The 104,947-nt window shown below is 41.2% G+C and overlaps 1 protein-coding gene, 1 long non-coding RNA gene and 1 pseudogene across 6 annotated transcripts; 1 reads left to right on the top strand and 2 right to left on the bottom strand.

Moving 5' to 3' along the window:
* The first annotated feature begins 6,749 nt into the window (after positions 1 to 6,749).
* On the top strand, positions 6,750 to 8,971 carry LOC104610851 (uncharacterized). Its single transcript, XR_737515.3, has 2 exons — positions 6,750 to 8,029; positions 8,138 to 8,971. It is a non-coding gene; the product is annotated as an uncharacterized LOC104610851 (long non-coding RNA).
* A 720-nt stretch (positions 8,972 to 9,691) lies between these two features.
* Positions 9,692 to 74,032, bottom strand: LOC104610850 (lysine-specific demethylase JMJ29-like). 5 transcript variants are annotated; one of them, XM_010277673.3, is made up of 14 exons: positions 72,419 to 74,032; positions 72,199 to 72,314; positions 66,881 to 66,980; positions 66,629 to 66,770; positions 66,273 to 66,336; positions 65,436 to 66,189; positions 54,053 to 54,382; positions 50,173 to 51,183; positions 49,577 to 49,649; positions 49,408 to 49,493; positions 45,171 to 45,290; positions 39,758 to 39,819; positions 13,899 to 14,010; positions 9,692 to 10,090 (listed from the first exon to the last, which is right to left on the bottom strand). In XM_010277673.3, exons 1-14 carry the CDS (start codon positions 73,232 to 73,234, stop codon positions 10,076 to 10,078), a joined length of 3,801 nt encoding a protein of 1,266 aa, XP_010275975.1. In that variant the 5' UTR covers positions 73,235 to 74,032; the 3' UTR covers positions 9,692 to 10,075. The 5 variants fall into 5 exon arrangements, with proteins under 5 accessions (XP_010275975.1, XP_088759704.1, XP_010275976.1 ...); XM_088903578.1 differs by having other exon boundaries at positions 13,899 to 14,001; XM_010277674.3 differs by lacking the exon at positions 13,899 to 14,010 and having other exon boundaries at positions 65,436 to 65,980; positions 66,077 to 66,189; positions 72,419 to 74,027.
* A 5,105-nt stretch (positions 74,033 to 79,137) lies between these two features.
* Positions 79,138 to 79,778, bottom strand: LOC148800881 (transcription factor MYB17-like; annotated as a pseudogene).
* Positions 79,779 to 104,947: the final 25,169 nt, after the last annotated feature.

The following is a 104,947-nucleotide window of genomic DNA, read 5'->3' as shown; positions in this document are numbered from 1 at the left end:
ATTGTACCTTGCAGCCGAGGGAGAGGTCCTCTCTTGTCGGGCTGTGTTTGATCATTATGGGCTGAGAGGTTAAGTGTAAGACCATTGAGGGTAATACCTGATGGGCTAATCTTGCATCTACCCACAGTCATTGGGTTTTTATAAGGTGGCTTGACCCAAGGACCATTTAGTGTAAATCTTGGGCCCATTAAGAGCCCATGGTGATGGACTCAGGGGTTCACCTTTTCTTATAGTGAATTCGGCCAGGCCTTGTAATAGAGGCTGGGCTGAACCCATGTGACTGATGTGTAGATCAATGTTTGAGTCCCACGCCATACAATGATAGCCAACTGGGTAGTAGTTAGGAGGTTAAGTGAGCACATAGACTTAATGGGCCTAAAGCCCAATTCGAAATGGCTTAGTAAGATTAATTAATTAGGGGCGATTCTGGGATTTAGATCAGCAGATAGGATAAGGGATTATCCATATCCACTCAGAGAGTCCAGATCCAAATAAAGATTTGGATAAGAAAATTCCTAATTTGATTAGGAGGGCTGATCTTTATCTGCAGATAAGATAAGGGATTATCCTTATTTCTTAAAAAGAGTCCAGATCCAAATACAAGATTTGGATTAGGAAACTCCTAATGGGATTAGGAGATGCTCTCTTTAAAAGCTATAAATAGAGGAGCAGGGAGAACCTTCAACACACAACATTCAGTTCGCAGATTACACAGAGAGAAGAATTTACAGTTTGACTGCTCATGTCTTATGCTCTTTCCTGCTCTTGCCGCCCATGTCAGTTCGATCTCCACCAGTGAATGGGCAAGAGGCCATGCTACCCGTTGAAATACAATTTAGCACAGAAGAGATGGACCAAGCCCTATAAGGCCGTTGGTCCTACACAACACAGAATCCTACAGGGGCCATGGAGATACCATAGAGGCGTATCTTTCCTCAAGCCCTATGCCACCAAAGGTCTCACACAATGTAGAATTCTATAAAGGCCTCAGAGACACTATAGAGGCAGCTCTTCTACTGAGCCCTATGCGATCGTTGGTCCTACACAAAATGGAATCCTCCAGGGGCCACATAAATATCATATAAACATATCTTTCCTCAAGCCCTATGTGGTCTAGGGTCTCACACAACATAGAACCCTATAGGGTCCACAAAGACACCATAGAGGCAAATCTTTCTTCTAAGCCTTATGTGGCCATTAGTCCCATACAACGCAAAATCCTACAGGGGCCTTAAAGACACCATTGAGGCAAATATTTCCTCGAGCCATATGTGGTTAGAGGTTTTACACAAAGCAGAATCCTGCAAAAGCAACCAAGAAACCATTTAGGCAAATCTTTCCTTGAGCCCTATGCTTACATAGCATATAATTTTGTAGAGACCTCGAAGACACCATTCAGGCAACTCTTCCTTAAGCCTTATGTAGCTAAAAGTCTCATACAATGCAAAATTCTATAGAGATCCTAGAGTTAATAACAAATACCCATATGAATTATGGACAGGAAGAAAGCCTAATTTAACATATCTAAAAGTGTGAGGGTGCTTAGCATATTATAGAGTTTCAGATCCTAAAAGAACCAAATTAGGACTCAGAGCTAAGAAAATTATGTTTGTTGGATATGCAGAACATAGCAAGGCCTATAGGCTTCTAGACTTAGAGTCCAACATAATAATTGAAACTAAAGATGTTGAATTTTTTGAAAATAAACTGTGTTCTGAACTTACAGAAAATGAATCCACAAAAAATGACAGAGAAACTCAGATCTCAATACTTGTTGATAATAATGAGACTGGAAGAACAAATGACACAACTGTAACACCTACAATAGGACTTAGAAGAAGTCGAAGTCAAAGACAAAGAACAGAGAAACACTTATGTTTAGATTTTATCTCTACTCAATCAATTGTATTTTTGGTTGAGACTGATAGAGAGAAGATTTTAAATAAAATACCCATTGTCCTAAACATTGAAAATGATCAAAAAACATATAATGAGGCCAGGACATCTACAGATGCTGCCTTTTGGAAGGAAACTATAAATGATGAAATGGATTCAATAATGCCAAATAACACATGGGTACTAGTAGATCTGCCTCTATGATCAAAACCAATAAAATGTAAATGGGTGTTTAGAAGAAAATACAACACTGATGGAACTGTGCAAACTTTTAAGGCTAGATTGGTAGCCAAAGGATTTAGTCAAATGGAAGGGATTGATTATTTTGACACCTATGCACCAGTGGTTAGAACAACTTCTATTAGAACACTCATAAGATTAGCATTCATTTATCACTTATTTGTTCACCAAATGGATGTTAAAACAACTTTCTTAAATGGTGATTTAAATGAAGAGGTTTACATGGAACAACCATAAGGATTTGTTCTTCTTGGAAATGAGAAGAAAGTCTGTAAACTAGTTAAATCACTATATGGATTAAAACAAACACCTAAACAGTGGCATGAGAAATTTGATTATTGCATTCTAGCTTTTGGTTTTAAAACATAATAGTGCTGATAGATGCATCTACTCAAAATTCACTGAAAATTATGGAGTAATTGTGTGTATCTTTATGTGGATGATATGCTTATTGTGGGTACAAATATGGTTGGCATAAATGAAACTAAAAACTACTTATCCTCTATTTTCAAGATGAAAGATTTAGGAGAAATAAATACCATCTAGGGAATAAAAGTTAAAAAGCATAGTAGGGGCTATGCATTAAGCCAATCACATTATATTGAGAAAGTACTTGAGAAATTTAAGCATTTAGGGTTTAAAGAATATAGCACACCATATGATTCTAGTATAAAGCTAGTAGAAAATACTGGTAGAGCAATTGCACAACTTGAGTATGCTAATGCAGTAGAAAGCTTGATGTATGCTATGCTATGTACCAGACCTGATGTTGCATTTGCAGTAAGTAAACTCAGTCGGTTTACAAGTTATCCCGGTGCAGAGCACTGAAAGGCAATTGGGAGAGTTCTTGGGTATATTAAGAGAACCTTGGAACTTGGCTTGTTTTACTGTGATTATCTAGTTGTGCTAGAAGGATACACTGATGCAAGTTGGATTACCGGTAATGGAGACAACAAGTCCACATCTGGATGGATTTTCGTCCATGGTGGGGGTGCAATTTCTTGGGCATCCAAGAAACAAACTTGTATATCTCACTCGACAATGGAATCCGAATTCATAGCCTTAACGACTGCTGGAAAAGAGGCTGAATGGATTAGGAATTTATTATTTGATATAAAACTTTGGCCTAGTCCTATGCCTCCAGTTTCCATTTACTGTGATAGTGAGGCAACTCTGTCAAAGGCCTACAATGGTACCTACAATGGTAAGTCCAGACATATAAGTCTAAGACATGAATTTGTTAGGCAACTGATTCAAGATGGAGTCATCACTATAACCTATGTGAGGTTAAGTAAAAACTTGGCTGATTGTCTTACCAAAGGCTTGGCCAGAGAATTGGTAAGAATGACAACCAAAGAGATGAGATTAAAACCCTTTATTTAGTCACTTGTAATGGTAACTCAACCTGAATTGAAAAACCATCAGTATTGGGTTTAATGGGTAACAACAAGTTACAACAATGTGACTGTTAGCACTGACATTGAGAATTTTCCCATCACAACATAAACAGTGTTGTCCGTTATGATAAGAGGTTGAGATAAACTCTTAATGAAGTTCTGAAATGTGTCAAATAACGGAGCACATAGTGGAACTTCACCTATGTGAACATAGAAGTGGTGCCGCTTCTCATGAGGGTTTGGGTTTGCTCTCAGGATTGTTCATGAAACTAGGAAAGAAGCACATGGCCATAACAGTACTGAGCAAAACTTGAAACTCTTACAGAGACTGGACATTTTTGTGTGTATAGGTGTCTCTGGTTTGTCTTGAGAGTAATTGGTTTAACGTCTTACCACCAATAACTTTGACAAGGCTCTGAGATAACTATACTAACAAGAGGTTTAGGTTGATAAACACCTTTTGTATGCATAATTGTGTCATAATAATTTTGGATTGTGAGATAACTATGTAATTGATCAATCAATGTGGAGGATTGTTGGATTTTAATCTCATAAGAGATTAAATCCAATGGGTTTGATTGGTCAATTACATGAGAAATTGCACCTACACATTTGATTTAAAAATCAGTTTTCTCTTACAAAAAACCCAGTTTTGAACTTGTCCCACATTGGAAAATTATAAGTTTTGTTTTCAGTATTTCTATAAGAGTTGATTTACACTCCTTAGAATTAGTAGATGAGAGTATGGGGATTCGATACCGCACAACGCGCGTGCACGCGTGTGTGCGGCGCAATGAGGCGCTTTAGAGGCGCACTTTACTCGCACCCGCATGGCTCGCGATGGGCGGCTTTGGTTTTGGTGCGTTGATCACCGTTGAAGAGATCAACGATCACGATTCGATCGGGTGTGATCAAGAGGCACAATTCAAAGTTAACAGTCACCAACTGTTAACCACTTTTTAAACAGTCACAATGTTTGAAATTGTGACTGTTCAAGGTGCCTTCTCTAAACCAGCACCTACCTTTTCTTCATACCTCTTCACAAATTATTTAAGGAGCATGAATCAGACTCTAAAACACACAATTTCAAAATTCACTCTCTCTCTCTCTCTGTTCAGTCTGCTACAGTCTCACAGAAGGTTTCTCGGGAGACTCTTCAACTTTGTTGGTTGCAGATTCTCACCCAAAGCTGTGTTGTATCCTGGGAACGAATTTGCCTGTAACCCAACAACAAACTCAGTAAAACTGAGTGGGGGCAAATAACGTTGTAAAGACAGTGTCTTCAGACACACCTCAGAGCTTCTCCTCCAAAGTTACAGTGACCCCATTCTTCCCCAACAAAAACTCCCAAACATTGCATGTTAACAAGTAACACATATTGCATGTCTTCATCTACCAACCACACTCAATCCCATTAAGCTCGTGTCATTGTGTTGAACATCTCTTGACGCACAAGGATTAGTGGCACTAGAGGAATTACTACCCATTGTTAGGTAGGAGATTACATATACTAATAAAATGATTTAGTTAATACAAACTATAAAATAAAGTATCGGTACTAATATAATTCAAGTCACACACTTACATTTACGTGCTGCAAAAAGGGCAATGCGTTATGCTCCATCTCCTATGTGCTAACACATGGAACTAAAACATAGTGGGGAGAAACCTACAACGATGAAGGACTCACTAGCACACAAAAAAAAAAAAGAAAAAAAAAGAAAAGAGGAAGCACAAACAAAAATGTTAAACAACATTACCTTAATCGAAGGGGATGATGTATCGACAATCCATACAGGAAACATCATAAATAATGCAAAAAAAAAAAACATATTGCTATATCTATACTATATATAAAAGTGTGAATGCTGAGTGAAAGTTTTTTTTTTTTTTTGTAATAAAACTACCCTCTATTTCTTTATATAAGAAATGGTATAATTGTCATTTTATTACAACTCTAATGGCTAATCGAATATCCATATTTGTATATTTAGTCCATCTCTAATTGTAAGGGTTAATAATGTATTTTCAATTATTACTTTCCATCTGATTTAATCCCCTCTCATTAAATCTTATCCTTAATGTATTAATTATCATTTTTTCTTATTAAATCCTATATTTAAAATATTTTTAACTAATAAATACTACTAATTAGATCTATGCCACTATTTTTAACAATATAAACCAATATATTTTAAAACTAACTTAAAACCAAAACCTTTCTTTACCCAAGTGGCGGCTAAGCAGTTCAACCATCCAAATCAAATTGATCAAACTATGAAGTCATAGTTAGGTAATAAAATTTTTAAAATAGAAATACATATAGAAATTAAAAAAAAAGTATAAAAAATTAGACTACACATTTATAGTATTTTTATTAATAAAATTAAAAAATAAGTTTAATAAACATGAATTATTTTTATTGACAATGAAAATGAAATACATAATTTAGAACCAACCAAAATTGAAATTATTTTACTATTTGGCGAAGATCAAAAGTCAACTTTTGGGTCAAATGTGCTAACTTTTAATGCCATAAATAAATAATACAAATTAATGAAATATAAAAATACATAAATTTTGCAAAAAAAAAGCATTTAGGAACATGTATAATATCTTATATTTACCATATTAAACAAAAAGTAAGTGTGGTATATCAGAATTTTTTTTTGCATAGAGAAATACAAAAAAATTCTAGAAAATTTGAATACATCTATAATTATATATTTAGACTACTATTAAAATATGAATAAACTTGTGGAACTTTATTTTTTCTAAAATACTCATTTTAGAATTTAGTCTCTATTTAATTGTTACGTTTAAATTGTAAATTGGACTACTACCTTTCACCTCATTCAATTCCCTTTATTTAAATCTTATATTTTTTTTATAAACGAACAAAAAAATATACACAATAAAGATAAAACATTACAATAAAAGAGTCTAGCCAAGTGGTAGGCCTGTTTATGATACTTGAGACCACACCTTGATCCGATTATCACATATTTGAAAGAGGTATTCATGTAATTGGATTTGGACTCTGCAATTTACATCCGACTAATAACAAAAACAAAAATAAAAAATGCATAAAGTTCATAAAAAAATTTAGAATACATAATTACTATCATTATCATCATCTGAATTTGGTTGCGTGGAGCACACACACAATTACTAGTATATACACAAAATGATCTATAACAAAACTTTGCTAAACGTAGTCACGGTACCATCTTCTTCACTCTGACCTTGAACAACAATATCGAGACATGCATCCACTAACTACTACACAGGTTTGTGAGCTATCAAGGGATTGACTTCAGCTTCAATATCTTCATTGCTCGAAGATAAGGTCACTATCTCTATACAATCTCTTGTGTTGGGCTAGCAAAATCACCTGCACATAAAGGTGCCAATGGACCGGTTTTGGATTGGGCCCTGTCCAGTCTAAAGTCAATTTGGACGGATTGAATGGACCAACAAGACATCTACATGTGGGCTGCATTTCCATGTTTCAAATTTGAGTTTTAAAGTTGCAAGGCTACAAGTATACAACTACACCGTGTTTCACCTCGTTTTCATTTCATTGTTTCTAACTTGTTCAATTATTTTTCTCTTCAAAGTCCATCTCTGTCAAGATTTTTATTAAACGATCATAAAATTTTATCTATTTATAAAGGGTAAATTACAAAGACTCCCTTATGCTAATGACCGTGAGACAAAAACCCCCCTTCCGTTAACTTTCTTTAAAATTTTCCGTTACAATATTTTTAAATCTCCGCGATAAGAAAAACACTGTTCATCTTCCGAACCTTAGGATACACGAACAGCAGCGGCGCTAAGGGGAGAGAAAAAGAGATCGGGGATTATCGCCGCTACTGTTCTCTACCTTTACAGTATTTTCCCCTCACTTTGTTCATCGCGTCTCTGTATTTTTCCTCAGCATCATATCCAGTTTTGTCCTTCACATGTTTACAGGAGTGAATCACTTCGTCCCGCGCGAAATTGTCGAGTCTCCGGCAAAACTTAACCTTTCCTGGATCCGGTCTGGGCTGCGTAGCACTCCAGCTAAATATCAGTGTCATGGAGATTGAGCGCCTAGGCGCGAACATGGCTTATTCTGATAGGTAGAAAACTTGTCGATCTCCCTTTTCTCTCCTCCCCTATAGCCACCGGAAGAGCAACCCCTCCTCCTCCACTTCCACCGCCGCCTCCGCTTTCAAACCCGTCACCGACTTCCACCGCTGCAACTGATTGCAGCGGAGGATTCGAACTCAGCGGCGAAGAATCCACCACCGGCCTCTCTCTCTCCCTCTCTCTCTCTCTCTCCATCTTTGTTTGGAATTTAATTTTGATTTCGTTCACTTGGGCGATAGACGCAACATCTGCAGCGGCAATAGCAGTAACATTCAAAATCGTCAGGGTCGTTGCTTCTTCTACCACCCGCAGAACAGCGAAGCCAACAACTTTGATTCCTCCAGGGGCCTCCACCAGGCCAGGTATGCTCGCTCTCTGTGCCTGCGGCATCACTAGTATTGTGTTCCTCTTATCGATCTCCTACTGTGTTCCTCTTATCGTCTGTAACAAAGGCTTGTACGTGTTGGCAGGGATCGAACCGTTTGTGAGCTATCATCACGACCTGCCACGAATACAATAAGCCCAGAACATTTGGTTTCTGCTATCTGAATCTCGTTTAGATTTTATGAATTATAAAACACAAATTTTTTGGGAAGTGTGTTTCTTTCTCACTGTCACAAATCTTGTGATGAGGAGATAGAGTTTGAATGGAAATAGAAAATGGGATTTTGATTTTATCGGTGTTTATTGTTGCAACTAAGATTGTGTATTTTGCGGAAATCTGTTTTAGGAGCTTAGGGGATTTGGTGAAGTTCTGGAGTAGCTTGAATGAGCCCAACACATATGCTCTTTATGCGTATCTCAGGGGACTGTATCCACCAGGCCATTGTTCAGAGATTGAAGTTGTAAAATCATCACGAAGGATCTCGATTCGCACAATAAGAAGCCTCTGGGGGAGGGATTTGAAGGAATAGCTGTTAAAATTTGGGGAAAAGGAGAGAACAAGACTCTGTAGAATTTGCTGCATTTGGGTTTTGGAGCATTCCCTATAGAGGAAGAAGAGAGATCGGGGGAGAGAGAGAAATGTGGATTACTGCCTCTATTGTTAGTGTACCTTGAATCGGAGAAGATGAACATTGTTTTTCTCTCAATTGTCTGCAAGGGTAGTATGGAGATTAAAAAATATTGTAATGGCAAATTTCAAGGAAAAGCTAACGAAGGGGATTTTTGTCTCAGAGTCATAGTACAGGGTGATCTTTGTCATAAAACAAAGTACAGGGGGGTCATTGTAATTTACCCTATTATAAATGTTAAGTAGTTGAACATAAATTATATTAATTTCTAAGCATTAATATATGTATGCATATTTTTAGTTCTTCCATCAACTCTCGACATTGCCCAAACATATTTTCATATGAACAATTAAAGATGTATAAATACTTATTTATAGTCATCCCAAATTCAATGTTAGTAACATACTTTTTAGATTTAATTGATTTTTTTCCTAGCACATCTAAGTATAGCTTATCTAAGTATCTTAATTTCCACCATAAACTGAAATGTTTCTTAAAATTGCTTTTAATGAACCTTGTCCGCAAGGTATCTATGCATTAGAAACAAGTCCCAATGGTGCATGAGACATTGTGATAACACACCCATTTCCTACCTTAAACAATACACCGGATACTAATATTTTGAACTTCGAATCAACTGACAATGCTGTAACTTAGTTTTGACAAAACACCTCTAACCGACCTGTTTTTGTTTTCTTACTGATGTGGTATTTTCCGAAAGCAATAAAAAAAAAAAAAAAAACAGAACAGCCCCATGCTGGACAATTACTCGAAGATGGTTAACACATACAGTGGAAGATAAGGCCGCACAGGTGGAATATAATGAAGAGGTGAACTGAATAGTAAAGACTAAAGAGGAACCGCCTATTTTCTTAAGAAAACCAAAAATACTGGTCATAGACCAATAGATCAACATCGGCATTGAAAGTTGGATGTACAAACAACATTTGCGCAGGCATGAAGAAAGGCTAATGAGATATATTCACTCAATGGTATGAATAGACGCACAGATAGATAATGGATATACACGACACTTTTATATATGCCATTTTGATAAAAACATTAAAATTAACACAACACCCTTTTGTTTGCAAGCGGCAAATAGATGTTGCAAAAAATCAGTCGCTGTCTTCAAAAAGGCGAAGGACGAACATCCAGAAGCAACAAAAAACTGCCTGTAATAATGCATGCAAATAACAGCTCCACAAAGGCCAAGTTTAGGACATCTAAAGATGATAATCTTCAATTACATTACAGGTTCAGTTTTGACAGCTTGGTTCATCAGCGCAATCAACTTGCTCCAAAGGGAGTGAAGCAGATGGAGCTGGGGATGGCAATGGTTGACGTGGGTCTGAGTTGAATAGCTCTTCAGTCTTCATAAGCTTCTGGTCTTCATTAGTTGACTTGGGCCTGAAGATTAACACAAACAGATGGGAATATAAATTATTCTTCACTCCATTACAATGGATAGTACTACGCATGATGAAAGGACAATCAAGATCTATCCCAAAAATTAATCGTGAAGGATGACAATTGCCAATAAAGCTTCTCAAGACGCATCTTTTCTAAACAAGAAAGGTGAGCAGTGGTAACCGAGAGGAGAAATACAAAAGAACAAACAACTTTTCATACACACTCACGCTTCCAACCAAGAGCCCCCCCCTGCAGAAATCAAAGACAGCAAAAAATCACCACTTCCAAGTCCAATTAAAACAACTACAATTTTCTGCCCGAATAAAAGATCAAATGCCCACCCAATTCCCCAACTTCAATGTCACACTAACACCGGCCATCACCTTAAATACCTTCAGATCGACTCTGTTTCCCACTTCCTGCAATCTTTTGAGCAGCCACCTCTTTATTTTTCTTAGGAGTTAATTTAGTTTTCTTCACCTTCCTAGGTCCCTTCCCAAATAAACCTCCTTTTAATCTTGCAAAAACTTTTGACACTGAATGACTGAAACAGCTCTGTTCTTCTAACTCTGCCACTTTATGTGGAGATAGATTCAACGTGTCCCAATATACAAGGTTACAGACTTTTAGTTGGGATGAGAAAGCAAGTCTGCTGTGGCTTTCTAACAAAATTTTTGTCTCAGCTGTTGCTGGTGAGCTGATCTATGGCTTAATTGGTCAAGCAGCTTGGTTTTATTTTACTTGGGAGGAGAAGAGGTCTTCAAGAGGTTATTGGATAGAACCTTGTTTTAAAAATGCTAATGTACAGATCTGTTGCTTTATGCGTCCTGGTGCACCATGGCAATTCTTTAAAAATGCTAGTGTACTTATGGGGCCAATAAACTGTGTATATTTTTTTTCTCCAACTATTTCTGTTACCCATAGAAAACATTCCACCCAAATCGAGCTGTTCAGAGATATTCCAAGCGTATGGGCAAAAGGGTAGTTTGGACATTTGCGTTCATCTAATAAGGACCCACAAGCCCTTAATTTTCATTAAACAGGAACATAATTTTAAATTACTTTAATTAGTGATATACACATGCTGATTTACTCTTTTCTCATGCTGTCTAGTGTCTTCCTCTTTCTCTATTTTCTGATTTATTACAAAGGAGACCAATCAGTTAAGGCATCAGAACATATCTGAAGCCTCAATTCATTGTCAATTATCTTCTATATATTAGCAATCAACAGTTGTAGATTTCAAGTTTATAGTTACGATTTTCATTCAAAAAACCGAGTCTCAATTCTTAGACATCGTATGCCCTCGACACCAATCAGAAATCAGGACGTTATTATTTGATGTGCGTTATGGTATGTCTTCTGTGAATAACCCCTTAAATTGGACATTTATAAGACTTGTGTTAGCTTAAACTGTTTTTGGCCATTTGATAAACATGGGGACTTATGTCTAACACTCTTGTACTACTGAAATGGTGGAGCAATCTGTCTCAACTGCTCGGATTGGACCTAAGTACAATGAATAGGTGTTCAATGAAACACTTGGGACCATTTATAGTTATACCCTAGACCTTTGAGATAGATAGGAAAAAATTGGAAAGTTGCACTAACTTGATAATGATACCACACCGAGTATTGAACTGAGTTGCATTTGATATGCGAACCATTGATATCTCAACAAGGTATATTGTAATAGTTTGGAATAGTAATTGAATGAGTGATCATAGTGACATGATCAACCAATTTGTTAGACAAAAAGAACATCTTGGATTACACTCCTTAATAGAAGACTAAACTTTTTAGTATTGGATTTCAACTTGTTTTGAAATCAATTTGCAAAATGAATTTATATTCATAAATAGTTCATTTAATAAAAAGGTGGTTTCAATCATGAGATCCAATCCGAGTAGAGGGTATGACACTACATCTTGCAATCAATGAAGAGGTCTTTCTATGTCGACAATGTTTTGATATTATTGGATGAGAGGAAGAGAGTAGGGGAATAAGCAAGCCAAGCCTACTTGAAAGCTACCCAGGCTCGACTAGCTAAATAGTCAAATTCGGCTCACAATAATTGAGTTCAAGTCGAGATCGACTCATTTTGAGTAGTTAGTCAAGCTGAGTTCGAGCTTCACAATACCCATCTCAATTGGCTCATGAACCTAATCAAACTCATAATAAAACACTATATTTTAATATAGTTGCATTTATAATATAAATAGGCATTAATTTTTTGACATTAACTTATTCATAATATAAATAAATATGTTTATAATTGAATTTCATAATATATTTTTATTTATTGTATTTATAATATTAATTATCTATAATTTTTAATATATTTTGCTTCTTAATATACTTAATATTAATTTATTTCTAATCGACCTTAGTCGAGCTGAGCTCAAGTAGTTTGCAAGTATTGAAGAGTTGAGTTTGAGCCAAATACATGAAGCTCGACTGAGCTCAAGTCTTATTTCGGAATCAACCTTGAGTTTAAGAAGTCTGGTACTCTGCTTGACTCAACCGAGTTACACCCCTAGTAGAGAGCAAGTGTCTATTTGCGTTGAAACCTAATGGCCATCATTTTGAGGTTAAACCAATGTTTTAAAAGCGCAAGGCGCAAAAATAGGCAAAGGTAAATTTGCGCCTGAGGCGCAAGGCGAGGCGCGCGCCTTTTAGAAGGAAGGTGCAAAAATAAAAAATGCTAAAAAATAAAAAAAATGTCAGAAAATTCAAAAAAAATACCAACAATTCAAAAAAATATTAAACATAATATTAATAAAAAAATACAAACTTAAATTTTAAAATAAATGTTTTAAAAAAAACCTATTATCTAAAATTAAAATACATAAACATAAGATGTAAAGCATATTCAAATGAGAACTTAAAAATAAAAACAAACATATAAAACATTTTCAAGCATGTAAAACCACTAATCTCTTTTTTCACCCAATTGCTTTACTTCAAGTAGCTAATGTAATGTAAAACATATTACATTCCTGATTCTACGAGTGGCCTTTGTGCCACGCCCCTCGAGGCAAGCCCAAACAAGTCCATGTTAGGTGTTAAATTCTTAGTTCTCACACAAAAATTAATGAATTTATAACTTTCATTGCCTTTTATGAAGATATTTTATTGCAATGAATGAATGAATATTAGCAAATAGGGGGTTCTCACACCAGGCGCACAAGGCGTGTGCCTTTTGAAAGGGTTGCGCCTAGGACCTAGGCGAGGCGCATACCCTAAAATGTGCCTCGCCTGTGCGCCTAGGCGCGCCTTTTAAATCACTGGGTTAAACCATTAGGTTTGGGTTCTTAGGATGGCTGAAACCCAAACCCCACTTATTAATTAAGTGTTGGGCGGAATTTAAGCCCAATTGGGTTGGGACAGTTCACTAAGAAACTCTTAGTGGATTCGGCTCATGTGCTTTTACATATGAGCCTAAACCATGAGGTGTAACTTGAGAGCTTAGTGGGTCCCATGCCATACAAGGACCAAGTCAAAGGACAAGTTGACACATGTGAGTTTGACTAGCCAGTTATCTAATTTGACTAGATAGTTAAGTTGTTGGATATTTTGGGTTTTCTCTCAAGTTCCTAATATGGTTAGGATTATTTCTTAATTACTAGCTTTCTAAATCAGTTACAAAACTAATTGGAAACTCCCAAGAGGACTCTAAGGCTCCAACTCTATAAAAATTATAATGTAGGAGATTTGAGAGAGAGATTATCATTAAGATTATTCTTTATTGAACCCTAGTTCGATCAACACACTATAGCACATCTACACCAAGTTCGATTCTCACATTTTGGCTAGTTCGATCTCCATATTGGGCTGCACCATCTTCAGTTTTGGAGATATTGGCTGATTCCTTGGGCATGTCACACCACCACTTTGGGGAGCTGCACCTATGGCATCTGTATCAGGCAACATTCTATCAAAATATATTGATTATTCTAGATGGATCTTTGGATAGAAATTTGTTCTCTTAGAAATTCGATTTCTACATGTATGGGCTGATTTAAAATTTTAAAATCCTATCTTTTCTAGGCATGTAAACGAAAAAAATATTCAAACTGAGTCATGTTATATTCGAATTCGAATTCGATTACAAAACTGATTAATCGAATTCAGTTCGATATTCGACGGATATTCAAAAGTAAAAACTGAATTTGAATTCGAATTCGAATTCGACTTAGATAATCGAATATTCGATAAATTCGAATTCGATGGATTAAACCTAATTCTTGAAACAAAACAATCGAGCACTCATTCCCTTTGAATGAACTACAGAGAAAGGAGAAAATATCTTGTTTCACTTTTAATGATCTATGGAAACAAACATGTTTCTATAAATGATGAAGACAAACGAAGAACAAGGGGAAAAATAAAAAGAAAACAAAAAACTAATAAAATCTAGAACAAATAACAAGTCTTCAGTAACATAGAGAAAGCAAGAGAGATGAGGAAGGGGAGAGAGAGAGAGAGAAGAAAAAGGAGAAAATACCTTGTTTCATTTTTAACGATCTATGGAGAAAAACCTGTTTCCATGAATGGTGAAGACAGACAAAGAACAAGGGGGAAAATAAAAAGAAAACAAAAAGCTAATAAAATCTAGAACAAATAACAAGTCTTCGGTAACATAGAGAAAGAAAGCAAGAGAGATGAGGGAGGAGAGAGAGAGAGAGAAGAGAGAGACTTTTACAATCTTTCCGTATGCCGAAAAATCAATGAATAATAGCTGCAACTGTGACTGTAACACTCTTTTGCTTCATCAATACATGACCTTATTTGCCTTTAATATATGCTACTCATATTTTTGAAGTCTCTTATGAAAAAACCAGTAAAACCAGACGCTAGGGGAAGAAGTTGATACAAGGTAATGAAAAATGGGAGATAGAAGGGAGAGGTAATTAATTGTCGTTTTTATATAATAATGTATCTAATATCATAAAGTTAAGACACTTTGGCCGAGTTTTTAAGATATGTATCTTTCTTTTATAAAAAGCCATGACACTTATAAATAATATATTATATTATATTATAATAATTGAATTCGAATAATTCTCGAATCGAATCAACGTGTATTTGATTTCGATTCAATTACTTTCGAATTCGAATTTTTGAATACTGTTGACACCCCTATACCTTTCCACCCAGCAAGGTTTGACCTTTTTGGGCCAAGATCAGTCCTTTCTACATCAAAGATTTTTTTTGAAGAATAAAATGAGAATTTTATTTAATAAAAAAAGAAAGATACCGTCCATCTGACACCTATCTTGCAAATCAAAACAGCTCACACCTAAACAACATATACTGATACAAAACTGAGAAATTTACAATGATTGAATTTCAGGTACATTCCAGAAATTCTCCCCCAAATCTAACCTACTAACTCGATCAAAGTCTGGAAGCACCCAAACCCAATCTGCTACTAGATTCCCCACCATAGCCACCAGAGTTTCAGAATTTTTTGATTTATCTTCAAAAATCCTTTTGTTTCTTTCAATACACAAAGTCCAGCATACAGTAAAGGGAATGCTGCTCCAAACTATCCTTGCTTCATGGGGAGTGGGGATCCCTGCAGGGATGGGGACGGGGACAGGGATGGGGAGTGGCTCCCCGTCTCTGCCCCGCCTCATTGCCATTCCCATCTCTTACAAAGGTCTTCTCCAGTTAGAGGCACAGCATGAGCTCCACAAAATAATGTTATTGAACCTGGTGCTGGAAAGAAGTTAGGGGGAGTTCATGGCAGAAGTGATCATGGAACAAGTGTCCCCAAGAAGTTTCCATAGCATTGATAGAAACAAGTATACTATTGGGCCAATTGACATACCATTGACTTTTTTATGATTCACAGAGCCCACCCACCACGTGGGCTCATCATGAAACAGTAGTTGTGAATTACCCAGTGTTCAGATTCCATCAATTGATCCTACTACTACCCCCCAAGTGGAGGCATAGGGAAGGAAATCATATCAATTACTCGTGAGGAATACTTTAGCACCTTCCCAGTCGAATCCTTCAATTTGGATTGATGGTTTTGGGGTATCAGAATACATGACTAGGCTTTCAGGTGGGTATTCTGCCATGTCTACCACTCCATCTTATTACTATTCTTGATGGTACCATTACTTATTTTTGGTGATGGTAAGGCTCCTTTAGGTTATAACCTTAACTAACATCTGTGCTTCATACGTTCCTAAATTTCCCCTTTGTTTATTATTTGTCAATAACCTAACTCATTCCACCCATACCATCTTGATGATAGTAATATGCACAGAGCTCTTCATTCATCACTCACACCTTACCAATGGCACTGCCAATTGGGTCATCCATCTTTTCCTCTTTAGCAATAGTTAATTCCTTTGTTAGGCCATGCATCTTAGAATTCGAGTCACATGCAGTTTCTTTTGTTCTCCGATACAATAATAAAGCTCTGGGTCCTTTTTTCTTTAGTTCATTCAGATATCATGGGCCCTAAATGTGCCACTTCTTATGATGGCTTCAAGTACTTTCTCATTTTCATGGATGATTTTTTTTTTTTTTATCAATAAAACTACATTTCATTAAGATCAGAAGGAAAATACAGACCCTTGGGGAGGCACAAGATGCTGCCTCTACAATACATGAAACCCAAATAACAGAAACATAAAAACTATAACAAGGAGTACAAGAGTGCTACTACAACATAACAGTTAAACCCAAAACAATGTTTCCCTATTTGTCCCTTGTTTTGCCAAAATATCAGTGAGAGCATTAGCAGATCTTTCCACCCACTGTACTGTAACAAACATATTTCTTGTCAGCCATTTATACTTCTTCAGCTCATTCTTGTAAATCCATGTAACCTCCTCTGAATTATTTAGCCACACCACTACTATCTTAGAGTCTCCTTCAATCAGCAACTGTTCCACACCCAATTCTTTTGCAAGAAGGACTCCTTGTATGGCACCTAACAATTCTGCTACAAAATTCCCAACTCCCAATGGGCCAGAGTAGAGAAGGATGACCTCTCCGGCCTCATTTCTCAAAACTACTCCCAATCCAGAGGGCCCTGGGTTACCCTAGCTGCTCCCAACATAATTCAGTTTGTATAAGTCCTGACATTTATGGATGAGAAGCTTGCTACTGCTGTCCAGTTCCTCCATAGATCATGTAGAGAAGATGGGCCGAATGGCCCATAGGCTGTTTATCCTTTTTTATTTTTATGTTCTTTGCTGTAATGGGCCTTAATCTGGGCTTTATTCTTTCTTGTGTATATTTTTTAATTTTCTGCCCAACTAGGGGCCTCTCTGTAAATTATTAAAGTTTAACTTAATGAAATAGAATTAGGGGTGTAAGAGAGAAGGTTATGTTCGAAAATCTCTCTACGAACCCTAGTTGTCGCCACCTTCTTCTTCTTCTTCTCTCTCCTTGAAACCTGATTTCTACTGCTGCCTTTTGATTTTCTGCAACTTTTTGAACAGTCCTTTCTTTTTAAAAGGCTGTTTTTCTTCTGATCATTAAAGGAGAAGGGATGAAACAGTGCCATAGACTTTCACCAGTGTATTGCCCTATTCATGATGCAATCCTTCAAGGCCTGGCTGCTCCCTTCCTTCTCTTGGAATAATCTAGCATTACTTTCTTCCCAAACTGTCAAGATCAAAGCTGCTCTTGCACACCTCCACATGCTTCTTCCTCTTTCATGGGACCAAGAGAAGGTAGATGAGTTGAACAACAAGCTTAATTCTGTTGGCATCTCCCACCTACACCCAAATAAGGAGAAAAGCCAAACCCAAAGCTCTGCAGTGACATCACAGGATAGAAATAAATGATAACAGTCCTCACCATGGCATCTACAAAGAGTACACCAATTAGGAGAGATACAAAGAAAGGGTCTTCTCTTTTGTAGGTTATCCATGGTTTTGACTTTCCCATGGCGCACTTCCAAACAAAAAGCCATTACCTTAGGGGAGACCGGCCTACACCAGACTTCTTTCGGAAGGGAAATCCTATTGAGAGGATGCAATGCAAAGTGATTTAAAAAAGGAACCAAAGGAAAATAACCCTTTAGGGTGAGGGGCCCAAATCCTCTTGTCAGGCAAAGAAGGATACTACCACACTTTTTCAAGGAGGCAAAGCAAATTAGACAAACAATCAATTTCCCCGTCCCTTAATCCTCGATGAAACCAAAATCCCTAGACAAAGGCAATAGATTTAAAGGAGAGGGAAGGAATTTTGAAATCACCTCATTTTTATACAAAGAAGTAGAAAACAAGGAAAAAGTTCTTTAAGAGGGAGATCCCCAGCCCAAGTGTCTTCCCAAAAACAAACAGAATTACCATAACAAGTATCATACATTCATACCTGACACAACTGAGAAACTATGGGAGAATTTTGTGGATTACCTTGCAAGGTGTTGCCATGTTAGCCCTTCTTGATCCACTAGGGTCACATCCATTTTCAAAGCAACCATGTATACTCTTCAACACTTCGTGCCAAAGTCTCCAAAGGTCATCTCCATAACTACTTCCCTAGCAGAGCCAAATTCTTTTTGATCAAATTTCCTAAACCTAATCCCCCTTACTCTTTGCTTCTACCCACAACTTCCCATCTGATCAAATGATAGCTTTTACCCTTCTCCCGGTAACCAAATTTCTTCGTTTCCCTAGGCGGTATCCTAAAGACAAACTAGTAATAAGTAGGTAGGTTTGTGAGGGTAGCTCTTATCAATGTGATCCTTCCACCAAACGAGATATAATTCTTCTTCCACACCACTAACCTCTTCTCAAACTTCTCTACGACTGGAGTCCGAAACCTACTCTCCCTAGGATTTGCCCCTAACGGAAGCCCTAAATAGGACATAGGCCGAGACAAACAAAATTGATCCCCGTTATGCAGCTCTTTTCTAAGTTGCTTTTCAAATTGGTGATTTCTTCAAAGGCCTTAATCAACTCCTTTAAGTCTCCCACCTTCTCACTAAAACTCCCATCACAACAAATCATTAAATCATCTGCAAACAAAAGATGGGTAATTGGAACTTGGATCCTGCCTATTCTCCAACCACTTATGACTTCTTCCCTATCAGCCCTAATGACAATTCGACTGAAATCATCAACTACCAAGGTAAAGAGAAAAGGTGAAAGGGGATTCCCTTGGGCTGGAAAGAAGTCCCTTACCACTCCGTTTACTAGGAGGGAATAATTACAGCTACTGACACAACCCATCATCCATCTGCAACGCCTTTCCCCAAACCCACATTTCCTCAACACCTCTAATAACAACTGCCAATCCACCAGATCATAGGAATTCCCTAGGTGCAACTTACAAACAACACTCATTTTCCTGGATCTCTTCATCTCCTCCACAAACTCACTTGCAATCAAGATTTGATCAATTATCTAATGTCCTCAAATGAAAGCCCCTTGGGCCTGACTAATGATGTAAGGGAGGGCTTCTTTAATCCTCAAAGAAAGAACCTTGGCCAATATCTTATACATACTTGCCACTAAACTAATTGGCCTAAAGTCCTTAGGAGGGAAAATCAGATTTCTTTGGGATTAGAGCCAAAAAAGTACCATTGATGCCTTGGCTAACTACATGCTTGTCTGCAAACTCCTAAAAGACATCACAAAGATCACCTTTTATCACCTTCCAACAGTCTTGGTAGATGCTATAGAAAAGCTATTCAGGCCTGGAGCTTTCAATCTATCCATCAAAAACACTGCCTTTTTAATCTCTTCTTCCACAAAATTCCTTTCCAACCACCTCATCCAATCTTGGCCAATCAACCCCTTCCATTTTAAGCCTCTCATTCAAGGATCATCTATAAATTGATTTAAAGTGATCCGCAAACATCCAGGCAATATCCTCCAGGTTAGAGAATACCTCCCCTCCTTATCTCTAGCTTCAACACAAAATTCTTCCTTCTCCCATTTGCCATATCGTAAAAGGACTAGGTATTTCCTTCACACTCCTTAATCCACCTATGGCTTGATTTTTGCCACCAACTTATTTCTTGCAGCACCTCTTCCAATTCTTTCTTCAATTGTCTCCTCAAATCTCTATCATTCTCATCTAGCCCCGTCTGGGAGTCTATCTCGTCCAACTCCACTATCCTAGAGGTTAAGGCTACTTTTCAATCCTCTATTCTCCCAAATCGATCCCTATTCCACTCTCTTATTTTGGACCTTAATTTCTGCAGTTTCTTGTGAAATCTTACCCCTTTCCACTTTACTCCCCCCAATTCCTCATTCCACCACGTTTTTACATTGTTCACAAAACCTGAGTGAGTAAGCCGCATATTCTCTAACCTAAACGGTCTGGGTCCATAGCTAAAATCCTCCATACCTAATCTTATAGGACAATGATCCAAGATTACCGGGGGAAAAGCTCTACACATTAGGTTGCCCCAATAATTCTCCCAGGCTAGGCTAAAGATGAATCTATCCAACTTTGACCACAAAGGAGATTTCCTGTAGGTTAGACCAAGTGAATCTGGCTTGTAAAAGTGGAATTTCCTCTAACTCGCAATGCACAATAAAGCTATTAAACTTCCTCATAGTAGTCATAATGGACTATTGGGGATTGCTAGTTTCCTTAGAAAACAACATAACATTAAAATCTCCTCCCAGACACCATGAGCCTTCCCACAAAACCTGAATTGTGTATAGCTCATCCCACATGTCATTCTTTTCCTTATAGGTATTGGGCCCATAGCTATTAGTTAACACCCACGTAGGTATTAGGCCCATAGATATCAACTCCTCCACTAGTTCTACTACATCCTCTTTCCATAGTGTAACAATCCCTCCTAAAGCTTCCCAAGAAGGGGATGAACTCCATCTAACTCCTCTTGATCTCCATACACTTCTCACCCACCATCCATCTAGTTCTGGCAATTTTGCTTCTTGTACAAGTACAATGTCAAGCTTTTCTCTCTTTAGCAGATCCATAATGACCCTCCTTTTCCTTGCACTCCCCAATTCTCACATTCCAACAAACCAATCACATCGACACAGATCATAAAAAAACCATCAACCAATAACCACTACTCCTTACTTCACGCCCTTCCTTCTATCTCCCCTACCACTAAACTCTAAATCCCCTTCGATATCACAGATTAATCCTTCCACCTCAGATATTTTTTTTTCTTTTCACCCTCTTGGTTTCTTCACCCTTTTCATTATTCATATTCACCTCTCCTATTCTGCTAGTCCTTACAAACGTCTGACCCCTCTCATCGGTGGGACCCTCATTCAAGGTCTGAAGCCTTCCTATATCAAAGTCAAACCCTCCCTTACCATCACCCCTCACAATCTCATTGTACCCTACCACATAACCTTCCTTTTGACTGAGTTCCTCAAACTCTGCACAAATCAGACACCAGATTTTATAACTCTCCCCCTTTCCCCTCATTGTAACCTTCCCAAACTCTTTCCTCTATTTTACCACTTAGATGGGATGTCGGTACACCGGTTTTAGGCATAACACACCAATTGGTAACCAAAAATAAATTGACAACAATACCTCAGTGAGGAAGGAGAGCACAAGGACCACTTGGGATAGATTATTGACCAACTACGACCAATTTTAGTGTCGGTCCCCTACTAGGCGACTCCTACGGTGTGGACATGGTAATGCAAACACCATCATCTTACCTACAATCTTGTAGACCCAAAATCTGTTTAACCCTTCCTGGAACACCCAAAATCTATTCATATGTCCCTAGAAAAACCAACAACACCATCTTCGTCTTCAAGGAACAAAGTCTCCGTACTCAAACTCCTTGTCCCTAACAAGTTTTCCTTCGCTTGCAAATCCATGCTGCCAAAACTCAAGGTTCCAAATGAGTCATCTGAGTCATATTCATCATTGTTATCTACTTATACCCAATCTGTGTTTTCCAACTTCTCCATGTCGCTACGCCTAATGCACCTTGGATTCCATCCCTCAAGGGTTAGGTGATTCACCATTTTTTGTTGGGATCCATTGAAAAGAACTGTTGGGCTTCACACTAATTTCAATAGTTCGTTGCTAAGAGTTGAGCTCGATGAAGAAGATGATAGATTGTTAGAGGCGTCAATCAAATTCTCCCCCTTGGACCACGTGTGGTTTTAAGTTAAAATGTGACTTTAAAAACTTAAGAGGCATGGTTGTGGGCTCGGTGTTTGGCCGATCCAACCCAATCTCCATACTAATCATCGGCTCAAGTTAAGAAGAAAGGCCCACTGGCTCGGTGCCTCTACATGTGCCATCTGATCACACATGACTCATTAATCCACCATCTCTGCTAACTCAAATTTCAGCGCCCATGTTTCATAGCTCAGGACGAGGAATAACAACTGCCTCTTGTTTACTTCCCTCACCAATATTAACTGCTATTGTGGCATTATTCCCAACCCCCACCTGTGCATTGTTTCTACTGCATGGCAGGAGGTTTCAGGTATTTCAAACCTTTCACCTTCCATCTTCCCCACATCTTTTTGGCTCCCTAGTAAATGCTGCCTATTTTGGTATAATTTCCGTTCGAATTTGAATCTTCCAATCCCCTTGTTCCACGTACAACTTCTTCAACCTTTTCCCCTCCCTCCATTCTAGCCTCTTTCCACAAGCTTGCTTCAATGGAGGAAGCCAACTAAACTGATACAAAGACATCTTCCACCCTTATTTGCACCTTCCTTCAAGCTTCACCCAGCTTAGAAGAATGGCTACAGAGTGGAGACCCCAATAATCACTATCTAGTCGCTGTCCACACATCAGTGCAATGGATTATGCTACTTCTTGCCTCTAAAGATGAGAAGGCAGCCCAATTATGCGCACCAGTACCTCGTCTTCAACAAAGTAATCCTTAGAGTTAGAGAGAGGATTCCACCTAAAGATTGTCAAAGCTCCTAACTCAGTCTAAAGATTAGCAACTGAGAGGCCTACTTTATTCTCTTAGTAGAAGTTCAAGACTGCTAAAAGTCTTGAACCCTAATAGATTTCAGGTTCGAAAAAAGGAGAAAAAAGTATAGAGGAGAGAGGAGAAAGAGTAGAGAGAGAGCAGTAGAACACAAGAATTGAAAGGAAGGACAAAATCTGAATATTCTGTCGCCGCCACTTCTATTTAGTATTTATAGGTTATGCTAGTTACATGAAAGGACAAATCTGCCCTTGGTATTTACATAACACATAAAACAATATAAAACTGAAATATAAATAACAACGGAATAACAGATTGACCATCAGCTAGCCCTAAGATGACTAGGGCACATTCTACCCTACGGACAGAGTGGGTCCACAGTTGTGGGGCCCACATCAGTGTTCTCTACACTCCCCCTCAAGTTGGGAATAAAAGTTTATCATTCCCAACTTGGATAGATCCGCCTCTAGCTTCTTTCTTGATACGACTTTAGTGAGGATACCTGCTAATTGCATACTGGATGTGATGTAAGGGAGGCATACTTCTTGAGATGAGACCCTCTCTCGTACAAAATGTCGGTCAACATCAATGTGTTTGGTTCTGTCATGCTGCACTGGATTATGTGCGATATTAATAGCTGCTTGATTATCACAATACAGCATCAGGGGCTTCTCATACTCGATACCCAACTCCTCAAGTAGAGATCTCGGCCATAGGATTTCGGCCACTCCGTTAGCCATTGATCTGTATTCTACTTCAGCACTAGATCGGGAGACAACACTTTGTTTCTTACTTCTCCAAGAGACAAGATTACCTCCCACAAGAGCACAAAATCCTAAGGTAGACCTTCTGTCATCAACACTCCCAGCCCAATCGGAATCCGTATAGACCTCCACCATCATGTAGTTATTGTTCTTGAACAGTATACCCCTACCTGGGCATCTCTTCAGGTATGCTAATATCCTTTCAACTGCAAGATGTGAAGTTCTAGGAGAATGCATGTACTGTCTGACAACACTAACAGCATAAGTAATATCTGGCCAAGTGAGGCAGAGATATAGGAGCTTTCCTACCAATCGCTAGAACATAACCTTGTCATCAAGAGGCTCCCCACTCTCTGCACTAATCCTGTGGTTCTGTTCAATGGGTGTATCCGCAGGCTTGACACCTAACTTCCTAGTTTTTGCCAGTAGATCTAGGACATATTTCCTCTGAGATATAAAGATCCCCTGTTTGGATCTAGCAACCTCAATACCCAAAAAATACCGAGGTACACCAAGGTCTTTCACCTCAAATTCTTGATTTAGGAGCTGTTTAAGGGACTCAACCTCATGACTATCATTCCCAATCACCACAATATCATCAACATATACTGCAAGTAGTGTCAAGGAGGACTCTACCCTCTTGATGAATAGAGTATGATCTGACTGGGCCTGTACATAACCGAACTTCACAAGGGCTACTCTGAATCTATCGAACCAAGCCCTAGGTGACTGCTTCAAACCATACAAAGCCTTGTTGAGCCGACAGACCTTCTTACCTGTTTCTGCATCATAGAATCCAGGAGGCAAACACATGTAAACCTCTTCCTATAGGTCTCCATTCAGAAAAGCATTTTTCACGTCCATTTGGTATAAAGGCCAAGTGTGACTTGATGCAAGGAATAATAGGACTCGAATGGTGGTCATCTTGGCTACCGGGGCAAAGGTCTCCAAGTAATCTATACCATAAGTCTGGGTGAACCCTTTTGCAACAAACCGAGCTTTATACCTCTCAATGGATCCATCTGCATTGTGCTTCATGGTAAATACCCATCTACAGCCAACTGGTTTCTTTCCTTTGGGCAGATCAACTAGCTCCCAGGTGTTATTTTTCAACAGGGCATCCATCTCAACTTGCATTGCATCTTTCCATTCCGGGACGGATAGGGCTTCTTGCACTGTTCTTGGAATAGGGACATTGGCAATAGAACTAAGGTAGGACCTGTAGATAGGAGATAGGCGATCATAGGATAAAAATTGGGAAATACAGTGGGTTGTAGATGTGGTACAATGTCGTTTCCCTTTACGGATGGCAATCAGACAGTCAAGATCACCTGCAGGAGGTGGAAGAGCAACAATAGAGGAAGTCTCTGTGGGGCCTGGGACTGTAATACCTGGACTTGGAGCTGCAGATGAGATTAGAACTAGCCTGGACTGGTGATGACCAGGATCAACCTGCCAGAATCGCCTGTGATAGACCCGCAACTCCTGATCCCTCTGACCACCCTCACAATTGCAGCTCTCATCGCCCAATGGAATAGGTAAAGGAACTGCCCCACTCTCACTGCTCTCCCCCTGAGGAAAAGGACTCAAACCCCCACTCTCACTGCTCTCCCCATGAGGAGAAACCCGAGGATAATAGGGTGTCTCCTCAAAGAAAGTGACATCCATGGAGACAAACTTCCTCCCTGAGACAGGATCATAGCAGCAATAACCCTTTTGAATTTGTGCATAACCAAGGAAAATGCATTTGGAGGCCTTGGGTTCGAACTTGGAGTGATGGGGTCCGAGAAGCTGAACAAAAAAGGTACAACCAAATGTTTTAAGGGGAATAAAAAACAACTCCTCACTTGAGTATACAAGGGAAAAAGGAGGTCTCATATCAAGGATACTGCCGTGAGGATAGCATCACCCTAAAAGCGAATAGGGACATTGGAGGTAAACATAAGACTTTTAGCCACCTCCAAGATGTGCCTATTCTTCCTTTCTGCAACTCCATTCTGCTGAGGTGTATGAGGGCAAGAGCTCTGGTGTATAACCCTATGATTAAGAAGGTAAGATGCCAATGGTTTAGCAAAGTATTCCTTTAAGTTATCGGATCTAAGAACTTTGATCTTGGCATCAAATTGGGTTATGATCATTTGGTGAAAGTTTTGGGTCAGGGCAGGAACCTCATCTCGTGAACGCATGAGATAAACCCAAGAAAAACGGGTATGGTCATCAACAAATAACAAGAAATATCTGTACCCACCCATGGAAGGGTTGTGATAGGGCCCCCAAACATCAGTATGCACAATATCAAAAGAATTATTACTCAATAAATAAGACTTTCTACAATGTTTAGCAAACTCACAACTTTCACACTGCAACTGAGACAACTCAATAGATTCAAATAAAGCAGGAAACAAACTCTTTAGAGACCGAAAGGACAAATGACCCAATCGGTTATGCCAAAGCATAACCGAACTCACACTCTGAGAAACAAAACACATCTTTTCTACTGACTCTTCCTGACGAGACCTCTCCCCGAGAAGATAGATCCCATTCGTCTCACGGCCAGTCCCAATCACCTTCTTCGTCTCCAAGTCCTGAAAAACACATCGGTCAGGGAAGAAGGTTACTGAGCAGTTCATATGCTTGGTAATACTACTGACTGAAAGAAGATTAGTATCAAGCTTAGGAACGTGCAAAACAGATGACAGGGAGATAGTATCTGATAACTTAATGTCACCCTTCCCAAAAAGAGGGACCAGGGAGCCATGAGCAATAGATACTTTATCCCTACCCGAAGACAAATGGTAAGTGGTAAACAGTGAAGGCAAGCTAGTCATGTGGTCGGATGCACCAGAATCTATTACCCAACAAGGTTCAATAGTACCTAGAGCAAAGGCATGGTAGGCTGAAGCTCGAGTACCTGAATGTGCGAAGGCAGATGTGGCAGGAGCTGATGGTGACTGCGGTGGCTGAGCTGAACTTCCAACTTCCTTTTCTAACTGTATTAGGGCAGCCCGAATTGCAGCTAAGGTCTCTAAAGGTGTTCCTCTTGTGCCAGATGAGGATGCTGAATCAGTGTTCACGACCACATGAGCATTGCCCTTCTTGCTTCTCAACTTTGCCGGAACCAAGTTAGGATGCAGTTTCCAACATGTTTCTTTTGTATGTTTGGGTTTCTTACAATGTTCACATACCACATCCTTTTTGTCTTCCTTCCTCCTGTTGTTCTCTGAATCACCCCTGATTTGGGCTTGACAGCGACAAAGGCTGGTGTGAGAGGCTGAGGTTGCATCATAACTTTCCTTATGGTCTCTTCACTATGTACTAAGGAGTATGCCTTAGAGAGAGTCACACTGTCTCTAGTCAAAATTTGTTGTCGCACAATATCATACTCTGAATTTAGGCCCACCAGAAACTCAAACACCCGGTTTGTCTCGACTTGCTTTCTATATATCTATGCATCTTTGAGACTCTCCCACTCAAGAGCCTCTAAGTGATCAATCTCATGCCACAGAGACTACAAGGTAGAGAAGTATACTGAAATCGGTTTCTCTCCTTGTTTAAGGTTTTTCACTTCACATTTCAATTCATATGCTCTAGCAACATTAAGGGGTTGGGAATAAATTTCTTTCATAACAGCCCATATCTCCTTAGCTGTCTTTGCCCACAAGTAATTTTGGCTAATATGAGGCTGCATAGAATTACACAACCATGTCATAACCAAGTAGTTTTCTTGGATCCACTTGGTATACGTAGGATCTCCCTTGGGGGGTTCTTTCACATCTCCCAAGAGGTACCCTAATTTATCTCTTCCCCCAATAGCCATCACAGCTGATTGGGCCCATTCCAAATAGTTTGATCCATCGAACTTGACAGTTGTAATCTGACCACCTGTCTCAAAAACACTACCATAACTGTTGTTCCCGAAACTGCCTTTTGCCTGATTTTTAAACTCCATCTCGGTTAAGTCTCAAAAACAACACTTGGACTACCAATCACAATCAAAACAGTGTAGGACCAATCTGTATTCACAGTGTATGTGCACAAAACAGGTAGAAATCTGATCTGAAACCAACTAGGAAACACAACAGCAGCAGTCTGTATAGTTCTCACCCCTTAAGAGAGTTCGAAAACCCCAAAAGGATCTAAAAAATCAACTTAGAAGCAGGTCTGATATGCTTGGCAGAATTAGAGTTTTAATCAGTCCTTAAAGAAAACATTTCAGTTGCACATTCCAATCAGTACTGTACAGATAGACTTGCAGTAGGGTTAATATGAAACCTTAAAAGCTGATCAATGCTAACAAAACTTGAGGACAACTCCAGGTAAATCGCAAGGTTCAGTCTAACATTAGGGCTTGCCGCAAGCTTATTAGGTTTGCCGCAAGATCACTTTCAAACCCCAGAGTAGGAGAAAAGAACCCCAAGGCAGTTCGGCCTAACAGTAGGGTTTGCTGTAAAACCCTAGAGAATAGAAGGGAGAAAACCCTAGAATAGTTCGGCCGCCCTTTCCAGATAAGTCCAACCTATCCTCTCCGATAGTACTTCTCTTAGAAAATAGATAACTTACAAGAAAAAACTGTTTGCTGCCTTCCAAGGTTACCCGAACCCTCTTCTCTGATTCTTCCTAATCACCAACACTCTGGAATCGTGACACGTCTTCAATAGCGGCTAAACCCTCTGGCGATCTCCAAGAATCAGTCCACAAACTCCACTTTCTCAGCTTCCAGCCCTAGGGGATTCTCATGTGGTCGGCTGGAATAGACTCACATGAGAAACCCTAGCCTTGCTCTGATACCAAGTAGAAGTTCAAGACTGCTATCAATCTTGAACCCTAATAGATTTCAGGTTCGAAAAAAGTATAGAGGAGAGAGGAGAAAGAGTAGAGAGAGAGCAGTAGAACACAAGAATTGAAAGGAATGACAGAATCTGAATATTCTGCTGCCGCCACTTCTATTTAGTATTTATAGGTTATGCTAGTTACATGAAAGGACAAATCTGCCCTTGGTATTTACATAACACATAAAACAATATAAAACTGAAATATAAATAACAATTGGAATAATAGATTGACCATCAACTAACCCAAGGATGACTAGGGCACATTCTACCCTACGGACAGAGTGAGACCACAGCTGTGGGGCCCACATCATTGTTCTCTACACTGTTGAATATCCATAGAGCTTTACATTTATCAAATCAAATGGGGTTATAATGCACTCATTTTTCAGTCTAAGATTCAAGAGTAATAAATGTGCAATTTTCCTCTAATCTATAACTTGTATCCCTGTTTGAATTATAAACTTACTTTCCCATTCTTCCTTCCTCAAGTTTTTTTTTTTTGATCAATAACACTTTCAATAATTCATCAGTAGAAAATTTTCAAGTGGAAGACAAGCACACTTATCTTCCAAGAGTCACAAAGAGCTTCAAGAAAGGAAAAAAGAAAAAGACACTAACATTACAGCTTAGCCCAAAACAATGAATCCCTTTCTGCCCCTTGTTTAGCTAAACCGTCAGCTAGAGAATTAGCCGATCTTTTAATCCAACATGTCTGAACTTCCATCTCCCGCACCAGCCACTTGAATTTCCTCCTCTCATTATTGTACTTCCATAAATCATTTTGATCTTTAGTCAGCCACCCTATCACCACCTCTGAATCCCCTTCAATTATGAGTTTCTTGATGTTCAATTCCTTAGCTTTCCGAACTCCTTCCATAACTGCAAAGATCTCAGCTCTAAGGAAGTCACCCACTCCAATTGGGCCTGAGAACATAGCAGAGATGACCCCATTTTCATCCCTATAAACACCCCCGATCCCCGATTGTCCCGGGTTTCCCCTACTACACCCATCAAGTTTAATTTCAAGAATCCACTAGGTGGGGGGGTCCACGCCACACTCATTACTGACTTGGTCTACGTGCAATTTGCAATTTCACCCCATTTCCTCAACATGTCATCCATAGTGTAATCCGTGAATAGTTCCAAAGATTTTGGCCACGGTACCACCCTAATATGTATGATAACCATCAGATCTGCTGCTCCTCTTTGAGTTTCTGAGAATATCCGAGAGTTTCTTTCTTCCCACAGTGTCCAACATACTGCAGCCCTTAGTCCTCTCAACATTGTCCTTCCCCTTTTTATCTGCCACCTGAAAAAGGAAGGGGAGAAAAGGCCTTGCAAGTCTGATGGGGGATTCCAGCTGCATCCGAATAAGGAGAAAGCCCAATCCTAAATTGACCTCGCGAAGTGGCAAGACACCAGTAGGTGAAAACCATTCTCCCCATTCGCTTTACACAGAACACACCACTGAGGTGACAAGCAAGTATTGGATCTCTTCTTTTGGAGTAGATCACTAGTCTTGGTTCTTTCCAGATAGGCTTCCCAACAAAAACTACCAACCCTAAGGGGTATAGCTCTGCATCAAACCTCACCAACAGGGAAAGGGGGAAGGGTAGGACTGGTGGACTGACTTAAGACTTTCAAGAAGTGCAATAAGGCTCGAAATACTGTCGAAGTTTGAGTCCCTCAAATCCCTTCTTACCCAATCCCAAAAGTGGAAGAGGACGGGGTAGTGAAAGAGATTGACTCATTTTTCAAATCAGAAAACAAACAAAGACGGAATTTGATCCTTTAGAGGGGCGCTCCCCACCCAAGTTTCTTCCCAAAACTTTATGGAGTTACCGGAATTCAAGTCATACCTGATATTAGGGAGGAAAACTGGTAGCAGGTCATGAATGGATTTCCAAGGAGAATTGCTTGTGGTCCAAGCTCTGATTCCAACGTCCCATCCATTGTGCTCCAGCCCATGTATACTTGCCACTATTCTAGCCCATAGCTTCTCCTTCTCCATAGGAAACCTCCACATCCACTTCCCCAACAGAGTCATATTCCTTCTCCTAATACCACCAGGAGAGAGCTAGTTCTTTTTCCAAGATACCAGTCTTTTTTCAAACCTTTCCATCACCGGGTTCCAAAAACTCTCTCTTGGGATTATCACCTAATGGCAACCCTAAGTAGTTCAAAGGCCACCCCGAAACTTCACACCCCATCACTTCCCCTGATCTCTCCCTCCTCCAAATTCACCCCCACTACACAGCTTTTCCCAAGGTTAACCTTCATATTGGACATTTGCTAAAATAGTTGTATCACCGACTTCAAGTTCTTGATAAACCTCACATTACCGCCTTCACAAAACAGAATCGTGTCATCAACAAACTGTGAGTGTGTGTGTGTGGGGGGGGGGGGGGGGGGGGGGGGGGGGTTTCCACCCACCCAACTCTCCAGCCTCTAATGAGCCCCCTAGAGTCTGCTCTGTGAACCAGTTTCCCCAAAACCTCCGCATATAGAATGAACAAGAAAGGAGAAAGGGGGTCTCCTTGTCTTATACCCCTATTGGCTGGAAAGAAATCTACTATTGTCCCATTCACTACCACTGAATAATGACAATTCCGGACACAGCCCATGATCCACTTACACCATCTAGCCCCAAACCCGAATTTAGTTAAAACTTTCCTCGAGAAATCACAGTCCACCAAATCATAAGCCTTTTCCAAGTCCAGCTTACAGACCACTCCCTTCATCTTATCCCTCTTAAAGTTCTCCACACTCTCATTAGCAATTAAAATCTAATCTATAATTTGTCTTCCACTCACAAAAGCTCCTTGATAGTGTGCAATGATATCTGGCAGTACCTTCTTCAGCCTCAAAGACAACACTTTTGCAATGATCTTATACAAGCTATTAACCAAACTTATTGGTCTAAAATCCTTCGGGTGGGATGCATCTTTCTTTTTTGGAATTAAGGCTATAAATGTAGAGTTCACACCCGGATTGACAATTCCTCTCCTGAAAAACTCCTCAAACATCCGCAAGAGATCATCTTTCAAGATATCCCAACAATCCTGATAAAAAGCCATTGTAAACCCATTCGGCCCTGGAGCTTTTGTTTTATCCATAGAAAACACAACCTCCTTGATCTCTTCTATATTAAATCTTCTTTCCATCCTTCTCCTGTTTTCCACCCCTACATCTGGCCAATCCAAACCTTCTACTCACAGGCCTTCTTAGAATAGATTTGAAGTGCTCCACACAGGCCCTGGCAATCTCCTCTTGTTGTACTAACTCAACTCCATCTACTACCAATTTGGATATAAAGTTCTTCCTTCTCCTGCCATCTGCTAGAGAGTGGAAATACCTACTGTTTCTGTCTCCCTCTTGCAACCATTTACACCGAGATTCTTGCCTCCAGCTAATTTCCTCCTTATGTAGGCAGTCCTCTAACTGTCTTCTCAAGTCTCTCCTGAGATCATTGTCTTCCTCTCCAAATTCTCCCCTTTCCTCTTTAGAGTAAAGGCTTACAATCTTATCCATCAGGTCTCCCTTTCTTTCTTCTATCCTCCCGAACTCCATCAAATTCCACTCCTTGATTCTCGCTTTCAAGAATTGTAGTTTCTTATGGAATCTCATCCCCTTCCATTCCACCAGCGGGTTACACTCATGCCACCACTCCCTCACTTTGTTAGGAAACCCTGGATGAAGTAACCACATATTTTCAAATCTAAAGGGGGTAGGACCTCCACACCTTCTTTCCTCCTTACATAACACTATGGGCCAGTGGTCCGAGGTCACCCTTGGGAGAGCTCTAGAAGCCAAGGTTCCCCAATGTTCTTCCCAATCCAAAGAGAACAGGAATCTATCCAGCTTAGAGCAAATGGGTCTAGATTGGAGACTTGACCATGTAAATGCCTTATGTGCTAGGGGAATCTCTTTAAGCTCAAAGGCATCCACAAAACTGTTAAACTTCCTCATGCTTTTTGCCACCCTCTGGTTAACCTTATTGGACTCCTCTGAGAATCTGATCACATTGAAATCCCCACCCATGCACCAAGGCCCATCCCACAACCCTCTAACATCAGCTAGTTCCTCCCACAACTCCTTTCTCTTTCTGTAGTCATTCGGTCCGTAAACATTTGTGAGCACCCACATATAATCATCCTCTTGCTGCTTAAACTTCATGGAAACTGAGTACTTTCCGATCAACTCCTCCAGACCTTCAACCACATCCCTCTTCCACATTGTTACAATCCCCCCAGAAGCACCCCACGATGGAGCCACCACCCAGCTAATCCCCTGGCTTTCCATACACTCCTTGCCCACTTGTCATTAAACTTCATCCTCTTAGACTCTTGCAACAGCACAATGTCTGGGTCATACCGTCTTATTACCTCTTTTATTGTTGCTCTCTTCTTTGCACTCCCAATTCCCCTCACATTCCAACTAAGAATCTTCATTCCACTTCTTTTTTAAAACCCCTTGCCACTGACCCACTACTTTCCCCCTTTCCTTCTATATCCTTTTACCCCGAGCTTCTTGTCTCCTTCTACATCTCTCTTCAATCTCTCTACTTCACTCAATCTCCTCTTCTTTGTTATGATTTGCTTCTTCCTCTTTTGTAAACTTTCTTTCAACTCATTCAAATCTTCCAGCCTACAACCCAACTTCCCTACAAATTCTGCTATCGTGTCTTCTCACCGAGTCCTCCACCCCTACCCTTCCTACAGGGTTCTCTCCATCTTTGTCCACCTGCCCTTCCTTCCTTTCTTCTGGTCCCACCTATGTTCTTTCCTCTCCATCCTTCCTCCCTTTCATTTTACCTCTCTCCTTCCCTGCTCTCTCCCCGTAATCCTCTCCATCTCTACCCTCATTCCTATCCCTCCTCTCCACTAACCCCTCCTCACTTCCTTCCTCCCCTTCCCTCCTCCAGATCAGCTTCCCTTCCACTTCCTTAAACACTCTTTCAATGATTTCCCACACTTTTCCACTCCTATACCTTTCTTCCCGCACCTTCCCACATTCCTTACTTCCCCTCTCCCCCTCCTCGAAGAGCCCGCCTGCTAGCTCAGCTGCATATTCATGGGCTACAGAACATGGAACAAAAATGGAATCTGGAACCAAAGACACAGGAGACACATTAGTAGCACAAACCGAAATCACATGGTTACCTGGGACTGATGGACAAGCTAGAAAAGGACTACTCGCAGCCTCCCTCTCTTGTTCCAAAGGTTGGTAAACATTTATCTCCCTGAGTTGGTTGGGAAGTTCTTCTGTCCTTTGGTCAACCTAGTGGTCTTTCCACTCTACCCCTGGTTCACCCCTAGATGGCATGTTTCTGCATTGCTTCCGATTCTCCCAGTTTGCCCCTTTTGATAATCCTTGCTCACTCTGTGGTCTTGGGAATGAGTTAAGCCGATTGCAATCTTCACCCTGAAATAAGCTTGCAATATTCCACCCATCCATGTCACCTCCAGCACAACTACCTTCGTCGTTTACACTTCCCACGCTAGTGCCATCAACAGAAAGGTCTTCCGGTTCATCATCGCCTTCACTGCACTGCACCCAACCATCAATCTTCTCTTCCTTCTCTTCAGTTCTTCCCCTAGCGAAACTTAGCTTCGACCTCTCTGAGGAACGTCGCAGGGGACTAAGCTCCTTCAGACTTTGTCAGGAAGCCCACTGTAAAGCCCGCTTCTTCTCTGGTTTCCGGCGTTGCGTGCATTCCCCCTGTCTCGCGACTGGGAACGATGATAGACCGTTAACGTTGTCTATCTTAGTCGAAACCCTAGTCACGTGATTCATTAAAGGCTCACGCGCCTTTTTAACATACTGGGTCGGGCCCGCTGACCTGTTTGGGCCTTTAATAACACCACTAACCGTCTGCAAGGGCTTTTGCTTTGGCCCATTCTTAAAACACCCGCGAGCTCACATGACTTTTAAGAAGGTCACGCACGTCCAACCCCGAACTCAGTTTGGTTTTATCAAGTCTAGGTTCGGTTCTTCCTTGGACCAACCCCTTTTCCTTATTCAAAAAAGTCAGATTGGCGCCGGTTACAACCTATGCAAAGGACCTGCCACCCTCCAGACTATTCACTGCTTCCACATGCAAAAAATCCCATCCCCTGAATGCTACCCTTTTGTTTCTCCAGCATTTGTTTTTCCATTTTAGTGAAAGTGCTTTTCATGTTTGAATCCTCCAACCCTTTCTTGCCACACAGTTCTTCTTCTTCAACCTTCTCATCTCCCTCCCTACGAGCCTCTTTCCAGAGCACCAATTCAATGGATGAAGCCAGCCACACTGAGTTGCATTGTCCTTCAACTAGCACCTCTATCTTCCGAGGAATCTCCTCAGGTTTTACTCCATTCAATAAAATGGAAGCTGAACAAAGGTCTCCCCAAAAAGTACCTCCTAGTGATCCTCCACACATCAAAGCAATGGCTTCAGCAGTTTCTTGCTTCCACAAGTGATAGGGAAGACCTAAGAGACGCACCAGCACTCCATCTTCAACAAAGAAACCTTTGGAGTTTGATCCCGGACACCATCTTGATACTGTGAAGTTTCCAAGTTTAGCTTGGATATTTAAAGCCTCAACTTCTACTCTATTCTCAAGCAGATCCAGCAAAGCCTTGTCCATCTCAAAAGGTGTTAAAATAAATGTGCTCATCAACTTTAAACTTGCTGTTAACAGATCTGCAACTTTCCTCCAGTCTAGAATGTGAGCTGAAGCTTTAACTATCAGTTTACTTTCCCAATCACCTCTCTGTATGTTTACTCCCACTCTGTATTTACCTGCCCCAGCTATCACTAAAAGAGTCTCTTGCTTATTATTGCTCACCATACTATTAGAACTGCTTATCTTCCTTTTTACTGTTACTTCTCTTTTAGCACCCAAGCATTGCAGCAGTTCACATCAGGCGCCATGAACTGCCTTCCAGCCCTGACTCTTCCTTCCTTCTGGGAAGCAGACCATCTGCTTTCTACCCTTGCCAAAAAATTCTATCAAAGAAATAAAATAACCTTTAAGGTTTGTCTTACACTCTACAACAAACCTAATTCCAGTTTCTGAGAGAATCTCTTTCCAACTATTTTGTTTTCCTTTGTTACTTGCACCTTCTACAAACTCCTTGAACCCTTCAATTACCCCCAAACCTTCTAACAACACCATCCCTCTCTTTGCTTCCCTGATTTCAAGCTCAGCTGACCATTTAATCTCAGTTCCTCAAATAGGAGCTCCTTAGATTCAATCTTCAAAGCTTTTTTCCAACGGCCTACCTCCACAAATTCTCCCATCTTCACAGACTTGCTACTGTTTTGCTTCTTCTTCCTCTTCTCTCTTCTTGAAACCTGATTTCTGCTACTCTCAATCGATTCTATGGAAGCATTCCTTCCTCAAGTAATCCAACAATCTACATTGTATGTTGGCTTCCACTATAACCATAGGCTCCACTCGACTCTCCTTTGTAGTTGTTCCCCCACGACATAACAACTCCTCAAGTAACATGCTAACATCCTTCCAGTCTTGACTCTGTCTTCTTCACGGGAAGCATAACATCTATTTCTTTCCTTTTCCAAAGAACTCAATCAAAGTTAGATAACATCCCTTAGTATTCTTCCTGCTTTTGACCATATAGGTCATACCTTCCTTTGTTTCAACCTCTTGTTTGTTGCTTTGCTTGCCTTTTAAACTTGCTTCTTCCACAAAACTCCTGAACCATTCCACTACTTCTACCCTAGTCACCAGAACCATTGCCCTCCGCCCTTCACTTGTCTTTAAGCTCATCTTACCTCGGACTCCAACTTCCTCGAACAAGAAATCCTTAGCTTCAACCTTCAAACTTCTTCTCCACCACCCTACCTCCATGAAACTACCCTCCATACCTTCAGTTCCTCAAACCATTCATGCAAAAATAAAGAATCAATTTGCTGTTTCTACTAAAATATTTCGCTCAAATAACGCTCAAGAATAATATGCAAGGTGCATTTCAATCATACTCAAGGTCCTCAACCAACATGACATTATTCACCATACCACTTCCTCTTATTCCCCACAATAAAATGGGGTAATTGAACAAAAAAATCATCACCTTTTGGAAGTTATAAAATCTCTTCTTTTTCAAATGTATATGTCCAAGTCAGACTGGAGTGATGATGTTCTTACCTCTTGTTTCCTAATAAAACAAATGCCTTATTCTATACTTCATGGTATCAACATTTTCTGTATTTTTCCCTTCCACTTCCCCACATCCTCTGTCCTTTATCTTTGGATGTGTTTGTTTTGTCCCTAAACAAGGACCTAGACTTGATAAACTCGATATTGGAGCTATTAAATGTATTTTCCTCGAAGATTGGAAGGCCCTAGAACTGGAAAAAGGGAAGGGGCAGACCCAATGAGAGGATGCCTGGAAAATTCCCTCGAATGCGAAAGTGTATTCAAGAATAGGAAAGGATGAAGAAAAAAATGAGAAAGAGTGAAGTGGAGAAATTGGTTATTTGGTTACTGAGAAGGTTTGGTTACTAAGTGGTCTAGGACAAGAGACCTTGCTAGGGCCAGATTTTAATTTCCAAGATGAAGATCATTAGTTAGAACCTGCAAGGTTTAGGGAGTGCAAAAAAGAGAAGGTTGGTTAAGAGTGTACTATGGAAATAGAAGCCAGACGTATTCTTGATTCAAGAGACTAAATTATAAGAGATAGAAGGTGGGTTACAAGTTGGCAATCTAGAGGTCTATGTCGGGCTTTTGCACAATCTTGGGATGCTTCAGGGGGATTAGGAATTATCTAGACAAATGAAGAAATGGAATGCCTAGAGGAACTCATCAAAAACTACTCAATCTCAATCAAAATCAAAAGAGTTAATGATGGGAGGGAGTGGGTCTTAAGACTCTTAACCAATATTTATGGTCCTAATTCTTATAGACATGGAGACCAACTTTGGGAAGAGTTGAGTGCACTTAGAGGTTTGTGGGAGGGGCCTTGGTGTTAGGGCCTTACCTTAAGCAAGAGAAATTTTAATAACGAAATTGAGTCCTTTAAGTGAAAGGAACCACCCTTTCTACAAGCTGATTTTACTTGGTCAAACTTTTAAGCCAACCCAATCTACTCAAAACTTGATAGGTTTCTCTTTTCGTTAGAATGGGAAGATTGTGACAAAACTTAACAGCAAGGGCCCTACCAAGGGTAACATTAGACCACTGCTTTATTTGTTTAACCCAAGAGATGTTGTGGTTCCTAACCTTTCTGATTCGAGAATATATGGCTTGAGGACACATCTTTCAAAGAAAGAATAAATTCCTAGTGGGGTGAGGAAAGATCAGGGACTAGATACGAGGATACTAGGTTTATAAGGAATCTAAAAGCTCTAAAACAAAAGATTAAAGCTTAGAATAATGACCATTTTCAAAGACTAGAACAAGCCCAAAAAAGATTTTCTCCTAAGATGGAAGAATTGGACAAAAAAGAAACCCTAAGAGATTAATGAGGAGGAAAGAAAAGAGCGTTGGAGATTGAAGATTCCCCCTCAAAAGGAGGTGGGATTCATTGATCCAAACTTCCTCAGACAACTAAAGAAAATAAGAAAGATAATAGGGATAACAGTAAGGGCAGCTTTGATTTGGACCATACAGGAAGTCATTGACACAATAAAAATAAAAGTTGCACACTAGGTGAAGACTTTCGGAGCCTTCAAGACTTTTCACTGAATGGCATTTCGAGAACTTGGAAGGAAGTGGCACTTTTGGATCTAGAAAAGGAAAGAACAATCATGGAACCTCCGGATACCAACTCTATAAAAGTTAACTTTGATGGATGTTTTATAAGCAATCATGGTTTGGTCGGGTTAGGAGGGGTCTTTCGTGATTCAGAGAGCAGGTGCAAGCTTTTTATAATCAGGAACTATTGAGCATGGTGATTCATTGACGACAGAACTGTAGACCTTACTCCATGGACTAAAGTTTGCAAAGAAATTTGGGATCCAATAACTCGAGGTGGAAGGGGATTCTCAAGTAGTCATATCCTAGACAATGCAATACACAAATCCCATGGATCTATAGACACAATTTTCGGAAAATTGAAAGCATAACTAGGGAGCCAACTGTTATGGGTAAGAAGAACAGCAAATAGGTAACTGGATACTCTAGCTAAACAATGGGCTTTCAGACAACAAATGTTTTGGGCAAAATTGTAAACTTTTTTTTGGTTGGGGTGGAGGATAATCCCACCTTGATCTAACCTTCTAGTTATTTTTAATAAATTTCTTCTTGTTGAACAAAAAAAGGCATTTTTCTTGAATACTCCCATACTCAAAAAATGATATAAGGTTAGAGTCACATGTTATGCAAACATTTTTTATCGTCTTCCTTCTTCGAGTTCACACACTTCCTTCCTAATATTGACACACCTCTGAGACTTCATTGTTGCCCTCCATTGCCAAATCCTACTCCCACTTAGATCCGTCTATTGCACTCCATAAAGATAAGAGCAACTATACCACTCATATCTGTTTTGTGATAAGCTGCAATGCATATTGCTTCCAATCTACTTTTCCATGAAGAACAAAGCATATTAAAGTGGACAGTCATTTTCTGAGGGAGAAGATAGTGGAGATATTACAACACCATATGCAAAATCACACAACCAGTTGCCTGATTTGTTAACCAAGAGTTTGAGTCAAGCTCAGATTATATTTGTAAGAAGCTGGAGTTGCATAATATATATGCTCTAGCTCGAGGGGCAGTATTGAGAGAAATTCTAAGCATTTTGGGTAATATTATAAGTGTTTGGGAAGAAGGGCAGTTTGGCCATTTCCCTTCTCCTTATAAGGACATTATTCCAGTCCAGGCAATTTTCATTAAACCGGGGCATGATTGTAAACCACTTTAATTAGTGAACGTATATATAGGCCAACTGCTAGGAGAGATTTTAATCTTTTGTTTCCCTCATAAGCAGATTATCCATTCTCTCTTCTCTTTTTCTCTCATTCTTTCTGTTTTATTAATAAACAAAGGAAGCAATCTAGACCTATGCTGAAAAAGGGTCATGCCATTGCGATCCATCGCAAGTAGCCACTTGGGTATGAACAATGGTAGCAACATAAATTACAACAAAACTACAGTGAGAGATCAGAGAACAATAAAGCAGGGCAATGCTTATTTAATGTTTTCATATATGCTTGACATTTGAAATTACTTACTTTGTAAGCTGCTCCAAATCTTCCACTGTTTTCCTTATTGCATGGAGAGTCATTCTCTTTACCTGTTCCACAGAACGCATATTCAGAAATGGGTTACCACAACATGAGGGCCAAAGCATCTATGTTACCCATCATGATTCTAGCTAGCACTGGCACAGTTTGCAACTGAATTTTCAAATTATTTTAACACAATACAAATTTTGTATACCACTAAACCAAGGAAGCTATACGAAAGAAGAAAGCAACCCAATCAGATGATCCTATTTGAAGAAATAAATGGCAAAGACTAGGCAACCTATCAATGCTCATTAGCACTGTTAAGTCATGTCCAATACACAACCATCAAGACATGGACCATCCAGAAGCCATAAAAGCACTAAATGAACCATGGGAACCTCATCATATAACCGTACTTGCCAAGGCAATGCCTAGGTGGGCACCTAGGCAATTCTGATAGTGATAGGTTCTTCCTATGAAAGGGTTCCTTCGAGAGGAACTGACCTCCAGAGAAGAGGAGAAAATGATGAATTGAAAAGGGTTTTTCTGATATCCCTTATTACATGGCCGGTAAGTGCTTATAGACTCTGCTCAAGTAGTTGCATGTTCTCTGCTTAGGATGTTACATAGGATTTTCTATCATATGCCTTAAATCATTCCTAGGAAGATGGCACATGTGCCCTGCGATAGTAGACCTGTTTAATGGTGGGCAAATTGCGCGTGATAGGTGAATGGCTTGTAGCTGTAGTTGTGGGCCTGCTATGGGTCCTAACAGCTCCCCCAATCTTCAGATGGATCTTGTCCTCAAGGTCTAAATGGGGAAACTCCTCTTGCAGCTTGAGATTAGGTGCTTCCAATTATTCCAAATCACTAGTGCTTCTAGATAGGGACCATGTCCGCAAGTGGCATCTTCTGCTGGTAGGGGCTTCCAAATCACTAGTGCTTCTGGGATGACATGTCCCCCTCTTCTAGTTCTAACACAACAAAAGTATAAAATGTGTAGTGGCTCGATCACTGAGGAGCCTTCATCAGTGAGGGGCAGGAGATAGCCCCCAGCTTCAGGCAACATTTCAAGAGAGAACCATGCAACACTAGATGTATTTTCGATGAGGGAGATCCAATCAATATGCAACCTGTCCAATACGCTCCAGTACTTTTAAGGGCCCAAATTATTTCAGAGACAGCTTGTTCCAAGCCCTTCTGGCTACAGTAACCTGATGATACAGATGAAGTTTGAGGAATACCGGATTCATGACCTGAAATTCAATAGGCTTGTGCTTAAAAGAATAAAATCTTTTCAATAATTGTTGGGATCTCAGTAAATTTGACTTCAGTTCTTGCAGAATAGCATCCTGTTGGAGCAAGTATTCTTTGGGCGTTGCTACCATCGTTGACCCCTTTTTGAATGGCAAGACAGGGGTATCTTGACCATATAGGGCCCTGAAGGGCGTCATCCCATCTGAGGACTGATAGGGCCCAGAAAGGTACCAATATCACTACCACTGATCCTTGATAGTGACATGATTCAAGGCCCAATAATCCACGTAGAACTGCCAAGTTCACTCTCTTTTTAACTAGTAGCACGGGAGAGGAGAAAGGGCTATAGCTGGGCTGTATCAACTTCTTGGCGAGTAATCCCTCAACCATTCTCCGAATTTCCTATTTATGGTCGTGGGGATAACATTACAACCGGACATTAGTGGGGGCAGTCATGGGCAAGAGGGGAATCCGGTGAGCATGTACTTGCCTAGGTGGAAAACCTGGTGGCTCCAGGAACACCACAACAAATTCAGTGAGCACTCCCCTCAATTGGGAAAAATATGGGTGGTCTTCCTTGGGCCAAAGGGGCTGTGACAATGTTGGGTTGATTGTTACAGTCACCAAATGCATGAAAATGGATTGTTCGGGTGATAGGAATCAATTAGCACCCTTGAAGACTTATTATAGAAAGAAGAAGGCCTCCTTATAACAGGTTCTTATATGGTACTTGGGATTTGGAGTAAATTAAACGCCAAGGGTATTTTTGCCATTTTATAATTTTTATGTAGGGTCCAATAACAGGGTTTGATTGTCTATTTATAGTTTGTATATGTTTAGAATTTCAAAGTCATTGCATAAGTAGGATTAGAGTTATTGAGTGGTCACGTTACATAGTCGGTATTAAGTTTGGATCACAATTGCATGTGTTACTTGGTCCAACCACTAGTTTAAGACTTGGTGCAAATTTAAACTATGTTGTCCTCTTGCTGCCTCTTTCAGTTGTCACGTCTAAGGTTCAAAGTATCGATACGATACAAGTTTCGGTCGTATCGTATTGGTAGTTAGAAACGGCCGAAACTCTTTTTTTTTAGTTTTTTTTTTCAAATTTTGGTTTTTTGGGAAGCTTTTAGCATGCTTTTTATTATTAAAAAAAATTGGGAGTCCGAAACACCTGGAAAAAGGCGTTTCAGACCGTATCTTTTTCAAAAGATATGATACGATACGCCCGATATGGGGCGTATCGTATCGATACTTTGAACCATGGTCACGTCAGCATAACTCTTCTTATTGACCACACATTCATTAACGGTCGATCGAGATTCTCAAACATCTTTAGTAATCTGGCTGACATCCTTCAAATAAGTTGACCATTCAGCTTCCCTTCCTTTGCAAGGGCAATCAAGCTTCTCCTTCACTCCATCCCCTTCTTTGACCCTTGCTACGTCATTGTATTCTACCTCCCGCAGGTTTCTCCATAGTCTCTCCACTGACGACAACAAACCAAATCGCGGTTTGTGTTTCGCCTATTTTAAGCGCCATTGTTCTTCCGCATTAATCCCTCTCAGACTCATCGAGGTCGCACTGAGGTTCGAAGTATACAGCTCTTCCAAAACTCCTCCGCACAGGACTGCGATTTGCTTGAAAATTTCAGGGGACCATAAATGGAAAGGTAGCCCTACAACTTTTAAGCGGAAAATTTCTATGCGATCTATGCGATTTATACTTGGACTCCACTGGCTAATCACCATTACTCCTTCAGATGTTTGAATGGGGAGTGAATGAATCTCTTCCATAAGCTTACCTACCTCTAACAAAGCGTTATCTTCTTGGAAAGGCCAAAGAATGAATGGATCTCAAATTTCAACTTTCGTTTTAGTTCCTTTGCTACATACCTCCACATGGATAATTTTTTGCTTGCATAATCCACAAATTTTTCACGCCATTCCTTAAAGCTTTGACAGCCACTTCCTTCTACTTCCTTTCCAACGTTTGTCTTCGATTGGCTTGCGAAATGATGGTTAGCATGGGATTCCGTTGTACGCTCTTCGTTTCCCCATAGGAACTCCCGCAACTCTTCCACAAACATGATCCAACCCATACTATGTTTCCCAATGGGAATACATATCATCTGTTTTCTGCCCAAACCAAACCATTCTGTGACTATGATGCCCTTTCCTATTGGAACGTAGTCCTGCTTCAAATACCTTACCATTCAACTTCAACACATTTTTCCGGTTCTAGGGCTTCCTCAAGACTAAGGCTACATCCAGAAAACCTTTCAGACAAGCTACTACATCCTTCCATAAGTACACAGAAGCTCTCTTCTCCTCTCTAATCTTCAGCAAGAACAGACTCCTTGTTTTCACTTCCTCAAACTTAAACAGCTTCAATTCAATGGAAACTTCCTTTCTCCTTCTCCCCACTGATTAGAAGCTGTCCTTGTTTTCACTTCCTTTCTCCATCTCCATCTCCATCTCCTTACAGAAACAGTACAACCAGAAGTTGTGACGGAAACAAAGAGGACACAGGTGTCCAAACCCCACAAAAAAGATCATTTACATCTTTTTCATAATATGCTTCTAAATTTAGATAAATAGATGAGTTAGTATCGTCATTTCTATAACTAATTTTTCATTTTCTCTCGTTATGGGTACAATCTTATTGGTTCATGGTTCATACATAAACTATCAAATATCAGCCAAGGCATGTGCTTGAACCATTAAGGCTATGTTTGGTTTGAAGGAAAAAGTAGGGAAAGGAAGGGAAATGTAAGGAAACCTATACAAGGTTTGTAAAGGTTTCCCTGCATTTCCCTTCCTTTCCCTACTTTTTCCTTCAAACCAAACACAGCCTAAAGGATTGAAATTGAATTCTCGTGAAAATTTTTATCCTCTGTAGCATAGTTTTCAAGGCACCATGGGAGGCTAGGCGACAAGAGGGCGCCTGGGCGACACCTAGGCGATGGATTTTTTTATGTAGAAAACATAGATCTTAGGATAGTTCCATAGGTACCATAACCATATTTCCTTAATAATTATTCATAATTTTCATCAGAAAAGTACAGAGTTCATGTTGAAGCATAGAAAAGCAACATATTCATGAGAAGAAAAAGAAGGAACAAATTAAAAATATAGGGGCTGAAGAAGAAGAAGAAGAAAATGTGTTGATTAGAAAAAAGTAGTAGTAGTACAGGAAGAAGAAGAAGAAGAAGAAAATGTGTTGATTAGACAAAATTCTAAGTTCTTCCTTACTTATCGGTTCAGGTTTTGAAGTCTTTGAGGGTTCAATACAGCATTAAGCAATGTTTGTATTGATTAAACCCTAACAAATAAGAAAAATAATAAAAAGAAATTAGTATAATAAACACACAAACTGAATATTTTAGTTTAGTAAAGTCTATTTTATTATTATAATGTCAAAAAATAAAGAATAAAAAACCATTTTATAATAAGTACAAAACTGCTTGGCAATTACGCGAGGCGAGCCTCAAAGGGTGCCTTGTCGCCTAGGCACCCACCTAGCCGTCGCCTTGACAACTATGCTTTGTAGTAGTGTTCCTTCCATTTTGTAAGGCCAAAGTTGAATTATTATTGATCTTTTAATATTTTCTTGTTAAAGGCAAAGTTATATGAAAATGATACTCAAGGTCAACACTCGACAACTATCCAAAAGGTATGAATTGATGAAATTAAATTATTAGTTTTTTAGCGTAGTTGCCATGATAGACTTGCTAGTTGGCCTTAGCTAGTATTAGTACCTAGTTGCTTAATTGCTTATTTCTTTTATTGAAATCTTAGTTTAAGCTTACACTTATTGAAAAGATTTTTTATGGTAATTAGTGCAATGAATTGCTGGTTAGCATACATAATTTATAAAAGAGGTTAGAAAATGTAAAAATCTATGAACTTTATATTTATAAATTCCATTGCCTAGGTGTCACCCAAGCGCCTAGGAGCCCTTAACCTTGCCTAGGCACCTTGAAAAGAAAAGCATATAACCATATTCTGCAATTTTCGATAATATCATGCCAATAAGTCACAACTTATAAAGTAATCATTTTAAAGAAATGCATTACACTGCATACATAAGAAGTTAAGAACAAAAACATTGAAGGACAAATTGTACATAGAATATTGGAAAACATAGGATGCATTACCTCAAGCTTGTCTTCTTTTGCCCTGTGATTCTGAGGAAGTGTACGGAACTCCTCCGTCAAACGGATGCATTCATGGACATTTTCAGGTGAAACAAAGTCCAGAGCAACCTTTATACATGACTAGAATGGCATAAAAAATTTAAAAAAAAAAAAGCTCATGATAAGAAGTTGAGATAAAAATAAAATAAAGACATTCAAGAACAATTTGCATACTGTACAGAATATATAGATTTCTTTTCACCGCATGATATGGAAGTGAGAGTTTGATACACATTTCTTGTTTGCACTCTGAATTTTCAACATTTTTCCTTTGAATAACTTATTTCAATATTTCATTATTATCCTCTAGTATTAGTACTTATGTGTATATTTTAATCTAAAATAATTTTTCACTAAAGACGAGCCAAACAAGAAACATATGGGCATTTAGCTAGAAGAGGAAAACAGATGGAAAAGAAGGAAAGCACAACAAAGGAATCACCTGTGCAAATCAACATTATAAGAAAGCCATTAAACAACAAAAAAGGAGCCCATCTCCCATGATAAAGCATAGCATATGGGGCCTAAAAAATAAAAGTAAAACCTCACAACAACCAAAAAATAAGACCAACTTTTTTGGGTAAAAAATAAAAGAATATATTAAAAACAAAAGATTCAAGAGAGAAGGAAGGTGACCAGCAGTCACCCAAAGGAAAAAAAGAAAAAGACAAAATTTCAGATTCAACAAACCTAACCCACACCAATAAAACAACGCTTAAGCATTCACAACAACCTATCAAGAAAAACCATCAAACTACAAAGACTCAAAATAAATAACATAAAATAAAGACACTTAAAAACATATACGAAAGACAAGCTTCTACAACTTCAAAACCAAGTTTCATGATTGCTCTTATTGGCTTTCTTAACTTTCTTCAGAAACTTGGACAAGGAAATGATTGTTCCTGTTTCTGAAATGTTTAACCACCTTTGAAAAATATTCTCCACATCCTTCTAAATGTTGTGATAATCATTGATTCCATCTAGGTCTAGTAAGCAACTTCAGCTCCTCCCTAAGACATTAACATTCCATTGTGGAATAATTGGGAACAAACCAATATTTTAAAAGTGCAAAGGGCAATTTGCATCTTAGGTGCAAGGCGCAAGGCAAGGTTTGCAGCTTTTCGAAGCAAGGCACAAAATGCATTTTTTTCAAAAAACTTAAACAAAATATTAATTACAAATTTAAATTTACATTTTAAAATAAATGATTTAAAAAAACTTATTATCTAAAACTCAAATACATAAACATAACATGTAAACCATATTCAAATGAAAATTTAAAGATAAAACCAAACATATAAAACATATTCAAGCATGCCAAAATTTCAATTTCTTTATTTCTTTCCCAATTGCATTATTTCAAATAACTAATATGATGTTAAACATCTTTCATTCCTGATTCTACTAGCCATCTTTGCCTTTTAAGAAGATATTTTATTAGGATGAATGAATGAACAGCATTACCAAATCGGGGGTTCTTAGAAGGCAATTACAATTATAAAATGTTTTTTCCTGTAGGGGTTAAGAATTTAAAACCCTATCATGAATTTGCTTGGGCTTGCCTAAAGGGGTTGGTCGAGGGGGAACCCCTGACCCAGCTGCTAGGTTGAAAAAAGAACAAAACGCACAAAAAATAAAAAAGATGCATGCATGGGCTGAAATGCAAGGCACACTAGGCACATTCCCTTTGAAAGTATTGTGTCCGGGGCCTAGGCAAGGCACATACCTTAAAATGCACCTCGCATGTGCGCCTAGGCATGCCTTTTAAATCACTAGAACAAACTACACTGAATACCATAAAGATTTGGAAAAGAGTTAACCAAATTAGTGTCTAGATCCACCTTCTCCCCATACTTCAAATGAAAATTTTCTTCTAGATTCTTGAAAGTTTCTTGCAAATTCCTCCCCACCATCAAAACACAATCCCAAGATTTTAATTACTTCCACTACAATAATCACCACCAATGTTTTAAAACGCGGAGGCGTAAGCCTCCTTAAGAGGAGGGGATTTAGGAGGAGGATGAAGAGTAAGAAGGGATCACATTTTTTCTTTATTTTTAATTAAAATCTTTTATACTAAGAAGAATAAAGATGCATAAAATTAGTTGAAAGGGGGGGTCTGGGTGGCGAAGCCCCCCAGCCGAAGGGGCAGGGGGCAAACCACTTTCTTTCCCCTTATCTTTACTTCCCTTCCCTTTCCTTTTCTTTTCTCTTTTTTTTCTTCTGTTTCTTTTTCTTTCCCTTCCCTTTCTTTTCCTTTCCTTTCATTTCCTCTTTTTTTCTTTTCTTTTTTTTGTCTTTTGATAAAGATGTGCATGAGGCGTACACCTCTAGCACAACCTTGTCCCACACCCATTCCAGCAACATCTTCTGCTACTCAAAAAATGTTAAACTCATGGTTGTAAAAGTATCAACTACATAAGACACCACAATATAAGTTAATATGGCACCAATCAAATACCAAGGCACCCACCTAGCTGCACAAGTGTGTCAAATCAAAAGGCAGGCTTCTTAGTCAGCTATGATCAATGTTTCTAATGGTTGATGCTACACCTTATCATGTTTCCAATCCATTGTCTCCTCGTCTTCCTAATCATAAGACGGATCACTTTGGCATTTCCAATTTCACAAGAATCACCAGGGCTTTCCTAGCCACCAACTTATGTTTAGTTATCTTTTTTTACAAGTAAATGTAATTTTATTAGAAAACCAATATATACAGCAATACAAGCAACCCAGGGAATGGTGTGAGAGACTCACCTCATCCAAAAACAGAAAAAGTATTTCACTTTGAATATGTTTTATATTGTTATTTTTTTTAGACTATAATTTTAAACTAATAAACTAATTTCTTTTTATTCTTCTTCTTTTCCTATAAGGGAAGAACTTAAAATCTTCTTTTCCTACAACAAAAATAAGGGGTTCAGCCTCTATATTTTTTTAGTTTTTTTATCAGTATCTTTTTTGAACTTTCTTTCCTTTCTTCTTTTTCTCCTCAGAAATATGTTGATTTTCTAGGCTTTTTTTTTTTGATAATTTTTTTCAAGTTGGGGTGCAACACAAGGACAAAACGTTATTTAGAGAGGAGAAGCCTTAATTTTTTCCTCGGCTTAAACATGAAGTTTATAATTTTCTTATGAAAAATATGGATAGTTATTAAAGAAAGATGGTTATGGAACCTAGGGAACTACCCCTAGGATATGTGATTTTTACTTAAAAAAATCCATCACCTAGGCAACGCCAAGGCGCTCCCCTGTCACCTAGTCTCACCTTGGCACCTTGAAAACTATGGTCAAACATTAATTTCTTTAATTCTTTCCCGGTTGCATTATTTCAAATAGTTAATGTCACCTTAAATATTCTTTCATTCCTAATTCTATGAGCCGCCTTTGTACCAAGACCCTTGAGGAAATCTCAGACAAGTTCGTGTTAGGGTCTTAAACTTTTAATCCCTACAAAGAATAATTTATAATTTTATTTATCTTCTAAAAATACCGTTTATTAAGATGAATGAATAAACAACATTAGCAAATAGAAGGCCAGAGGTCACTATGATGGAAATATTTCAAGATGGGAATTATGAGATTGATTGGAGTATTCCGAAGACAATGAGAGGCAGAGTTGAGAAGAAAGCAACCAGTGCATATGAAGGGATAGTCTAATCATCCAAGGTACCAAGAGGTTATGCACAAAGTGTTAAGAGGAAAAGGTAGGAGGTAAGGGTAAAAAGGACATCTAGTACAATTATTGGATTAGGCTTCATTCTTTCTATCTTGGCTGTTATGAGAGGAATTTATCCAATATTGGAATCCTGTCAAGAGTTGTGGATGAGGCTCTGGTTTGTAGAAGAAGTCTATAAAGCTAAAATATTGTTGAATCTCGTTTTGGGATTGTTCGAGTTGATAATATGGGGGTCTTTTGGGATTATAGATGGGGGTTAAGAGATTTTACCCCTCCCTGCCTGTTGTATTTTCTATCATCTTTTCTTCTTAATAAAAGTTTCTGTTATTAATAAAAAAAAAATTATAGATGGGTAGATGGGGGTCTTCTTTTTCTTTTGTATGCTTGAGTGATTTCTTGTCACTCAGCTTTCTACCTTACTTTTATTGTAATTTACTTGTTTTCTCTAATTACCAAAACAATGACCATATCCGCGGAAGGAAGAAAATAAATTTACACCAGGTAATTAGCATACCTTGAGATTCCTAACTTGATGAGGACATCCAGCTGGAATAAAAACTGCCTCTCCAAGTTTTTGCACAAATGTCCACGGTTCAATACCTATGAGAAACACCAACAATATAAATAATGAACAAGGAGAAGTTAATCAAAAGTATCTAAACAACCATCTAGTACAAACTTACCAAATTCCTCCTTGAGTTTCCTTTTATGTTCTGAAGTCAAGTAGAAACTCTGGTCATGAATGGGGTGAACAACCTACACCAAAGGGGAAAACAAGGTTGGGCTCAAATTAGCACAGATAAGTTGTAATAAAATGATAAATATGATGATGTCAACCATAAAGAAAGTAATTACATATGAAGAACCAGCAACGATCAAATGCATAGCCAGAGACAAGTTGCTGGACATGAAATTTACATAAGAAATTGAAGTGCCCAACAGGGAAACAAGACCCATTTTAAATTGTATCATTCTATGGGTAGCATATACACATGGCTATATACACAACCACTACTTTAGACATAATATCAAGCCATAGATCAGACAAGCATAGGAATCAATACATTATGAAGGTCTTCTATAAAAGCCAGAACTAGTGCACCAGATTGGCTTTAAGGACTTAACCGATGCAATTTTACCTTAACCTAGGACAACAAAAGAGAAATTTTTGAGAGACAGATATCACCATTTCTTATAGACTAAAGAATAAAAATGCATGAGGAGTTAACTATAATCTTGAATAACACATAAACACAACTTAAATCTCTAATTTTTTCACCTTCTCTACTTGATTACAATGTATGTGTCTGAATTCCCTGCAGTGCTTCTTAAGATATTTCTCCAGCTTAGGAACATCTTGTCTCCGGAAAATGTCCCAAAGAGCACCACCTTCGGCATATTTTAGCACCTCCAACTTGTTTGCAGAAAATGTGTCATGTCTTCCATCATCATCCTCCACAGTGAACCTTGGTGAGTTCTTTTCTCCTTCCAACTTATCAACTGGAAGTGTTTCATTAGCTAAAACTTCGGCATCAGATGAAACCATACTGCCCTCTAACTGTGTCCTGTCCTCATCTTGTCCTTGATTATCACCAGCATCCTCCCTACTTGACTGTTCTCTAGAACCAACCTCAATGCCCAAGTTTTTTGACTTGTTGCCAAAAAAACCTGAACGAAATTTCCTAGATTTCCTCTTTCTACCGCCAAAACATTTTCTTGTCTTCATATTTTTAGTATCTTCTGCTACATCATCATCTAGCCCATGCATATTATTTTCCTCCACAGCCATGCTGCTATCATAGGGCTTATCATCTTCTGGAAGAATATAGGAAATGGTAGCTTCCACCATGGAACCCTGAGAGAGTGTGAGATTCCTCGATTCCTGCTTTTTTCCCTCACAAAACTGCTTGTCACTTAACCTAGTACCCTCATTTTCTAAGTCATGCTGATCAGTTAAATCAGAATTTTCATCAATTATAGCACCAAAATTGGGGGATCTTGCACCCCTGACACCAAAATTTTCAGCCTTTTGATCTTCTTTTGGAACTTCATTCATGTTGACAATGTGTTTCATATCAACACCAATACAACTTCTTTGTTCATCAAGTGCATCACTGCACTGTTCAATGCCAGCTGTCTCAGAAGTAGATTTCTCTTTGTTTTCCTCAATCCTCACAACTTCAGCTAGTTCTTTCTGGTCCTGGGCCCTGTGCTTCTTTTTCAACATTTCTATTCTACCATGTTGCCGAGGGGTCAGAACCACTTCTGCAGTATGTGTCAAAACATTCACCTGTGCAATGAAGTAGCAGATTAAGAACAAAGAATTTTTCTTTCCCAGCTAGCAAATGAATGCCCATAACCTAAAAAACCAATATTTAATACATTCGCACAAATCTTTTATATACTATTTTTTCCTTGAGAAATTTAGAGGCTATTTATAAATTTAAGCTGAGAAAATATTAAAACAAGACAGTAGATGCCCATAACCACAACAATTTAAAACAAGACAGGACCATAAAGTTGAAATAAATTAGACACTCAACCTGTTGCAAAACGAATCAGATTCCAATTGTTTTGCATATGAATCAAGAAAAGAAACTAATATGTCAATAAAATAATAGTGCAGAAACTAGTAATAATAAATAAACAATACATTTTCACATCAATTTATCTAATGATAAAGTAGTTTCCTCCAATGAACTATAGCACATTTGAATTTGTCAAAGTGTTGCCTTGTTAAAACCATAGTCAAACAATGATTAGAATGATTATACCAATGTTTCAAAATGTGGAGGCATGATGCAAGGTGTTCCACTATCTAGAGGCATGAGGCATTGTAGCTCAGAACGAAAGAGGTGTAAGCCTCCATAAGAGGAGGGAGATGAGGGGAAAGGAGGAGGGGGAGGAAAAAGAAGAGGAAGGAGGATCTCTTTTTTCTTTACTTTAATAGAACTCTTTTATATTAAGAAGTGAATATGCATAGTACTAGCTGAAGGGGGCGGGGGGTCTTGTCGAAGCAAAGCCCCCCAGTCAAGGGGGAGCAGGGGTCCACCTCCGGCCCAAACTTTCTTCCCCTTCTTTTTCCTTCCCTTCCATTCCCTTTTCTTTTTTTTTCCTTCTCTTTGTTTTTCTTTCCCTTCCCTTTTTTTTCCTTTCCTTTCTTTTATTTTTTCTTTCTTTTTATCTTTCTCTCTTTTTTGTATGAGCTGTGCATGAGATGGCACACTTCATCATGAAAAACGTGCATGAGGCATATGTGGCATACGTGTCTAGCATACACCTCAGGGCATTTTGGGGGCGCCTTGCCTAGAGGCACGCCTCCAGTCATATACCTCCCACACCCTTTAAAACACTGGATTATACACCACCGCCCACCTGATTCCCTTAAAAGGTAATGTGCCTATGTCTGTTGCCCAGGTTAAAAGGGGAAAACCAACAAAGCTATAGGTGATCAAAAACACCACATCATATGACTTTTAAATTCTGCCTTTTGTTTTTCTTAGGCACTTATTACACATATAAGCTAAATATATGCTACTGCAACACCACCTAGCTGGTTCCCCTGGCAGGTAATGCACCCATGGCAGTTACCAAGGATGAATACATCATAAATGATAAAGCCACATGTGGTCAAAGAGGATCAAGGTTTCATAGGAAAAAGATAAAAAGGCAAAATGGAAAATGGAGCTAGGGTGAAAATAGCCACAAAGGTAGAACAACCAAACAAGTACTACATCTAAAGTGTGTTAGTCTGTGATTGGGTGTTTGTCTAAAAATAATGAAGTGCCATAGTGTATAATTCTTTTAAGTGTCTTAGTGTTGAATAAACACAGGCATGAGAATCAGAATCAGTGTGTGTCTGGGAAGCAGGCATGGTTCTACTTCTACCACAAAAAAAAAAGAAGCATGCATGGAAAAATAAAAGAAAATGGACCTGGGGATACATACAATTATAGTACTTGATACACTATGAATTATAGAAACCTATACAAATAGAAAAGGTCTAGTAGTTTAGGTTTGTTAATCACATTCTATAGGAACAATTGCAGCTATAATGTACCATAATTGTCCATTTAAGTCAAATAAGGGAATAAAAGAAAAATATTACATAAAAGTGCTCCTCAACAATTGCAGCTATGATTGGTTTGTTAGAAAATGAGAGAAACAGAAAAGCAAGGAAAAGCAATTCCTTGGCTGTGTATGGTAAGAGTACAAAAAGTGTATGCACTGATAGAAATGCACATTTGTTCGACTAGAAGGATGCAAACCCTGTTCAATTTTGAATTCATAAATTTACAATGTCTTGTTTGGTTGTGAGGGTTAAAACACAAATCCCAAGGCTGGAACCAACCTATTTCACATTGACCAACTTTGAGTTTTGAAAGCAAACTTTGCTTACATTTCAAATGCAAAAACAGTAAAATAGTTTTGTTTTCAATACAGAACATATTATTACCAAACACCAGCAAAGCTGAACCAGAGTGCTTCACTTCAGTTCTGCATTTGCACTCTTACCAAATACAGCCTTAATAACTTTCCCTCAACTTTATGTTTCTCTTATTTAATATCAAACCAAACACAGCCTTAAGAGAGTCCATGCAACACTAATGCTAGCCCTCAGTTGGGAAGTTGCATTGATTTACTGGAATTACATTTTTCTTATCATTGGCACCCCCTGGAAGTGAAAAACACCTAGGCATTACCTGCTCACCTGGACATGAATAATTAAATGATGACTATGTATTTTCATCCAGTAAATTTTTAACTAGGATACTGTAGTCATGCAAACCTGCACAACCTACCCACAAAGATGACATTGAAGAATCCACTTCATAAATAATGACCTGGCGAGATTCTCTTGACAGATTAATTGAATGGATCACTACAATAATACGCGTTGTATCTACATTTTTATACCTAGAATCAGAGCATAATAGATCAAATGATATCATTACATGCGGACCAATTTCTAGCACAAGAGTCCTTGGGTAAAGACACAATATAGTTAAACCACACTTCTGTGCATTCCATGGAAGTGGCACATAATCTAGATACTCCATGCCAATAACAAATTTCCAGAACTATGTACTGCCTGTCAGTGACTTCGTGAACATGCACAAGCAAGTAGGCTGACAAAATTTTTATCAAGTTAAACATACCGCATCAGACATGTCACAGTGAAGCTTGGTGACAGAGTCCCCACGGCCTAGTTCTTCAGCAATTCCATAAGCAATATATGTCTTTGGTCCCAGGTCCGGTTTCAGAACATCCTTTGGCAATTTTACGGCAAGATTAAGTATGCCGTGCTTTGGATGTGTATATTGCTGAAAAGGCAGAGCACTGACAAACTCAGCACCATGACGTGGTAAGCGTTCATCGAAGAAATTAGATGGAGGCCAGTCTTTCAGCTTGAGCATCTCAGGCCATAAATTATAATGGCTTCGCCCCTCTGAATACCCAGTGAAGAACTTATGAATATTAATCTCAACCTGCATATCATCACAAAGTTCAATACTGGTTTTTTATTCTTCAAGGCCAAAGTTCACTATCAATTCTAGGGATAATAAACCACTTGAAGAATTTTTTTCGTTTTGATAAACAACCGTACTGAAAGATTTGCAAACCATAAAACAAAAGACACCACATTTGCTAAACACCATTGCTGTACCGTCATGGCAGACAAACAGTAAAAATGTTTATGAAACCATTTTTACTCAATAATGTACACCATCTAAAAATATTGAAAAACTTGCAGGTGACTATTCATTTATGTCAACAAACAACACTATCTCTATGATAAGAGGTTATGGTCTACCACAACAAAGTCAGAGATATTTTTGCATTGCTGAGAGATAATATGGCAATGCTAGGGCTGTCTATATCATCCAGATAAAACAAGGACACAGCTAAAAACAGTATCAGATATGGAATTTAACCTAAAAAATTGATCCAAAACAATACAGCACCCATGTACAGGTATCTAGGTATCATAGAGGGCTGCCAACAGATTAAAACAAATTCAAATAGGGGTATATCCAAATCCAACCTGTTGAGAAGCAGTTTCCTATTAATTAAGCTGAATTATAATGAGGTTATGTTTTTTATTTTTTATATTGGCAGAAGGGGTAGAATGGTCAATGTACAGAAAAATTTGTTAATATAAATTAAATGGGTAGAAAATCTGCAACAAACTAATATTTCTCTCTTCTAGGGACAATCTGTGGTGGAAAGAGTGCAAAAATGGAAGATTCACTGTTAAATCTTTCTACATGGCACTGATAAGGGAACAGCTGGTTTCTGATCGAGTAGGAGTGTGAGGGAACCCTATCCCCCCCAGAGTGGAAGCTTTCGCCTGGTTAGTGTCCTTGGATAGCATTTTAACTTCAGACCACCTGAACAGTAGAGGTTTCTGCATGGCAAGCTTCTGTTACCTTTGTTGTTCGGATGAGGAAACAGTCTTCCACTTGTTCTACTCTTGCAGGATTGCCCATTTCATGTGGAGTTTTTTCTCTTTCTCTTTGGAATGAGCATGTTTCAGCCTTCGACTACAGCAGAGAAAAAAGAATGAAAGAGGTGGTAGTTGTTATTAGTTCAACAGTTATTGGCTGAGTGCTACTGCTTCCAGAGTTTCAAGGACTGCGGAAAAAACACTTTGGAGCTGAATTCTGGTCTACTCTGAATTCTTGATTGGTGTACTGAGATGTATTTTATTTCTGCAAGGGCTTTCTTTTTGTTTTGTGGTTTTCATTGATGTAATCTGGAGGGGCGACACACCCAGTTATGTTGTAATGTTTTTTTTCGCTTTAGCAATAAAATTTCTTTTTTGTTTATCTTCAAAAAAATGAAACAGATGCTTTATATTTTTTTTTCTTTGATGGGAAACAGTAACTTTCATGGAATTAGTAAAGGAGTACAATGCCAATCATCACAACAGTGTTTTAAATGCACAAGGCACAAGGCGAGGCACACACCTTTTTGAGGCAAGGCGCACAATTTAAAAAAAAAAAAAGCTAAAAATTCAAAAAAATCAAAAAATTATAAAACATAATATTAATAAAAATATAAACTTAAGTTTTAAAATAAATGTTTTAAAAAACCTATTATCTAAAATTAAAATACATAAATATAATATGTAAAGCACATTCAAATGAGAATTTAAAAATGAAATCAAACATATAAAACATTTTCAAGCATATAAAACCCACAATCTCTTTTTTTTCTCAATTGCATCAAGTAGCTAATGTGACATATTACATTCCTAATTCTACGAGCCGCCTTTGTGCCATGCCCCTCGAAGCAAGCCCAAACAAGTCCATGTTAGAGTCATAAATTCTTAGACTTCACACAAAAAAATAATAATTTTATAGTTTTAATTGCATTTAAGAAGATATTTTATTAAGATGAATGACTGGACAACATTACCAAATAGGTGATTCCTGAAGCTTCGGTGAGCGAACGAAGGCAGAGCCCTAGGCCCAGCGGCCAGACTCGAAAAAAAAGGAAAAAGCGGCAAGTTTTCAAAAGGCGCACGCCTAGGCTAAGGCGCACCAGGCGTGCGCCTAGGACCTGGGCAAGGCGCCTACCCTAAAATGCACCTCACCTGAGGCGTGCCTTTTAAATCACTACATCATAACATGAGTGTTGACCCCATATTTATCCTAAAATTTATAGTACAGTAGAAAAAAGATTTTCCCTTTGATTAGCTGCTTTTCCAAAGTATCAACCACACTATTTACTGACCTCCTTGTCCAAATAAAGATTAATCCAGCTTCCATGGCTAAACAATAAATCTCCCTCATTTGTTGTCTAAAAGTCCACACCCCCAAACTTTTTGTCTGTAGTAATCCTATTAACAGCTTAGAATCTCCCACCACTTCATAATTTTGGAAACCCCTATTGGACAGTTTTGTATGCCCTTAGCTTCAATCAGAATGATGTACATTATGAGTTTATTGTAAACGAATAAAAGTGCATATTTGATTCATGTTCCCTTGGTATGTTTCTGTGTAATACCCTTAAACTGGACACTTAATGAGACTCATGTTAGTTTAGAATGTTCACAGCCAGTGGGTCGGTCTGGGGAGACCTATCCTGATAAGGCTGACACTGTTGTGCCACCAAGTCGGTTGGGGTGGCCCGTCTCAGCTGCCAAGGTGAGACCCTAGGCACATACAGTGTAGGATTAATTGAATCTATGAACTGGACCAGATTTCCAGTATTGCCCTGGACCTTGGAGATTAATGGGAAAAACTGGAAAGTTACACCCGACCCCTAGACTCGATTATGATGCTGCACTAGGTGTCAGATTGGGCTCTCTTTGATGTACCAATCAATGAGATCCTTAGCGGGGGTCAAAACCTGGGTATGTTGGGACAGTCTGAGAATTCATCTGAGTGGGTGATCATAGTGACAGGATCAGCCCCTTTGTCGAACAAAGGTAATGATCAGGGATGCACTCTCATTGATGGAAACCAAGACTGGCGGCAGCCGATTTCAAACGTTGAGATTTGTTTTGCAAAATATAGTTTATATGAGATATGAAAGTATATATATTATAGTTTCTAAAATGTTTGCGAAAGGTTTTAATTCCCGGGATCCATATAAGTAGAGAGTGCAACACTGTTCCTTGCAGCCGAGGGAGAGGTCCTCTCTTGTCGGGCAGTGTTTGATCATTATGGGCTGAAAGGTTGAGTGTAAGACCATTGAGGGCAATACCTGATGGGCTAATCTTGCATCTGCCCACAGTCCCTGGGTGTTACAAGGTGGCTTGGCCCAGGGACCACTTAAGGTAAGTGTTGGGCCCATAGAGCCCATTTGATGGGTTTCAGGGGGTGCACTATCCATAGCAGTGTATTCAGCTAGGCCTTGTAACAAAGGATGGGCCGAACCCATGTGGTTGATGTGTAGATCAATGTTTGGGTCCCACGCCATACAAGGAAGCCCAACTGGGTAGCAGTTTGGAAGGCTAAGTGAGCACACAACCTTAATGGGCCTAAAGCCCATTTCGAACTGGGCTGATTTGATCAGTTTAAACGAGGGGCGGATCTGGGATTAAATCAGTTGATAAGATTGGGCCTTGACCCTATCCACTCAGAGAGTCCAAGATCTAAATCTAGGAGAGGGCTGATCTAATCTACAGATAAGATAAGGGTTCTTCCTTATCACTTAAAGGGACTTCTAATCCAAATATGATTTGAATCAGCAACTCCTAATGGGATTAGGATCTGATCCCTTTAAGCCTATAAAAGGAGGAGGGGGCGGCAGCCTTTAGACACAACAGACAACACAAAAGGTCTCTAGTCTTCAAAGTTGAAATCACAGAAGAAAGATTTCTGCAATCTCTGCAAAACTCTTTCTTGCCGCCTCCTCCCTACCGCCGCCAGACCTCCAGCTCGATCTCCAACTTTGTAGGAGATATCAAGATTCGATCTTGATATCAACCCTTTGTGAAAGGACTGATTGGAAGCAGTGCTCACGTGCCATCCAGCTATTCTTACGAAGGATCAGGTTCTTGGAGAACGCTACTGACAATTCCTTGGGCGTGAACACCTCCATTGAGAGATAATACTTCTCTGTATCAGGTATACCTCTCTCCTACTTCTTTTGGTTCAGATCTGGTTCAATTCATGGTTCAAGATTGGTCCTTGAAAATATGATTTTCTAAATAGGGAATGCAATTCCCAGTTGAAGAGAGAGAAACAATTTTGAAATTCGCCCCCTTCATTCTGCAAGATTTGGGCGTCCATACGATGGATCTCTCATCCCTTCAACCTCATTGCTTGGCCAGCCTCGGACCTTGGAGTAAGGCCATAATTCCAGCTCTTAATGAATTGTCAATACCTATTGGGCCAGAGTACAATGCTATTAGCTCCCCCCCCCCCCTCAGTCTCTAAATACTCCCCCAACACCCAAGGGTCCCAGATTGCCCAAAGAACTTCCATCAAAGTTCAACTTTACCCTTTGGTGTGCTGCTGGTAACCATTGGGGCTGAACTACATCCTTGGTAGTAGAAAGGTTTGCCACTATCAACCAGCCTCTAAAACTATCCTCCATTGAATAATCTTTGAATAATTCAGTTGATTTCAGCCAATGTATGACTGTACTCAGTATGTTATCAATGACTTGTTCCTTGGACCTTTCTTTCCCTTGGAAAATTATGTTATTTTTCTCCTCCCATAATGACCAAAGGATAGCAGCTCTCGTAGCTCTCCACATCACCCTAACTCTTTTCTTAGGTAGTCTAAAGAAGCTTGGTTCAAAGAGGCTTGCCACATCAGAAGGAATGGTCCACCTATAGCCAAACAAAGAGGAAAACCAATTCCAAACAAAAGAAGCAAAAGGACAAGACAATAAAAAATGTGTAATTGACTCACCGCAATCCAAACAAAGACAACAAACATGAGGGAAAAGGCAGTAATTTGGTCTTCTTTTTTGTAGTTTATCCAAAGTGTTAATTTTCTGGAACCTCCCAACAAAAAGCCCTAATCTTCGGGGGTACAGGGTTACACCAAACTTCCTTTATGGGAAAAGAACTTGCAACGTTAGAAGACTGAAGGAGGGCAATGAAGAAAGAAGCACATGTAAAGTAGCCAAAGGATGACACCGACCAAATTCTATTGTCTGAACAAGAATGATCCAAGAATACTATGCTGAGAAGGGAAATGAGTTCATCAACTAACCCCATTTCAGACTCCCTTAACCCTCTCTTTAGTCCCAAGTCCCAAGAATTTTTAGTACCAAAAACATTGGAAATTGTTGACTCTTTGTTTAGGGAAATGGAATAAATAGACGGAAATCCATCTTTAAGAGAGGACTCCCCAACCCAAACATCTTCCCAGAACCGCAATTTATTACGTGCACAAGCATCATACCTGACATACGAAAGGAAGGCAATAAACCATTGATCGCTTTCCAAGGAGAAGACCGAAATGCCCTAGAGTCAAACCAGCATCCCACCCATTATCTGCCATACCGTGAATACTCACAATCACCATTTGCCACAGATTGTCTTGTTCTAGGGGGAATCTCCACAACCATTTCCCCAACAAGGCAACAATCCTTAGTTTAATATTCCCTATCCCTAGGCCCCTGCTATCCCTACTCATGGACACTATCTCCCACTTCACTAGGTGATCTTTCTTTGTGTCCCCTAGCTCCAACAAGAAGTCCCTCATTAATTTCTCCAGTTGGTTGGCCACTTTGGAGGGGACCCTAAAGGTAGATAAATGGTAGACTGACATATTAGTCAAAGTTTACTTTATTAGTGCTATTCTTCCCCTAAAGAGATGTAACTTCTTTTCCACTCTGCCAGCCTTTTTGTGAATCTTTCCAGTTTCCATTACTGGATACCAAAACCTATTGGAAGTTGGGTTCCCCTCAAAAGGTAGTCCCCAGTACAGTATTGGTCAATCCCCTGCCTCACACCCCAATAACCTAGCAAGATTTTCTACTTCCTCTTTCTCTTTATATAATCCCACTACGTAGCTCTTGCCCCAATACGCCTTAACATTAGAAACCCTTTCAAAGTGAGTTACTAGCCTTTGTAGATGAGTCAGTTCTTCCCTTTCACCTTCACAAAATATAACAACATCACATGCAAATACAATAAAATACTTGGGCAACAATTACATTAAAATGCTTGACTAAAACTTCTCCCCCAATTACCCCCTTTCTTCATACATATACAATTTGAACATTCCAATGCTCTCCTTAAGCTAGTACCAGCTAGCTTGCCTACAAAAGAACATCATAACCTCAATAACACAACCTAATCTTATGGAGGCAATGCTTAAACCAGGCAACTTGAAGATTCCAGGCATTGAGACAACTAAACTTACACAGTTACACAACAACAAGGATCCATCAACTTAAAAAAGCTCTTGGCAGCACATGCATCTCTCATCCATGATAAGACAAGTCATCAACTAAGATGGTAATCATGGTGGCTCACACCACAACACAACCAACATGGTAATCAAGGCCGCCCATGGCTCTTCCACAAGACACAACCAACTATCAAGTTCAACTCGTGAAGCATCCCCAAGCAATAAGAAAATGCAACCAACATCACAGAGCTCAAACCCCAATAGGAAAAAGGTAGTACACAATCGCAAACTTAACATACCAAACTTGACACGGTGGCTCACAACTCCCATTGTTGTGTTGTCTTCTCCAACAAGAACTCTTTTATTTCAGCCCTAATGTTCTTCCATCATCTCCTTGCTGGTGAGAATGAACCGTCCATCTCCCCAAATAAATGCAATTCTCCAACTCTTCTGTAGCAATTGAAAAAAAATGTGAATTTCATGACAATTGTTACCATTGGTTTCCTCCAATACACTCTACAATTTAAGGAACTCGAACTCCAAGCAGCACTTACTAATTCCTCTTTGTCAGAAAGTTTTCCCCCATAGAGTATGAACGGACAAGGGCAACAAAGAAAGAAGCACAAAAAAAGGCCAAAGGGAGAGGGTGTCCAAATTCAATCATCATCAATCCTTCTGCAAACAAAATCATGTTCTATTAGCTATTTGATGTATAAATAAACCATGCAGACCTAGCAGAACACTAACATCTAGCAAGGCAAGTTTTATAATAAATCTAAGTTACCTCTAACATTCACACTTGTCCATACTTATGCCATTAGTAGAAATCTGCTGAAATAAAAACTGTAGAAGATAGAAAAAAAGAAGTTTTTTGTGAGAGAAGGGTAGAAGAGAAAGAGTGAAGAAAGGAAGAGAAGGCAATCTAATATGGCCGCCCTCTTCCATTAGTATTTATACATTAAATAAAAAATGTGTATAATGACTGATATGCCCTTAAAACGTGGTTGATGCAAAAAAATAAATAAATAAACTTAATAAAAACATAAAAACACTACTCCAAAAGCTTCCACATAGTATGTTGTCATCCCCACCTACTAACTAAACAAATAATAAACAAAAACAAGTAACAAAAGTTGTAAAATCTTAAACACTCCACCTCAAGTTTGGAGTAAATGTCACACATTCCCAACTTGCGTAGGTCATGTTCAAGCTTACTCCTTGCAACCCCTTTGGTAAAGACATCAGCCAACTATAATTCAAATGAGACATAAGGAAGACAAACAGCACAGGCTCCTCTACATCAATCCCAATCTCATTTGACAAGGGCCTAATCTAAAGTAATTCTGAGACACCATGGACCATAGATCTATACTGGGCTTCTACACTTGACCTTGCCACCATTGATTGTTTTTTACTTTTACATGAAACCATATTTCATCCCACAAAGGTACAGACTCCGAATGTAGATCTCTTGTCGTCAAGGCAACCTGCCCAATCCGCATTTGTATAGGCCTCCAGTTTCAAGTTCCCATGATCAGTGAATAAAATTTCACTGCCAAGATGCTTCTTCAAGTATGGAAAGTATCCTATCAATAGCCTCCCAATGTTGAACCCGAGGAGCATGCATATATTGGCTCACAACACTCGTAGCATAAGAAATGTCTAGACGTGTCATTCAAAAATATAAAACCCAAGGAACATGAATCCGCTCGCTTTGCTCGCTTACTGAAGATCCAAGAACCTCCTTATTTGTTAATGTTGTCCATTCATTCATCCTAGAAAAATATCTTCTTAAAAGACAACCAACATTACAAAGCCATTTATTTTCGTATAAAGTTTAAACACTCAAGACCCTAACATGGATTTGTTTGGGCTTGCCTCAACGGAGCTTAGTACAAAGGCAGCTTGTAGAATCAAGAATGCAAGATGTTTTTCATCACATCAGCTATTTGAATTAAACCAATTGAGGAAAAAAAAAGAGGTTGTGGGTTTAACATGCATGAGACCATTCTAAATAGTCTTGGCTAATTGCGCCAATAGTCATCTTGGCTAATTGCACCCATTCTAAATAGTTTGTACAATCCAATTTTATATTAAACCAATTGAGGAAAAAAAAAAAAAGCTTGTGGGTTTAACATGCATGAGACCATTCTAAATAGTCTTGGCTAATTGCGCCAATAGTCACCTTGGCTAATTGCACCCATTCTAAATAGTTTGTACAATCCAATTTTATTGTGGTAATAATCCCATATCTAAAAGGATCACTTGTACCTCCTACACCCAGACCCAGGTCGCCAGCTAACTTCGGCTCAATACTCCAACCCTCCATTTCAACTGAATCAACTTAAAAACAAAAAAGGGTCAAGTAGAAAACCCCAAGATCATAATTATCTCACAAGCAAGGGTGGAAAGCCCTTCCGAAGGAAGAAAACCTTACTAGAAAGAAATCTCCCTTCCCAAGAGCCATGGGAGAAGAGAGAACAAGGTATTGATCTCTCCACAAGGCTCAAAAAAGGCCAAAAACTGAACTGCCCCTATAAAAAACATTAAGATATTCATAAAAGTCTAAGCACCCAACACCAAGTCAAAATTGAAGAGTCCAACTTTGACTAGGACAATTCCCCACACTCCAGTTTTTCCTATTGATGCCAAAACACAAATCACCTTCTTGATAACTAAAAACCACCAAAAAATCCAAAAATAGGGAAATCTAAAGTAGATCAATCAATCCTGTATTCCCTCATGCAGTCGGCTGATCTAGGACTGCATGAATCAGCCTCGAGGAAGCCTAACTAGGCTTTGATACCAAGTAGAAATCTGCTAAAATAAGAAATTGTAGAAGAAAGAAGAGAAGTTTTTATGAGAGAACAAAAGAAGAAGAGAAAGAGTGAAGAAAGGAAGAGAAGGCAATCTAATCTGGCTGCCCTCTTCCATTAGTATTTATACTTTAACTAAAAAGCATGTACAATGACTGATATGCCCTTATAGGGCGGCAAAAATTAATAAAAACATAAAAAAAAACACTACTCTAAAAGCTTCTGAATAGCATGTTATGGTCCCCACCTACTAACTAAACAAATAACAAGCAAAAACAACCAACAAAAGCTGTAAAATCCTCGACACCATCTATAAATGCAAATGGGGAGTGAATTTGGCTAGTTTAATGGTACAATCTTGAGCTCTCGAGCTAACAATCATGAGAATGCAAATTTAGCCTAGGAGCAGCTACTCCATGCAAAACAATGCTAGAGGTTAGGTCTAAATCTAGTACACCCCTTCCAAGACCCTGAATTGTCCAGACAAATCTAGGTTAATGGCACTTATTTTTATTTTTTTATAGGTATACACAAATTTCATTAAATAAAATAGAAGGCAAATACAACTTGACAATACATAGAAGGGACCAGACAAACATTAGATCAATGTTTTAAAATGCGGAGGTGTGATGTGAGGTGTTCCACTACCTAGAGGCATGAAGCATAGTTCAGAACGTAAGAGGCGTAAGCCTCCCGAACACAAGGAGGTGTAAGCTTCCTTAAGAGAAGGGGGTCAGGAGGAAGGAGGAAGGAGAGGAGGAAGAAAAGGAAGGGGGGTCTCATTTTTTCTTTATTTTTAATAAAAATATTTTATATTAAGAAGAACAAAGGTTCATAGCACTAGTTGAAAGGGGGGGTCTTGTTGAAGAGGGGGTGAGTGAGTGAAGCGAGCTTGCTAGAGCACAAAAAAACAAATTGAGCTGCATTGGAAAGGGGGGTCTTTTCTTCCCTTTTCTTTTCTTTCCTTTTCTCTTTTTTTCTTCTCTTTCTTTCTTTTTCTTTCCCTTCCCTTTCTTTTCTTTTCCTTTCCTTTCCTTTTTTTCATTTTTTTCTGTCTTTTCATATGAGGTGTGCATGAGGTGCATGAGGCATACAAATATCTAGTTTTATATCATGCTTCATATCTAGTTTTCAAAGCTATGTCATTTCTTAGTACAAATATCTTGCCAAATTTAATTAATCATCAAATATATACAGGCTTTTTATTGTATAATTATTCAAAATATACCAAAATTACAAATTTTAAAATACTAATTATAAAATATACTCAAGAAGTCTATGTGGTATCTGGTGTCATATTGAGTACATATCATGTTGTACACACATAAAATAAGCATAAATGCATGTGTACTGTATAGGATCAAGTATCATAGGTTTAAGGTGTCTAAGTAATGCCTAGAGGTGTCTTGGCCTAGAAAGGTGAGTTGATGCATGAATGACATTAGCACATTGCCTAGGAAATAAAATAAATAAATGAATACATATTTTAGCACAAGTATTTATGTAATTAGATGTTCATTATAAAACATTAGACCACAAATGAATTTCTCCTAAGCAAAACGGCAAGCACATTACATGACTAGGCATCCTTATAGCCAGCTTCCTACAGACATTTTCTCCCTTGGAAAGTAATAATTTCTCTGCATGTTAAAATACTGGCAATCACCAGACAACTATTTTGTCGGATTCAAGTTGATGCAATTTAGTTGATCTCATGTTGTGGGTAGAACCCCTTCGTCGTTTACCATATATATCATAGGCTATTACAATGACCTTCTGTTCTTTACTCTTCATAAGAGGTATAGTAGAATAGATTTACCCCTTACAAAAACATTGGTAACAAAATAATGAGAAATATTTACAATAACCAGGCAGAAATTGGGTTAAGTGATACAACTAACCTCACACCAATCAAGGCAATCAATGGCTGTCACAGCCAAATGTGTGGAACGCTTGGTGTTCGTAATCTCACGAAATGCACGCCACATAACCATTGGCTCCCAACTCAAGCCAGATGTAAACTCAAGCGCATCACGAACAATTACTGGCTCACCCTTGATCCAATGACTCTGGAAGTGTTCCAGTTCCCCGTGTTGAATTTTTCTTGCTGATGGACAGTATAAGTAGTTGTCATCTGAATCCATTCGGGAAGCAGCCTTTAGTGAACTCTTGCTATCAAGACCAATCTTCCCAGCCACATTTAAACAAGTGCACCATTGTGTAGATGATCCACATGCATCAACACTTTTGTGCTTTCCAGCCATTTCTTCTGCTTTTTTTACTAATTCTGAAACAAAATTCTCTTCAAACAAACATCTGAGCTCCAGGTAGCCACAACCACAACCACCCATTGCGGTTGGAGGACAAGGGACGCTACCATTTTCCTCTGCCTTCCATACAGATTCTTGCCCAGCACTATCTTTTGAGCTTGTCTCAGCATGTAAACCTGAAAATTGTTTTACAGTTGACAACTTGAGAGAGGGGTCTCCACCGTGCACATAATCAATCCCTTTATCACAATATTGGATGACTACTTCCTCACCAGCTCCCTGCAGGCACTCCTCGCGAATCTCGCGACAACAAGTAAGGCAAAGGTCATACGAACATTTTGGACAGCTTCTGTGAAAGTCAAAAATAGAAGTTCTGCAGTTGTTGCTGCTCAAGACACGCTACAGCATCAGTTTTGTATAAAATTTTGTGGATCTAAGATATAGAATTACCTAGGGAATAGACTATACCAGTATGCTCGCTCATCGCTATAAAAAATTGCCTTTTGGATTTTCATCTCTGATGGAGCTAACCCTGCCCATTAGAAAACCATAAATAAAGACAAGTTGTTTGGTGTCACTTCTGCACACTGCATTTGGAGATTTAGACAATGGTCTCATTTATAAAGGACACTCAATTCAAAATGAAGTATCTAGTGTGACTTCGGGTCACCTTTTGCAACTCTAGCTCTTAAAAAACCTTAAGCATTTCATGGGGTAGTCTCTGCTAGTATGGATATCATGCACATCCTAATAAAACGGTATCCAGTAAGAAGTTATAAGCCCGGTAAACATGACAGACTATTTGAAGGATATGGATATCATACCTTGAATCCTAGCTTCAATCTCCCTTTCCATCATTTGCTCTTTATCGAACTGTTTCAGAAATGGAAGAAGTGCATCTAACAAATATCTCAAGTGTATACTTTGTTCATCTTCATTCACCATCACATCTGAGATCTCCAGCCCCTACAGATGTATCATGAAGAAGATAATGGAAGTAATTTTAAGTAAGGATACCAATTTACCATATAAAAGTATGAAAAGAAAAAGGAAAAGAAACCTATTCCAAAACCAACCTTACACATTTTATCTTTACGTAAGCATGCTTTACAGTTGCAATTTCCACGACAAAACGGGCAACATTTTTCAATTGCTTCCTCTGACAATTGAGGATACCTATATTTAATGACCAAAAGAAAACAATAATGAAACATAAATGAATTTGTCAATTTTAATAGCAAATGCCTACTCAAGTAAACACCAGATCACTACGTCTTGGAAATATTTTGGTATTACTTAGTTGAATAACCATGTGATTTAAAAGGAGGAAGAAAGAGGGAGATATGATAACTATGACAAGAAAAGGGGGCCGGGAGAGAGAGAAAAGAGAACGAGATATTGGGTGGAAACTACAAAGAAAAATGAAATATATTTCCATGCATTGATGCATGTGACCTGCAGGAGGTGCCCTGCAACATTTGTCAACACTAACCTAGGAATAAACTAGAAGTTTTCCTAGACTTATATTTTAGAAAAAAATCACAGATAAAATGATGTGGCCAGCTTTATCATTTGCTTCTAATGAAATCAATTGAATTTTATCTCAGAAAAAAAAAATGATGTGGCCAGCCATGGGCCAACCTCCAATCTGGAAAGACTCCAAAAAAAAGACACTAAATGAAGACATCATATATAAGAGCCCATCAGTTACTCCTCTTTCATCTCCTTCATATTCAATGTACACTAAGAATCACCTAGAAATTAAACTTAAGAAAACAGGAAGTCTACATTATTGTATTTCATAGTAAAACTAAGTAATTTTTTTATCAGTTGGTAAAACTAAGTAATTGGTTTCCAAAAGCATGCTCTGCATGTAAAGAATGTAACTTTTTACATCATGAATGATACAGGCATCGTGATGACCCTAAAAGCAATGTAGGAGTATTCTAGATTTTTTTTCTTTTAAATTTTTCCAATTCAATTATTTTCTCTTTTAGGATATTTCCCATAGATATGTCTTTCAAACCATGTTTTAGATAGAGAATGAATTGAATTTGAAAATGTTTTCTGTTTTTCTTTTTTTTTTGAGTAGTGTAATTCCTCCATCTTCTTTCTTCTCGAACTTGAAACTCCATTCTAGCATCTACATTCCCCCAAAATTCTCTTTTACAAGTTTAATCAAGATCTGTTGAACCACTATCTCATCCAACTTTCCTCAAGATCTTTTGGGATCTCAACCAACAATTAACAACTGATAAATAATAAAAATAAATAAACATTTGGGATCTCGCCTCTCTTACACACAACTAGCAAGTAGTTGGGTGTTCATGGGAATAAACAGTTAAATTTCTCCCCGATGCAGTGTTGAGCGCCTAAAAGCGTGGTTGATGGCCAAGGGTACATTCAAACTTATGGGGTGGACTACTTGCCAGTTACCAAAATCAATTCAATTCATTTGATCGTATCACTTGCAGCCACTTTTTCAATCTGACATAAGGAAGGCCTCCTCACAGATAAGTTGTGTAGGTTGCTTAATGCAATTTATGGCTTGCAACAGTCCCCCAAGGAGTAGTTCCGATGATTTACTGAAATTGTGGAGCAATTAGGGATGAAGCAATGTCAAGCCAATCACTATGTTTACTTGTAACACAAAAGTGGGGAACATCATACTAGTAGTGTGGTGTATGTTGATGACAATGTAATCACAAGTGGTAATGTTCAAGAACAGAGAAGTTAAAATAGTTGATGGTATTGTAATAACAATTGGCTTTAAACATAATGCCTTCTAAAAAAAATCAGACCTAGTAGTTAGTGGAGTTCCCTCATAGAATAGAACCCATTGGTTGTAATTGGGTGTACACAAATAAATTACAAAGAAGATGGTCTCATTGAACAAACACAGACATATGTTACTGACTACTTGGGACTCTTGTAGAGCTTCTCGTGTTGACAAGATGTATACCATTAAAATCTTAATATCCTTGGTTACAAATTTCTCATCACCATTATATCATATGGAACTCCCTCCCAAAATGTCTATCCCAAGAAGCCAAGGCAAATAACCTGGTTTGAATAACTTGCAGAGGCAAATTAGAAGGCAGAAGTTTCCCTATCATATACATGGTTTAAAATGTCCATAATTTTTTATCAGAAAAGATAATACTTTATTAATTATATCAAAGAAATAGTGCAAGTGATGGGAATTCCATCAGACCAAACAACACCAGATTACAATTTTGCCCAGAACAGAGTGTGTTTGTCCAACTCCCTGCTTTGATAATACATCTTCCATTCCATTTGTCATTCTCACCCATCTAATAGAAGAAATAAGCCTCCTTGCAAAAAAAGTCTATTTCCCTGAAAGCATGTTTGTAGAGCCAAGGTGCAGAATTGGCTTGCCTGGTTCATTAAATGATAATTGTGAATGTGAATCCCCCTCAACTTCCAAATCTCTGACAACCATCTGCTCCACCAATCTAAAGCCTTGTAGTAGGGCCCAAATCTCAGCCTTTACTAAGTTCCCCATGCCAATTGGACCTGAATACAAATCCACCACTACACCTTGGAAGTTTCTAAAGACTCCACCTCTTCCTGCCCTTCCCAGATTGCCCATTGAGCTACCATCAAAGTTAAGCTTTAGCTTATTTACAGCTAGAGGTTTCCAGTCTACTTTCAAGCTTTCCTTGAATCTATCCGTTTGTGCCAGTACAGCTCAGGCTCTTAAAATATCATTAGTTGAATAATATAGACTTACCACATCTTGTGGGGGGCCTATCTGCAACCAAAGAGAGAACAGACAAAGTCCCAAATACAAGTCACAAGGGAATGAGATTAATAAATGAGGGGTAAACAGGTCTTTTTGCCTATATTGCAAAGAGATAAATAATAGGAGGCTCATGTCTCATGCCTCCACTTTTTTCTCCCTCAACATGCATTCTCATCTTTCTTTTCTCTCTTCTATCGTAATTAATAATTTAACATACCTAGCATCAAATTCATAAGGAAGATGAACAAGTATACCAATTCACTTGAAAGATAATAAGATCAAACATATGTTATATAACCATCCAAGGCTCCATACCTTACTAACTAAGTAGATAAACAAAGTTTCTAATTACCACATGTTAGATTCTGCAATCCTTGCATACTTGTTAAGGTGTCACTTAGGCAACAAGGCACCCTTGGTAGGGTGCCTAGCCTGAATACAGAATACCTTGACTTATATCTGTTTGAGTTTTGGGCTGATATTACTTGTTTATTTACACAGCATGGTTAGGGAGTTATAGGGCCTTAGGCCCATTAGTTTATGTTTTAAGTTAAGAGTGCTTATTCAATTCTTACAAGTAGCCTACTTACTAAGGGCATACTTGTCTTTGTAATCTCTTCTATTTGTGAGTATATAATCTAATGAAAGGGGCGGCCAGACCTAATTTTTGGCTTCTCCCATTCTCTTCAATCTCTCTTTTCTTTCTTTCTCTGCAGAAACCTTTTCTTCTCATTCTTTTCTTCTTTCTTTTACAGTTTTTATATCAAAACAGGTCTTCCAAACTTTTCTACTATATCAATTCATCCTTCTAGGTGGGTCGGCACACCCTCAAATCAGCAAACACCCAACCATCTGGGTTCACCTACAAGAATCTCACTCCACCATTGCACTCTATTCAATGCCACTAGCAATTGCTTTTTTTTATCAACATATATCCATTGCTATATTATAGGCCCTCAAATCATTTTCCAATACTTTAATCAATATCCTTTTTGGCCTGCCCCTACCTATCATGGAACCTTGAACATGGAACAAGTCACTTCCATCATTGATCTTGTAGATGGTCTTTTATGAACATGAGCCAACCAAGTAATCTCCATTCCCTCTTTATCATCTATTGGGGCTACTCCTAGAGTCTGAGGTTCAGACAAATACACTCATTTTTAATCCTACTGCTTCTGATTTCCCCATCCATCCATCTCAGCATCCGTGTTTCTGCTAAATTCATTTCTTCAACATGATTGCTTTCTAACTAGCCAAAATTCAATTATACAATATTATGTTGGCCTAATAACTATGTTACAAAAATTTCTTTTTAGCCTAAGTGGTATTCTCCTATCACACATGAGATATGACTCCTGATGTAACCCTCCACTTTTCCCATCCCACTCCAATTCTATCAGTGGCATCATCTTCAGCCACTCCTAGATGACAAAAATCACGACCCAGGTATCTTGTCACGATTTAACTACTATGGTTGCATCTTATTAGCATATGTATTCGTGCAGCTTATAATTTTTATTCTATGTTGTGCATATTTCTTATTCTTTATTTTAGAGTTTTATTATTGAGCTATAAAAGATCCAAGGGCTTTGAGAAGAGAAAAATGAAAAGATGCTAGGGCAATAAAAGAGGTTTCTTCTTAACTACAACTATTTTATCCTTCTCTTTACCTTGTTATTTTTTCGCTTTTTATGACACTATAGCTTAAACTTTTGTTCATAAAAAATTATAATTTATAACCTTCTATAAGTGCTAATTTGGCATGAAATTTCTCTTTTAAATACTTATTATGTGATAATGGTATGCTTAAAATATTGAAATGAATAATTTAAAATTATATTGTCTTTTAGGTATGGCATTTTGCCATGTTTTGATAGGAAAATTAATGTTATTAGCAAGAATCAATGCTATTGTTTCAATTTATATGCATGTTAATTGATATATAAAACTAGAGGATTGATATAAAATTTAGTTTTTACTTCAAAAAAAAAATCTATTACCTAGGTGACTAGATAGTCTGCTACACACTCCACTGCCACCTAGAATTGCCTATAATGCCAATAACAACTATGTCTTTGTTCCAGAAACTAAGGCCTAGAAACCTATATTAGTAACTAACCATCATAGGCCAAAGAGATGAGTACTAAGCAAGATTTCAATTGCCAAATTATATATGGGCATTGATCATATTGATCATTGAACATGTAATTCAGCTCCTAAAGCTAAATCAAAATGAAAATACCTTCTTACATCAGCAGGATTTACCTATAATTATCTCCTAGTACATGCAAAAAAAGGACAAACAAAATACCAAATTCATTTGTATCTACCAAACACCAAACAACACCAATAGGATTTTTTTGGTAAAAAACACCAATAGGATTTATCAGGCATCATTTTAATTTCTAAATCTAACTGGGATTAAAGCTTTGATAAGCTGAGCTTATTAAATCTAGCTAGAGCACAACATAAAATAATTACAACAAGAGCAGTTACAAGGAAGAACTAATGGTTATTTCATATTTGTAATGGATAACAGATTCGGATGGAACCATATTATCAAAACAACATTGTACAATAAAATTTGGAAACTAAAACACTATCCATCAGAAAATAAAAGCTCACCATCTCTGTATGCAGGGAACACAATATCGCTTCCTGTTACAGCCCTTGCACCAAACAACCCTTTCTTTATCACTCCTCTGGCATTGATGGCACATAGAAGAGTCTGCATCAATGCCCTGTTTATCCAAAACAAAAGGAAAGAAAAGAATGAAAACAACTAACTTCCCTCAATTACAGAACAAAGAAATCAAAAACATCAAGACAAAAAATAAGGATTTACATATTGATTTCTCTTCTTTCCGCTCCCCAGCCCTACGTGTTTCATCATCTCCATATTCTCCACTGTCCTTTTCCGTAATCTCATTGTCGTCTCTGTCCCAAGACCACTTCCACCACTCAAAACCCTAGCCGAATTCGAACCCCCGAACTCCCTCTCCCCCTCATCCAAAACCTCTTGCTTCACCTTCGCCAGTGCCATTTTCCTCCCACTAAACTTATTATTTCTCCTCTCTGGCCCCATTTCCTCCTCCGAAACTTCACCTTTTAGGTTCGCAGTTGCAATTCTCTTCCCCCAACCCAAACCACGCCTCTTCAAACCGTTTGAAGCCCTAGCTGAAGAAGAATCCGTCCTTCTTGTATCCACAAAATCCCCATCCTCCTCCTGCTCCGAAACTTCACGCTTCACTACCCTCTTCCGTCTCACCATTTTCTTTTTCTTCGTAGAATCGATTTCCACCTTCAAGGTTCTTCCAATGTTAACCGACCTATCAGAAGCCTCACTCTTCTTCTTCTTCCGTCGTTTCTTTCCCTCCACCGCAAACTCCTCATTGCTTTCTTCTTCACTCTCAAAACCGTCTTTCCCTCGCCCCCTCTTCTTCGAAAAATTCCGGTTCCCCCGCTTATTCTTCGCTTTATGGGACTCCTTTTTCCTCTCAAGCGCACGCGTCTGCATCTTCAAGTAATGCTCTTGGCAGAGAGACTTTCCCTGAATTTTCCAGTTCTTGCATCGCCATATCTTCCCGTCGCTACGTTTGCAACGCAGTTCGTCAGGAGGAGTGTCTCGATCGCTATCCGTATCGTTTTTCGTCTCAGACATATCGAAAACCCGAGTTCCAAAGGTCGGAAAAACACTTTTTCCTGTTCTCAGCAATACTGGTTTTGAAAAATACCGCTTTGTCCCGCCAAAGAGAGAACGATTTCCTTCCCTCGAAAACGGAGAAGCCGAGAGACGGAGAGAAGAGTTCTATTGTATTTGTATAGAACAGAAAAAGGATAAAAAAAAAGAAAAGAAAAGAATAAAAACGAAGTTCTTTCTTCTAACCTGCGCACCAGAGCTCATAATAGCCAAAAACTCACGTGACAGGTAAGCTTGGCGCCAAGACGTCAACTCAAATCGTGTCAACTATTCGGCCACTGATTACATGCGGTCGACCACACTGTAACTAAACGCCACCTAACATACGACACCAAATTCATCACCGTTCAGTAATCATCAACCGATCGTTACAGTATACAATCGTTAATTGTCAAAAAAGTGCACCGTAAGGACAAGGGAGTTGGGACTTGGGAGCAATGAAGGAAACTACGGACGGAAGTACACTGTTTTACATGGCAGTTTCGGAAATTCTGCAATGAGCCGCATCTTGACGTGAATTCCCAAAGCGGTGTCGTAAATCGTAATCAGTAGGAGACCTCGCAAAAAGTTGTCACAACCCGCAAGCCCGATCCAACCCAAATTGAAAAAACATGGTTAGGATTTTGAGTCCGCGTAGCGGTGGGTGCACTGGACGAGTGCACCCTCCAATGAGATTCGACCACGTCAGTTGGGCGAAAAGAACCTAAAGTTAACGTTTCTCTTGGCCGTTAACTAAAGTGACCAGTTGAACCCGACACAAAATGAACTAAAAAAAATATCTCAGTTTTAACCCTCCCTCCCATTTTCTGTTTCCTCTCTATCGAACCCTACCTTATACACCAGCGAGCTCAATCCATACCCAAATTGAAAAAACATGGTTAGGATTTTGAGTCCGCGTTCTGTGGACCTGTGGGTGCATTGGACGAGTGCACCCTCCAATGAGATTCGACCACGTCAGTTGGGCGAAAAGAACCTAAAGTTAACGTTTCTCATGGCCGTTAACTAGAGTGACCAGTTGAACCGGACACAAAATGAACTAAAAAAATATTTCAGTTCTAACCCTCCCTCCCTCCCATTTTCTGTTTCCTCTCTATCGAACCCTACCCCACACACCAGCGAGCTCAATCCACACCAGCGTCCGTCCACTCGGAACCACCGGTGGCGAGAGTGTCCGAATCTTCGCTCAACTTCCAAGAAGTCGCCCAACGAAGAAGGTCGCTTCGAGTCGCTCAATTTGATATCTTACTCAAATTCAAAGCCACTCTTCATTTTTTTGATACACATGCTTTCCATTCCTAGACAGCGGAAAATGCACCCAGCAACTTCACCGGAGTTTTATGCGGTTCCGAAGGATCCGTGACAGGAATCAATTTGCCCAATCAGCGTTTGGTCGGAGTCCTTCCACTCGATTTCATCTGTCAGCTTTCATCCCTGCGGGCGCTCTACCTTGGAAGCAATTTCCTACACGGACTCATTACACAGGATTTGAACAATTGCACTAGACTGCAGCATTTGGATCTCGGTTTCAATCTTTTCTCCGGAAGGGTGCCCGATCTCTCTTCTCGGCAAATTAGAGCTCCTCTGTCTAAATGCCAGTGGACTTTCGAGTCATTTTCCATGGAAATCACTAGAAAACCTGACCAATCTCGCCCTCTTGAGTCTCGGAGACAATCAATTCGATGCGAGTCCTTTCCCATTGGAGGTTCTGAAGCTCCGGAAGCTGCACTGGCTCTATCTCTCGAATTGCAGTCTCCAAGGACAAATTCCAACAAGTATCGGGAATCTTGTACTGCTCACAAACTAGAACTCTCCAGCAATGATTTAATCAGTAATATTCCCGCCGATAATTGTGAATCTTAAAAATCTCACGCAGCTTAAGTTACATGCCAATGGATTGACCAGAAACATTCCACTCGGGTTAACGGGATGCATACCGCAATCTCTTGCGCTGGAAGGTTATAACGGCAGCTCCGCTGATAGCCCCTGACTCTGTGGTCCGAACAATGGCTAATTTGGTCCCTGTCCGTCAGATTCTGGCAGTTCAGTGGAATTCAGAAATCAGAATCCAAGGGCAGAAAAAGCCAAAGTAATAGAATGGAGATGCTGAAGAAGAAGAAATCAGGAAATCCGTCGGAATTCGACGCGGAGGTGACAGACGGTTTATCTCTCTGCATCTCTCTGCAATCGTGTCAAATAAGAGAACTCAATTGTATCCGGTTCAACCGGTCACTTCAGTTAACGGCCATGTGAAGCGTTAACGTTAGTTTCTTTTCGCCCAACTGACGTGGTCAACTCTCATTGGAGGGTGCATTCGTCCAGTGCACCCACTGGTCCACAGAACGCGCTCTCTAGAGTTTTATATTTAACAATTTGGGTCATGAGTCAATCCGTTGATTCGATTATCTGGTCTAATTATTATAATTTATATATATTATTAAAAGTTTTTACTTTTAATTTTTACTATTCGGTATTTACTCTTTATTATTTAAGTTTGAATTGTTAAATGTTTAACCTTTTTACTTTATGTTTGAAATTTTTAAGGTTAATTTTTTAATATTTTTATGTATTTTTTATTTATTTTTCAAATTTTCAATTATTTTTATGGACGACCTAAATTGACTCATGGGACACTAACCTGAACTTTTAGGGTTAAGGTTTAAAGATTATGACCCAACCCGAAGCATATTGACCCAACTCAAACCCGACCCATGGAACCCAATTACCAGGTCTATTCATAGGGGTGAGTCAGATGATCATTCTTGGCCCGGCTGACTCAACCCGCATAGTTTTTGGCTCGAGCCTGCATCAAACTTATAAATTCTATGTTGGGCTTGGGGCTCACACTTCAAACCCTACCGAGGCCTAGTCTAGCTCATAATATAAGAAGTATATTTTATATGGTTTATATACAAGTACATTTTATTTTAGAGCTAAATACTTAAAATACCCTTATGGTCTATCAAATTAACACAAACCTACCCTACTATTTAAGAAATTACTTAAAGGACTCCAAACATTTCTAACAATGGACAAATCTGATCCTTACCGTGAACTCCCTGTTAATATCCGCTAGAATGTGCTATCACGTGACGCTATTGATTCTTCGAAAATACAAAACTACCCCTTTTGTAGTCAAAAATACCCTTAGGCATTTGATTGCATATTCCATTCAAACTATTTGGGAAATAACATCCCTTACTCACCCACCCTTTTCCCCTCTTGTTATGTCTACAACCATGGCAAACAATGGAGATGTAGTGAGAAAGTTGGTGACCGACACCGCAAAGACAAAGCTCATAGAGTCATAGTGGGTTTAACTTGGATTAGTGACCATCCTAATGTGCAATGTAGGAATGCATTGTCTTGCATCTGTTCAACGAAAACGTTTGGTAGGATAGCCATGTGCATACCTAGTGCGTGCGGCACAAACCCCGTCCATCTAGCCCAAAATATGGTGAAGAATCAATTTTTGGTTAAGTATTGATTTGGCTAAGTACCTCGTTATTTGGTCTGCTTCCAAGTGGTCGATGACTTAGGACGAAGTGGAGAACTTTGGCTGCCGAGTTTAGTCAAGCTGGGCAGGCTAGATGGAGAGCTGACTATAGTGTTGAGCTGCCTATGAGGTGCCGAGCTTCCTGTGAGGTGCTGGGCTGACCAGGTGCCGAGCTGCCTGTGAGGTGCTGGGCTGACCAGGTGTCGAGCTGCCTGTGAGGTGCTGCCTGTGAGGTGTTGGCCTGACCAGGTGGCGAGCTACCTGTGAGGTGCTAGCCTAACCAGGTGTCGAGCTGCCTGTGAGGTGCTGGCCTGACCAAGTGGCGAGCTGAATTGATGAGCTTCGTTGCTCTTTAGAGACCTGCAAGGAACCAAATGTCAGAGGACCCGGGGGGGCTAACCCAGCGAGGGTCGCTCCGATGCTTAAGTTAGTACTCTCATAATAACCTGCGAGCTAAAAATCACAAAGTCTGAGAGCTACAACCTCCCCCTTACTTATGGGGTTGGTGCCTTTATATAGGCATTGTTTGGCGTGGGCTTCACGCACCATATCCGAGATTTCTATGAGGTCGTCTAAGTGGTTCGAGATTCCTAGAGATAACCGCCACGCACGTTGACCACCCCTAGTACGTGGGCCAACTTCCAAGGATCGTGGGAGTGTTAGGATGTGCATGTCGAATTTGTCGGTGAGCACGCCTCGTAGGTCGCCAGGTCGGCGCCTAGGCCAGGCTGCCAGGCCGCGCCTGTGTCGGGCCACGTTTGTGCCCTATGTCACAATATCATTGGAGGGCCAAATCTGCCCTCATCATTTGCCCCCCACTCCCGAGCCGAAAGTAACTCGGCGAAGATAGTAGATTTCTCCTTTTGGCCCATAATGAATAATTAGATGAGCTCATAAGCGTCGATTCAATTCCTTAGGTTATGGGAGCGACTTGCAATCTGCTCCTTGATTTTGCCCATGTCGAAGAGGCGACTGGGTCTTATGTGGTGAAAAGATCTTCGCTAGTTCGGTATTTTGGCCCTTAGGCTCTAGGAGCGACTCGTAGTCCACTCTCCTTGATCTTGCCCATGCCGAAGAGGCAACTGAGTCTTATATGGTGATGAGGTCTTCGCTAGTTCGGTATTTTGGCCCTTAGGCTCTGGGAGCGACTCGCAGTCCACTCTCTTTACCCTTGATTTTGTCCATGCCGAAAAGGTGACTGAGTCTTATGTGGTGTCGAGGTCTTTTATCAATTCGGCACTTTAGCCTTTAGGCTCTGGGAGCAACTCGCAGTCCACTCTCCTTACCCTTGGTTTTGCCCAAGCCGAAGAGGTGACTGGATCTTATGTGGTACTGAGGTCTTCGCCAGTTCAGTACTTTAGTGCTATGGTTGCACTGCATCAGCCTCGTGACGCCTGTCACCCACTCCTACAAGAAGCTACTAGGAGCTCGACCTACGGGGGCAGCACTACTGACTTTAGGTCGCCAGCTCACACGGGAGCCTTGGAAGGCTCGACCAGCAATGGCGTCCATGCAGTCTGTTGACTGCCAACTCCCGCGGAAGCCACTAATAGCTCATCTTTGTAGGGGGGACCTCGCGAAGAGGACTGATGAGGCTTTATCTGAGTTAAATAAAGTTGGTAGAGCTGCTTAGTCTGTTAGCTATCAACTTCCTGCATAGTCTTTGAGTTCATAAAAGATGGAAACTGTAAAGCGAGAGCTTTAATTTCTAAAATTTGAGGACTTAGCTTTCTGGAAAAAGATGACTTAGCCTTTTAGAGGATGAGAACTTAGCTTTTTGTAGCGTTTCCCACAGACGGTGCCAATTATAGAATGAATTTTTGGTTAAGTATTGATTTGGCTAAGTACCTCATCATTTGGTCTGCTTCCAAGTGGCCGATGACTCAGGCCGAAGTGAAGAGCTTTGGTTGTCGAGCTGAGTCAAACTAGGCAGGCTAGATGGCGAGCTGACTATAGTGCTAAGCTGCCTATGAGGTGGCGAGCTGACTAGGTGGCGAGCTGCCTGTGAGGTGCTAGGATGACCAGGTGCCGAGCTGCCTGTGAGGTGCTGGCCTGACCAGGTGGCGAGCTGAATTGATGAGCTTCGTTGCTCTTTAGAGACCTGCAAGGAACCAAATGTCAGAGGACCCGGGGTGGCTAACCCGGCGAGGTCGCTCTGATGCTTAAGTCAGTACTCTCATAATAGTCTACAAGCTAAAATCCGCTCTCATCATATGGTAATATTCTTGGCTTCTCTAATTTCCAAATAATGATTCAAATGGCACAATTCAATAAGCTTTCACTTAGCATGTTAGGCAATGAGAAACTTCCCATTTGCCCATGCAAGAACATCTGCAATGACACCTCTGATGACTAATCTAGCTCGATCAATCTAACCTAGTTGCAACCTCTTTCGCATCCAATCTGTTGTAAGTGCAACAACCATAGCTGCGGGCACCACCTCTATACTCATTCCTAGTTCCCATTCCGTTGATGGTGATGCCTATGACAAGGGGCTTTGACATGTCAATGGTTATGGTCTGCTTACCCTCCAAAACGATTCCCCAATTTTTCAAAATTCCAAATGCGGAGAAAGTAATTACTATTAGGATTCTAATAAGATGATGAATGGTTTGAGAGTAACGATTCCCTTGACAATCGAGCCTCCACTTCAATCCTAGTGCTTTTTCATTGTGCCATATGGTGCGTTGAAGGAGATGTCGGTGGAGTGACTATAAGTCTAAAGGAAAGGGCGAGAAGAGCGTGCATTCGAAACCCATGGAAAGAGGGTGCTCCTTCAAGTGGGTGTTTCTTGAAATTATTGATCTCGTTACTCATTATTCCTGGAAACCAGGATGCTATGGCAGCCCACTTGTTTCCAGGAAGGCCATGCAACTTGACCTTGCTAGGATTTGCAACGGTTCCCTTTCTCTTGTGTCCTTTACTTTTCAGCGGTGAAAAGTAATAACAACCAGGGTGAAATGTACTTGCATCTTTTAAGAGCAGCAAAAGACAGAACTTCCTCGATCGCATGTCACTCCACCTCTTGGACCGTTCAATCCACACTTATTTTTTCCCTACTATTGCCACAAAAGAGCTAGAGTTAGACATGCACACAAAAGCATAAGTCCCCTGACCATTTCATTTAAGGCTACCATCACATAAAAAAGAGAAAATTGCTATTTAGGAAAGCAGTCTCCAAGAGGCTTGCTGAGGAATTTGGTCAAAAACCCCTTCCAGGTCTTTATCCAAGTGTAGGGAGAATTTAAAAACTTCCCTCACTACTTTTTGAATTTGGAATAGAGCTTTCTCACAATTCAAGGATTTGCTCTTAAAAGTTTGCAGAGTTCTAAACCACCATATATAATAAGCAATTATAGAGAGCCAAATTAAGAAATCTAGTTTGTTTTTCTTATTTTCAAGGGAGTTTAGGGCATAGAGAATAGTATATGAGATATAATTTGCTACCATGTTAATCACTGAACCCATAGGATAGACAGACCAAATTGCTTTTACAAAAAGGATAAAGGAAGAAAAGATGGAATGCAACTCAATTTTCAGATTTGCAAAAGCAACAAAGAGAAGAACAGGCAACCCCTTTTAGTTTTAGTATCTCAGTAGTGACCACAAAACCTTGAATGATCCTCCAAAGGAACATTCTATACATGGGGAGAACAGGGAGGGCCTATACTTTCATAATTAGGTAGAGAATATCAGGGTTCCTTTTAGGGATACGTCCCTTCACCAAATAATGGATAACAAACCCTAAAGAGAATGTTCATTTATTTCCTAAAGTCCAAGTTCTTAATAGGACTCCTAAAGATATGGGTCATGAGTGATCCAATGGGTCTTGTCCTGATTAAAATGTTGGGTTGATATTGTTAAATCCCAAGATCATTCATATATAACACCTTTGCAAGAGTGAGGCGGGATTGTTCCCTCATAAGGGGTCCCATAGGATTTGTAAAGCCAATAGAGTTGATGAAGGAAGATTTGGCCCGACCTCGCAAATCGCGGCACGTGGCAAAAAAGGCAAGCAGCTCGAAACTCAAGACCATACCGAGGGTACAAACGCCAAAGGGAAGGGACCAGCAGGCCCGAGCTCCCTACTTAGAGCTCGAACTCCCTAGCAAGAGGCCCGAGCTCCTTATGTAGTGCCCGAGCTCCCTACTTAGAGCTCGGACTCCCTAGCAAGAGGCCCGAGCTCCCTACTTAGTACTCGGACTCCCTAGCAAGAGGCCCGAGCTCCCTACTTAGTGCCCGAGCTCCTTAGCAAGAGGCCCGAACTCCCTACTTAGTGATCGGACTCCCTGCGAGGAGCCCGAACTCTCCCTTTTGACCCCGTCACACAAAGCAGAGACCCGAGCGGGCCCGTCTTATGACAATTCGGGGCCTTCCCTTCTCCAAACTTGAGACTGCCTTACGCATCACTCCAGGCACGTCGCTTCCGGAGCATTGAACTAGACGAACCACGCCGTACCTGACACCGAGGGAGTCCGTATCCAGGGGCGGCGCACTGACTGACTTGGGATCTGACGCTTGACGGCCGCATTTCCAACGACCACCTGCTACCGTCACCTACCACCACTGCCTCCAAAGTACAGAGACGACTCCGACAAAAGGAGCAGCGACGGTTATGCCACAGCAGAGGCGATGGCGCCCGGACTGGCAGAAGCACGAAAATACTCATTCCCGACCTGACAGGAGTCTAGGAGTGAGTGCGCGAGGTGGTTATAAAAGGCGCTCCACTCCCAAAGAGGAGGTATGCAAAACCTTGCGCTATCTGGTTTATCTTGCCTTTGAAAGATCCTAACTTAAGCTTCGGAGCCTTTACACCGGGTTCTCCCCGGAGCTTCTTCGTCTCCTACGTTTCAGGTCCCCGCTATTCGATTCAGAGGCAAGGTCATTGACAGCTAAGACCGGCCGGATTGTGCATCATCAAGAGTTGTTTATCCATGGGTTACCACACAACCAAACTTCCCCATTGGGATTCACCTTATACTCCAAGAGAGGAAAGATTTCCATTAAGGCTTTTACTAAGCTTTTGCAAAAGAAAGAGGAATTATTTTTTAATTATGTAGGGGAAGAGCTTCTTATTCTTTAAGTACCGGTCTTTGAGAAGTTTGACCCACAAAGACTCCTTTATGTTCAACAAAGCAGAAGCCGCCTTGCACTGGAAGACTTTATTACTATCTTTAACTTTCCTTAAGCCCAAGCCACCCAAAGCTTTCGAGGAAAAGATAACCTCCCAATTTAGCATTGTGATGAGGTTTAGAATCCTTCTTATGGTTCCACTAGAAATCCCTTTGGATTCTATCAATTTTGCCATTTATAGAATCAGGGAGTAAAATTTGACAATGTATGATTTGGGACAACTTGCAAAATTGATTTAACCTAAACCAATTTTTCAGCCTGGAATAGGGCAGCCGCTTTCCAATTATTTAGCTTAGAGGCAAGTTGGTTCAGGATGAAGTCTATTGAGTTTGCTTTGTTCCTTTTCAGATTAAGGGGATTCTTAAGTATCTAGATTGACACTCTAGGCCCCCCATTTTTAACTTTTTTTAAGCAACTCTGCTCCTTTATGGCTCACGCTTTTACTAACCACAGTTCCTTACTTGGCCAGACATTCTCTGGAATTTATTTAGGATATCCAAAAGGTTAACAGCTATGTCCCTTTGAGTTCTAACAAACAATAACACCTCATATGCAAAAGAATAAAATGAGATATAAAAGGAGCTTCTCTATGGATTTTTATGCCCTTTATTGCACTATGACCCATTTTATTTAGTTAGGATCCTTCCATATCGAGGATAAATAGGTAGAGTGAGAGAGGGGTCCCCTTGCCTAAGGCCTCTAAAGGGAGTAATGCACCCTTCTACCACCCCATTGACTAAAACAAAAAAAGATACCATGGACCTACAGTAGTAAACGATTTTGCACTAGGCCTCATAAAAATGTAGAACCCTTATGACCTCTATGATGTAGTCCCACTTGGTCCTATCATAAGTTTTTAGCATATCAACCTTAATGGCCATAGTCACCAACCCTTTCCTATTATGCTTCATGTAATGGAAAATTTCATGAGTGATGACCACATTATTTAGGATTTGCCTACCTTGGACAAAAGCATTTTGAAGGGGGAAACACATTTATCAAGTAGGGGTGGAAGCCTATTGGCCAAAAGTTTTGAAATTATTTTATATGCCGCATTATAAAGTCTAATGGTCAATAATCTTTGACCTGGTTGCATCTGGGTCGTTTAGGAATCAAGGTGATAAAGGTATTGTTTAAAGATTTAGAAAAGTACCCATTCTTAAAGAATTCATGAACCAATAGGACAATGTCTTCTTTGAAGAGATCCCAAAAAGTTTTAAAGAAGCCCATCAGGTACCCATTGGGGTCGGGGGCCTTAAGACTTCCTATGCTAAACATGGCCTTCTCTATATCCTCCTTTAGCCAGATAATCAACAAGTCTCCATTCTCCTGGTCTATTATAACAAGGGTGAATAGATCTTGAAAGGTCTTCTAGATCTTGATAGCCTTAAGAGGCATACAAGTCTTCAAAGTAATCCGCATTTATTCTATAGATCTTCTAATGACTAGCCACTGTCCCTTGCTGTCTTTAATCTAAGAGATTTTATTCCTCCTTTGATGCATGGTAGCCATTCTAAGAAAATAAGTTGTGTTTTCCTATTGCCCTGTTGTAACGAAAGTTGAAAATTTGTTTCCAATACAACTCTTAGCACCGAAGAAGGACATCCCTCTCTATCTCTAACTGTTTCATATCATCATCGGTTCCCATTTTTAGTTTTCTAATTGAATGGCTTCTAAAGGGTTGTCAATATATTGAAGTTTTTCATTAATATTTCCGTAAACATTTTTATTCTGCACTCTTAACTTATTAGTGAGCCTCATCAGGTTCTTCTGAATTCCTATTGCAGCATAGCCCTCCTGATTAGGATTCCAACTTTGTTTGATTAAATTTTGGTAGTCCTCCCTAAGAAGCCACATTTGGTAGAACTATATGGGTTTTGGTTTTCTAACTTCTTGAATGATTAGATCAAGAAAGAGAGCATGGTGATGGGTCCTAGGGTTAATGAAGCAAAACGAAAAAGAAGGTGCCAATCCATAGAAACCATAACTTTATCTAGAGTCTTATGTCAAGTAGCCTTACCCTTGATAAACCGCGACTAGGTAATTCTTCTTCCGGTAGCTTGGATTTGCTGAAGGTCCAAGTAGGGCTGTTTATATAATTTTATGAACCAATCAAACCGAACCAACTTGACCCAAAAATAGTTGGTTTTTGAAAAAGAGTCAACCAGTTTTAGTTTGATAAATACTAAAAACCAATGAACTGGGTCAGTTGTGTATATATATCTATGTAAACCGATAACCAGTCGATATATTTCATAAGAGGAACATGGGATGCCGAATATGGGATTTGTGGTGCATATCCCAAAAAAAAAATTCCCGTGATTAGTATTATCTTATTTATTTCTCACATCTAATACCTCTTCCCATTCCCACTTTTTGACACCTCAATTGCCACATCTTACATCTCCCATTAGGTAAAAAGTAAAAACCAAAATCAAAATTAAAAAGTGGTCAATTGATGCTATTTAACTCTCAAGTCTCAATTAAATAAATTACTTATTTTAAAAATTGAAAAACGATTACAAACTTTTGGTAAATAGCTTTTTAATTGAAAGTAGGACCCATAGTATTGTACCATCATCATTCCAAATAGTCTAAACAATTTCTTGAAGAAACACACCTCCATCTCCTATTTGGTTAACCGATTAAACCGACCGATGTGTAAAACAAAACTTCAATTGCTTTTATCTCTTTTTCAGTCAATTTCGGTCAGTTCAATGGTCAAACTGGTAATAGTGGTTCAATTGGCATAAAAAAATGAAACCTAACTGAACCGAACCATGTACAACCCTAGGGTTTCTAATAAACTTGATGAAGTGTGGGATAACTTTAATTTTGCTAGAGGTTAGGCCTTGAACCGAAGAAACTTACCCATCCTTATCCAGTTAGTTCGCTTCATTAAGGTTTCTTGTGATTAGGATCGGGAGGTTCAGCCGAGAGATATAATTATAGATACCCTCCCAAAAGGAACGTCGGAGCTTTCTATCAGGCTCCCCATACATACAAACCAGAAGCCACTGAGGGGAATTAGGGCTTAAAACCATTTTCAAAAAGGTAAGGATTTGTGCACAGAGATATTGAAACTGACTTTCCAACAAACAAAAATCCCCCAAATAAGCCAAATGGAATGAACAAATGAGTAATTTGGGAAACAGAGAAGAGACTAAATTTAAAGTTTGAGACGAAGAACATTGGTTTTAGTAAGAAAAGTCAAGTTAGGGCTCCAACTGGAAACTAAGTCTTAAAGTCCTCCTCCCTTGGCAGTTCCATCCCTGCCACCACTTCCCATTTTATTGCAGTAAGAAAACAACGTATATGATAAAGAAAAGCTTATGATCCCTCTTTTGTTCTCACCCCCCATAAAAAAAAGATCTTCCAAAGATTTTGCAAAGACGATAGATACATAGTTATGAAGATAGTATCTTTACACAACACCAGCCTAAAAGAAAAAGTTAAAGCTAAAATCGGTCCCCCATAATCTAGACCCATCTCCTTTTGAAAAAACTTACCTACTCCCTGACTTTGAACTGGATCCACCTCTTGGATCCTAATCCTCACTTCCATCTTTTGCCTTTTACCTGTGCCACCACCTTTTAAACCCTCTCATATCACTTCAAATTTGTTGACCATCTTACTAGCATAGTGGCGTATGTGGGGAAGCGCCAGTCCAAGGACTGAGACTCCTCCTTTAGCTGTTGCACTTCCTTCTCTAAGTTTCTAACCGCCGTATTTTTAGATTCATCAATACTCTTACCAACTAGATCCTCAATAATAGCCTTACTCAAGACCTCTACATCTGCCACCCTTTCCCATCCATCACCTCCCCAACCCTCAACTTGCCCCTCCTGCCTCTCTTGCCTGTCTGGTTGCCGACCACCTTGAATCGAGCTCTCCTTCCCTTTCGTTCCATCCTTCCTCTCTTTCCTGGTAAAGAAGTCTTAGAGCAAAAGTCCTAAAAGTTGGCCATCTCCACTCCTCTCTCATGGCTTGTTCTGCCTTCAGCCAAAGCCTCGGATGTTCCATTGTGCGAGAATTGAAATAAGCATCAAGGTCTTCAATTGCTGGAAGGGGTTCAACATTACAATTCGTTAAATGGCGGCCCATTTTCCCATAGTGGTAGCAAACATATGGGAGTTTATCGTAACTAAAAATTGCCTAGATAGTAGGGGAAAGAAAAATACCACACTTTAAAGGAAGATTTATAGATATATGCACTTTCATTATGATATAATTGTCCTCCTGAGACCTACAAACCTCGCATATTTTTTCACCAATGCATTTCCAATACCCATTTCCATATAGTTGTATGAAAGATCATGTATTTAACCCCACGCCTCCGCTTCATGCAAAGAGATGGATGAAGGAACTTGGCCTACATGTCATTCCTTTAGGAGAACCCATTACTCAAGGACAAACCAAGTTAAAATCACTCAGTTGAAAATTACACATACAATAATTCAGATAATGCAAGAAAAAATAAGAGGAAAAGAGAAAAAAGAATGACACTAGATTGCCTTTTCTCTTATCAAAGAGGGTATGATCTGATTGAGTGTGAGTGTAGCTGAACTAAACAAGAGCAGCCCTAAACCTGTCAAACCAAGCGCGTGGAGATTGTTTAAAGTCATAAAGTGATTTCTTCTATCTACACATCTTACCTTGCATTTCCTTGCCATATATACTAGTCGGAAGGGATAAAAGGACTCTTTACAGAGGCCAATCATAGCTCATGGCTAAGGATAAAAGGACTCTAGTGTGGCTAAGGCTTATGAAAATGACTTTGGGATGGATTGAGAAAAAATGGAGGATAGAAAGGCATAATAGGATGGGGACAATAAGTTGTAGGAAAGGTGTTTGGAAATACAATGAGTGTACATTTTCTCAAAGCAATGGGTAGGCCAAGGTCTAGAAACAAGGGTGCTAGTGGAAGAGGTGATGGATATGTCCTCTATTTAGTAATTGGGACCGCCTGAATCTCAATTGGAGGTGTGGGATTAACTTGTTTTTGCCTTAGCCTTTGCCGTTGGTCCCACCTTTGGAGAATATGATTAGTAGAAACAACTAGAAGACTAGCAGAAGGAGGGGGGGAGGAGTGGAAGACTTCAATGGAGAAGATCCCTCCATGGGATGGTTGTAACTGTGGAGAGCTCAACAGAAGACTCATCTAGAGTTGGCAAAGGAAGGGATGAAGAAAACAACTCAAGAGATCTCTTCCCCTCAAAAGGATGGTTATAAAAAGGAACTGACTTTGCAAATGTGACATCCATGGAAGCAAACCGGGTGCCACTAATGGGATCAAAACAACATTACTCTTTTTGTGTGGAGGCATAACCAAGGAATATATATTTCTGAGCATTGGAGTTAAACTTGTGTCTTTTGGAACTGGGAATGTGGACATAACAAGTGCAACCAAAGAACCTCAAAGGAATAGAATAGAGAAATATCAACATCAAGAAAGAGGACTCCAAAGGGAGATTTTAACCCCAAGACTTGAGAAGGCATATGGTTAATAAGGTATATAGCTGTTAAAACTGCATCACCTCAAAACTTCACAAGAACACGGATAGCAAAAGGAATGCTGCTTGCAATTTCCACAATGTATATGTTTTTTCTCTCTGCTACTCCATTTTGTTGTGGATTATGGGTACAAGAACTCTGATGAATAACCCAAAACTTCTAAAGATATGAGGTAAAGTCCTTCTCAAAATCTTCCTTAGCATTGTCTGACTGGAATATTTTGATGCGGGTATTAAACTGAGCGAGTATGTGTTCATGGAACAGTTGCAAAAGTTTAGGCACTTTAGCCGGAGAGCACATAAGCTAAATCAAAGTATAATGTGAAAAATCACCAATAAACAGTATGAATATTTATACCCACCCACACATGGTAAATGATAAGGCCCCCACACATTAAAAGGAATAGTTGATCTTTTATTACTTTAAGGATAAGTGCTCTTACAATGCTTTGAGAACTCATAAGACTCATAATGAAGACTCAATATACTAATTCCCTTAAATAACTTTGGAAACAACTGAATCAATGAAGAAAAGGACAAATGATCCAAACGACTATGACATAACATAATGAGACAAGTGGACTTTGAAACAATTGCAGTTCTCTTATGTTGTACTTGCCTCTGTTCAGGCATGACTAACAGATATATCCCATTCACCTCATGGCCACTCCCAAAGTCCCAATCACCTTCTGAGATTTTATGTCATGAAAAACACAATAGGAAAGAAAAAAGGTCACACTACAATTCAAGGATTTAGTCAAAATACAAACTAAAAGAAAATTAGTATTAAATTTAGATACATGAAGAACATATGGTAAGGTCAAGACATTAGAGATCTTAATGTCTCACTTCTCTACACCCTGTCTTTGTCCACCTTGTGAAGAGGTGGCTACATTTTCATTTCCACCTTTTCCTGTTTCAACCCCTTTCCCACCATTTCGTTCTTAAATCTGGTAGTAACAAGCTGTACATGTAGCTTCCAACACGTGTCTTTAGCGTGTTTAGGTTTATTGCAGTATTCACAAATAACATCTTTCTTCCCAGTGCTCACCTTTGGCTTCACCCTCGCATTAGCATAGTGATTAACTTGCGACTCAACAGACTGTACATGTCTTTTTCTCTCCTCACTGCTCACCATGGCATATGCCTGAGACAAAGTCACCTCATACTTTGCTAAAATATTATGCCTCACAATATGATACTCTGAGTTGAGTCCGACAATGAACTCAAGGACCTGATTTCTCTCCACCAATCTCCTATATATTTCTGCATCCTTTATGCAACCCCAAACAACAGTCTCTATCATATAAATCTCTTGCCAAAGAGATTTCAGCATAGAGAAGTAGACTGCATAGGGCTACTCCCCCTGTCTAAGATTATTCATATTGATGGAGGGTGATTTGACTCGACCTCATCATAAGAGGACACATGGATGTGACTCGGCATAAGCGACAACTCAGCACGACCGGTTTGCCAAGATCTAGCGTGGCAGCTCGCTACGAGATGACACTCCGATTACTCCGAGCTAAGGTTCTTCCAAGTCGGGAATATCCCAAGCTGAAGGCACTTTGGGTTGAGCTCAGGAGCCTCCTAAGTTAGAATATATTTACTCCTGCCCAAACCTAATTAGTCCACCTCGGGTAGAAGCACCTCGATACGGCGCCTGCAGCTCGACACAGGGTAGCTCGGTACAAGGCAGCTCGCGAAAGAGCAACTCAACGTATCACAGGAAGATCTCCTGTCTGACAACCGTACCTGCCAAACCTGAAGACCTGCACCCACGTCTCTCTCGCCAGGCGGCGTCCTGCCAGCCCTGAGAGGTGTCCCTTGTCTGGCAGGGCCGTACTCTGCAACGGTTACCTACGCCCACCAGCTCAGCCCTGGCAAGTAACGACTGCAGCAGAGAACCAGAGGCGGTTATGCCTGATTTGACAGGACACCATTATATAAGAGCTCTGACTCCCAAAGAGAAGGGGTATTGCAACTTGCGTGATCTGCACCCTAGCCCTTTTTTATTTTCTCTGCAACTCTCTCTTTCAGCTCTCAGCTTTCTCTCCCACTCACTAACTTAAGCATCGGAGTGTTCCCGACGGGTGAGCTCCCCGGGATCCCTTCGTCTTCTTCTTCATAGGTGCTTCGTTCGCCGCCAGCTAGGAGCGCAACCACTTCCAGCTAGGAGTGATCGGCTTCATCAATTGGCGTAGTCTATGGGAAACGATTCAAAAAGCCTTCTTCCACTGAACATACAGACTTCGGTTTCCATGGCTTCCTCCAACAATGCCAGACGCAGCGCAGAAATGAACACCGCTAGAGAGAAACTCTAGGTCCCAGCGGTGTGCATTGGACAGTTCACCGTCCCCCTCTCTGCAGATAGAGTTACTACTATGAATGTGCCTCAGATAATGGCACTTGTGAATGCTCCACTCCCTTCCACGGTCGGAGCAACTTTCGTCGAACCCTCCATTGTTCCTTCGGTGACCGGCCAAAACCAGCTTGAAGACCTGGTGCACTGCATGCGAGCTATGCAGGTTCAAATGCAACAGTTTCAACATTTTCAGCTATACCAGGAGCAAGTGTTGCACCAAGTCTATCAGTATCAACAACAGTTTCCACCACTGCCCCAGAACCAGCAACAAGTTCCTCCTCGACACCCCACTGTGCAGCAGGCCAAGCCCCACCGTCTCAGCGGGCAACCCCCCCGCCGGAGAGACCCCCCAAACTCAGAACCCTCTTGGGAGTCAAGTCTCATCCCGTGGGAGGGAAAGACAAGTCACTCCCCCCACCTCCCAGCATGTGAACAGGTCGGGAGACCTTCAGCCGGCCAGACCCGCTTCACCTCGGCTCCCGGAGTTCGAAATCCCGCTTGTGGAAAATCGATTCGTGGTCCTGGCCGCAGACTCCAGGCAAGGTGCCTCCGTCCGTAGCCATCACCAGCAATCCGAGCCACTCTCTGCAAGAACGATGCCTTACAATAAAGAAGCCAGCAACACCAATGCAGAGCCGAAAAGAAACAATGAAGACGTCGCGGAGCTCGCTGAGCCACAACCCAGATCCTACCCGAACTAAAGGAAGAAGCGAGCTCGGGAGCAGCAAAAGTCACTTCACTCCTCTCTATACCATTTCCTCTAGCTCCCGAACTCCTCACCGCCCCAATGCCGAAAGATTTCAAGGTACCTCCCCTGGACAAATATGATGGATAATTCGACCCGAATGATCATGTAGGTGCTTTTCAATCACAAATGCACTTAGCCGGGGCAAGTGAGCCCTGCATGTGTGTAGCCTTCTCCACCACTTTCAAGGGAGTAGCTCACACGTGGTACAGGAACCTCGCGCCCAGGTCAATCAAAAGTTGGACGCAATTCGTTCAGGTTTTCACCTCCCACTTTGTCTCCAGCAAGAGATGCCCAAGGACCCAAGAAAGCCTCATCGGCATAGTCTAGAGGGAAGGAGAGCCCATCTGCAGCTACATCAAAAGATTCAACGATGCATGTCTGCAGATACCTGACTTGGACCCTGCGGTGAGGCTCACAGCAGCCAAGAGAGGCATAATGCACAAGGAGTTCAAGTGGCACGTGGTTGTCAATAGACCTAGGGATGTGACTGAAATCCTCAAGCTCATGGACCAGTTCATCGGAACAGAGGAGGAGATGAACCAGAAGGGCGAGAATCCTCCGAAGAAAAGGAAAAGAGAAGGTGAGTCCTCGACCCACGGGGACAACAAAAAGAAGAAAGAGCTAGCTCAGGGAGGAAGGCCAGACCATTCTTCTCGAGCTCCTCTGGCCAACAGGCCGAACTATACGCCATTGAACGCGAAGCAAGCTGAGATCCTCATGGCGATCAAGGACGCGCCATACGTGAAATGGCCACCTCGGCTGAGAGGAGATCCAAATGTTAGAAATGAGAACTTGTATTGTCACTTTCATAAAGATGACGGTCATAGTACTGAAAGTTTTAAAAACCTCTGCGATGAGTTAGAAGAACTCATCCATCGTGGATATTTAAGAAATTTTGTAGAAAATGATAATAAAACAGGTCGGTAGAGCGGGCAAGGCAGAGACGCCCTAGCCACAGGCAAGGTGACCAACTGCAGAGGTAGCCACCCGAAGAAAGGCCAATTCGGGGAACGATCCAGATGATCATCGGAGGATCAATTATCGTGGGCTGCACCTCAGCCGCGGCAGGGACCTCGGCTCGTGAGATCGAAAGAGAAGAGCGGAATCCCCCGAAGCGGCCCAAGACAGATGAACCAATCTTCTTCAGCGAGGATGATGCGCGCAGAGTCCAGTACCCCCACAATGACACACTCATCATAAAGATAAGAATCAATGATTTCGAGGTGAAGTGTGTCCTCGTTGACTCCGACAGTTCGGCAACACATACTCTTCAAGCCCGCTTTCGACAAGCTCCAGCTTCAGGAGAGCGATCTCAATCCCACGAACACTCCCTTGTTGGGCTTTAGTAGGGAGGAAGTCAGGCCCCTAGGGAGAGTCCTCGTATCAGTGGAGGTCGGCACCTGGCCTAGCATAGTGTGGCTTGAGCACGACTTTTTGGTGGTCTCATCTCCCTCTTCGTACAACGCCATAATAGGTCGGCCCATCACCCATGCTCTACGAGCGGTGGTCTCCACCTATTATTTGGCCATGAAGTTCCCCACGGACTTCGGAGTTGGGGTAGCGCGAGGCAATCATCTCGAGTCTTGCAAGTGCTATGTTGCCACCCTCAAAGGAAAAGCAATGGTGGTAGACGACATCGAGCTTGAGCGACCTGCAGAGCACTATGAAGAGCAAGCTTCACCAACATAAGAGACGGTTTCCGTGCCTGCTTCAACAAAGGACCCGACTCGGACCCTCCAGATAGGCGCTTCAATTGAGGAGCCTCTACGATCTCAATTGGTAAGCTTTTTACTTCAAAATTTAGATGTTTTTGCATGGTCCACGACCGAGATGCCCAGAATAGACCCCAAAATCATCATTCACAAATCGAACTTTGATCCTATAGTTAGGCCCATTAGACAGAAGAAACGCAACCTAGCCCCAGAGTGTTGGAGAGCAGTTAATGAGGAGGTTGGGAAGCTCATCGCAGCCAATTTTATCAGAGAAGTCCATTATCCGAGTTGGGTAGCCAACCCCGTTATGGTAAAGAAGGATAACGGTAAATAGCGCATGTGCGTCGATTATACCGACCTGGACCGAGCTTGCCCGAAGGACTGCTTTGCACTCCCCAAGATTGACCGTTTGGTGGACGTGACCTCAGGGCATGAGTTGTTGAGCTTCTTGGACACCTATTCGGGCTACAACCAGATCAGAATGGACCCTGTTGACGAAGAGAAAATGGCCTTCATAGCCGAGCTCGGCCTGTACTTCTACAAGGTCATGCCCTTTGGACTGAAAAATGCCAGGGCAACATTTCAGAGACTTGTAAACCGACGGTTTGTGTCGTTGATCGGCAAACAAGTATAGTGTTATGTAGATGACATGGTCGTCAAAACCCAATTTTCATGCGAATTAATAAAATATTTGTGCTCTGTTTTTGAAATTATTCGCAGGTTTAATATGAAGTTAAACCCGAACAAGTGTGTTTTTGGTGTCACATCGGGTAAATTTTTAGGTTACATCGTTAGCCGACGTGGTATTGAGGTCAACCCTGATAAAATTAAGGCAATCCTAGATATGAGACCACCCCGGACATTGAAGGAGGTTCAGAGGTTGAATAGCCGAATAGCCGCTTCATGTCTAAATCGGCAGATCGCTGCTTGCCTTTATTTAAGGCAATTAAGAGAAGCAAAGACTTCGAATGGACCGAAGAGTGCCAGCTCACTTTTGATGAGCTCAAAAGGTACCTCGCTAGTATCCCGATGTTAACCCAACCCGAGGAGGGAGACATTTTGGAGCTGTACCTCTCCGCGAGTGACGAGGTAATCAGCTCGGTACTGACAAAAGTAGTAGATCGGGTCCAACGACCCATCTACTATGTTAGAAAAAGTGTTACAGGAAGGAGAGACGATGTATCCTGAGATCGAAAAGTTGGTGTATGCGCTAGTTGTTGCAGCTCGGAAACTGCGACCATACTTCCAAGCTCATACAATTGTCGTCCTCACCAATAAGCCTATGAGGTAAGTCTTGGTCAAGCCCGAGGTCTCTGGTAGGTTGACGAAGTGGGCAATCGAACTCAGTGAGTACGACATCCAATATAAGCTGTGAACTGCTATCAAGGCCCCAGCCTTAGCTGACTTCATCGCAGAATGCACTTTTAGCACCGAGGTCCCTGAGTTTGCCGAGCCCGAGCACAGCGAGGGAACTCCAACTAGCACGGCCTCTCTCGTGGTTAAACAGAACCTAACCTGGGAGGAGGAGCCTTGGATCCTCCATGTTGATGGCTCGTCAAATCAGCAGGGTAGCAGAGTTGGAATAGTTCTGTATGGACCAAGCGGCGTGAAATTGGAGTACGTGTTACGCTTCGAGTTCGCTGCGTCCAACAATGAATCGGAGTACGAGGCATTGATTTCCGGGCTGGCCTTAGCAAATGAAGTAAAAGCCAAACACGTCGTTATCTGTAGTGACTCCCAACTCGTGGTTAACCAGGTTACCGACGAGTACGAAGCTCGCGAGCCAACCATGGTCACCTACTTAGCCAAAGTTAGAGAGGCTCTGCTCAACTTGCAGTCATACTTCATCAAATAGATCTCGAGATCCGAGAACGTTGAGGCCGACGCTCTATCCCGATTAGCTAGCACAAGCGATAACACCATGAGGATCGTGTACATAGAGAACCTGCCTCGACCTAGCATTCTCAGGGGGGCAGAGGAGGTCGCTCTTGTTGTACAAGTAGAGCCGAGCTGGATTGATCCACTTGCGAGCTACCTGCTACACGGGACCCTCCCTGTAGATCATAATCTTGCCAGAAGGGTAGAGCGTCAGGCATCCAAATACGTCATAATGGACGGATGGCTGTATTGAAGGTCCTACACGCTTCCTAATCTACGCTGCTTGTGACCTTCCGAAGCTGAGCTTGTACTCCGTGACACTCATGAGGGCTTGTGCGATGGACACTTGGGGGGCAGGGCCCTCGCCCATAAAGCACTACGACAGGGGTATTATTGGTCAACATTGAAGGTTTATGCGGTTGAGTTCATCAGAAGGTGTGATAAATGTCAGAAGCACGCCAATATCCACCACCACCCCTTTGTCGACCTAAAGTACCTCACCAACCCATGGCCCTTCGCACAATGGGGGATCGATATACTCGGACCGTTTCCACCAGCGACAAGACAGAGGAGGTTCTTAGTTGTAGCAATTGATTATTTCACCAAGTGGGTGGAGGTCGAACCTCTCGCAACGATCATAGCGCGAAATGTGCAGAACTTCTTCTGGAAGAATATAGTGTGTCGTTTCGGACCACCCCGACTACTCATCTCTGACAACAACAAGCAGTTCGAGGACATTAAATTTCAGAACTGGTGCAAAAATTTGGGAATACAACAAATTTTTACCTTGGTGGCGCACCCTCAAGAGAATGGCCAAGTAGAGGTCATAAACAGAGCCATCCTCCGTTGACTGAAGGCACGCCTAGACCGAGCTAAGGGATGGGTAGACGAGCTACCCAGCGTACTATGGGCTTACCGAACCACAGTGAAGACCGCAACAGGCGAGACCCCCTTCAACCTCACTTACGGCACCGAGGCAGTCATCCCTGCTGATATCGAGGTTCCCACGCTACGTCTGGAAGTGTACGATGACGAAGCAAATGGGGACGAGCTACGCACCAACCTCGACCTACTTGATGAGGTACGGGATGTCGCTTACATTAGGACCGCTGCCTACCAGCAGAGAGTAGCTCGGTACTATATCGCCAGGGTCAAGAAGCGGAACCTCCGCATCGGAGACCTGGTTCTTCATAAAGTCATGGTACCTGAGCCCGGTGTTGGTAAGCTCAGGCCAAATTGGGAAGGACCCTATCGAGTAAAGCGGGTGCTCGGGGAAGGAACGTATGAGCTCGAAGCCCTAGAAGGGAAGTAGATACCTCGGGCATGGAATATTGTCAACCTAAGGCAATATTACCTATAATTACCGAACTCCAAAGGAGTGGACCATAAGTCGCTCCTCCAGCCTAAGGGCCAAAACGCCGAGCTAAGGACCTCGGCGCCTAGTCGCCTCTTCGGCATGGGCGAACTCCAGAAGAGTGGACTGTAAGTCACTCCCCCAGCGTAGGGATAAAACGCCGAGCTAAGACCTCGGCACCACGAAAGACCTAGTCACCTTTGCTATGGGCAAGGTATTCTGAAGTGCTTAAGGTATAGGCAGCTCGGGTATAAGCACCTATATTAGTTCGGGCATATCAGGAAGTTCGACATAGGCGAAGTAACCAATGCGCAGACAGGTCAGGCATGCACCCTACAATGTCAATCTTTTCGGTGTATACCCCATGAAATTGCCCCTAAGTGACAGTTCGGGGTAACCGCTAAAGAAAACCCCACTCCGAACATCTAAGCTCGATGGATTAACATTTCGGGGAAAATTACATCCTTAATTTGTGAACAAAAATGAAAACTGCACGACACTTGGCAAAAAAAAGGACTATTTTCATTAAACTCAAAGAGTTCATAACAAAAAGGTGAGAGAAGAAAAAGAAGCTGAGCTCGCAGGTTTGGAGTACAAAGACTATTCGGTGCACTCATCACCCTTGTTCGAAGCCTCAACGGAGGAGCCGGCCTTGTCGTCGGCACCAGCTTTGTTGTCGACACCGACCTCTTCGTTATCGAGTAACTCATCATCGCTCTCCACTTCAGAGTCCGGGTCTCTGGCGGCTTCAAGGGCCATCTCTTTGGTGATCTGCGAGGTAGTGATGGCACTCATATCGAGTTGTGGGAACTTGCGCTTGGCTAGCCACCTACTAAGCTTGAAGCCTTTACGGTAGCCCTTCGATCCGGCCTCGATTAACTCCCCCTTGAACTCCTCCGAGCTCTTATAATCCGCGACGACCTTAACCTTAGCTTCCTCCATGGCCTTGAGAAGAATTTCAGTTCTCTCCTTGACATCGGCCTCGAGGTTCTCCACCTGACGCATTAGACCTGCCTTCTCTGACGTCAGCGACGCTATCAGTTCTTCCCGAGTTCACGCATGGTCCTATAGTTGACTAATATTGTCGCGAGCTAAATCTAGCTCAGCATGAGCCTCGCGAGATGAATTCTCAGCAGGTAGAGCCCGCTTTAGGTGCTGCTTAGACTGATAAGTCAGGGCGTGCACGACAGAGTTCACCTGCCAAGAGCATAAATTAGCCCTGGCAAAAATCACAAAATACAGAAATCAAAGCAGAATAAGACTTACCACAATGTAGTGGGTGGCTACCCGAGCTCCGAGTTGAGCAGGCGTCAATTCAGCCTAGCTCACGACTTCCTCGGAGTACACAACCCCTTTGCCCTTTTGGAGGCTGCATTGCAGATACAAGATACTCCAAAATGTCTCTCCGTTCCCCGAAGAAGTAACAGTTGCCGAAGGGGCTGGCCCCGAAGATGTCTTAGGTACACAAGGTGGGACCTTCTCAGTCTCCAAATCGATCACCGAAGGCGCACTGGAAGGCTGCTCGGGCTCAGGGATGACGGGCTCTGGAGACTCAGTACGAGCTCTTTTAGTAGCTCGCTTCTTCTTCTTTCCCTTCATCCGCCGTAGAAGCTTGTCCGCGCTGAGATGCATGGGAGCTACAACAGAACTTGGCATTAGCAACATCAACAAAATAATATACCAACTACCAGAATGACTCTAAGCCAGAGACGACCTACCGGGGCTCAAGCCGGCCTGCACAAGCTTATCTTCGGCAAGGTAGACCTTACAGTGGAAGCCGAGCTCCACCCATGAATGTAGTGTCTCCCTTGTCTTCAGGTCTTGGCTAACAATGGAGTCCTGAATGGAAGCCCTCCAATGGGTAGGAAAAGGCCACCCTGCAGGGTTACGAACTTCGAAATAACTCCGCTTCAAGTCCGGGATCTTATTGGGTAGCTCGTGTAAAAGCTTATAACACGGGCGAGGAGACAGGTAATAGGTTCGCCTATGCTCGGGAAGGACACAAGAAGAGTTCTTCTTGATGGACAAGATAGATGAGAAAATTTCGAAGTCGAGGGGCAGACAATACTCGTAAAAAGGGAGATCGTCCCTACCAGATTTCGAATGGAGTTCGGGTGTAATTGGTCTATAGTGATGTTGAAGAACTTCAGGACCTCTATAATCAAAGGGTGCAAAGGTAATCGAAGACCAACCACGAGCTGCTCTTTGAAGATTTCAATCTCATTATGATCATGTTCCCAAGGAAAGTTACTTTTGGGAAGGGTATAGGTGTACTCATTCGGGAGGTGGTAGCGACCTATCAAAGCCCCAAGTCTATCTATGGTCAGCGTCGAGGGACCGAACTTATCCGGCGCCTGACCTCGGTGAGAAGTAGAAGCCGGATTATTCGCGGCCTCTCGCGCCTCCTGGGATGACTCTACTTCAGGAGGATCGACCTGAGCCGAGGTACCCTCCTTGGGCTCATCCAAAAGACTATTAAAACTAAGCTGAGACATAGCTACGAACTGAACTAAATCGAAAAAGAAAAGCTAGGGGACTCACCCTAAAAACGATTGAACTTAGAAAACTGTGAACTGGAAAACCCAAACACAGGAGCCTAAACGCGACCTTTGAGCGAAGGCTAGGGAACTTATGGTGAGGAAAAATGTCTCGGGTCCCCCCTATTTATAGCCGCTATGTCTGAGAATCAATAGTCGAGATTAGGACAATCCAACGGCTCTCTAGAAAACCGGCTGCACGACTCGAAAGGTGAAATCAATTTAGCGCGTTTTTTGGCGTCCACAAAATTTATAGATCGCGTGACGTCCGTGCGTGAACTGTACGCGACCCGGATTATCCTTGATTGAGTTGGGTAGCAAATTGGTCCGATCGACAAACTCTGACGAGACGTCCTAGACTTCGGGCCAAATCCACCTGTCCTGTCGTGAACTACCCACACCAGGTCAGGACCCCTGGCTCGGGGAGTGGGGGACAATTGATGGAGGGTGATTTGACCCGATCTCATCATAGGAGGACATGTGGACGTGACTTAGTATAAGCGACAACTCAGCACGACCAGTCTGCCAAGATCCATCGTGGCAACTCGCTACGAGATGACACTCCGATTACCCCGAGCTAAGGTTCTTCCAAGTTGAGAATATCTCGAGCTGAAGGCACTTCGGGTTGAGCTCGAGAGCCTCCTAAGTTAGAATAAATTTACTCCTGCCCAAACTTAAGTAGGGCACCTCGGGTAGAAGCACCTCGATACGGCGCCTGCAGCTCGACACAAGCTAGATCGGTACAAGGCAGCTCGTAGAAGAGCAGCTCGGCGTATCACAGGAAGATCTCCTGTTTGACAACCGTACCTGCCAAACCGGAAGACCTGCACCCACATCTCTCGCCATGCGGCGTTGTGCCAGCTAGCCCTAAGAGGTGTCCCTTGTCTGGCTGGGCCATACTCTACAATGGTTACCTGCGCCCAGCAGCACAACCCAAGCAAGTAACGACTGCAACAGAGAACCAGAGGTGGTTATGCCTAATTTGACAGGACACCACTATATAAGAGCTCCGACTCCCAAAGAGAAGGGGTATTGCAACTTGCATGATCTGCACCCTAGCCCTTTTTATTTTCTCTGCAACTCTCTCTTTCAGTTCTCAGATTTCTCTCCCAGTTACTAACTTAAGCATCGGATTGTTCCCGACGGGTGAGCTCTCAGGGATCCCTTCGTCTTCTTCTTCACAGGTGCTTCGTCCGCCGCCAGCTAGAAGCGCACCGACTTCCAGCTAGGAGTGACCGGGTCGCGCTTCATCACATATCATGCTTCAATTTGTAGGCCCGAGCAACATTAAGCTTTTGGGAATATGCCTCTATAACACTATCCCACACTTCTTTTGTAGATTCTGTTGGTGCGCAATCCGGCCGGTCCTAGCTGTCAACGACCTTGCCTCTGAACGAAGCTACAGGGAACCTGAAATGGAGAAGATGAGGAAACTCCGGGGGAACCCGGTGAGATTGCTCCGAAGCTCAAGTCAGAATTCTCTCAAAGGCAAGATAGAACCAGATGGCGCAAAGTTCACATACCTCGTTCTTAGGGGGTAGGGAGTCTTTTATAACCACCTCGTGCACTCACTTCTAAGCTTCTGTCAGGTCGGGTATGATTATCTCTGAGCTCCTGCCAGTTCGGGTGTCATTCCCTCAGCTGGACAGAACCGCCACTGTTCTCTTTGTCGAAGTCGTCTTTACGAGTGGCGATGACGGTGGCAGGTGGCCGTTGAAGTGCGGCTATCAAGCGTCAGATCCCAAATCAGTCAGGTGCGTCGTCCTTGGATACGGACCTCCTCGGTCTCAGATATGGTATGTTTGTTCAGTTCGGCGTCCTGGAGGCGAAGTGCTGGAGTGATGAGCGAGGTGAAGTCTTGAGCTCGGATAGGGGAGTGTCCCGAACTGCCATGGGGCGGGCCAGTTCGGGCCGTTGCCATGTGCGAGGATCGGGGCCTAAGGGAGAGTTCGGGCTCCTTGTAGGGAGTTTGGACTGCTGGTTCCTCCCTTCGGTGCTCACGCCTTGGGTGCACTATCGTGCCGAGCTGTTGCCTTTGCCACGTGTTGAGTGATTACGAGGTCGGGCCAAATCTTCCTTCATCAAATGCCCACCACTCCTCGCGCTAAGGGTCTTGCCTTGGCGCGGGGAGTTCGCGAGGTGGCATGTGGATTTGTCTCGTACTTCGAATTTCGGTTGACTGATAGCGCGAGGTGCGTTGTCAGGGTTCTTTGGGTTTCTCGAGCACCCAAAAGACGGGAAACGCACCGGCCTGCCTACAAATGCTGACAGACGTGACAGCGCGTGCCTTAGTTCAAAAATTCAAAAAGCACGCCGCTGGGAGACGTGACTGCGTGCGCTTTATTTCAAAAAAGCGCGCCGCTGGGGGATGTGACAGCTGGCATCGTTTCAAATTTGAAAACATGCCGCCGCCGTCTTTAATGTGAGGAGACGTGCGCTTTCAGTTTCGAGAGACGTGTGGCCTGTCACGTCTCGGTCTCAGGAGACGTGCGGTCAGCGCTATTGCGGACCGTCAGATTGGCTTTGATCTTTGCCGTTGATTCTCGGTTACTGTGGGTAGAAATAGTGGGGGACCCCAGTCGCTTTGTCACTTCTGCGCTTTGCTTCTTGAGCTCGCGTCCAAGTTTTCAGCTCGCGTCCAGGCTTTTAATTCGCACTCAAGAGTTTAGCTCGTGTTTCAAGTTTCCGTAGGTTGTTCAAGCCTTTTTTCGGGTGAGTACTTTCCTGGAATCCATCTTCTCCTCTCGGTGTCTAGCTCGGATAGCTCAGACAATTCTTCAAGGGGGTCCGATGCAGGTTCTACGAACCAAGTTGCATCCCCCGACGGTCCTAGCGAATCTGAGGTAGAACTTGAGGAAGAGTTTGAGCCCGTAGGCCGAGTCGCCTTGGGCAGTTTGGCATCCACCTCTCGTCGAGGTCGGATGTTAGACAAGTTTGGCCCCTCGACCATGACGCCCGGTGGGCTTCAATCTCTTATTACCCAGTTTAATCTGCCTGGGGAGTACGCCTACTTCATACCTTCGGGCAGTTTCCCTTGGGAGCACGGTCTTGATGAGATCGTGATATTCCGGGAGCAGCTCACTGCGGGGTTGCACCTGCCTTTCTACCCTCTCCTTGTCGAGGTGATGAACCACTTCGGCGTTACTGTTGGCTAGCTTCACCTGAACTCCATTTGTAACTTGGTGGGGACAATCTCCCAATTTTGCGAACAGGGCTTTACTTTAGACTTGGAGATCTTCTCCTCCATTTTGATGCTTAAGAAGCAAGCGGGTCCCCTTCCCGGGCATAGACAGGCGTATTACCTGTCTTCTCGCTCGGGTTTTAAGCTTTTACATGAACTTCCCAACAAGGTTCCGGCGTGGAAGCGGGACTACTTTGGGGTGCGAAGTGTATTGGGGTGGCCATTTCATACTGGGTGGGGAATGGCCGCCCCTGACTCCAGTGTTACGCTTGATAAAGATACGGAGAAGGGCCTCCGACAATAGGCACGGCTTGGGCTAAAATGCCATCAGTATCTGACGGAGGCCAAGCTCATTGCGGCCGGCCTGATTTCGGGTAGGTTCCTTACTCGGAGGTGTTTTGTTTTTGCTGTTCTTTTGTTTTTTCTGATGCCGAACTCTTTTAGTAGGTGTGATGGACTTAGAAGGGACTCGTGGTGGGCACTTGTTTCAAGGCATGAAGAGGAGGAAGCGAGTCGCCAAACAAACTCGTGCCGAGCTGCCCCGAGACGCAGAGCCCGAGGTACCAGACTACCTGTCAGAAGATCCACCCTGGGAGCCCGAGATGGCTCTTTCAATGCAAGAAGCGGCAGGGGCCCCTTATGCCGAGACTACTTACACGGGGGCTCTCGATTACTCTGGGTCTGCTTATATGCGAGCTGGGCCCTCAAGCTCGGGAGCCCAAGGGGATTTCAGGAGCGTGTTGTCGCCGAACCACGTTCTTCAGAAGAGTAGGGAGGCCATTTTCCCCGAGGAGGTTGCGGCGTGGACCGATCTTCCTTTGAACCAGGTGGCTTGTCGCGCTGTCACTCATGCCATGGTGGTAAGTCAGATTTTTGTCGGGCTCTTTGCTTTTATCCCTCTTGCTGTCGTTCTTTTGATCACTTGTTCTTCCCTTTTGGTAGGTGAATTCTTCAATCCTTGCCTTGGTGGCCCAGGTGGAAAGGAACTCGAGGCAGGCGCGAGCTGCCGAAGAGACTCTCCGTGCTGCCGAGACGACATCCCGAGCTGCTGAGGCGGCTGCTCGCGTTGCACAGACCAGGCAGGCGAGGTCTCAGAGAGATGCCGAGGCCATGGGAGTTGTAGTGAAGCACATGGCGGACTTGAGGCGGGATTTGCAGCATCAGGCCGAGTACCTTCAGGAGGACATTAGGGAGAGGACACATATCTTTTCTGAAGGCATTGAAGATGCCAAGAAGAAGGTCGTCGATGAGTACATCGCCTCGCCGAGCTTTGACGACCTGATGGTGGACTCGTACAAAAGGGGTTTTAAACTAAGCCGGTGGATGATCCAGAATACATACCCCGAGCTCGATATTAGTGTCATATCCACCTCGCGCATTACTTAGGAGATGGCCAACGCCGCTGATGGTGAGCCGGATTCCGAGGGCGAGGCAGGGCCTTCGTGTATCGTTGAAGTGCCTTCCGATGGTGAAGAAGTAGCTCCGAGCCTGTGAATTTTTTTTTGTTCGAAATGTACACTCTCTTATTTTGAAATGAAATGACTTTTCTTTTGGTTAAGTGTTGGTTGTTCTTTCTCCCGAACTGATCATATGCCCGATCTGTTTCTTGACCGGGTTACTGCACTCGCACGACCTGTTTTGGTCTTAATACTTTGTCTCTGAGATGCCGATGTCCCTATTAGTTCGTTGTCTCTGCTTCACCTTTGGCTGACACTTTTGTTTGCTTACCTATGCCGAGGTTCCTTCGTTAGCTCGGCACCCTAGCCCTTGCGCTCTTGTAGCGATTTTGTCCACTTCGCTTGGTGGTCTATAGGTAGTATCACCTTAAGTTGATGATGTTCCATGCTCGAGGTACTTGTTTTCCCTCCAAGGTTTCGAGCTCGTATGCCCCCCCCTCGAGCGCTTTCTTTACTCTGTAAGGCATTTCCCAATTTGGTCCAAGTTTGCCCACGCCGGGTTCGGGTACCATGATCTTACGGAGAACCAGGTCGCCGACGCGGAAGCTCTGCTTCTTTACTCTCGCATTGTAGTACCGAGCTACTTTTTGCTGGTAGGCCGCTGTCCAAATGTGCGCGAGGTCTCTTACCTCATTCAGTAGGTCGAGGTTGGTACGTAACTCGTCTCCGTTTGTCTGATCGTCATATGCTTCTAGTCGCAGTGTAGGTATTTCGATTACCGCTTCAGTGCCGTTGGTGAGGTTAAAGGGGGTCTCTCCCGTGGCGGTTTTTCCGTAGTTTGGTGAGCCATATAACACTTGGTAGCTCGTCCGCCTACAACCCTTTAGCTCGGTCTAGTAGTGCTTTCAGTCCGCGTAGGATGGCGTTTGCCTGATCGTTTAGCTCTGTTCATTACTTCTGTCTGATCGTTTGCCTGCGGGTGTGCGACCGATGTGAAGTTTTCTGACGAATTCCCATATCTTGGCACCATTCTTGGAACTTGATATCCTCGAATTGCTTGTCGTTGTCGGAGATCAGTACCCGAGGTAGCCCAAAGCGACATACTATGTTTTTCCAAAAGAAGTTATGTATGTTTCTATCCACTTTGTGAAGTAATCTACTGCCACAACTAGGAACTTTCTTCCACCTGTTGCTGGCGGGAATGGCCCCAGGAGGTCGATGCCCCATTGCGCAAAGGGCCATGGACTGATGAGGTACTTGAGGTCGGCAGCAGGCTGATGGTGGATATTGGCATGCTTTTGACACTTGTCGCATTTTCTGACGAGCTCGACAGCCTCTGCCTTCATCGTTGGCCAGCAGTATCCTTGTTGAAGTGTCTTTTGGGCAAGGGCTCTGCCCCCCAGGTGTCCGCCGCACAAACCTTCATGAGTGTCGCGGAGTACGAGCTCGGCTTCGACAGGTCGCAAGCAACGCAGGTAGGGGAGCGAGTTGGACCGTCGGTACAACCGTTCGTCTATTATGACGTATTTGGCTTCCTGGCGCTGCACCCTCTTGGCTGCATTGCGGTCCGCAGGGAGGGTTCCATCTAGCAAGAAGCTCGCGAGTGGGTCGATCCAGCTCGGCTCTTCTTCAAGGATGGGAGCGACCTCCTCTGCCCCACCGAGAATGCTAGGCCGAGGTAAGTCCTCTTTGTACTCGGTTCTCATGGTGTTGTGACTCGTGCTGGCTAAACGGGACCAGGGCGTCGGCCTCAGTGTTCTCTGACCTCGAGATTTGCTTGATGAAGTGTGACTGGAAGTTGAATAGAGCCTCCTTTACTTTTCCCAAGTATGCAATCATAGTGAGCTCGCGTGCTTCGTATTCGCCCATAACCTGGTTGACCACGAGCTGGGAATCACTACAGATAACTATGGGCTTTGCTCTTACATTTTGCGCTAGGTTCAGCCCAGCTATCAGTGCCTCGTACTCCGCCTCGTTGTTGGATGCCGCGAACTCAAAGCGTTGTGCGTATTCCAATTTCGTGCCACCCGGGCTGCGTAGCACGACTCCAGCCCCGCTGCCCTGCTGGTTCGAGGAGCCATCTACGTGAAGGATCCAGGGCTCCTCATCCCAGTTTGCGTTTGGCCTAACCAGGAGAGATGCCGCACAGGCTGCTACTTCACGGGGTTCAGACTCTATTGGTTCGGGAGCTCCGGGCTCACCCGAACTGGGGATCTCATGCTCAATTGGCCTAGGGACTTCAAGGCTAAACGTGCACTCGGCGATAAAATCTGCTAAGGCTTGGGCCTTAATAGCAGTTCGCGGCTTATACTGGAGGTCGTACTCCTGAGCTCGATGGCCCACTTCGTTAGCCGACCGGAAAC

The sequence above is a fragment of the Nelumbo nucifera genome, chromosome 4 (genome assembly GCF_055504915.1).
Source record: "Nelumbo nucifera cultivar China Antique chromosome 4, China Antique-T2T, whole genome shotgun sequence".
In the NCBI taxonomy this organism is placed as follows: Eukaryota; Viridiplantae; Streptophyta; class Magnoliopsida; order Proteales; family Nelumbonaceae; genus Nelumbo; species Nelumbo nucifera.
Note: the sequence above shows the minus strand (reverse complement) of the source record. Positions and strands in the feature narration are given on the sequence as shown.

Excerpts from the sequence above, each read along its gene's own strand:
- LOC104610850 (XM_010277672.3), bottom strand. The coding sequence starts at position 73,234 with ATGTCTGAGACGAAAAACGATACGGATAGCGATCGAGACACTCCTCCT. Across the intron at positions 49,494-49,576 it reads GAAACTCAAGGAGGAATTTG|GTATTGAACCGTGGACATTT; the intron begins GTAAGTTTGTAC and ends TGTTTCTCATAG. Across the intron at positions 39,820-45,170 it reads CAAAAGAAGACAAGCTTGAG|GTAAAGAGAATGACTCTCCA; the intron begins GTAATGCATCCT and ends TCTGTGGAACAG.